The sequence below is a fragment of the Oncorhynchus keta genome, chromosome 28 (genome assembly GCF_023373465.1).
Source record: "Oncorhynchus keta strain PuntledgeMale-10-30-2019 chromosome 28, Oket_V2, whole genome shotgun sequence".
Taxonomy (NCBI): domain Eukaryota; kingdom Metazoa; phylum Chordata; class Actinopteri; order Salmoniformes; family Salmonidae; genus Oncorhynchus; species Oncorhynchus keta.
The window spans coordinates 52,224,638-52,368,816 of NC_068448.1; the positions used below are offsets into that span (position 1 = coordinate 52,224,638).

The window sequence follows — 144,179 nt, forward strand, 5'->3', positions numbered from 1 at the left end:
CTTTGTTTCAACAAGTCAAAATACGTTTCTAATTATATCCAGGTACCCTAAAATGAAATTAAACTACAATATTTCATATGGAAAGAAGTGTGTTCAATAGGAAAGCAAAATTAGCAGGTGCGCAGATTTCCAAACTGGTGTCTTTGTACTAAAACTCATACTTCTTCTTCATTATTCAAGTTAGAAGCCTGAAACCTTGAAAATACTGTTGACGTCTAGTGGAAGCCATCGGAATTGCAATCTGGGAGCTGGAATTGCATATGCCCCATTGTATGCTTTCCATTGTAAGAGCATGGGCTCTCAAAAACCAAATAAATTCTGGTTGTTTTTTTTCTTTGGATTTTCTCCTACCATATCTATTGTGTTATAGTCTCCTACATTATTTTAACATTAATACAAACTTCTTGAGTGTTTTCTTTCCAATGTCACCCATTATATGCATATCTTGACTTCATGGCCTGAGCAACAGGCAGTTTACTTTGGGCACGTCAGTCAGGCAGACATTGAGAAAAATAGACCCTAGCCTTGCTGTTGTGGCTGAATGGAAGCAAGTCCCAGCAGCAATGTTGCTACATCTAGTGGAAAGCAATCCCATAAGATCGGAGGATGTTAAATCAGCAAAGGGGCGGCCAACTCCATATTAATGCCCATGATTTTGTGATGAGTTGTTCGACGAGCAGGTGTCCACATGTACAGTGCCTTGCAACGGTATCAATTTTGGTCATGTACAGTGCCTTGCAAAAGTATCAAATCACAATCAAATCAAATTTTATTGGTCACATACACATGGTTAGCAGATGTTAATGCGAGTGTGGTGAAATGATTGTTCCTCCAGTTCCAACAGTGCAATAACATCTAACAAGTAATCTAACAATTTCACAACAACTACCTTATACACATAAGTGTAAAGGGATTAATAAAAATATGTACATATAAATATATGGATGAGCGATGGCCGTGCGGCATAGGCAAGATGGTATAGAGTACAGTATATACATATGAGATATGAGTAATGTAGGGTATGTAAACATTATATAAAGTGGCATTGTTTAAAGTGACTAGTGATACATTTATTACATCCAATTATTAATTATTAAAGTGGCTAGAGATTTGAGTCAGTGTGTTGGCAGCAGCCACTCAATGTTAGTGATGGCTGTTTAACAGTCTGATGGCCTTGAGATAGAAGCTGTTTTTCAGTCTCTCGGTCCCAGCTTTGATGCACCTGTACTGACCTCACCTTCTGGATGATAGGGGGTGAACAGGCAGTGGCTTGGGAGGCTGTTGTCCTTGATGATCTTTTTGGCCTTCCTGTGACATCGGGTGATGTAGGTGTCCTAGAGGGCAGGTAGTTTGCCCCTGGTGATGCGTTGTGCAGACCTCACTACCCTCTGGAGAGCCTTACGGTTGTGGGCGGAGCAGTTGCGTACCAGGCTGTGATACAGCCCTACAGGATGCTTTCGTAACAGTTTGTGAGTGTTTTCGGTGACAATCCAAATTTCTTTAGCCTCCTGAGGTTAAAGAGGTGCTGTTGTGCCTTCTTCACCATGCTGTCTGTGTGGGTGGACCATTTCAATTTGTCCGTGATGTGTACGCCGAGGAACTTAAAACTTTCCACCCCTCCACTACTGTCCCGTCAATGTGGATAGGGGGGCGATCCATCTGCTTTCTCCTGAACTATACAATCATCTCCTTTGTTTTGGTGACGTTGAGTGAAAGGTTATTTTCCTGACACTACACTCCGAGGGCCCTCATCTCCTCCCTGTAGGTTGTCTGGTCGTTGTTGATAATCAAGCCTACCACTGTAGTGTCATGTGCAAATTTGATGATTGAGTTGGAGGCGTGCATGGCCACGCAGTCGAGGGTGAACAGGGAGTACAGGAGAGGGCTGAGAACGCACTCTTGTGGGCCCCAGTGTCGAGGATCAATGGGGTGGAGATGTTGTTTTTTCTACCCTCACCACCTGGCGGCGGCCAGTCAGAAGGTCCAGGACCCAGTTGCACAGGGCGGGGTTGAGATCCAGGGTCTTAAGCTTAATGACGAGTTTGGAGGGTACTATGGTGTTAAATTCTGAGCTGTAGTCAATAAACAGCATTCCTACAAAGGTACTCCTCTTGTCCAGATCGGTTAGGGCAGTGTCCAGTGTGATTGCGTTGTCTGTGGACATATTGGGGGGGGGTAAAGCAAATTGGAGTGTATCTAGGGTATCAGGTAGGGTGGAGGTGATATGATCCTTGATAGTCATTTAGCTCAGTTACCTTAGCTTTCTTGGGAACAGGAACAACGGTGGCCCTCTTGAAGCATGTGGGCACAGCAGACTGGGATAGGGATTGATTGAATATGTCCGTAAACACCCCAGCCAACTATTCTACGCATGCTCTGAGGACTCAGCTAGGGACGCCGTCTGGGCCAGCAGCCTTGCAAGGGTTAACACATTTAAATGTTTTACTCACATAGTCCATGGGGAAGGAGAGCCCACAGGCTTTGTCCTAAAAGCGAGCAAAGATTTTGTTTAGTTTGTCTGGGAGCAAGACGTCAGTGTCCGCGACGGGGATGGTTTTCTTTTTGTAATCTGTGATTGACTGTAGACCCTGCCACATACGTCTCATGTTTGAGCCGTTGAATTGTGTACTTTGTCTCTATACTGACGCTTAGCTTGTTTGATTGCCTTATGGAGGGAATAGCTACACTGTTTGAATTCGGTCATGTTTCCGGTTGCCTTGCCATTTTTAAAAGCAATGGTTTGCCTTTCAGTTTTGGGCAAATGCTGCCATCAATACACGGTTAGGGAAGGTTTTAATAGTCTCCGTGGGTACAACATCACAGATGCACTTACTAATAAACTCGCTCGCCGAGTCAGCTTATACATAAATGTTGTTATCCAGTTAAGCATTAGGGGGCGCTATTAACATTTTTGGATGAAAAACTTTCCCGTTTTAAACAAGATATTTTGTCACGAAAATATGCTCGACTATGACAGCTTTGGATAGGAAACACTCTGACGTTTCCAAAACTGCAAAGATATTGTCTGTGAGTGCAACAGTACTGATGTTACAGGCGAAACCCAGATAAAAATCCAACCAGGAAGTGCCGCATTTTTTGAAACCGCCTAATGGCGTTGTAGTGGTAGCATTTTCCGGTCGATTTCTCAGCTAAGCATGATGAACAAACGGGAGCTATTTCGCCTACAAAAATAATATTTTGGGAAAAAATGAACATTTGCTATTACATTTCTAACTAGGAGTCTCCTGAGTGAAAGCATCCAAAGTTCTTCAAAGGTAAATGATTTAATTTGGTTGCTTTTCTATTTTCGTGAAAATGTTGCCTGCTGCCAGCAGAGCATAGCATAGCATTATGCCATGATAAACTTACACAAATGCTTGTCTAGCGTTGGCTGTAACGCATATTTTGAAAATCTGAGATGACAGTGTTGTTAACCTTTTAAGTCGACCCCCTACTTTTTCGAACATTCTGTTAACAATCGAGCAACATTTCAGCGCCCTGCTACTCATGCCAGGAATATAGTATATGCATATGATTAGTATGTGTGGATAGAAAACACTCAGACGTTTATAAAACTGGTTAAATCACGGCTGTGACTATAACAGAACGTGTGTTTCATCGCAAAGCGCAGGAAAATCTGATCACTGAAAATGGGAAAATATATCCATGCGCCACTTGAACCCATTGTTGAATGTGAACCACATGAAATGGGGCCGAGGTTGCAATACCTACAGCTTCCACACGATGTCAACAGTCTTGTCATTTGCCTAAGATTTGTTTCTTGGTCAAACGGACACGAGGCAGCACATTTCTTCCGGTCTCCGACCGGATATTTTGGTTGAGATTTACCCGGACATTATTTCCAGACGTGCAGCTATAGAATATACATCGCCTCGTGATCAATTTGATCGATTATTAACGTTTACTAATACCTAAAGTTGCATTACAAAAGTATTTCAAAGTGTTTTGTGAAAGTTTATCGTCGACTTTTTTAATTTAAAAAAATGACGTTGTGTTAAAAAACAATGTTTTTTCCCTTGATCACACAGTCTTCATAGATCGATATCTAGGCTATATATGGACCGATTTAAATGAAAAAATACCCAATAGTGATGTTTATGGGACATCTAGGAGTGCCAACAAAGAAGATTGTCAAAGGTAATGAATGTTTTATATTTTATTTGTGCGTTTTGTGTAGCGCCGACTATGCTAATTATTTTGTTTACGTCCCCTGCGGGTCTTTTGTGGTGTTACATGCTATCAGATAATAGCTTCTCATGCTTTCGCCGAAAAGCATTTTAAAAATCTGACTCGTTGGCTGGATTCACAACGAGTGTAGCTTTAATTCAGTACCCTGCATGTGTATTTTAATGAACGTTTGAGTTTTAACGAGTGCTATTAGAATTTAGTGTAGCGCATTTGCATTTCCAGATGTCTAGATGGGACCCCTGCGTGTCGGGTAGGAGTAAGAGGTTAACAAAAGGCTAAGCTTGTGTTTGAATATATTTCATTCATTTCATTTGCGATTTTCATGAATAGGAAACGTTTCTAGGGGTATTTATGTCCACTGCGTTATGCTAATTTGTTTGAGGCTATGATTACGATCCCGGATCCGGGATTGCTAGTTTCAAGAGGATAATTATCTGAGGCTATCCGGAACATATCCCAGTCCACGTGATCGAAGCAATCTTGAGGCGTGAAATCCGATTGGTCGGACCAGCATTGAACAGACCTGAGCACGGGCCTTTCCTGACATTAGTTTCTGTCTATAGGGAGCAACAAAATGGAGTCGTGGTCAGATTTGCCGAAAGGAGGGCGGAGGAGGGCTTTGTATGCATTGCGTAAGTTAGAGTAGCAATGATCCAGAATGCTGCCAGCTCGAGTCGCGCGTTCAATATGCTGATAACATTTAGGGAGCCTTGTTTTCAGATTAGAATCTGAAAAAGAAATCCCCAGCTTCAGTAAATGCAGCCTCAGGATATATGGTTTCCAGTATACATAGAGTCCATTCAGGGCTCTATGTATAGAGCTGTCAAGGTGTTTGCTTGGGGGGATGTACACGGCCTTGATTATAACCGAAGAGCATTCTCTTGGTAGATAATGCTGTCGGCATTTGATTGTAAGGAATTCTCGGTCAGGTGAACACAAGGCCTTGAGTTCCTGTATGTTGTTATGATTACACCACAAATCGTTAATCATAAGGCATACACCCTCAATCTTCTTCTTACCAGAGAGATGTTTGTTTCTGTTGGTGCGATGCTTGAAGACACCGGTGGCTGTACCAAATCTGATAACATATCCCTAGTGAGCCATGTTTCCGTGAAAAAGAGAATGTTACAAAATCTGATGTCTCTCTGGAAGGCAACCCTTGCTCGAATTCTGTCTACCTTGCTGTCAAGAGACTGGACATTGGCGAGTAGCATAATCGGGAGTGGTGAGCGATGTGCATGTCTACGGAGCCTGACCAGGAGGCCGCTCCGTCTGCCCCTTCTGCGATGCAATTGATTTGGGTCGGCTACTGGGATTAAATCCATTGTCCTGGGTGGTGATCCAAATAGGATCCGTTTCGGGAAAGTTGTATTCCTGGTCGTAATGTTGGTTAGTTGAAGTTGCTCTTATATCCAATAGTTCTTCCCGGCTGTATGTAATAAGACTTAATATTTCCTGGGGAAACAATGTAAGAAATAATACATAATAAAATGAAATACTGCATAGTTACCTAAGAACGCAAAACAAGACGAGCATCTCTATCGGCGCAATATTATTATCATCCCCTTGGCGTTTTTCCTATTTTGGCCTGATATGGTTCCTAATCAGAGACAGCTGTTTATCGTTATCTCTGATTGGGGATCATATTTAGGCAGCCCTGTTTCCCACTTTCTGGTGTCGGAACTTGTCTCTGTGTAGTTGCCTGTCAGCACTCGTTTGTATAGCTTCACATTTGTTCAGTGTTCAAATAGGAATGTACGCATACAACGCTGCGTCTTGGTCCGATCTTTATAACGAACGTGTCAATATGTTTCAACACAGATCCCAAAAATGCTCATACGCAATTGAGAAACTGTAAATACTGTATAAATCACAACCCGACATATATAAAAAAGAGTTATGAATTGTTGTGGTGTACTCACTTTTGAGGACGTAACTGAAGTACATGGTACAAACAAATATTATAAAAATATTCCTATTCAACAAATGTGAGGCGATAGGGCTTGAAATTACTGAAAACCTTTTGAAATATAGTAAAAGATTTCACATTTCATATAACTGTAAAATAATGTAATCCAACTTAGTGACAGTACAATATTGGTCACTATTTATTATAACCAACGACATAATTGTCTTCGAAATGTCCACTGAGAGGCACAGAGACACCATTCAAATGTGTGCAGACTCGTACCAACTTTAGCTTTAAGCACAAAGTGGTTTAGTGCGTGTGTCACCAAGAGAAATTGGTATTTTTTATTAAGTCTATGAAATTATTTCGTATTTTTTTCATGTTACGAGCTCTAAATTTGGTTGAGAAAATCACAGCGAGATGGATTTGCTAGACTGCCACCATCCATATGCGGTTTCCTAGGCTCACTGGCTCAGAGGAAGAGAATATCGATTATTTGTTTGGATAAGCCAGAAAATGTGACACATCACTCCCTATGCAAATACGAAGTCTGAAACCTGACACTTCAAGTCAGCTCTGCTGAGACAGTGGGAGAGGAGAGCATACAGATGGGGCTTTCTTGAACTATAAGGCACAGGACCGTACGACGTTCACTTTGTACATCAAAAAGACAGTCGGATCTGGTCCAGAACAGCTTAAATGCAAGCAAAACTAAATGCATGCTCTTCAACCGATCTCTTCCCTCTTCCCGCACTTCTAGTATCACTACTCTTGACGGTTCTGACTTAGAATATATGAACAACTACAAATGCCTAGGTGTCTGGTTAGACTGTAAACTCTCCTTCCCGACTCACATGAAGCATTCTCCAATCCAAAATTAAATCTAGAATCGGCTTCCTATTTCGTAACAAAGCATCCTTCACTCATGCTGCCAAACATACCCTCGTAAAACTGACTATCCTACTGATCCTTGACTTCGGCAATGTCATTTACAAAATAGCCTCCAACACTCTACTCAGCAAACTGGATGTAGTCTATCACAGTGCCATCCGTATACTACCCACCACTGCGACCAGTATGCTCTCGTTGGCTGGCCCTCGCTTCATATTCGTCGCCAAACCCACTGGCTCCAGATCACCTATAAGTCTTTGCTAGGTAAAGCCCCGCCTTATCTCAGCTCACTGGTCACCATAACAGCACCCACCGGTAGCACGTGCTCCAGCAGGTATATTTCACTGGTCACCCCCAAAGCCAACTCCTCATTTGGTCGCCTTTCCTTCCTGTTCTCTGCTGCCAATGATTGGAACTAATTGCAAAAATCACTGAAGCTGGAGACTTATATCTCCCTCACTAACTTTAAGCATCAGCAGTCAGAGCAGCTCCCTGATCATTGCACCTGTACATAGCCCATCTGTATATAGCCCACCCAACTACCCCATCCCCATGTTGTTGTTTTTTGTTCTTTCTCTACTTGCACATTAATCTTTGGCACATCTATCACTACAGTGTTTAATTGCTAAATTGTAATTATTTTGCCTCTATGGCCTATTTATTGCATTACCTCCCTAAACCTACTACATTTTCACACACTGTATATAGATTTTCCTATTGTGTTATTGACTGTACATTTGTTTATCCCATGTGTAACTCTGTGTTGTTTATGTCGCACTGCTTTGCTCTATCTTGGCCAGGTCGCAGTTGTACATGAGAACTTGTGAATTTGAAAACAAAATTTAAGAATTATATGCTGTAGCATTAAGATTTCCTTTCACTGGAAATAGGGGGTCTAGCCCAAACCATGAATAACAGCCCCAGACCATTTTTCCTACTCCACCAAACTTTAAAGTTGGCACTATGCATTGGGTTAGGTAGCATTCACTTGGCATCCACCAAACCCATATTTGACCATCGAACTTCCATATGGTGAAGCGTGATTCATCACTCCAGAGAACGTGTTTCAACTGCTCCAGAGTCCAATGGTGGTGTGCTTTACACCACTCCAGACGATACTTGGCATTGCGCATGGTGATATTAGGCTTGTGTGCAGCTGCTCGGCCATGGAAAGCCACTTCATAAAGCTCCCAACGAACAGTCATTGTGCTATTGTTAATTCCAGAGTACGTTTGGAACTTGGTAGCGAGTGTTGCAACCGAAGACATACTATTTTGTGTATGTCCATTACATGGAATCTGAATAAAAATCCATTTAAATTACAGGTTGTAATGCAACAAAATAGGGAAAACACCAAGGGAGGTGAATACTTTTGCAAGGATCTGTAGCCTATCACTTGTGCACCAGTGATCTCTGAAGAGGAAACAACAATATGTAGGCTACTCTAACAACATCACTCGCACTGGTCCTCTGAGATTATAATTCCAAATTACACGTTCAAATATTTAGGGTCTTATGACGGTATGCTTATTCAGCTACAGCTGACAGGTGTAGAAAATCGAGCACACAGCCATGCAATCTTCATAGACAAACATTGGCAGTAAAATGACCTTACTGAAGAACTCAGTGACTTTCAAGTAAGTTCTTCAAATTTCTGTGCTGCTAGAGCTGCCCCTGGTCAACTGTAAGTGCTGTTATTGTGAAGTGGAAGCGTCTAGGAGCAACAACGTCTCAGCTGTGAAATAGTAGGCCACACAAGCTTACAGAACGGAACCATTGACTGCTGAAGCGAATAGCGCGTAAAAATCAGATTTCATGTTGTGGAAATGAAAAAAAAACTTCTTACAAAAACTTTTTTTTAAATAACTGAAATGTGGTGGGTCCATATATAGTCACCCCCTTTGCTATGAATCCCCTAAATAAGGTCTGGTTCAACCAATTACCTTCAGAAGTCACATAATTAGTAAAAAATAAAGTCCACCAGTCTGCAATCTAAGTTTCACATGATTTATCACATGATCTCAGTATATAAAACACCTGTTCTGAAAGGCCCCAGAGTGTACAACACCAGTAAGCAAGGGGCACCACCAAGCAAGCAGTACGCCGAAGACCAGGGGGCTCTCCAAAAAGGTCAGAGACAAAGTTGTGAAGAAGTACAGATCAGGGTTGGGTTATAAAAAATATACAAAACTTCCCTCGCATCACCATTTAATCCATTATTAAAAAATGGAAATAATATCGCACAAACCTGCCAAGAGAGGGCCGCCCACAAAAACTCACGGACCAGGCAAGGAGGGCATTAATCAGAGAGGCAACAAAGAAACCAAAGATAACCCTGAAGGAGCAGCAAAGCTCCACAGTGGAGATTGGAGTATCTGTCATAGGATCACTTTAAGCCATACACTCCACAGAGCTGGGCTTTACGGAAGAGTGGCCAGGAAAAAGACATTGCTTAAACAAAAAAATAAGAAAACACATTTGATGTTTGCCAAAAGGAATGAGGGAGACTCCCCAAACATATGGAAGAAGGTACTCGGGTCAGATGAGACGAAAATCACAGCATCATGCTGTGGGGATGTTTTTCATTGGCAGGGACTGGAAAACTGGTCCGAATTGAAGGAATGATGGATGGTGCTAAATATAGGAAAATTCTTGAGGGAAAGCTTTTTCAGCCTTCCAGATATTTGAGACTGGGACGGAGGTTCACCTTCCAGCAGGACAATGACCCTAAGCATACTGCTAAAGCAACACTTGAGGTGTTTAAGGGGAAACATTTAAATGTCTTGGAATGGCCTAGTCAAAGCCCAGACCTCAATCCAATTGAGAATATGTGGTATGACATAAAGATTGCTGTATACCAGTGGAAGCCATTCAATTTGAAGGAGCTGGAGCAGTCTTGCCTTGAAAAATGGGCAAAATCCCAGTGGCTAGATGTGCAAAGCTTATAGAGACATGACCCAAGAGACTTGCATCTGTAATTGCTGCAAAGGGTGGCTCTACAAAGTATTGACTTTGGGGGGATGAATAGTTATGCATGCTCAAGTTTTCAGGTTTTTTTTTGTCTTATTTCACAATACAAAATATTTTGCATCTTCAAAGTGGTAGGCATGTTCTAGGTTGTAAAGCCACAAAATAGGAAAAATGCCAAGTGGGTGAATACATTCGCAAGCCAGTGTACATTTTGTAATTTCACTGTATGTTCTAAAAGGTTTGTATAAACTTAAAGTGTGTAGGCTAATACATATCACTGGAGTAGCCTATCAGCTTACTGTAAAAAACAAAACACTGTCAACTCATTGGATCCCCCTCACCTATTGAATTAATGCACTATACAGCACAAACCCCACATCACCCACCAATATACTCTAGCCTAGAACACCCACTTTACCACTGCTTTGATCTCCCCTCAGCTCAAAGAAATCAGACAATTAAACGAGGAGCACTGCGCATTTCGGAAGGAGTTTCATCCCAGTGGCCAGCACTATAGGGGTGGTGTGGGATAGGAGGGTAGGAAAGGTATGTGTTTCACTCTCCCTGTTTGGTTCCTGTTGTGTTTTCTATATGTTTTGTTTAGGCCTATGTGATCTGTGAGAAGTGTTAAGATTTCCTCTTGTCGGACAAACATGAATCTGCATCAGAATTCTTTTAACTTTTACAATGGCATGATTCAAAAGTATAATATTGAGATTATTTTCTCCTTCATGGCATAAGGAGTGATAGCTCATAAACTGAAGAGTATTTATAGGATAAGATTGATTGACTTCTTTCTCTCGTTGATATGTTTCACACTTTGCCAATCTAAACCAAAACACACATTTGAGTGACACAGACATGGGAACTTAATTACTATAATCTGGGATGTCATGGGTATATGCTCTTGTAAAGCAATAATATTAGGAAACAAGAATTTCAACCTACAGCTGTCAAATGGTTTGGTATAAATAGAAGAAGCAAGCACCAACAGCTTGATAAAAAGTGTAAAACAGGTGACTCAATTTTGTGAAACTAGGTGTATGTCGCGCGTCACCACTTCACAGGAGATACTTTTGAACATAAACATTTTTTATTTTTATTTAATTTTTAAAGCATAAAATATACTTGCAGTGAAGCAAGCTCAACAACTACATCACATTAGTTATCTAACAGCCTCCCACCCAGAGCGACACACAGAAGCAACCAGGGTCAATGCCCTGCTCAAGGCACGTCGACAGATCTTCCACCAGCCCTCCAAGATTCCCAATAAAGTTCTCCAAGAGCTGTCCCTCAACCATCCATGACCCCCTCCCACAGCCCCCGAGAAAAATAAATAAATACAATAATTCCAGTCCCCAAGACCCCCCCCTAAATCACCAATAACCAACAAAAGGAAAAAAAGACAAAGGAAAACAGAAAACAACAATGCAAAATGTAATTTTTATAATTTTAATAATTTTGCCACGACTTTGGAAGTATGCTTGGTGTCATTGTCTATTTGGAAGACCCATTTGCAACCAAGCTTCAACTTCCTGACTGATGTCTAGAGATGTTGCTTTAGTCATGTGATAATGAACTAGAATGTATCGGCCTGAACGTTACACTGTCTCCCCAAATGTCTTTTACCCTCATTGGAATGTATAGGCCACCTTCCACCAAAAGTGTGTTTTTTGATCAGTTTAATACCATGCTTAGGGAATGTGATTTTGGCAAAGAGGTCATCTTAATGGGAGATTTTAACATTAATTATGAAGACAAGTGTTGTAGGAAAACCCTCAAACGGATCACTAATACCTTTGACCTTAGACAGCTAGTTAAAGGGCCAACCAGGGTGACTTGTTGCTCTAAAACACAGATTGATTTCGTGTTCAGTAATAAACCAGAGAGAGTGACTAAATCATTCAATATGGTTACTGGGCTGTCTGATCATAATCTGACACTTATAGGCAGAAAGCTGTCTAAGAGCAGGTTTAACCTCTCTACTGTTAGAAAGCCGGATCAACTCAGAATACCTAAGAGTGAATTAAACTATTTTGAAAAAGCAATTAAGGGAATAAACTGGAATGATCTCTTGTCCTATACAGACGTGGAAGCTGATAGTCAGGTTTTTCTATCCACAATCCAGACTACAATAAATGGCTTCCTAAAGAAAATCAAATCCAAACCTGGCCAAAAGAGCACTCTTCCTTGGCTAAATGGAGAAATCTGGAAATTGATGAAAGAACGAGATTATGCTCTAAAAACAGCCCTAAAATCTAAATTAGAGCATGACAGACGTAGGTTTACCATGTTGAGAAATAAGGTGATAAAAGAAATCAGACAGGCCAAGGCAAACTTTTTTATTAACATAATTGGTGAAGCAAAGGGAAATTCTAAATTGATATGGGAGAATCTAAAAAAGTTAACAGGGAAAGACCATAGTAACACTGCAAAAAGACTAGAAATCATGGTGAATAACAATCTAACACAGGATGCAGTTGAAATAGCAACAGCCTTCAATTCCTACTTTATTGACTCTGTCAGGTTACTGACACAGAACCCCTCCACTGATTTCTTGGGCTCAGTGCTAGTGAATGACACTCAACCTGTCTTCATCATAAGGGAGGTTTCTGAGTCAAAGGTGAACAAGGTGATTAGCTCACTAAAGAACTCTAAAGCCAAAGATGTGTTTGGGATGGACTCTACCTTTCTTAAAAACTACAAAGAGTCACTCATTGGCCCCATTACTAAGGTCACCAACACATCTATTGGTCTCGGTGTGTTTCAAGGGTATGGAAGTCGGCCATAATAACGGCCATCTTTAAATCAGGCGACCCTGCTGACGTGAGTAACTACAGGCCCATTAGTATACTACCTGTGGTGTCAAAGGTTGTTGAAAAGTGTGTAGCAGAACAACTGATTGCCCACCTCAACAACAGCCCTTTCACATTACACTCCATGCAGTTTGGCTTCAGAGCGAAACACTCCACAGAAACGGCCAACTGCTTTCTTCTGGAAAATGTGAAGTCCAAGATGGACAAAGGGGGTGCTGTTGGGGCTGTGTTTCTGGACCTAAGGAAGGCTTTTGATACTGTTAACCATCAGATTCTCATCACAAAATTGTCCAAGTTCAACTTTTCCCCTGATGCCTTGAGATGGATGAAATCATACCTTGAAGGCAGAACTCAGTGTGTCAGAGTGAGCAATGAGCTGTCGCCCACTCGTAGCTATGATGTGGGCGTGCCCCAAGGGTCAATACTGGGGCCCCTCCTGTTCAGCCTGTACATTAATGATCTGCCTTCTGTCTGTACTGGGTCTGAAGTTCAAATGTATGCAGATGATACAGTGATATATGTGCATGCAAAGAGCAAACAACAAGCTGCACAAGAACTCACTACTGTAATGGTCCAGGTTACAAAGTGGCTCATTGACTCGTGTTTGCATCTCAATGTGAAAAAAACTGTTTGCATGTTCTTCACAAAGAGGGCAACAGATGCTACTGAGCCAGATGTCTATGTGTCAGGGGAGAAGCTCCAGGTGGTATCCGATTTTAAGTACCTTGGCATCCTACTTGATTCCAACCTCTCTTTTAAAAAGCATGTGAAAAAGGTAATTCAAATAACTAAATTCAATCTAGCTAATTTCCGATTTATACGAAATTGTTTGACTACAGAGGGAGCAAAACTGTACTTCAAATCTATGATACTCCCCACTTAACATACTGCTTGACTAGTTGGGCCCAAGCTTGCTGTACAACATTAAAACCTATTCAGTCTGTCTACAAACAGGCTCTCAAAGTGCTTGATAGGAAGCCCAATAGCCATCATCATTGTCACATCCTTAGAAAACATGAGCTCTTGAGTTGGGAAAATCTTGTGCAATACACCGACGCATGTCTTGTATTCAAGATCCTTAATGGCCTGGCTCCCCCTCCACTCAATATTTTTGTTAAACAGAAAACCCAGACATATGGCAGCAGATCCACAAGGTCTGCCATGAGAGGTGACTGTATAGTTCCCCTAAGGAAAAGCACCTTTAGTAAATCTGCATTCTCTGTGAGAGCTTCCCATGTCTGGAATACACTGCCATCAGACACACATAACTGCACCACATATCACACTTTCACAAAATGCTTGAAGACATAGCTAAAGGTCAATCAGATTTGTGAACATGGTCCCTAGCTGTGTGTTGCCGCTTTCCATGTTGTCTGTAGCTTGTGAGGTGTGGAAACACTTTTTTGCTTTTATGAATTTTGTCTTGCTGCTTTTTGTTCTATGTTGCTCTGTCTGTATGCTATGTCTTGCTTGTCCTATGTTGCTATGTTGCTATGTCTATGGTGCTATTGTCTATATTGTAATTGTTTTTAATAACCTGCCCAGGGACTGAGGTTGAAAATTAGCCGGCTGGCTAAAACCGTCACTTTTACTGAAACGTTGATTAATGTGCACTGTCCCTGTAAAAATAAAATAAAATAAACTAAACTAAACTAATATATCCACATAATTTTCCTACCACATGATGCCATCTATTTTGAGAAGTGCACCAGTCCCTCTTGCAGCAAAGCACCCACACAACATTTTGCTGCCACCCTCGTGCTTCACGGTTGGGATGGTGTTCTTCGGCTTGGAAGCATCCCGCTTTTTTCTCCAAACATAACGATGGTCCTTTTGGCCAAACAGTTCTATTTTCGTTTCATCAGAACAGATGCAAACCGTAGTCTGTCTTTTTCATGGCAGTTTTGGAGCAGTGGCTTCTTCCTTGCTGAGCAGCCTTTAAGGTTTTGTTTTAATGTGGATATAGATACTTTTGTACCTCTTTCCTCAAGCATCTTTACAAGGTCCTTTGTAATGGTTCTGGGATTGATTTGCATTTTTGCACCAAAATATGTTAATCTCTAGGATACAGAACGAGTCTCCTTCCTGAGCGGTATAATAGCTGCTTGGTCCCATGGTGTTTATACTTGCGTACTATTGTTTGGACAGATTAATTTGGTACCTTCATGCGTTTTGATATTGAACCAAACCAGGATGAATCAGGCTTGTGGAGGTCTACATCTTTTTACTGAGTTCTTGGCTGATTCCTTATCATTTTCCCATGATATCAAGCAAAGAGGAACTGAGTTTGAAGGTAGGCCTTGAAATACATCCACAGGTACACTTTCAATTGACTCAAATGATGTCAATTAGCCTATCAGAAGCTTCTAAAGCCATGACATGCTTTTCTGGAATTATCCAATCTGTTTAAAGGCACAGTCATCTTATTGTATGTAAACTTCTAACCCACTGGAATTGTGATACAGTGAATTATAAATGAAATAATCTGTCTGTAAACAATTGTTGGAAAATTACTTGCGTCATGCGCAAAGTAGATAACCTAACCGACTTGCCTAAGCTATAGTTTGTTAATAACAAGAAATGTGTGGAGTGGTTTAAAAAACAATTTTAATGACTACAACCTAAGTGTTTGTACATTTCTGACTACAACTGTAGTCAGAGGATTAAATAAATAAGTCATCAGATGAATGAAAATAAATTCACGACCTTGTCACGACATAATAACTAATGGACTCAAACGGATTAAGAAGGAAAAAAATTCCACAAATTCACTTTTAAGGCATACCTGTTAATTGAAATTCATTCCATTTGATTACCTCATGAAGCTGGTTAGAGAATGCCAAGCATGTACAAAGCTGTCATCAAGACAAAGGTGGCTACTTCGAAGAATCTAAAATATATTTAGATTGTTATAACACTTTTTGATTCCTTCACTGTTATTCAACAATGTATAAAAAAAGTTCAAATAAACAAAAACCATTGAATGAATAGGTGTTTCCAATTTTTTTACTGGTACTCTATATGGGGACGTGTGTGTAGTGTTTAATCAACTGTTGTTTTTTGTATCAGTTCATATACTGTACCATGTGCCACAGAATCGGAACATCAAAAATGTCTTCCTAATTATTTTGCAACGTGTATGGCGCAGCTGTCATTTCAGACAATTTATCCTTTAATACTCTAGATTTCAAACAAACAAGTTTTATACTTTCTCTCTCTTCCATCTGCATCCATTTTTGTGGTAATGCAGCAATCAGTTGGTTGTAAACTTTGGATTTAGCAAGCATTCACATATATTTTCGATAGCTGCGTATGTGACAAATGTGACATATTACACATCTCTTTATTCCAATTAATATTTTTTCAATCAATCAGCATATTTGAGTTTAACCATAATATTTGTTCTGGCTTTTCTGGAGGATAAAATTGAAATTGGAAGTTTGTTTAAAACTTCTCTAGGGTAAGGGGCAGCATTCGGAATTGTGGATGAAAAGCATGCCCAAATTAAACTGCTTGCTACTCGGGCCCAGAAGATATGATATGCATATAACTGGTAGATTTGGATAGAAAACACTCTAAAGTTTCCAAAACTGTTAAAATAGTGTATGAGTATAACATAATTAATGTCCAGGTGAAAACCTGAGAAATATCCATTCAGGAAGTTTTTTTTCTTTTTTTTCTATTCAATGCCACTACAGAATTCATTGACTTAGGACTCAAATTGCAGTTCCTATGCCTTCCACTAGATGTCAACAGTTTATAGAAATTGTTTCAGGCTTGTATTCTGAAAAAATGAGGGAGTAAGAGCAGTCTGAATGAGTGGACCCTGCCGTGTCAAAGAGCTTTTTCATGCACAATCCCGAAAGAGGGCCTTTCTTGTTTACCTTTTATATTGACAACGTTATTGTCCGGTTGAAATATTATCGATTTATTTAGGCTAAAAACAACCTGAGGATTGAATATAAACATTGTTTGACATGTTTCTATGAACTTTACGGATACAATTTTGATTTTTTTGTCTGCCTGTTTTGACTGCGTTTGAGCCTGTGGATTACTGGAGAAAACGTGCAAACAAAACTGAGGTTTTTGGATATAAAGAGACTTTATCGAACAAAGGGAACATTTATTGAGTAAATGAATGTCTTCTAAGTGCAACCATATGAAGATCATCAAATGTAAGGGATTAATTGTATCTCTATTTCTGACTTGTGTAACTCTTCTACTTGGCTGGTTACTGTTTGTAATGATTTGTCTGCTAGGCTATGTTCTCAAATAATTGTAAGGTATGCTTTCACCGTAAAGCATTTTTAAAAATCTGACACCGTGGTTGGATTCACAAGAAGTTCATCTTTAAACCTATGTAAAATATGTTTTGTTTTCTGAATTATTATAATGAGTATTTCTGTATTTGAATTTGGCGCTCTACAATCTCACTGGATGTTGGCCAGATGGGACGCTAGCATCCCACATACCCTAGAGAGGTTTAAGATAGGGCAATAATTGAAAATGAAACTTTGTTAAAAGTAATGGGACATTTTTATTTAACTTTATTTAACCTGCTGAGTACCTAATAGCATTTCTATGTTGAAGATTTAAGAAAAATGCAGTGCATTTTTCACAATTTTCAATCCATTTCACTTAGTTTTTGTAATAAATTTCACTTGATCATTCTTGAATAAGTTCCTCCAATTATTTTTGATTTAACTTATTAAAAGGTTAATTTACATTGGGATCCAAATGACTGTTCGTGACCATTAAAGCGTAGGAAGCATGAGTCTTTATTCACCAAAGTAACAACACAGTGTGGTCATAGACTTTGCAACTTAGTTGTAGTCACGATCTGGTTACCTATAACTACAAACATAGTTATATTTTTGGGGCTTTACATATTTATGTGCTGCTGCACTCAACAATTTCGGAAAGGTTCTGACCAGAGAATATACATAAGTCCACATGCAGCAGAAATAGGTGACTGAGCAACCAGAATGGCAGGGACTATTGTACAATCTGTATACTATTGCAAATCCATATGCTATACTGTATGTAGTTACACACACACATACACATTGAGAACGTCACACACAGACACAGAAACAGTCACACACACATACATATACACTGAAACACACAAACACATACAAATTAGAGAGGAGTATTTAAATGAATCTACTAACATAGATGTTATTAAGAGCAGTGGGAGGCCACAGAAGGAGTGTTGTATACAGAATGGTGTTGTCTGCGTAGAGGTGGAGAATCACCAGCAACAAGAGCGATATCGTTGATGTATATAGAGAAAAGAGTCGGCCCGAGAATTGAACCCTGTGGCACCTCCATAGAGACTGCCAGAGGTCCAGACAACAGGCCCTCCGATTTGACACACTGAACTCTATCTGAAAAGTAGTTGGTGAACCAGGCGAGGCAGTCATTTGAGAAACCAAGGCTGTTGAGTCTGCTGACAAGAATGTGTCGATTGACAGAGTCGAAAGCCTTGGCCAGGTTGATGAATATGGCTGCATAGTATTGTCTTTTATCGATGGCGTTTATGATATTGTTTAGGACCTTGAGCATGGCTGTGGTTTACCCATGGCCAGCTCTGAAACCAAATTGCATAGCGGAGAAGGTACGGTGGGATTCGAAATGGTCGGTGATCTGTTTGTTAACTTGGCTTTCGTAGACTTTAGAAAGGCAGGGTAGGATAGATATAGGTCTATAACAATTTGGGTCTAGAGTGTCACCCCCTTTGAAGAGGGGGATGACCGGGGCAGCTTTCCAATCTTTAGGCATCTCAGACGCTTCAAAAGAGCGGTTGAAAAGGCTAGTAATGACATTCTAGACGATTCTGTGCTTCCAAATTTGTGGCAACCGTTTGGGGAAGGCCCTTTCCTGTTTCAATATGACAATGCCCCAGTGCACAATGTGAGGTCCATACAGAAACTGTTTGTCAAGATCGGTGTGGAAGAACTTGACAGGCCTGCACAGAGCCCTGACCTCAACCCCACTGAACATCTTTGGGATGAATTGGAATGCCAACTGAGTGCCAGGACTAATCGCCCAACATCAGTGCCCAACCTCTTGTGGCTGTATGGAAGCAAGTCCAAACAGCAATGTCCCAACTTCTAGTGGAATGCCTTCCCAGAAGACTGGAGGCTGTTATCGCTGCAATGGGGTGACCAACTCCGTATTAATAACCATGATTCTGGAATTAGATATTCAACAAGTAGGTGTCCATATACTTTTTGTCATGTAGTGTACATCTGTGGGGCACAGATACCTTTCACAAAAAGTAGGGGGGTAGATCAGAACACCAGTCAGTATCTGGTGTGACACTGATTTGCCTCATGCGGTGCGACACATCTCCTTTGCTTAGAGTTGATCTGGCTGTTGATTGAGGCCTGTGGAATGTCAGCCAATCTTCTTCAATGACTGTGCAAAGTTGCTTGATATTGGTGTGAACTGGAATACAATGTCCTACACATCAATCCAGAGCATCCAGAGAAATGCTTGGTAAAAGGGATGCAAACAAATTTGTGCACAACATTTGAGAAATACTTTTTGTGTGCATATGGCAAATTTCTGGGATATTTTATTTTAGCTCATGAAACACGGGACCAACACTTTACATGTTGCGTTTATATTTTTGTTCGGTATAATAAAACATTGCTATAGCCTACACAATAACACATATTATTTTACCAGGCTCACAACATTTCCCTTTCTTTCTGTGCCACCAAATGTTTGCATACTACTGATAAAGTTACAGAATTAGCTACGACTGTATGCAACATTATGTAACAATGTTGTCCAGAGGTTATACGGACATGGACATAAGTCATGCAGCTGAGAGCTGAGTGAACCGAATCACACGAGAAACACTCTTTCATGCCATTTCAAGACAGCTATGACTGGAAGTGACGTTTTTGTAGCAGGTTAGGAAAACTTATGCAGCAGGTTAGGAGAATTAGGGTAGCAGGTTAGGATAATTAGTTTAAGGTCATGAAAAGGGTTAGGGATTGTAAATGCTTTCCTAACCTGCAAAATAGCTGTATTGAAGTGGCGTAAAAAGAGTGTGCCCCTGAATCACATAGTTGTCACAGGGTTGTTACAACTAAGGAGGACACTATGTCCTGGTGTTGTTGCCGTTTATTTCTCTCTTTACTGAGTAGACTATATCAAGGTGACATCTAGATGGCTACCAATACTAGTTATTTTTTGTGTAGGCTACTTTGGAGTATAATTCTGGGAGGAAAAATAATTGGCCAAGTTACTAGCTACCGCTGGCGACACTGTGATAGAGCCGCCCAGTGGAAGTGTCTTAGGTCGGCAGGCATCTCGATACAACACCGGTGCACCGGCCAGTTTAATGGCCCGTGAAGTGGTTTGTCTGTGGAATGCGGCCCGTCAATCCCATTTTTTTTATATGGATCATATCTTTTGAACTGCTAGAAACAAGACATTTTGTCTGTAGTAATGGTGAAATCAGAACGGTCATGAATCTGTGCTCAGTTTATTCTCTATGGCACTCAGAGGCTACAGACCAGATTTTTTTTCTAGGTTGCACAGCAAGATATTTACAAGCAATTTAGAGCAGCCTAGCCAAGAAAACATGCAGTAATTCAATGTTGGCTAGCAATAACGTTATTTACTGTATAAACAAGTCAAGGTACCTACACAGAAGCTGCTGAAAATATTCTTCCATTTCACTGCAGCTCCAGGAAGATATTTACTAAAATAGTCTGAGCGACATGTGTCTCATCCAACAGCATGAAGGTGGTGCCTGAAACGGATCATTTGAATCTATAGTAGGCATAAGATATTACTGTAAAGAAATACAGTGTATTAGAGTACATTTTACAGGAGACTTACCATTAAAGTTAACAACAATATTTTTCAGAATTTTACACATGATGCAGTGCAATCTACAGCATTAATGCTGAAAAACAGATTTACGGTATTTTACTGTGAATTCGACATTGTTTTACTATTGAATTGACAGAAAATTCTTACAGTGTAGCTACCTGGCTGTGTAAGCCGCGCTTCTCTGCGAACACACCTTTTGCGATGTTTATTACAAGGCGGTGTTATATGTTCCCCTATATAGTGCCCTACGAGCATACATAAAAAGTAGTGCACTATAAATAAGGTGCCAACAATGGTCTGTAGATATTTCACTGAAAGCTCAGTTCGTTGTGTGGTACTATATTTTCTCTACAGACCCTTTTTGTGTCCCAAATGGAACCCCTTTCCCTACATAGTGCACTTCTTTTGATCAGAACCCTATGGGTCCTGGTCAAATAGGGAATCGAGTGCCATTGGCCCTTACACACTACCTCCTGGCATATACTCCTGGCGAGGTCTGATGAAAGATCACAGCTTCAATAAGGATCAGGGAGCTCTGTGGAGGTGAATGGGAGTGCAAGCTGATAGGATGCTGATAGGAGCAGACACAGCGTCTGCTACTCAAATAGCACCCTATTCCCTTTATAGTGAACTACTTTTAATGTAGGCTCATAGGGCTCTGGTCAAAAGTATTGCATTATATAGGGGATAGTGTGCCATTTGAGTTGTAGAGGACAATTGGAATAGCATCCCTGAAATGCACTTACTTGAGATAGCTGTTGTTGCCCCTGGAATAAAAAACTTTGATTAAATGCAACAAATACTCCTCACTACGTAGTAGTAAGTGAAGACACTCTACCAATAGGTTTTAGAAGAATAGAGGGCAAGTGACATGGATTGGAAAAGAAAAACTGTTTGCCAGGCAGTGGAATACTTTTACTAAGCTAGCTACTGATGTACTTAGAGCTATACTGTAAGTACTGCACCAAGGTGAGTGATTTGTTGGCAGTATGTGTGAGAGAGTTTTGGTATATTGCATTTATTTATTTTTTTAAATGTTTTTGCATGTACATTGATTGATTAAGTAATGTTATGCTGCTCAAATATCAGTAACATGTATTTTTCTAAACTATTCCAATCTGTTACTTGGATTTATTGCACCCGCTAATGAAATTGTTGTTCCAGTTTAAATGTTTAATTTAAGGTAGTCCCATATCTTAGTCTTCCCAACCCTGGCAGTCATTTTGAGTGCATGTTGCAGGTGATTTATTTCCTCCAGATGTTGGATATCGCAACTCTGGCTGGATTCCAATAAGATGAGTTTCAGGGCACTGTATTAGGGTAAACCTGTGCACATAAAATAAGGCCTTATGGAATACGCGTTCTATTGTCTTAAATAATTCAATTTTAATTACAAGGTATTCAAGTAGAATCTCATTTGTTGAAGGGCACAGACTGAAAATGAATGAATTCATCAACCATGTCTCTGTCACCAGTAAATATAGTAATGGGTGGTACTGGTAACAACATATTTAAGGATGTAAATGACAAGACAATTAAAACAACTATACTGTTTATGTACAAAATAGCCTGTTTTTTACACTGGCTTGTTACACACACACAAATGGGCACACATCGATACGACATGCTCAGACACACTCACGTACACAGGCACACGTACGCACGCACAAACACACACAGACACACACACACTGACACACACACACACACATAGTTACCCTGCATATCTCTCATGACAGCAGAAACGACACAACTGTAAATTATGAAGGATGTAGACTTGGCTTCACATCAGAGAAAGGCTACCTCAGTGCCTGTGTTAATTAGTTTAGCCTGTTTGCATTTGGATTTATTTATTTATTAGGTACAATTTGTCTGCATCTCAAGTGGCACCCTATTCCCAACATAGTGCATAACTTTTGGCCCATAGAGGCGTTGAGTTAATCATCTATCCACACTGATAGTGGGAGATACAACTTGTGCTAGGATAAGGGCTAGTGGACTGACTGCAGATCCTGAGGGACATCCCATGCATTTCAAATTTTCTCCATCACATCATTTATCAACTCAAGATACATGTATGTGTATTGGCATGTATTGCCTTTTCTCTCTCACTCTCACTTTCTCTCCTCAGCATCAAACACCACTGTGATGGTATATTATCTCTCTCCATTTCCCTCTACTAAATTAAAATGCTGTATCACTTTCAAAAGGGAAATAATGAAAAGATATGATGCAGTGCTGCCTGCCTGGAAAGACTTCCTGCTCGCACGCACTAAGTTTCATTGCTGGATGGTTGGCCAAGTCACCAGGCGGCGATGGAGATTGACTAACATCCTCCCTCTGAGAGGGTGATTTACAACTCATGCCTGGTTTCTCCTTCATTCCACTGTCATTGAAAGGAGATTAGATCGGGACGATTGCTTTAGACATCAAAAATCACAGAGTCAATCCATAAGAGTAGTTTAGTACATCCTAGCTTAGACTAGTGATCCTCCTCTCCACAAAGCTGCCTTTCCCCCTTTCTCCCTGCGTTCACATGGAGATCTTTCTGTGCCATCCAGGAGTCCACCCCCCTTCAGCCTCCTAACCTCCCCATCCTCAATTCCACTGCTGCTATAGTCAACTGTTGGGAGTAAGGTCAGTCTCATTTCCTTGTCCCCTTGTTGCCATTGCTCCTTTTTCTTTTCTCTCTTTTTTCTTCTCCGCTTCAGTCTTCCCGACATCCACAGCAAGATGTGATGCGAGGGGAGAGAGAGGCAGAGAGAGAGAAAGAGGGAGGGAGATAGGCAGGGAGAGAGAGGTTGGAAAGACAGAGGGTGGGGGGGGAAGAGAAAAAAGAGAGGAAGGGGGTGGAGAAATAGAGGAAGGGAGAGTAGCAGGCTGGACAGAGACTTACGCTCACACTCGCTCTCGCAGCACTGTTGTCAGTCTTGGAATGTAAGTGCAGCCGAGAGGATTCAGAATAAGCGCCACCTCTAAGCACTGCTACGTGAGGAGTAGGGACACAGTAACGCGACACTTAGAAACACAGATGGACACTACTAAGCTGTGAATACAAAAGGTAAGGTTTCTGATTTTCTGTTCTCTGTTTTAAATGATATTTTATCTCACTTTTCTGGATGGTGGGGTGAAATAACCCACCTGCACTAGATAGGTGCTGGAGTGTTGCGAACAGGTTAATCAATGCATTACATGTTGTTAATGTGCAGAATTCTTTACTTTGGACACCTGCCATGCTACAAATAACATATAATCAAGGGGTTGATATCTGGAACCTCTGTGTTGAATATTTTATGAAGTTTTAGTCCGTCCAAATCTCTGTGGTCAACTTTCCTCTCCATCTCTGTAAAACCACTGCAGTCTTAGGAAACTCCAAAATAGAAAGTGCTAGAAGAAGGACAGTAGCTACATGTATGCAGACACTTTTCTTAAACAAAATCGGATGGACACAGTGCTCGCGTGACAGATTTACAGATGTTAAGGGCAGTAGCTACACACATTCAGATTCTTTTCCTAAACAAAATAGGACTAGCATTGTGTTTGCGCATGCAGGGGATTTACAGATGTGTACGCTAACGGCAGTTTTCTTCCTCCAGTGTATCACTCTGATTAGAAGTGTTTAATGAACGGCCTTTCACCAATAAGCTAAGTGATATTCAGACTTATGCCAGCTGCCAGAGGGATTTGTGTGTGTGTGTGTGTTTGTGTGGTAGAGATGGCAAAACGTTACCTGTAATTAAGTGTGAGCAGAATTGATAGTGAGGCACTGTACTACTGAGCCCATCTCAGCTCAAATGCATGGAAGGGTGAAGGGGTTGATCATGGGGTTTTGAGCACTGCACTTAATGAGTATGTTAGGATGTCTGTCATATGTACCCTGAAGCAAAGAACGCACTTCTGTCGGTCCGTCTCTGTCTACCTCTCTTTTTTCTCTCTCTCTCCCTCTTCCTCTCATTCTCTCTGCTGCTGTGTTTTGTGGGGCTTGGTGGAGACAGCTTTATAGTCACACAGGTGATTTATAACGGTGCATTTTGTACTCGGTCGTTTGTGTAATGCCATTATTGTTTAACACAAATTAACCACTAACATGTTCCCTAAATTATTGTCAGAAAGCCTTTCAGTTTTGGAATAAATAATAGCAAATCCCTGCCCTCCCACACACAAAAACTGCATGGCTCTCCTACAAACACTAAACCAAATCTTTTAACAGCCTCAAATGTAAACATAACGGATGATCCCTAAATTAACATGTTAGATATAGTTAGGAAAAAACCTCTGTAAAAAAAGATATATCATGTGGGATGTCATTGTTTGAAATTGCTGGGATCCTGTAGTGAATGTTGTGTAGTGGGGCTCATTCAAAACACATAATTTAAAATATTATAAAAAAACTAATGAATAGACTGGTAAAGAAACTTTGAATTAAATTATAATCTTCCCCTTATTGTGTCACATTTCGGATCAATATTACAGCTCTAACTATAACTATCTACAGTGATGATTTATTCAATGGGAATGATATTGTCTGTTTATGGCCTCACATATGTCAGAAGTCTACCCCCAGTCTACCTCCAGTTTTCAAGTTGCAAAGTGAAGAGAGCATTTCAAAATTGCGGCAGATTTCAGAGCATCTATAAGGGGCTGTCAAGCCTTGCCAAAGACTGGAGCCGGCAGCCGTGATGCTAGCGATGTTGGAAAGGTCTAGGGCTCCACCAAGTGGGCACTTTTACAGGTCTGCTGCTTTTTCACAGCTGCATCACCGCCCTACTGTTAGACGTGGCTCTGTGGTGGTCTGTGAGTGTGCAATCAGTAGGCAAGAGCCACTCAATCTGTAAATCACAAAACAGACATTAATAGTTATTATAAATATCCCTTGACCTCATTAGACCACAACTAACTAAACCTCAAGTGCACATTTTTTATAAATGTTTAGATTTTCAAGAAGTACCACGTTTGGTTTTTGTCAAATATGTATTCAAATCATCCACAGGGACATCATATAAACCAAATATAGAATATGCTGCATTTGACCCATTTTTTTTAATGACGTAATGTCATAAGCACAGCATTCTCAAATTATGGGTCATGGGTCCCTTAGTGCCCTTCAATGAGTTTGTTGATGGCAAAGAAAGATACAGTATGTATGATATTAAGTTTGATTATTGCAGAGGGAGATGTGATCATCAGTGTCCAGATTATTGTAAAGGTCTAGGGAGCAGTCGATTGTAAAATGGAATGGACCGAGCTGGACTACAAGTGGTTATATATTCCCTATTAAGGCTGCTGTTGCAGACAGGTTTTTGGATTTCAGGAGAAACGCACCCAGGATACTCATACAGTATAAAGGGTGAGTGCAATTCCACTGACCATGTCTGTTTGGAGTCTAAAAACGTCCGTGTGTGTGTGTGTGTGTGTGTGTGTGTGTGTGTGTGTGTGTGTGTGTGTGTGTGTGTGTGTGTGTGTGTGTGTGTGTGTGTGTGTGTGTGTCTGTGTGTGTGTGTGTATCTGTGTGTGTGTGAAATAGTGTTTACTCCACTACCTTTTGCCAGAATGGACAACCACAAATTAAATGCTCTACTCAAAGACTTAACTTGTTAGAGCATATTTAACGATTTTGTCCTTTCATGCCTCTCTCTGTCTGTTTGCATGCCAAGCCTTTCAAGCTTTCTACCACCTAATCTAATCATAAACAACTTTTTTATACACTGTAGGCATTTAATGGACTAATCAAGTCTAGATAATTCAGTGAGCGGAGTCTATAGCATCTGGACAAGAAATCCAGTCAGTACACTCTGCTCATCCTTTAATGGAGGGTTTGGAGGAATTCTAAAAAGACACACTGGCCTAATGCTTAATAGGCATGGTGCATCAAAGCTTAATATCCAGAATGCTATTAAAACTCAAGGACAGCCTTGAATGATAATTAGAAAATGCAATCACGGGAATCAGCCCAGATTAATTTCCAGCCAATGTTTCCCGATTTCTGGGATGCTGCGCCCGCCCGCCGCCTGTCATATTCATGACAAACCCTGGGCACATAGTGAAGTGATAACAGTACATCATCATCAGTTTATGGCTTACTGGCACCCCATGACATCCCCAATGTTCTTGGTTTCATTCTGTATCTGGGGGTATGGAGAGAGAACCACAGTCAAATGTTCTTGGTTCATACATGTTATCGATCTCATGCTTTGTGAAAAATATGAATTTGACCTCATGGATTGCCAATTTTCCTGAATTTAGGGATTTTGTATGGTCTGCTGTTTTACTGAGGTTAGACATCTGGAAAACTGGTAGATGGTGGTTTTGCTGACTCTAAATTACCATTAATGGTCTAGTCCCGCTTAATATTTTGAAGTCTTGACCTTGGATGACAGCTGAGACCGTACCAGTATTCCCAATCCTAACTGTCTCTCTCTGATATTGTCATAACCTTCTAACATTTGGATACATGACATAACCTGTCTGTATGAGAGTCATGGTTTGATTCAGTACAGGCATTAGCTCAATCTCTAATGACATGAATTAAAGAGCTCTTTAAGACTCTTTAATATTTCATTTTTGGATCTCATTAGCTTAATTATTTGATTTGCATTCATGGGATAATATTAATTTACATGTGGCGGTGCTTCAGTTCCATCAATGAGAAACATAATACTAATTTGTTCACAGACAAAAACAGGGTCCTTTGTTCATTCAAATATCATGCCTTCATTGATATTAGGGTTATTTTTGTTGAACAAAAGTGGGGGAATTATAAAATCGTTCTTTGTTTGTTCAAGGTCCCTCATTAGATACACAATGAAGGCCTTGCCACCAGCCTCTCACTAAATGGGCTCCACCTACCTGTATTCTCCTCTTGTTTCCAAACTGTCTTAAAAATACCCCACTATTTATATATATATACAGTGGGGCAAAAAAGTATTTAGTCAGCCACCAATTGTGCAAGTTCTCTCACTTAAAAAGATGAGAGGCCTGTAATTTTAATCATAGGTACACTTCAACTATGACAGACAAAATGAGAAAGAAAAATCAAGAAAATTACATTGTCGGATTTTTTATGAATTTATATGAAAATGATGGTGGAAAATACGTTTTTGGTCAATAACAAAAGTGTATCTCAATACCCTTTGTTTTCAATGACAGAGGTCAAATGTTTTCTGTATGTCTTCACAAGGTTTTCACACACTGTTGATGGTATTTTGGCACATTCCTCCATGCAGATCTCCTCTAGAGCAGTGATGTTTTGGGGCTGTTGCTGGGCAACACAGACTTTCAACTCCCTCCAAAGATTTTCTATGGGGTTGAGATCTGGAGACTGGCTAGGCCACTCCAGGACCTTGAAATGCTTCTTACGAAGCCACTCCTTCGTTGTGTGTGTTTGGGATCATTGTCATGCTGAAAGACCCAGCCACGTTTCATCTTCAATGCCCTTGCTGATGGAAGGAGGTTTTCACTCAAAATCTCACGATACATGGCCCTATTCATTCTTTCCTTTACACGGATCAGTCATCCTGGTCCCTTTGCAGAAAAACAGCCCCAAAGCATGATGTTTCCACCCCCATGCTTCACAGTAGGTATGGTTTTCTTTGGCTGCAACTCAGCGTTCCTTGTCCTCCAAACACGACGAGTTGAGTTTTTACCAAAATGTTATATTTTGGTTTCATCTGACCATATGACATTCTCCCAATCTTCTTCTGGATCATCCAAATGCTCTCTAGCAAACTTCAGACGGGCCTGGACATGTACTGGCTTAAGCAGGGGGACACGTCTGGCACTGCAGGATTTGAGTCCCTGGCGGCGTAGTGTGTTACTGATGGTAGGCTTTGTTACTTTGGTCCCAGCTCTCTGCAGGTCATTCACAAGGTCCCCCCGTGTGGTTCTGGGATTTTTGCTCACCATTCTTGTGATCATTTTGACCCCACGGGGTGAGATCTTGCGTGGAGCCCCAGATCGAGGGAGATTATCAGTGGTCTTGTATGTCTTCCATTTCCTAATAATTGCTCCCACAGTTGATTTCTTCAAACCAAGCTGTTTACCTATTGCAGATTCAGTCTTCCCATCCTGGTGCAGGTCTACAATTTTGTTTCTGGTGTCCTTTGACAGCTCTTTGGTCTTGGCCATAGTGGAGTTTGGAGTGTGACTGTTTGAGGTTGTGAACAGGTGTCTTTTATACTGATAACAAGTTCAAACAGGTGCCATTAATACAGGGAACGAGTGGAGGACAGAGGAGCCTCTTAAAGAAGACGTTACAGGTCCGTGAGAGCCAGAAATCTTGCTTGTTTGTAGGTGACCAAATACTTATTTTCCACCATAATTTGCAAATAAATTCATTAAAAATCCTACAATGTGATTTTCTGGATTTTTTTTCTCATTTTGTCTGTCATAGTTGAACCTATGATGAAAATTACAGGCCTCTCTCATCTTTTTAAGTGGGAGAACTTGCACAATTGGTGGCTGACTAAATACCTTTTTTGCCCCACTGTATACACACACACACACACACACACACACACACACACACACACACACACACACACACACACACACACACACACACACACACACACACACACACACACACACACACACACACACACACACACACAATGTATATATATATACAAAAAGTATCCCATGCTTGATGAGAATAATTGGCTTGCTGGCAGTGACTTCTAAAGGTACTGTATTATTGGCTTGATTGCATGTTCGATAGAGTACCTAGATGAAGTAAAGTCCCCATCAGGGCCTGACTTGATAGGTAATTTGGGAATTCATACATAATTTATGGTCTTTGGGAAGTTAATCCTAATAAATCTTGTCCTCCTTTTCTAAAAGAGCCCATTTAGTGGGAGGCTAGTGGAAAGGCCATAGTGCCAGTGCCATCCTGACAAGCATGCATTGTGTATATAACGAGGGACCGTGAACAAACAAGGACCAGATTTTATAATTCCACCACTTTTGTTCAACAATCTGAAAAAAGAATCCTAATGTCAACGAAGGCATTAGATTTGAACATACAAAGGACCCTGTTATTTTCTGTGAACAAATTAGTATTATAGTTTCCATTGATGGAACTGAAGCACCGCCACATGTAAATTAATATTATCCCACAAATGCAAATTAAATCATTAAGAGAATAGAACTGTTTGGCCAAAATGACCATCGTTATGTTTGGAGAAAAAAGCGGGATGCTTCCAAGCCGAAGAAAAACCATCCCAACCGTGAAGCACGAGGGTGGCAGCAAAATGGTGTGTGGGTGCTTTACTGCAGGAGGGACTGGTGCACTTTACAAAATTGACAGCATCCTGAGGTAGGACAATTAGGTGGATATATTGAAGCAACATCTCAAGAAATCAGTCAGGAAGTTAAGGCTTGGTTGCAAATGGGTCTTCCAAATGGACAATGACCCCAAACATACTTCCAAACTTGTGGCAAAACGGCGTAAGGACAACAAAGTCAACATATTGGAGTGGCCATCACAACCCCATAGAAAATGTGTGGGCAGAACTGAAAAACTGTGCGAGCAAGGAGGCCTACAAGCCTTACTCAGTTACACCAGCTCTGTCAGGAGTAATGGGCCAAAATTCACCCAATTTATTGTAGGCTACCCGAAACATTTGACCCAAGTTAAACTATTTAATGACAATGATACCAAATACGAATTGAATGTATGCAAACTTCTGACCCACTGGGAATGTAATGAAAGAAATAAAATATGAAATAAATATTTTATCTGCTATTATCTGACTTTTCACATTCTTAAAACAAAGTGGTGATGCTAACTGACCTAAGAGGATTACATGTCAGGAGTTTTGAAAAACTGAGTTTAAATGTATTTGGCTAAGGTGTATGTAAACTTCCGACTTCTACTGTATATATGTAGCTAAGTAGCTAGCAAGCTAGCTACCTTCCTTTAATTTAATTATAGCTGGCTGTATTTATTTACTTTATCGCTACCTTTTGTTTCTAGAAATTATACACGTGTTGTCATTTCACAACTGTTTAATCAAACTAGCTAGCCAGCTGATAGCTAGCTAGCAAAAAAACTATGAACTAAACCGCAAATCACGTCATCCAGCTAGCTAGCCAGCTAAATGGTTGTATGTAGGAATGAGTCAGTAACTTATGTTTGCATGAACTAAAACTACTGTCACATGTTTTTTTTACTGGAACTAGCAGGTTTGAGCTAGCTTATTAGAGCAAATTCGAGATAAAATGGCAGGCTGCCAGTTGAAACTAGAATTCCTTTACTAAGAGAATTAATGAACGCATTTGAAGAAATGTGTAATTTCATCTTGCAGAGCATATAATTCATAATGTTTTATCTATGGAAAAAAAACGTATCAATTAAAATAATGGCAACGCTAAACAGCTTAGAAGCCAATTTTCTCTTAATATTGGACACAGGCAGGCGATATTACCTTTGGGCGGATATTGAAACAAATTATGTCTACCTGAATTCAATATCATTGTTGTGTTATCTCTCTGATTCATCCTTGTTTTTCTTCTTCACAGGGATCAATAGGCTATCAAAGGGAAAAGGACTACAATGCATGATTTGGTGGCGTTGCATTCCAGTGTGCATCCTACCAGAAGCTCATTACCATAACACATTAGTCATACAGAACTCCTTCCCCACGTGATTGGATACCATGATAACCAATCACTTCCAGATTATATTTATGGTCTCCATTCTACGGCCAATCACTGCCCTGCCCATGGCACCTGGAAATACTGTGAATCTGTTGGGAACATCACCGGAGAAGGATGATGGAAAGATACTCCAGCGCGCCAAACGAGGATGGATGTGGAATCAATTCTTTCTTCTAGAGGAGTACACCGGGAATGACAACCAGTATGTTGGCAAGGTAAGGGTTTTATGTGCCGTTTTTATGGGACATTCTTTGTAGGCTGCCTAGAGATGATTGATTATGTCATAGTACACTCAGACAAAAGGACTGTTCCTGTTGTATTGACATACCTTTCAATAGTTAGGACAGAGAAATGACAGAGGAGTGCATCACCTGAGAACTCCCTTAATGTAAAGATCAGCTTGTTAAGCTCCATCTCCCAGCAACGCGCAACTAATTCCAGTCTCTCATTCACACAACAATTCAAAAACAACAGTGGGAATAGAAAAATCTAAATGAAGAATCAATCACTCAAATTAGCGATATAACATGACAGATAGAGGAGGAATAGATGTTCCCATTTGTGAGGGTTAACAACAGACAGCATTATCAAATTACATCATGAGGCTAGACAAAATCACTGACCCACTACCTCACATCGCCAACGGCCTGAGCCTCCTCTGTCATGTTGACACAGCTCGTTAACTGATAAGACAGCACAAAAACATAAATATTTCTCAGAGCTATAACCCCCTACTTTAGATCAGAGGAGCGACTTGTCAAGCCATCAATGTTAGTGCTAAAAAGAGAGCTAGTCACAGTGTTAGAGATGACGATACATTTATCATCCTGATGGAGGGGAACAAGGTGACTGTCGAAAGCCTATTTTCTCAGAGGAAGCTGGCTTTCATCACATGCCTCATCCTCAAGAGTAAACAAGTGTCACTGTACAGGGTGGAGTAAAAGGATATGACTACCAGCTTGGCAGATAGCATTGTCCTGACGCAATGGAGAGAACAACAAAAAGAAAAAGATGGAGGGAAAGGGGGTGTTGGAGAGAGAAATTATGAATCAATCAAGCCAGGCCAATGATATTTCACTTCACTGTGTTATACGTGATGAGGCAACAAAACAGTCCCGGCTATCCATTGAGGCTATCCACTGATGTTGTCAGTGACTGCTGCATTCTGGCTTTCTTCCTGACTCTTTGATGGTCTCTGGCTGGCATACTGGCAAGTTTCCTGGCACGACGGCAATCACATGCGCTGGCCATCGACTCACCCGGTGTCCAGTATCATTCACAATCAAACTGCCAGGATGACATGAGGCCGCAATAAATAAAGGGGGAGAAAAAAAACACCCACACACTGGCTTTACTGAAGAAGCTAGTGTTGATTGCTATCGCTAATTCCATCAGCTTCACTCTGGAATTGTTGTCTGTGAGAAGGAGCGGTGAAAAGCTTGAGCATATGGACAGGCACTTAAAGGCCCAGCACCAAGCTGGGCTTATTTATTTCACATCCAATCAAGTTTCACATGTGAAATGGCAAATGTTTTGCTGTGCCACAAAGTCTGTAGCTTTTTCAGAACTCAATATACAGATTCAATACCTAAACTACATCTCTGCACATAGCAAAAGAGTGTCATTTGCACTGCTATTTTAGTTATCAGTTAATCTGACTGTCATTGATTTAATTGACCTATTTAAGCAATTTGAGGGTTTTCTGTATAGTTGTCTAATGTTGGTGGGGCATACTATTATATTTTCGATGTTAATCCTGAATCACTATGATATTATAATAGTTTTTCTTGAGTGTATTTTTAACAAAGGACATGTTGAATAATAATTATTGTTTAAATAAATAAGAAACATTAAATAATGTATGTAAAGTGTGTCTAATATGAAAGCGGTGTGAGGTTCTGGGCAAATCCTAACAACTAATGGTTACTAAACCATTGTATCAGTGTTCATTTTGTCAACAATAACTATGACAAAAAAATATTGTCAACAACCTATTTTTCCTGACTAAAACTATGACGATAACATTTGTTTTGTCCAATCATTAGTATGCATGCATGCAGAAAAGTTGATGCAATCCTCTCAGTTGCAGAACTGATATCTTTCAGTCTTGTGATCTGATTCTGCCCAGCTCCAACACTGCTCTCAGGCTGTCACGTGCGTCATTCGTCAGTCTTTTGAACTGATGCGGAGCCAAGACCCTTCACGTGTAACTAACCTTAACCTGAAACAATAATGTTTACTCTCTCTTTCAAGTAGGCTATTTTTGATTTGAGCACACTGGAATCTCTATTTCCCCATGTGTTCTGTTATTCATTCATCTGTGTTGCCACTCTGGCGCCATGGTCTGCAAATGCTAGTTGTGGTTGTGTTTTTCCTATAGGAAAAACAAATGCTATTTGTTGAATATTTGTTGAATACATTAATACAGTACTTCTGGGATTTTTGGAAAGCTTAAATTCAATTCTCCCCTTTTCAAGGACACCCCTATAATTTAGCCCTCCTTAATGGCCATGATGGAGACAATCAGAGCTGTTAATTGTTTAACCTGCAGCCAAGGCTTTATTATAGCCTAAATGGTTAATTATGGTTGGTATTGGTTACAATCTGCCATAATATCAATGTTGCAAGATAAGGTATACAAGGCAATCTGCTTTAAAGTTCTACCTGTCTTCCTAGTAGCCTACTTGGTGTTGTGAACTGCTGACTGCTATTAACTTACAGATGATTGTTGACACATCAACCAGGATTAAGGGACAGGGCAATTTGTGACTTATTGTTTTCATAATCAGTGGCTTTATTGGAGGGGGAGTGGTTTCTCCTCTCCTAGGAAATCAGCAATTAGTACCGGGAGGTGTGCTCTTCACCTTTTCAAGGCATTTAGCAATTAGTATTTGTACTTCAGTCTCCTCTGTTCTGCAGAGTTATTTGAGGAAGGAAAGAGAGAAAGGCTCCACACCACTCTTACTTGAGTATCTTACCTAGTGATTTTCAGAATATCTAATTTTGCTCTTTTGCAACTGTCTGTTTTCTATCTCAGTTTTCTCCTCTACATGTAGACTTTTAGACTCCCCCCCTTGGCTGCAACCCTTCTAATTTAGTGTACCCTGCAAGCACAATCCATGTGGAATTCCTGGTCTCTGGCAGCATTTAGAACTGCCGATCTGCGGTCAAGAACGCTAAATTAATCTCAGCCTATGCTGCATTTCAGTCCCTTGACTTTCGGGCCCTGAAGGAGACATGGATCACCCCAGAGAACACTGCTGCTCCAGCTGCTCTCTCTTCATCTGACTATGTTTTCTGTCATTATCAGAGAGCATCTGGTCATTGCGGAGGTGGCACAGTGCTACTAATTTCTCCTAAGTAGAGATATTACATTATTTCCCTCTCTCACCTGTCCATCTCCTCATTTGATTTCCGTGCTGTCACTGTCACTTGTCTACTCAAACTAACATTGTTCTTATCTATCACCCACCAGGTGTCTGTACCACATACTCTCACAACTGGTGTACCCCAGGGCTCGATTCTAGGCCCTCTTCACTCTCTACACCAAGTCACTCGGCTCCGACATATCCTCACTAGGTCTCTCCTATCATAGAATGCGGATGACACTAAGCCACTTTTCTCCTTCCCCCTTCTGACACTCAGAAGGTGATACACATCTCTGCATGCCTGGCAGATTTCTCAGCTTGGATGTCGGCCCACCACCTCAAGCTCAACCACGACAAGACAGAGCTGCTCTTCCACCCGGTAAAGCCTGCCTACTCAAAGACCTATCCATTACGGTTGCAACTCTACAGGGTCTCCCTCCCAGAGTGCAAAGAACCTTGGCGTGACCCTGGAAAACACCATGTTGTTCTCTGAAAAAATCAAAGCAGTGACTCACTCCTGCAAGTTGATGTTCTACAACATCCGTATAGTTCGAACCAACCTCACACAGGTAGTGGAGCAAGTCCTAATCCAGGCACTAATCCCAGGTGGAGTACTGCAACTCACTGTTGGTTGGGCTCCCCACTTGTGCCATCAAACCCCTGCAATTTATCCAGAATGCTGCAGCCTGCCTGGTGTTCAACCTTCCCAAGTTGTCTCATGTCACCCTGCTCCTCCGCACACTCCACCAGCTTCCAGTCGAAGCTCACATCCACTACAAGACTATGGTACTTGCTTATGGAGCAGCAAGAGGAACAGCCCCTCCCTACCTTCAAGCTATGCTCAAACCCTACACCCCAACCCGAGCACTTCGTTCTGCCACCTCTGGTCTCTTAGCACTATGAGAGGGCATCTCCCACTCAGCCCAGGCCAAGCTCTTCTTCGTCCTGGCACTCCAATGGTGGAACCAGCTTCCCATAGCACCCACCCCCTAAAACAGCATTTTGTGAATGAACACTAGAACTTGACTTTTCTTCACCCCTGACTAGCTTTGACTTTGCTGATAGCTACTTTATTGAGGATTTACTATGACTGTGATGTGGTTGTCCTATTTTAAGATGAATGCACTAACTGTATGTCGCTCTGGATAAGAGCGTCTGGTAAATTACTAAAATGTAAAAGGTTAAAAGGCCTACTTGGACAAGGCTATCTGAATATGCACATGATGGAAGTTAGAGGTAGCCTATTATTTAATAGAAAAAAATGCACGGACTGTCATGTGACTATTGCTGTGACTCAAACTAGACGAAGGCTGAAATGACGAAAATGTGACTAAAACCAAAAGGTATTTTAAGCCTAAAACTAAATCTAAAATAGCCGCCAAAATTAACACTGCATAATATATGACATGCTTTTAGGGCTCATTATACATAGTGTATGTCATAAAGGATTATACTGATGACTACAGGGTGGAACTGTACATGGTGCTGAAATGGCTTCTCTTCAAGGTGAACTATATACCATGCATAGAATGGCCCAAATTCACGAAGTGTCTCAAAGTAGGACTGCTGATATAAGATCAGTTTTTCCTTTGAGGTGATAATCAATGAATATAATTACATGGACCTGATACTAAATCAGCATTATGAAAATGGGCCATGTGTGTTTTTGTCAAACTTCACGAGACACGCCTCTTGGCGTTGCTGATTCACTATCACCTGATCTTCAGCGAGCTATTTCAGACAGCCATTAGCATGAGGGAGGGTATTTAACAAGCCTTGTCCTCGTGGAGGGAGGCATACTTGTTCAGTATGGCTCTGAAGTGTGAACACTTGCAATGCAATGCAATCAGAAGGCTTGTGTCTGGAGTTTCTTTCTGTAGGGGTGCAGTGACTCACATAAAAAGCTGTTCCATCCCAGCTATTGATGTGGACAAAACCCCTTTAACCTCTTGGTAGTCTGTGATGCTTTGTAAACAAACGCTGCCGCTCTCCAGTTCCCCTGAGCACTCTACTGATCATAGGAAAAATTGAAGAAACTGAAAAAACACTACTGAATGTGTATAATCCTGGAGAACAAGGACAACTAACAATAAAGAGAGAGAGAATATAATTATTCTGTATCCGTTTGGGGCTCTATTTTCCTATCTCCCCTCTGCAGCACTAAACAATGCTCACTAGAGACCTGACAAGAATTGCCAATGACTTTGCTGCTTTACTGACTATTCCTCTGTGTTTGTGCAAGGGGACTTAAAGCTAGAATCGTTCATTGAAACAATAAGAAAGCCTTCTCTCAGCCCTTTTTTATGCAAAGAAGCTAAGGGATGGGGCTAGAGAAATGTCATAGGGCTATGGATGCAAAGACTGACCATCCAGTATATCAAATGTATAGTGATAACCATGTTTTGAGGCTATACGGTTTTGCTTACACTTACGTTGTTCACAAACATTGGTGTAAAACTAGCGTATATTTTGGGTTCTGATTGGGTACGACAGTTGAACTAAGCAAATGAGGCCTCTAAGTTATATTGCAGTAGTTGCTTTGGGGCAAGTCACTGAATGTCCTGAATGTCCTTCAACTCCAAGCCAGAGCTGAATATAGCTGTGCAGCATTTCTCCCCATCCAACATGACAGAGCTTGAGAGGATCTACAGAGAAGAATGGAAGAATATTTTCCAAGCTTCAAGCGTCATACCCAAAAAGATTAAAGGTTGTAATCGCTGCCAAAGGTGCTTCAACAAAGATCTGAGTAAAGGGTCTGAATACTTATGTAAAAAAGACATACACTACAGTTAAAAAAATGTCCTTGTTTTCAAAAGAAAAGCGAAAAATTGTGTCCATTTAAATAACTAACTGATCAGAAAGTTTTTAATTTAATCCTCGTAAGAATTCCCTGTCTTAGGTCAGTTAGGATCACCATTTTATGTTAAGAATGTGAAATGTTAATAATAGTAGAGAGAATTATTTATTTCACCTTTTTATTTCGTTAATCACATTCCCAGTGGGTCAGATGATTACATACCAATTGAGTGTATTTGGTAGAATTGCCTTTAAATCGTTTAACTTGGGTCAAATGTTTTGGGTAGCCTTCCACAAGTTTCCCACAATAAATTGGGGGACTTTTGGCCCATTCCTCCTGACAGAGCTAGTGTAACTGAGTCAGGTTTGTAGGCCTCCTTGCTCACACACGCTTTTAAAGTTCTGCCCATAAATTTTCTATAGGATTAAGGTCAGGGCTTTGTAATGGCCACTCCAATACCTTGACTTTGTTGTCCTTAACTGCACCTGTTTGAACTCGTTACCTGTATAAAAGACACCTATCCACACACTCAATCAAACAGACTCCAACGTCTCCACAATGGCCAAGACCAGAGAGCTGTGTAAAGACATCAGGGATAAAATTGTAGATTTGCACAAGGCAGGGATGGGCTACAGGACAATAGGCAAGCAGCTTGGTGAGAAGGCAACAACTGTTGGTGCAATCATTAGAAAATGGAAAAGTTCAAGATGACTGTCATTTACCCTCGGTCTGGGGCTCCAAGCAAGATCTCACCTCGTGGGGCATCAATGATCATGAGGAAGTTCAGGGATCAGCCCAGAACTACACGGCAGGACCTGTTCAATGACCTGAAGAGAGCTGGGACCACAGCCTAAGAAAACCATTAGTAACACACTACGCCGTCATGGATTAAAATCTTGCAGCGCCCGCAAGGGCTCCCTGCTCAAGCCAGCGCATGTCCAGGCCCGTCTGAAGTTTGCCAATGACCATCTGGATGATCCAGAGGAGGAATGGGAGAAGGTCATGTGGTCTGATGAGACAAAAATAGAGCTTTTTGGTCTAAACTCCACTCACCGTGTTTGGAGGAAGAAGAAGGATGAGTACAACCCCAAGAACACCATCCCAACCGTGAAGCATTGAGGTGGAAACATCATTCTTTAGAGTTGCTTTTTTGCAAAGGGGACAGGACGACTGCACCGTATTGAGGGGAGGATGGATGGGGCCATGTATCGCGAGTTCTTGGCCCTCAGTAAGAGCATTGAAGATGGGTCGTGGCTGGGTCTTCCAGCATGACAACGACCTGAAACACACAGCCAGGGCAACTAAGGAGTGGCTCCGTAGGAAGCATCTCAAGTTCCTGGAGTGGCCTAGCCAGTCTCCAGACCTGAACCCAAAATAACATCTTTGGAGGGAGTTGAAAGTCCGTATTGCCCAGCGACAGCCCCGAAACCTGAAAGATCTGGAGTAGGTCTGAATGGAGGAGTGGACCAAAATCCCTGCTGCAGTGTGTGCAAACCTGGTCAAGAACTACAGGAAACGTCTGATCTCTGTAATTGCAAACAAGGGTTTCTGTACCAAATATTAAGTTCTGCTTTTCGGATGTATCAAATACTTATGTCATGCAATAAAATGCAAATTACTTAAAAATCATACAGATGTGATTTTCTGGACTTTAGATTCTGTCTCTCACAGTTGAAGTGTACCTATGATAAAAATGACAGACCTCTACGTGCTTTTTAAGTAGGAAAACCTGCAAAATCGGCAGTGTATCAAATGTGTTCTCCCCACTGTAGCACTGCTGGGTGATATGAAAAGTAATAGTCAAATCAATCAAGAATATAATAACTTTTTGCAAAACAAACACCTTTAATATACAATCTGTGGAAACTGAGAATAGAACGGTTCAGAACTTTTGTGAAACATCACAGCACAGTTGAAAAATACATGGCAAATATAAATAAAAATGGATTGTATTATTAAAGAGAAAGATGATCATCCGTTCACCTACTCTACGTCTCACAAAGACAAAGTGATAGAACCAAAAATATCAAATTTGGACTCATTAGACCAAACGGCAGATTTCCACCGGTCTAATGTCCAATGCTCGTGTTTCTTGACCCAAGCAAGTGTCTTATTCTTAATGGTGTCCTTTAGAAGTGGTTTATTTTCAGTAATGACTGTGAAGGCCTGATTCACGCAGGCTGGTAAACTAATGAATTTACCCTCTTCAGCAGAGGTAACTCTGGGTCTTCCTTTCCTGTGGCGGTCCTCATTAAGAGCCAGTTTCATTATAGCGCTTGATGGTTTTTGTGACTGCACTTGAAGAAACATTCAAAGTTCTTGAAGTTTTCCGCATTGACTGACATTCATGTCTTAAAATATTGATGAACTGTCATTTCTCTTAGCTTATTTGAGCTGTTCTTGCCATAATATGGACTTTTACCAAATATCTTCTGTATACCAACCCTACCTTGTTACAACAAATGATTGGCTTATTCTAAAATTGATTTAATATTGTTTTTTCTCTGATCAATCTACAAACAATACCTCATATTGACCAAGCATAAACAGGTTTAGAAATGTTTGCATATATATATATATATATATATATATATACACTCACAGTTGAAGTCGGAAGTTTACATACACTTACGTCGGAGTCATTAACCTCATAGTCTACCAATACCGGATCCGGGTTCGTGACTACGGCTCAAGCTCATTAGCATAACGCACAATGCGAAAAAATATTCCTAAAAATATTTAACCTCCACACATTAACAAGTAAAATAAACAAGTTGTTTATCTACCCAGCAAGTCAGATTTCTAAAATGTTTTACGGCGAAAACATAGCTCATTTGCATAGCCAAGTAGGAAAAAATATGCAATCAACAAACGCAGGATTAAAAGAAAAATCATTTCACTAACCTTTTGAAATCTTCATCATCTAACATGTTACACAGTACATTCATTTTTTTCAATAATCTGCAATATATATCCATAAATCTCTGTTTACAATGATGCATCCTTCAAAAAATGCTACTAAAATGTCAGGAGAAATGCCGATAGCTCCGGCAGATAACGTCAGCTAACAAGGAATACACATCATAAACTTTGACTAAATATGCATGTTTTACATATGTATAGGAAGATACACTTCTAAATGTGTTACATTTATTTTTAACGTTACAGGTTGCGTTCACTAGGCTATACTAGGAGTCGGCGCTCCAAAATTAGCATTATCGCTCCTCTATCTTGGAGTCGACAGAAACCCAAATTTACCACATAAATATTCCGTTACCTTTGCTGTTATTCCATCAAAAGACCTGGAAGGGATTATACTTACCAAACCAGCGTTTAGTTTTCAAGTCTTTCGGTTCTCAAAATAGCCACACTTCGGTCGAAATGTAGGCAAAATTCAAGTGGATTCGCACCAAAACGTTGAAATTACATATTATATGTCGAGTAAACTTGTCAAACTATGTTCATAATTAAGCTTTAACATGTTATAAAGGTGCACAGAAATCGTGAGGACGAACAGAAACACACACGTCGTTTAATCGATCCTGAAGAAAATACATCACCCGGCCAGAGCGCGCGTAACAGTCACCTTTTTTTTCGCTTGGCCGAGAGGTTTCGGCTCGCTCAAACTCCAGTGAGCGCGCGATTCTCACAATGAGAAGCCCCATTGAAAGCAGGCTTCGCGCTGAACACGTACAGACTGTTCCCAGAGCGGTAGCTGTTTGGGAAGTGCGTGTGAGATGACGTCAAAGTTGGGCCAACTTTTTCCATGACAAGAGAGCATTTGGGAGAATGCAGGCCCTGAGTGTTCTGCTTTACATAGAGACAAAATGTAAATGGTTTTAGAAGCTTTAGAGTGTTTTCTATTCGATAATCTTTTTTATATGCATATATTAGCAATTTTGGGGAAAAATATTTTCAGTTTACTATGGGCACGCACTTTCTCCAACAGGGGCATTATAGAGCAAGAGTTCTAATTAAAACAAGTTTTTCAACCACTATGCACATTTCTTGTTAACAAACTGTAGTTTTGGCAAATTGTTTAGGACATTTACCCTGTACCTTGTTTACAGACAGATTATTTCACTTATAACTCAATGTATCACAATTCCAGTGGTTCAGAACTTTACATACAACAAGTTGACTGTGCCTATAAACAGCATGGAAAATTCCAGAAAATTATGTCATGGTTTTAGAAGCTTCTGATAGGCTAATTGACATAATTTGAGTGAATTGGAGGTGTACCTGTGGATGTATTTCAAGGGCTACCTTCAAACGCAGTGCCTCTTTGCTTGACATCATGGGAATATCAAAATCCAAATTTTCAAATAATCTGTCATATATAGGCATATTCTATCTTCTGGGCCTGGGAAATAGGCAGTTTAATTTGGGTGCATTTTTCATCCAAACATCAAAATACTGCCCCCTACACTCACGAGGTTAAAACCTGTTATGGCTGCTGTCCCTGTACAGGGACCAACATCATGGAAATTTCAGAGTGACAACTAAAAATACAATTTCGTAACATTAAACATTCTTGAAAATGCAAGTGTCTTACACCCTTCAAAAGATTAGAATCTTGGTAATAAAACTACGTTTTCCAATTTAAAATGGCTATTACAGAGAACAAATCCCATGCTTTTGTTTGAGAAGAGCAATCAAGAACAGAAACATTTTCCGCCATGACAGTTTTTAGACTTTCACATCTGAAGGTAAAATTATAACTTACATTCTGATATCTTGCTCTTATTTCTCTTCCTGAGTATCCCATTGATCAAATGAAGTGCCGTTTTCTTTGATAAAATCCATTTTTATAACCTAAATCTAAACATTTTGTAAACTATTTGTGCCGGGAATTCCATCTCTATCATTTCTTTACGGAGCATTCGGCGTGATTCGCCCATGTAAACAATTGTTTATATAGTCATGGTGGGTTTCCGTGCATTCCTCTGGATGTTCGCAACACAGTCAAACAACTTTTGTTTTTTGCAGGGAGAATTGACCGGAGTGAGCTGATTTGAAGACAACGATAAATAACTACCTGACCCATCAATAGTTTTAGCGAAGCTTCATTGATTGACTATATTTCTGCCCAATGACCACTGATCTTCTTGAAATCTAGCTGGGTAGATAGCCAATGAGCTGAGTTAAACGCCAGTATGTAAAGGTTTGGGGTTGGACCACAATTCCTTGGTTGTAATCGCACGCGCAGGGAACTCCATTTTATTGTTGTAGTATCATCTTTCACATGTACTAGAATAGCCACACAGTCAGATAGGATGCTGGAGATAATTTTGATGGATAACACAAGAGGGCAAGCCTTACTTGGGCAAATACAATACTGTATGTTAGTTATCTGTGTCTACCTCGAATCGCATTCAATGCATCCATATTGAATTATATGTATTCTATTTTGTTGCCAAACTCATTAAACAATATTGCATTTCTGAAGGACAAGTTCATAAAAACTACAGTGTCTGCATAGCCTATGTGGGGCATTAGGTCATAGATAGGAAATACCATAGCAATTCATACTTTTGTCACTTATTTTCCTCATGGATCCATGGATCGACTCTATACTACTAGATTAATCAATAATACTGCATGAATTACATGATTCGATTCCATACTGCTGCAAGAATTGACTGTATAATCAATTTCATAATACTGTATGAATAGATTCAAATTTTGCATGAATCGACTGTATAAATCTGCATAAATCACTGGACTCAATAATACTGCATGAATACATGCAGCACAGGGGTATATTGCCCACTCCATACTAGTGTGCCAGCCTGCCAGTTATCCAGACTGGCAGACAGACAGTGTACTGTAAACAGCGGATTACACTGTGGCTTGTGAGATTGCCCATAAACGGACCTCCAATAATTACCTTTTAGTGTTTACCGTCTGAGCGTGTTGTGTATTTTCTGACTTGTCTAATTCAATAAGTGCTAGCAGGTATATAGTAAATCCCCTAGTCCTGTGTTGTCTGACGACTGTCAAACTCCAATTAGTTGGCAGACCTGACAGCATGGCTCCATTGTATGGAGTTCTCTCTTCCCTTCCATTTGATGGTTTCCTCTTTGTTTTCTTTCTGTCAATTCTCTCTCTTATTGGGGTTAACAATTGAGTCTGAGAAGCATACCATATATCCCAAATATCCCTGGTCAGAAGTAGTCAAAATGTAGGGAACAGGGTGCCATTTGGGACACAAACAGACTGCAAGAGTCATCAGCGGAATGTGCAGTGGGAAAGTAAAGAACACTGGGTAAAAACAAAGTACTTTAGGAGATTCTGTACACAATTGAAGAGTCGCCACTGTACATTTTATGTTGAAATTATTATATTGGCTTATCATATTCTTCAATGTTCAGCAATGAACATCAGGAGTAAAACTATTCAGACTGTAGCTGTATTCATAATCAGCGTCCCAAAATGGAACCTTATTCCTACTTTTCACCAGTGCTGTGCACTAAATATGGAATAGGGTCCATTTGCATATTTCTCACTTTCTTCCCAAAGTTGCATTGTTGTTGATCCTGGTTTTCAGATTGCAGAAAATAATGAGTTTCTCCCTCAGTGTGTTGATATTAATATTCATGAATATTATGATGCTGTGTCCCTCACTGCTTGTCACTTAGGATGTGATGGCCCATGAGATATAGTGCTAAATATAAGCCTATGACACTGTAGTATCAGCAGTGGAGTAATGAGCTTCAAGCCAGTCACTCATCACAGTTACTTGAAGTAATGCTAATTTATTTCAAGATGATGAATAGTCTAGAAAGACGCACTAAGATGGTACATTGGACCAAACTTTGCAGAAACAAAAGTACAAGAATATATGTTGTATTGTGTTCTTGTGATGCAATGATTTCCCCTATTTGGGAGTGAGAGGCACCTTTTCATTATAACATTGGAGGAAATACCTTCCTAGTGTATGATTCATGTTTTTGCTGGTCCTATAAATGCTATCCGGTTAGCTAATATTTAGAAAAACAAAAGTTTGTTAGGCTAGATACAGTATATAGATGGTTATGCTAACCTGTTTGCAATCCCTTGAACTTTGCTAGCTAGCTTCCTGGCTAGCTATACAGGTTATTGGGTTACAGCAGATAGCTAGCTACTTTCATTAAGTTGTTGTTTTGCTATTATCATATTCTACCTAAGCATCATGGCATGTAAATATAACGCCATAGACACATTAGAAGCGTAGAAGCATGATGTGTTCAGAATTCCATGATCTGAACTCAAATCAAATCTTGCAGATGTTATCATAGGTGCAGCGAAATGCTTCTGCTTCTAGCTCCTATCAGCGAAGTAATACCGAACAACATAAAAAAAACACACAAATAAATTATAATAAAATAATGAAAATCTAAAAATATCTGAATGAGCAATGTCAGAGTCCAGAATATACACTGCTCAAAAATAAAGGGAACACAAAAATAACACATCCTAGATCTGAATGAATGAAATATTCTTATTAAATACTTTTTCTTTACATAGTTGAATGTGCTGACAACAAAATCACACAAAATTAGCAATGGAAATCAAATTTATCAACCCATGGATGTCTGGATTTGGAGTCACACTCAAAATTAAAGTGGAAAACCACACTACAGGCTGATCCAACTTTGATGTAATGTCATTAAAACAAGTCAAAATGAGGCTCAGTAGTATGTGTGGCCTCCACATGCCTGTATGACCCCCCTACAACGCCTGGGCATGCTCCTGATGAGGTGGCGGATGGTCTCCTGAGGGATCTCCTTCCAGACCTGGACTAAAGCATCCGCCAACTCCTGGACAGTCTGTGGTGCAATGGAGACATGATGTCCCAGATGTGCTCAATTGGATTCAGGTCTGGGGAACGGGCGGGCCAGTCCATAGCATCAATGCCTTCCTCTTGCTGGAACTGCTGACACACTCCAGCCACATGAGGTCTAGCATTGTCTTGCATTAGGAGGAAGCCAGGGCCAACCGCACCAGCATATGGTCTCACAAGTGGTCTGAGGATCTAATGGCAGTCAGGCTACCTCTGGCGAGCACATGGAGGATGGCTGTGCGGCCCCCCAAAGAAATGCCACCCCACACCATGACTGACCCACCGCCAAACCAGTCATGCTGGAGGATGTTGCAGGCAGCAGAACGTTCTCCACGGCGTCTCCAGACTCTGTCACGTCTGTCACATGTGCTCAGTGTGAACCTGCTTTCATCTGTGAAGAGCACAGGGCGCCAGTGGCGAATTTGCCAATCTTGGTGTTCTCTGGCAAATGCCAAACGTCCTGCACGGTGTTGGGCTGTAAGCACAACCCCCACCTGTGGACATCGGGCCCTCATACCACCCTCATGGAGTCTGTTTCTGACCGTTTGAGCAGACACATGCACATTTGTGGTCTGCTGGAGGTCATTTTGCAGGGCTCTGGCAGTGCTCCTCCTGCTCCTCCTTGCACAAAGGCGGAGGTAGTGGGCTGTGCTCCTCCTGCTCCTCCTTGCACAAACGCGGAGGTAGCGGCCCTGCTGCTGGGTTTTTGCCCTCCTACGGCCTCCTCCACGTCTCCTGATGCACTGGCCTGTCTCCTGGTAGCGCCTCCATGCTCTGGACACTACGCTGACAGACACAGCAAACCTTCTTGCCACTTCTCGCATTGATATGCCATCCTGGATAAGCTGCACTACCTGAGCCACTTGTGTGGGTTGAAGACTCCGTCTCATGCTACCACTAGAGTGAAAGCACCGGCAGCATTCAAAAGTGACCAAAACATTAGCCAGGAAGCATAGGAACTGAGAAGTGGTCTGTGGTCCCCACCTGCAGAACCACTCCTTTATTCGGGGTGTCCAGCTAATTGCCTATAATTTCCACCTGATGTCTATTCCATTTGCACAACAGCACGTGAAATGTATTATCAATCAGTGTTGCTTCCTAAGTGGACAGTTTGATTTCACAGAAGTGTGATTTACTTGGAGTTACATTGTGTTGTTTAAGTGTTCCCTTTATTTTTTGAGCAGTGTATATACAGTACCAGTCAAAATTTGGGACACACGTACTCATTCCAGGGTTTTTCTTTATTTTTACTATTTTCTACATTGTAGAATATAGTGAGACACTACACTATGAAATAACACATATGGAATCATGCAATAACCAAAAAAGTATTTAAAAAATGTAAATACAAGTAAATATTGTGGCAAGAACAGCTCAAATAAGCAAAAAGAATTGACAGTCCATCATTAATTTAAGACAAAGGTTCGTCAATGCGGAAAATCTTAAGAACTTTGAAAGTTTCTTCAAGTGCAGATGCAAAAACCATTAAGCACTATAAATAAACTGGCTCTCATGAGGACCACCACAGGAAAGGAAGACCCAGAATTGCCTCTGCTGCAGAGGATAAGTTCATTTGAGTTAACTGCACCTCAGATCGCATCCCAAATAAATGCTTCGCAGCGTTCAAGTAACAGACACATCTCAACATCAACTGTTCAGAGGAAACTGCGTGAATCAGGAAACTGCGGTAATCAGGCCTTCATGGTCAAATATCTGCAAAGCAAACATTACTAAAGGACTCCAATAAGAAGAGGATACTTGCTTCTGCCAAGAAACACGAGCAATGGACATTAGACCAGTGGATATCTATCCTTTGTTCTGATGAGTCCAAATTTGAGATTTTCTGTTCCAAATGCTGTGTCTTTGAGATGCAGAGTAGGTGAACGGATGATCTTTGCATGTGTGGTTGCCACCATGAAGCATGGAGGAGGAGGTGTGATGGTGCTTTGCTGGTGATACTGTCGCTGATTTATTAAAAATTCAAGGCACACTTAACCAGCATGTCTATGACAGCATTCTGCAGCGATATGCCATCCCACCTGGTTTGCGACTAGTGGGACTTTCATTTGTTTTTCAACAGGACAATGACCCAACAGACCTCCAGGCTCTGTGAGGGCTATTTTACCAAGAAGGAGAATGACGGAGTGCTGCATCAGATGACCTGGCCTCCACAATTGCATGATCTCAACCCAATTGAGATGGTTTGAGATGAGTTGGACCGCAGAGTGAAGGAAAAGCGGCATATGCGGGAATTCCCTCAAGACTGTTAGAAAAGCATTCCAGATGGAGCTGGTTGAGAGAATGCTTTGTTTTGTTGCTTTGTCTGGTTGAGAGAATGCTTTTCTGGTTACTACAAGATTCCATATGTGTTATTTCATAGTTTTGATGTCTTCACTATTATTCTACAATGTAGAAAATTGTACAAATAAAGAAAAACCCTTCAATGAGTAGGTGTGTCCAAACGTTTGACTGGTACTGTATTTATATATATATATATATATGATGGCGTGTATAGACAGTAAAGACAGTATACGAATGGAAAAGGTGTGTACATCAGTAGTGATATAGGATGAGCCTCGACTAGAATGCAGTATATACATATGCAATGGGTAAAACAGTATGTAAACATTATTAAAGTGACCAGTGCTCAATAACTATATACATAGGGCAGCAGTCGCTAGGGTGCAGTGTAGAGTACTGGGTGGTAGCCTACTAGTAACAGTGACTAAGTTCAGGGCAGGCTACTGGGCGGAGACCGGCTAGTGGTGACTTCTAGATAGTAGAAGGGTGAATTGGATTTTTAAATTTGATTTTAAGGAAACCACGGGAAAGTAATACTACAGTAGTAGGAATACTACAGTAGTATCCACAAAAGAAAACACTGTTGTAAATACCACAGTAAAGTGTGCAAAAACACATAACTTTTCTAACTATACTAAATACTACAGTAAACATTTGCATATACCCTGCCCCCTCCCCCATATCCCAATTTGTGTCACCCATAAGTGAGAATCATGCTTTTGATTTGATTTGATTTTTTGCCAAGTAGACCCTATATTGTGTACACTACACATTATAGAAAAGTGCAGGAATGTTGAACTACTTGAATAGAACCTATTGTGAGCTAGCTACAGATTATGGAAATTGTGGACTTTGAATATTCCTCTAGGAGAAAGCTTGCACATAATAAAGCAAAAACATTATAGTAAACACTACAGTATTGTCTGCAAAAACACTACAGTATACTACAGTATTCATTCTATAGTTAACTGTAAATACTATTATAATATAAATACTAAAATCTGCAAATACACTCGAGTGAATAGCATAGTATTTTTTTATGTGGGGGTATGTTGATGTGGGTGTTGTAACATCAAATACAGGACTCATGGGTTGTCCGCTTAAAATTACCCACAGAATATTATTATTTTGATCAGACAGGGCACACCTTCGATATATCGATATAAAGTAACTACTACCAATTGGGGAGAAAAAGGGGGTAAAATAATATATCGAAGGAAACACTGTACACCTAGCGACCTGGTCAGCATGCACTGCACTGCCACAGGAGACACTAGTGCATGATGAGACAAGGATATCCCTGATGGCCAAACCCTCCCTAACCTGGACAACACTTGTGCGCCAATTGTGCGCCGACCCATCGGCCTCCCGGTGTGGCCACTTGCAAGTTACAATTAAGATAAGAAGCATTGCAGGATAAGAAGCATTAAGTACACACTCACTTTGCTAAGAATCCATTGGAATGCAAGATTCAAGATGGATGTTCTGTGCCAAACAGAGCAGTCTCTGAGCAACCATTCATGTTTTTTATTTTTATTTTACCCCCTTTTTCTCCCCAATTGGTAGTAGTTACTTTCTTGTCTCATCACCGCAACGCCCGTACGGACTCGGGAGAGGCGAAGGTTGAGCCATGCATACTCCGAAACACAACCCAACCAAGCCGCACTGTTTCTTGACACAACGCACATCCAACCCGGAAACCAGCCACACCAATATGTCAGAGGAAACACCGTACACCTAGAGACCTGGTCAGCATGCACTGCACCGCCACAGGAGACACTAGTGCGTGATGAGACAAGGATATCCCTGATGGCCAAACCCTCCCTAACCCGGACGACACTTGTGCGCCGCCCCATGGGCCTCCCAGTTGCGGCCGACTGCGACAGAGCCTGTGCTCGAACCCAGAATCTCTGGTGGCACGGCTAGCACTGCCTTAGACCACTGCGCCACCCGTGAGGCCCATTTATGTTGCAATATATGGTCCATACAAGAACCAAATAAGATCCAAACAAGAACGATTGCCTTTCAGTCTCTGAGCTAACATGCTTGTGCTAGCATTCTTGTTTTTCCATTTCTCAAATTAAGTAAATAAATTGTGAGGGATGGTAATCGTCAGCCAAGAGTATATAAACTCTGAAATCAAATGTTTGTGAATTGAATGTATCCAAGGCCAACATAGTGAGCAATAATCAAACTCTCAAGATAGTTGCTAAATGGTGTATATTATTATTATTATTAGTATTATTATTATTATTATTATTATAGCTAGCTTGGCTGTATATGAATATCTGTCCAGAGAGACTAATCCAAGGCAGATGTAAAAAGATGTTGAATTTAGTGTTGAATCTGTTATTTACATAAACCTGCCAACTGTACTTGGCATTTTAGTTTTTTGTACATTTCAAATTTCCTGACTGACGCTGAATGCTCTCTCCATCTCAAAATAAATCTCTCACATGGTTTTTCCTTCTTTCTATCCACAGCTGCATTCCAATATGGACCGAGGGGAAGGTAACGTGAAGTACATTCTAACTGGAGACGGGGTGGGGAGCTTGTTTCTAATAGATGAGAACTCAGGTGACATTCACGCCACTAAGCGGTTGGACAGGGAGGAGAGGGCCATATACACACTACACGCTAAGGTGGTGGACAAGAGGACCAACAAGACACTGGAGGCTGATACTGAATTTAACATCAAGATCCACGACATCAACGACAATGAGCCAAAGTTCTCAAAAGACATCTATTTCGCCAGTGTCCCAGAGATGTCAGATGTAGGTGAGTAAAAACAACTGCATTGTCTGAGCTGGTCCTTTTGTGGTGCTGTATTTCCATGAAGAAATGTGACTGACAATTATTTTTTTAAACTTAGTTAACAAAGGCAGAGATAATGAACTGGAAATCAAATCATGTAATTGACACCATAAAATCTACATGTAATAGTGGAAGGTTGAATCATTAGTGAAGGTTTTGCCTCATTGCACTGAACTTAATTAAGATAATATAGATGAACAAGCAGGTAGGCATAAATACAAAAAAGCCTTAAAAAGGCAAAAGGGCAAACTGGAATACATTTCCAATTATGAGCCCACAAATTAATAGAATGTGTAATTGCAAGTTAAATAAAAACCTATTTGCCAATATGGCAAATAATCGTCACTATCGTGTTCACATAATGATGGAATCATTAACTGATTCCAGAGAGAGGATGTTGAGGTTAACAGTGGCTGGATTTGTGGCTGGAATGGTTGGAAACATTTGATGAAAGTATTGAGCAGTGGAGCTCATATACAGAACAGTTTGAATATTTTGTTCTTGCATATTACATTGATGAGGACAAAATTGTGCCTAAATTATTTAGTATTATGGGGCCAAAGAAATGTAATTTACTCCGCAGTCTGCTACAGGCAAGGTAACACAACGTGTGGAGATATTGTGGAAATTCTGGAAGGACCATTTTCACCAAATCACTAGTTATTGCTGAAGGGTTCCACAGAAGGACTCAGGAATAGGGAGAATCAGAGACACGTGTTTGCTGCTGCATTAAATAGTGAACTAAATTAAATCAGTGCACTGTGAGTTTGATGTTGTAAATGACAGCATTCGAGACAGACTAGTATGTGAGCTATTGACTGAAAGTAATCGGACCTTTGCAAAAGCTATTACAGTCAGTGTGTCCATGGGAATAGCTGCAAAAGAGGCTCAACAGTTGTATTCATCAGGAAATGTGCACCAAGTTGCAACTGAAAATCAGGAGAGGGAAATCAAGGCACATGCTTCCACTTTGTCAAAGCATGATATCAGGCGCCTACTTGCTGGCATAATGACATAGATTGATGAGTCTGTGGTAAAAAAGTGCCATGTCGAACGAGGTGGCAGAAACAAAAAGAGCTCAGAGAAAACGTGTAAAACTGAAAACAACAAAGAGATATTCCAACACGGGAAAAATAGACATGTTTAGGCTGTTGAGCAAGTGACCAATTAGAAAGAGGAAGTCACACTGAATATACTGACTGTTGCTGGGGGGTTGCACGGCTACTATGTCTCTCCCTTGCTAGAGGGGCAGCCGGTGCATATAGAGATTGACACGGGCAGCTGTATCTCTTGTGTCAGACACAGTTTGACAAAAAGACACTGGAACACCTTGCATTTCAGCCAGCACACTTCATATTAAAGACTTATATGGGTGAATCTGTCGCCATGAGAAGCATCACTGAGGTCACGGTTCAGATAAAGGGATAAACTGAAAAAATGCCAGTCTATATTGTGAAAAGAAACTGTCCATCACTACTGGGATGTTTGTGGTTAGAGAAAATCATGCTGGACTGGCCATCGGTGCACACAATGACACATGGAGACACAGGCCTATCTTAAAGAAACATGGAGAAGTATTTAATGGAGAGCTGGGTTTCATGAAATACTGTATATTAGAGTGAAACTCAGCATTAAGCCAGACAACAAACCAAAGTTTCTGAAAACACGACCAGTACCTTATGCTATCAGACCAAAAGTCGAGGCTGACTTGGACGCTCTAGTCCAGGGTTCCCCAACTGGCGGAAAGCAGGCAGGGTTTTGTTTGGCCCCCCCATATTTTCTGAGGAAAAAAAATAGATATACACCGCATATTGTTTAAAAATATTGTTAGCCATAAAAAGCTGTAAAAACACCAGGAAATCACCCCCATGTGATTTTAATGATGATATTCTGTTACCCAGTATTCCCACACATAAGAGAGACATGTTTGTATACAAATTTGGCAAGTTTTGAAATCATTATGTTTTAGTCAAATATTTTATCTGTTTGAGCTTCTTGCGGTCAATTTGACGTCGACAAATGTCTTATAATGTTCTAGCCCCCTGACCATCCACTCAATAAATGTTTTTCTTCCTACAGCTGAATCTAGTTGACATTCCCTGCTCTAGTCAAAAACAAAGTCCTGGAGCCGGTCAGTGTGAGTGAACGGGCGACACCCATCGCACCAGTCCTTAACAAGGATGGTGGAATCAGGATATGTGGAGACTTTTGAAAGTCACAGTTAACCCTGTGTTGTCCGCTGAACAGTATCTGCTACCATTCATCAATTTAGCCGACAGTCAAAAGCTAAATAAACCACTACCAAGCCTAGTTGCGGATGCATGTGGAAGAAATGTCAAAAGAGCTGCTGACAGTTCTGACGCAAAATGGGCTCTTCAGGTATTGTCGTCTACCGTTCGGAATCACAATAGCACTAGCGCTGTTCCAAAAGGAGATGGAACAGACCCTGAGTGGATTGCCAGAAGACCAATGCTACCTGGATGGCATCCTTGTTACTGGAAAGGAACAAAAAGGATCATCTCCAGAACTTGGATGCAACACTACAGAGATTGAAGGACTATGGACTGTGAGTTTGTAAGGAGAAATGTGCATTCTTCCAATCCATGGTTAAATACCTTGGACACGTCATTGACACTACAGGCTTTCACAAGGCTTTGTCCAAGGTCAAGGCTATCTTGGACGCCCCAGCTCCTCAGAACGTGGGCCAACTACATTCTTCCTGGGTTTACTGAACAGCTATGGACACTTTCTCCCAAGCATAGCAGCAAAGCTGAAGCTGCTGTATCCGTTGCTTTGTCAGGACAAAACATGGAAATGGACAAAACAATGCGAGGAAGTGTTGATGAAAACCAAGAAAACACTCCGTAAATCTGCACTGACAAAACTTTGACCCGTCATTGCCCATCCAAATAGCATGGGATGCTGGTCCCTATGGTGTGGGAGAAGTCGTGTCCCATACCTTCCGGTGAAAAGAAGCCGATCATTTTCGCATCGATGACATTGAACAAAAGCAAAAATGAATTATGCGGTGATAGAATGAGAAACTCTAGGCATAGTTTTTGGAGTGCGTAAGTTTCACCACTATCCCACCCATGCACCAACAACCAACAAAATTAACAAAAGATTTTAAAAAAAAAGAAATACGAAGGAAAACAGAAAACAGCAATGCAACAAAAAAAGACATCAAGGACAACAAAAATTCTAACAGCAAGGCCGACTGAATATGTTTGAGTCCATGTATGGTACTATTTACATGTGTGTTTGTGTCCATGTATGTGCACGTGTGTGCATTTTGAATGAGAGTGTGTGTATATGCATGTGTACAAACAGCTGTGTGGCATCAGCCTCAGGAAAACAGGCATTAGCTGTAACCCTGCCCCGCAGTGTCATTCAAACATACTTTTTATTTTGACTTAATTTTTTTTACTTTTATCTTTGACCGTCATTCTATCCCCCGCCCAGCAACTCCACTCTCACTTGTCTACAACTCCACATCCCAACCCTCAGCCTCCATCAGACCATCCCACCTATCTCTGCCGGCCACCCTCTTCTGATTTATATGGAACACATATCTTTCAACTATGGTCTGATGTTTAACATACCATTTCAATCTATCTAATCAAATAGAATCCATAGATTGCAAGTTGAAGATAAATACTTTAACTAAGAGTGTTGGTTACTGACCCAGTCTCTCCAGAGTTTTATTATTATTTCTAAAGGTACTGCATCCTCCTGCAGCTGTAAGTTCAAATCACCTTGTCCAGGTTGTCCACGCGTCTTTTGTTGTGGTTGTAGTCCAGGATGATGGCTGGCTTCCTGTCCTCATGATCACTGATCTCAGCCGTTTTGTGCAGTGTGCTCAAGAGGACGACATTATTGTTCCTCTTTGGGAGGTAATAAACTAGAGTGGTGATGGGGGTTGAAGGCAAACTTTGATGGGAAGGCCTCTCTCCTCCTTGTTGCGAGGATTGCAGGGGGCTTAGGCTTGTTCTTTCTAACTGTGCCAACCATGTTGATCTTCCTCTTCAGGAGCTGCTGGCTGAGTTCATGAGAGGTGAAGACATTGTCACACGTGACATTGTACCCCCTCAGTCAATCTGTCACATTAAGCACAACCCGCATCCCCTGGTTCTTCCATGTGTAGACTTGCATCTTCCAAGCGTAGCTGGATTGTACGTCACAGGCCACCCATATCTTGATGTCATACTTTGCTGGCTTGCTGGACATATACTGCTGAAAGGACTTTTGACAAAAGAGATTACTATCAGTAATTCATATTAGTGTCCCAGAAAACAATCACATAAATCAATTATATTACAGCAATACATAATATAATTAACAGTGAAAATCACTTACATTACAGATATGAAAATACTAATGTACCTCTGAATGGAACCAGTTGCTCATCTACTGTTACTTCAGGCCCAGGGTTGTAGAGGTATGGCAGACGTTCCACCCACTTCTCCCAGACCACTTTTATGGCCGCTAGATTCTCTCACACGTCTTGCAGGTCTTGACAAAGTGTGAAAGACTTTCAGTGGCATCGTTGCACGGAAAATCAGCCTTCTAATCTCTGCATCCCAGAGACTGCATGTAGCCTTGCTTCAAGACCTATACATACTCGCTAAGATTAGCAGCCCTATGTAAGCACGATGGTCAATCTCATCCATCCTTTTCCAGTTGTCTCCATATTTACGGAAACCCTAAAAAATATTATTATTTTACTAGGCAAGTCAGTTAAGAACAAATTCCTATTTTCAATGACAGCCTATGAACAGTGGGTTAACTGCCTGTTCAGGGGCAGAACGACAGATTTGTACCTTGTCAGCTCAGGGATTTGAACTTGCAACCTTTCGGTTACTAGTCCAATGCTCTAACCACTAGGCTACACTGCCACCCTGTAACCTCCAGGATTATTTTTTCGATGGCTGGTTTGATGAACATGTAGAATGTTGAGGCAATGTCTGTCACATTCTGACCTTTATTTCCTTTGTTTTGTCTTTATTTAGTATGGTCAGGGTGTGAGTTGGGGTGGGCAGTCTATGTGTGTTTTTCTATGTTGGGGTTTTGACTTCAGCCTAGTATGGTTCTAAATAAGAGGCAGGTGTCGTTAGTTGTCTCTGATTGAGAATCATACTTAGGTAGCCTGGGTTTCACTTGAGTTTCACTTGAGTTGTGGGTGTTTGTTGCCACATGGTACTGTTTTGGTTTCAGTTCATGTTCACATTTATTGTTTTTTATTTCATAGTGTTCAGTTTATATCTTATAATTAACGTTATGGACACTTACCAGGCTGAGCATTGGTCCTGAGATCCTTCTCGCTGCTACTCCTCAGAAGAGGAGGAATGCCATTACAATGTCCTGGGCATGGGTTCCTGCATGTCTTGTGGGCCCTGGGGTCACCCTTATGACATCGTGTGATGCCATCCTGCCCTGGTTGTCATATGGGGACAAGGAGCATGATGATTTGCTGTTCTTTGGCAAAAATGTCTGTCATTCAGCTTGGGGGATTTCTTCTTCATCTGAAGATGATGCATCATGCTCTGGGTTGTAATTCTTCCCCATCTTCTTCTTCTTCCTCTTCTAAATCATTGTTCTCTTGTTCCTCGTGGAGATCTGAAAAAAATCAGATCTATGACCTGTTGGGCACTGAAACGTGCACATATGACTTCAGCAAAGAGAGAACTGGGGGACTGTAATCTGAACCACCTGTATAGCCTCTGACTGCATTCCCCATTAGTAAACAATGCTTCAATACATTTTTATTTAGTCAAATGTTGTTTATTTTGACTGAACTTGAGTCATGTGTGGGGAGAGGGGAGATGCTGCACAAGCACGAGAGTTTTTGACTTGTCTGTTTTTAATCAGTAGCACGCAATCTCAACGTGTGTGTGTGAGTTTATAACTGACAGGTAGATACACTTACTTCAAACCCTAGCTAACAACACTGAACAAAATGTAAAAGTAATGTGCAACAATTTCAAATTACAGTTCATATAAGAAAATGTGTCAATTGAAGTAAATTAATTAGGCCTTAATCTATGGATTTCACATGACTGTGTAGGGGCACAGCCACTTGAGTTGGGTTCCCCATTATGGATATGTGCATGATCTCTATCTTCTCCTCCACAGGCACGTCAGTTATACAAGTCACCGCGACAGATGCTGACGATCAAACATACGGGAACAGTGCCAAGCTTGTGTACAGTATTCTACAGGGTCAACCCTATTTCTCAGTGGATTCAGACAATGGTAAAATATTCCCAACAAGCAAAATGGGCATGCAAACACTTGAAATGAGGTATCTTGTGTGCATATTATCTCTCTGCAAAAAAAAGACTCAGCACTACTCAGTATGGGGTGTTTTTTTGTGAATGAGAAGTGAGTTGAAGGTGAATCAAAGGTTTCCTCTCTTGAATCAAGCAATGATAATTTATTTGTGGGTTAATGTCGGCCGTGAACTGTTGGTGTGGTGTAAATAGAGCTGAAGTCCGAAGTTTACATACACCTTAGCCAAAAACATTTAAACTTAAAGTTTTTCAAAATTCCTGACATTTAATCCGAGTAAAAATTCCATGCCTTAGGTCAGTTAGGATCACCACTTTTATTTTAAGAATGTGAAATGTCAGAATAATAGTTGATAGAATGTTTTCTTTCAACTTTAGTTTCTTTCATCACATTCCCAGTGGGTCAGAAGTTTACATACATTAAATTAGTATTTGGTAGCAATTGTTTAACTTGGGTCAAATGTTTCAGGTAGCCTCCCACAAGCTTCCCACAATAAATTGGGTGAATTTTGTCCTATTCCTCCTGACAGAGCTCGTGTAATTGAGTCAGGTTTGTAGGCCTCCTTGCTCGCACACAGTTCGCACAGTTCTGCCCACAAATTTTCTATAAGATTAAGGTCAGGGCTTTGTGATGGCAACTCCAATACCTTGACTTTGTTGTCCTTAAGCCATTTTTCCACAACTTTGGAAGTATGCTTGGGGTCATTGTCCATTTGGAAGACCCATTTATGACCAAGCCTTAACTGATGTCTTGAGATGTTGCTTCAATATATCCACATCATTTTCCTACCTCATGATGCCATCTATTTTGTGAAGTGCACCAGTGCTTCCTGCTGCAAAGCACCCCCACAATATGATGCTGCCACCCTGTGCTTCATGGTTGGGATGGTATTCTTCGGCTTCAAAGCCTCCTTCTTTTTCTCCAACCATAATGATGGTCATTATGGCCAAACAGTTCTATTTTTGTTTCATCAGACCAGAGGACATTTCACCGCATGTACAGTTGCAAACCATAGTCTGGCTTTTTATGGACGTTTTGGAGCAGTGGCTTCTTCCTTGCTGAGCAGCCTTTCAGGTTATGCCGACATAGGACTCGTTTTACTGTGGATACAGATACTTTTGTACCTTTTTCCTCCAGCATCGTCACAAGGTCCTTTGCTGTTGTTCTGGGATTGATTTGCACATTTCGCACCAAAGTACATTCATCTCTAGGAGACATAATCCGTCTCCTTCCTGAGTGGTATGACGGCTGCGTGGTCCCTGGTGTTTACACTTGCATATTATTGTTTGTACAGATGAATGTGGTACCTTCAGGGGTTTGGAAATTGCTCCCGAGGATGAACTAGACTTGTGGAGGTCTACAATTGTTTTTCTGAGGTCTTGGCTGATTCATTTTGATTTTCCCATGTTGTCAAGCAAAGAGGCACTGAGTTTGAAGGTAGGCTTTGAAATACATCCACAGGTACACCTCCAATTGACTCAAATGATGTCAATTAGCCCATCAGAATCTTCTAAAGCCATGACATCGTTTTCTGGAATTTTCCAAGCTGTTTAAAGGCACAGTCAACTTAGTGTATGTACACTTCTGACCTACTGGAATTGTGATACAGTGAAATATTCTGTCTGTAAACAATTGTGTATGTGTCATGCACAAAGTAGATGTCCTAACCGACTTGCCAAACTATAGTTTGTTAACAAGAAATTTGTGGAGTGGTTGAAAAATATGTTTTAATGACTCCAACCTAATTGTATGTAAACTTCCGACTTCAGCTGTATACATTGGTGTTCAGCTTTTGATGCCTTCATTTAATAACTCAACAAGATTTGTAATATGTTGTGTTCATACTTATTACTGGCAATACAGATTATTGTTTATTCAAAATTAAGTAGATCTTGTCCTTGTAAATTATTTTTAAGTCATGTTAAACTTGACCAATCATACACCAGTCGTACTTATTTATACTGATAGTAGTCTATTTTCTTACTCAGGTACTATCAGGACAGCCCTACCCAACATGGACAGGGAGACGAAGGAGAACTACCAGGTTGTGATCCAGGCTAAAGACATGGCTGGCCAGATGGGGGGACTATCAGGGACCACCACCGTCAGCATCACTCTCTCTGATGAGAACGACAGCCCACCCCGCTTTGCCAACCGTAAGACTCAATTCCGCTCTCCTTGTTGACCTGTTTTTCATTTAGGCGCACACAATGCTGTACTGTACAGTACATGTACATGTATGTGCTTTATAACTGTGCAAAAGGTTATTCTAGCTTGTAGGCCTATCAACAATAACTTATGATCTCTGTCTAGTCAATGTCGGATAAGGTTTTAAGACATAACCAATAAGCTATTTCCTACCACTGTACTGAACCTTTAATGTCCTTTCAAAAAGCAGATGTTGTTCTATGTACTGTATGTAGCCTATGGTTCGGACTGGCATCATAGTCCCAAAGAGAACCATCTGTACGAAATAATCCTTTCTGAAGGATTCCCACAACTAATGATTGTGGATTTCAGGAAACAGCAGAGGGAACACCCCCCTATGCACATTGATGGGACAATAGTGGAGAGGGTAGTAAGTTTTAAGTTCCTCGGCGTACACATCACAGACAAACTGAATTGGTCCACCCACACAGACAGCATCGTGAAGAAGGCGCAGCAGCGCCTCTTCAACCTCAGGAGGCTGAAGAAATTCGGCTTGTCACCAAAAGCACTCACAAACTTTTACAGATGCACAATCGAGAGCATCCTGTCGGGCTGTATCACCGCCTGGTACGGCAACTTGTCCGCCCACAACCGCAAGGCTCTCCAGAGGGTAGTGAGGTCTGCACAACGCATTACCGGGGGCAAACTACCTGCCCTCCAGGACACCTACACCACCCGATGTCACAGGAAGGCCATAAAGATCATCAAGGACAACAACCACCCGAGCCACTGCCTGTTCACCCCGCTATCCTCCAGAAGGCGAGGTCAGTACAGGTGCATCAAAGCTGGAACCGAGAGACTGAAAAACAGCTTCTATCTCAATGCCATCAGACTGTTAAACAGCCACCACTAACATTGAGTGGCTGCTGCCAACACACTGACTCGACTCCAGCCACTTTAATAATGGGAATTGATGGGAAATGATGTAAAATATATCACTAGCCACTTTAAACAAATGCTACCTAATATAATGTTTACATACCCTACATTATTCATCTCATATGTATATACTGTACGCTATATCATCTACTGCATCTTTATGTAATACATGTATCACTAGCCACTTTAACTATGCCACTTTGTTTACATACTCATCTCATATGTGTATATACTGCACTCAATACCATCTACTGTATCTTGCCTATGCCGCTCTGTACCATCACTCACTCATATATCTTTATGTACATATTCTTATCCCCTTACACTTGTGTCTATAAGGTAGTAGTTTTGGAATTGTTAGCTTGATTACTTGTTGGTTATTACTGCATTGTCGGAACTTGAAGCACAAGCATTTCGCTACACTCGCATTAACATCTGCTAACCATGTGTATGTGACAAATACATTTTGATTTGATTTGATAATGACAACATTGCCAGACATTCCCACACAAGGAAAATTGCACAAACAATGGCAGTGCTTATTCTGTTCTTTTTTTAAATCATAGTTTTTCCTCATCTCCCCAGATACATTTCGTCTGAGCACTCTGGAGTCAGCTGAAGTAGGAGCTGCCATAGGTCGGATCAAGGCTAACGATGCGGATGTGGGGCGGAATGCTGAGATGCAGTATAGCATCGTCGACCGAGACGGACAGGACATATTCACCATCATCACTGACCAAAATACACAGGAGGGCATTATCAGAGTGAAAAAGGTAGCCCCTAAACTCCTGAGTGCAACGTTCTCATGTTTTAATCGCCTATGACCCCACTGCTTCAAATCACAAGATACCACTTTGTGTGCAGACAGAGTGATCCTCTCTCTGAACTAAAACCGTCTTCTATTATTATCATCATCTTCACGAAAGTACTTAATTATTTTCACTGTCAAGAGACCCTTATTCCTCCTTGGGATTTGAATAAAGAGTCTGAGACTTTTGAAATCCAGGTTTAGCTTTTCCTTTCTTAGCCAGGGCCATGCTTTTCAGAGCCTCAGCGAATTATGTAAATTGAAGAACCTAAGTGGTGCGTACGTACTGAATACACAGGCTCAGATGAAAAATGATAGCAGTTCTGATACCATTTCTGTCAAGCCGTCTATGCATTCAGCTTGACGCAAACTTTCGATAAATCTAACATATGCACCACACCGAACGCACTGCAACTGCCTCGACAACTCAATGCTGCAAGGGAAACACAGCGTTTCATTGGAAATTAATGTAATTCTGGTGTACCAAAATGCAATGGCGCTGTCGGTGTGTTCAAAGCATTAGACCACTGCGCGACTCGGGAGACCATCATACAGTTTGCGCCATTCAAATAGACTTACACCTAAATGGCACCCAATCAAATCCAAAAATGTGCTGACATGTTAACAAACAACATATCCTAAAAACAGGATACTTTGAAGTAAAATGGTCAATATTTAATGGATAATCAGGGTACTCACAACTGCTCTCCAGGAGTTTCACCCCGTGGGATAAATTGTCATGATCATTGTTTGTTTCCGTCAATTGTTGATGTTCTGACACAGCGATAAAAAAATTAATTCTACATTTCCCGCTATGTAAACACATTGCAAATAGGCTCAGGATAACTCCTGATGTACAGTAGCTGGGTAGATGATATTCAGAGCAGCCAAATTGATTGGTAACAGTAATCAACATCAACATCTTTTGGATGTATTTTTTTGGTCCTGTCCAAACTAGCAGTCTTTTTTTGGTCCGGTCTGGACCAGCCTTGATTTGACCCAAACATAAACATCTACAGTATGTTTAGTTCAGATTTGGTCCAAACAGATAAATTACTTCTTTTCAACTTTCATTCAGAGCTGAAAATGTACATATTTTCAACATCCGGAAAATACATATTTTCAACTTCGATTCAGAACTGAAAATAAACCTGATTTCAATGTCTGAAGACGTCTTTTCGACTTTCATTCAAATCTTCAAATTCTGGAAAATGCATATTTTAGAAATCTTTTTAACGTAATTTTGCTTACTGAGACTTTTCTTGTTTTGCAAGATACAGCAATAATTTTGTCTCGCCTTGGGTGGCAGATAAGTCACCTTGTCCTAAGGTTTTTACACGGTTATCAAAACGTCCCACCATGGTTAGCCTACACGAAACAAAGCCTTTATTTGAAGTGTTTCTAAAATCCCCTATGGGAAAAATGAATGGTCGAAAAGCGATTGGAACCATTTCCTTGTTTGACCGCAAAGTTTTATGGGTATTATGACTCGTACTGTGGTACTCTATTGGACCATTAAAACAGGAGTTGCAAAGGTCCAGTGCACTTCTTTTGTGACTAACTTTTAATTTTATTTTTTTGTATTATTATTTATTTTAGGGGGTGCAACAGCATCCTCAGCACCCCTACTTCCTATTGCTATGGAATGAAAGCCAGGGTTAGAAACATTATGAGGAGACTACTTAAACTTAAACAACCATTTCAGTAATGGATGCAAAAAAAATCTAACTGATTGGATAATTCTAGCAAGAGAAATGTAATTTATCTTCATATCTGCAATGTGATTGGTCAATAATCTAACACATCTAGGGTGTGTTGTATAGTTTTCAGTTTTTACACATTAATTGCAGTAATTGACACAAAGTATTTTGAAACATGTAAACAAATCCTGGTGGTCCTTCTGTGGCTCAGTTGGTAGAGCATGGCGCTTGTAATGCCAGAGTAGTGGGTTCGATTCCCGGGACCACCCATACGTAGAATGTATGCACACATGACTGTAAGTCGCTTTGGATAAAAGCGTCAGCTAAATGGCATATATTATTATATTATATATTAAATCATGTGGCGTCAACTTAACACAACATGTCATCCCTAACTAGACACAAGGATGTGTTAAAAAAAGACCACATTTTCTAAGACTGTAGGCATTGAGAATGAACAATATAAACCTGAATAGTGTATAAAGATACAGTGCCTTGCAAAATATAAATCCCCCTTGGTGTTTTTCCTAATTGTGGCATTACAACCTGTGATTGAAATTGATTTTTATTTGGATTTCAAGCAACATACACAAAATAGTCCAAATTGGTGAAGTGAAATGTAAAAAAATTACTTCTTTCAAAAAATGAAACAAAACTGGCGTGTGCATGTGTATTAACCCCCTTTGCTATGAATCCCCCAAATAAGATATTGTGCAACATATTACCTTCAGAAGACACACATAATTAGTTTTAAAAAAGTCCAACTGTGTACAATATAAGTGTCACATGATCTGTCACAGGATCTCAGTATATAAGGCCCCAGAGTCTGCAACACCACTAAGCAAGGGCTACCACCAAGCAAGCGGAACCATGAAGACCAAGGAGCTCTCCAAACAGTTGTGAAGAAATACAGATCAGGGTTGGGTTATAAAAAAATATCAGAAACTCTGAACATCCCACAGAGCACCATTACATCCATTATTATTATTTTTTAAGAATATGGCTCCACAACAACCCTGGCAAGAGAGAGCCGCCCACCAAAACTGACGGACCAAGCAAGGAGGGCATTAATCAGAGATGCAACAAAGAGACCAAAGATAACCCTGAAGGAGATGCAAAGCTCCACAGCAGACCACTTTAAGCCATACACTCCACAGAGCTGGGCTTTACGGGAAGAGTGGCCAGGAAAAGCCATTGTTTAAGAAAAAAAACAAGGAAACATGTTTGGTGTTCTCCAAAAGGCATGTGGGAGACTCCCCAAACATATGGAAGAAGGTACTCTGGTCAGATAAGACACAAATTTTGGTTTTTGGCCATCAAGGAAAACGCTATGTCTGGCGCAAACCCAACACCTTTCGTCACCCCGAGAACACTATCCCCACAGTGAAGCATGGTGGTGGCAGCATCATGCTTTGGGGATGTTTTTCATCGGCAGGAACTGGGAAACTGGTCATAATTGAAGGAATGATGGATGGAACTAAATACAGGGAATTCTTGAGGGAAACCTGTTTCAGTCTTCCAAAGATTTGAGACTGGGATGGCAGTTCACCTTCCATCAGGACAATGACCATAAGCATACTGCTAAAGCAACACTCAAGTGGTTTAAATGTTTATGGCTGGGGGCAGTATTGAGTAGCTTGGATGAATAAGGTGCCCAGAGGTGCCCAGAGTATACTGGTCCCAGAGGTGCCCTGCTACCTGGTTCCAGAAGCTAATATATACATATCATTAGTATATTTGGATAGAAAACACTCTGAAGTTTGTAAAACAGTTTGAATGTTTTCTGTGAGTATAACAGAACCCATATAGCAGGCAAAAACCTGAGAAAAAATCTAATCAGGAAGTGGGAAATCTGAGGTTGGTCGTTTTTCTACTCATTCCCTATTGAAGATACAGTGGGATATTGGTCATGTTGCACTTCCTAAGGCTTCCACCAGATGTCAACACTCTTTAGAACCTTGGTTGATGCTTCTACTGTGAAGGAGGGGGGAATGAGAGGGGAATGAGTCAGAGGTCTGCCAGAGAGCCACGAGCTGGTGACGCTCGTTCACTTGAGAGCGAGCTCTGTTCCATTGCATTTCTACAGACAAGGGAATTCTCCGGTTGGAACATTATTGAAGATTTATGTTAAAAACATCCTAAAGATTGATTCCATACTTCGTTTGACATGTTTCTACGGACTGTAACGGAACTTTGACTTTTCGTCTGTTCCTAGTGAACGCGCTTCATGAATTTTGATATGTGAACTGAACGCGCTAACAAAAGGAGCAATTTGGACATAAATTATGGACATTATCGAACAAAACAAACATTTATTGTGGAACTGGGATTACTGGGAGTGCATTCTGATGAAGATCATCAAAGGTAAGTGAATATTTATGTCGGTCTTCTGTTGACTCAAACTTGGTGGATATCTGCTTGGGTTGTTTTGGTCTCTGAGCACCGTACTGAATTTTTGCATGGTTTGCTCTTTACGTAAAGTTTTTTTTAAATATGACACAGCGGTAACATGAAGGAGAAGTGTATCTACAGTTCCATGTATAACACTTGTATTTTCATTAACATTTATGATGAGTAATTTCTGTAAATTGATGTGGCTTTCTGCAAAATTGTCGGATGTTTTTGGAACTACTGAACATAATGCGCCAACTTATACTGATCTTTTTTTAATATAAATATGATCTTTATCGAAAAAAACATAGTCCTATGATGAAGATCATTGAATGTTAGTGATTAATTCTATCTCTTTCTGATTTTTGTGACTCCACTGTGGCTGGAAAAATGGCTGTTTTTCTGTGACTTGGCTCTGACCTAACATAATCGTTTGTGGTGCTTTCACTGTAAAGTCTATTTGAAATCGGACACTGTGGTGGGATTAATAAGAAGTGTATCTTTAAAATGGTGTGAAATACTTGTATGTTTGAGGAATTTTAATTATGAGATTTCTGTTGTTTGAATTTGGCACCCTGCACTTTCACTGGCTGTTGTCATATCGATCCCGTTAGCGGGATCTCAGCCATAAGAAGTTTTAAGGGGAACATTTAAATGTCTTGGAATGGCCTAGTCAAAGCCCAGACCTCATTCAAATTAAGAATCTGTGGTATGACTTAAAAGATTGCTGTACACCAGCGGACCTATCCAACTTGAAGGAGCTGGATCAGTTTTGCCTTGAAGAATGGGCAAAAATCCCAGTGCCTAGACGTGCCAAGCTTATAGAGACCTACCCCAAGAGACTTGCAGCTGTAATTGCTGCAAAATGTGGCTCTACAAAGCATTGACTTTGAGGGTGAATAGTTATGCACGTACAAGTTTTCAATTTTTTTGTCTTATTTCTTGTTTTTTTTTCACAATAAAAGATAGTTTTCATCTTCAAAGTGGAAGGGGTGTTGTGTACATCAAATGATACAAATCCCCCCGAAAATCTAAATGGGAAAAATGCCAAGGGGGGTGAATACTTTTGAAAGCCACTGTAGGTGGGGGAACTCCACTATATTTTACTCATTCACTCATTTTTACTTCAACCAAGAATCCACCAAGTTTATCAATTAAAGTATAAACCTACAGTTATGAAAGGACTTACAGTTAGGATAGTATATTCATTCTATTGAATAATTTATTGTTTCATCTGTTTCATTTTCTTCATAGCAACTGGATTATGAGAGAAAAAAGACATTCTCATTTAAAGTGGAGGTGACCAACACCTATCTGGATCCCAGGTTCATGTACAGTCCCAACCCTCCATTCAAAGATGACGCCATGGTGCGGGTGACAATAGAGGATGTGGACGAGCCGCCAGTGTTCAGCAGGAACCCTTACATCATCGAGGTGCATGAGGATACAGCCGCTGGTAGCTTTGTTGGTGTGGTGTCAGCCAAGGACCTCGATGCTGACAACAACCCAGTCAAGTAAGTGATTGTGTGATGAGGGTCACGCTGCTTGCTTAACAGTATAAAGCTAACAATTCAATGGCACATGTGGAGGAATGTCATGCAGAGGAGCGATGCTACTAATCCAACTCGGTTACACATATTATACTGAACTAATCTGTATCAGCATCTATTTTATATATGCTGTTCATTCAGAGGATTAAGTTTACATACACCTTAGCCAAATACATTTAAACTCAGTTTTTCAAAATGAACACTTGTAAAAAATACCCTGTTTTAGGTCAGTTAGGATCACCACTTAATTTTAAGAATGTGAAATGTCAGAATAATAGTAGAGTGATTAATTTCAGCTTTTATTTCTTTCATCACATTCCCAGTGGGTCAGAAGTTTACATAAACTCAATTAGTATTTGATAGAATTGCATGTAAATTGTTTAACTTAGCTCAAACATTATGGGTAGCCTTCCACAAGCTTCCCACAATACGTTGGGTGAACTGAGTCAGGTTTGTAGGCCTCCTTGCTTGCACACGCTTTTACAGTTCTACCTACACATTTTCTAAATGATTGAGGTCAGGGCTTTGTGATGGCCACTCCAATACCTTGACTTTGTTGTCCTTAAGCCATTTTCCCACAACTTTGGAAGTATGCTTGTGATCATTGTCCATTTGGAAGACCCATTTGTGACCAAGCTTTAACTGATGTCTTGAGATGTTGCTTCAATATATCCACATAATTTTCCTACCTCATGAGGCCATCTATTTTGTGAAGTGCACCAGTGCCTCCTGCAGCAAAGCACACACACAACATGATGCTGCCACCCACGTGCTTCACAGTCGGGATGGTGTTCTTTGGCTTGCAAGCCTCCCCCTTTTTCCTCCAAACATAACCATTTTTACAATGGCCAAACAGTTATATTTTTGTTTCATCTGACCAGAGGACATTTCTCCAAAAAGTATGATCTTTGTCCCCATCTGCAGTTGCAAACCATAGTCTGGCTTTTTTATGGCGGTTTTGGAGCAGTGGCTTATTCCTTGCTGAGTGGCCTTTCAGGTTATGTCAGTATTGGACTCTCGTTTTACTGTGGATAGAGATACTTTTGTACCTTTTTCCTCCAGCATCCTTTGCCGTCCTTTGCCGTTGTTCTGGGATTGATTTGCACTTTTCTCACCAAAGTAATTCATCTCTAGGAGACAGAATGCGTCTCCTTCCTGAGTGGTATGACGGCTGCGTGGTCCCATGGTGTTTATACTTGCATATTATTGTTTGTACAGATGAAAGTGGTACCTTCAGGCATTTGGAAATTGCTCCCAAGTATGAACCAGACTTGTTGAGGTCTACAATTGTTTTTCTGAGGTCTTGGCTGATTCATTTTGATTTTCCCATGATGTCAAGCAAAGAGGCACTGAGTTTGAAGGTAGACTTTGAAATACATTGACAGGTACACCTCCAATTGACTCAAAGTATGCTAACTAGCCTATCAGAATCTTCTAAAGCCATGACATAATTTTCTTGAATTTTCCAAGCTGTTTAAAGGCACAGTCAACTTCTGACACACTGGAATTGTGATACAGTGAATTATAAGTGAAATAATCTGTCTGTAAACAATTGTTGGAAAAAATGACATGGGTCATGCAAAGTAGATGTCCTAACTGACTTGTCCAAACTACAGTTTGTTAAAAAGAAATGTTTGGAGTTTTTGGAAAAAAAATGTAATGACTACAACCTAAGTGTATGTAAACTTCCGACTTCAACTGTATTTGATAATCCTATTCATTGACTACAGCTCAGCATTTAACACCATAGTGCCCACGAAGCTTATCACTAAGCTAAGGATCCTGGGACTAAACACCTCCCTCTGCAACTGGATCCTGGACTTCCTGACGGTCCACCCCAGGTGGTAAGGATAGGCAACAACACATCTGCCACGCTGATCATCAACACTGCGGCCCTTCACGGGTTCATGCTTATTCCCCTCCTGTTCTTCCTGTTCACCCACACTGCAGTGTGGTGCCAAGACAACAACCTCTCCCTTAATGTGAACAAGACAAAGGAGCTGATCATGGACTACAGGAAAAGGAGGGCTGAACAGGTCCCCATTAACATCGACAGGGTTGCAGTGGAGCGGGTCGAGAATTTCAAGTTCCTTGGTGTCCACATCACCATCAAACTATCATGGTCCAAACCCACCAAGACATTTGTGAAGAGAGCACGACAACACCTTTTCCCCCTCAGGAGACTGAAAAGATTTGGCATGTGTCCCCAGATCCTCAAAAAGTTCTACAACTGCACCATTGAGAGCATCCTGGCCCATTGCATCACCACCTGGTATGGTAACTGCTCGGCACCTGACCGCTACAGAGGGTATTGCGAACGGCCCAGTACATCATTGAGGGCAAGCTTCCTGCCATCCAGGACATACATACTAGCCGGTGTCATAGGAAGGCCCAAAAAATTGTCAAAGACTCCAATTTCACAAGTCATAGACTGTTCTCTCCGCTACCGCACGACAAGTGGTACCGGAGTACCAAATGTAGGTCCAAAAGGCTCCTTAACAGCTTCTACCCCCAAACCATAAGACTGCTGAACAAATAATCAAATGGTCAACCGGACTATTTACATTGACATCATCTATGCATAGTCACTTAACCCCTACCTACATGTAGAAATTACATTGACTAACCTGTAACCTCACACATTGACTCTGTACCGGTACCTCCTCTATATAACCTCGTTATTTTTACTTTTTATTTAGCTTTATACTTTAGTTTATTTAGTAAATATTTCCCTAACTCTATTTCTTGAACTGCATTGTTGGTTAAGGGTTTGTAAATAAGCATTTCACAGTAAGGTCTAAACCTATTGTATTTGGCGTATGTGACAAATAAAATTTGATTTCATCATTTTTTGCATTCACTCTCTTGCACTGACTATGCACTCACTGGATTCTACCCAAACATTTACATATACTAAAATTCTGAGGATATACCCGCCCTATATCAGCTTTCTGGTCACCATAGCACCACCCACTCGTAGCACACGCTCCAGCAGGTATATCTCACTGGTCACCCCCAAAGCCAATTCCTCCTTTGGACGCCTTTCCTTCCAGTTCTCTACTGCCACTGACTGGAACGAACTGCAAAAATCACTGAAGCTGGAGATTCCTACCTCCTCACTAGCTTTAAGAACCAGCTTTCAGAGCAGCTCACAGATCACTGCACCTGTTCAGAGCCCATCTATATACAGCCTATCTATCTACCTCATCCCCATACTGTATTTATTTATTTTGCTCCTTTTGCACCACCATATCTCTACTTGCACATCCATCTTTTTCACATCTACCATTCCAGTGTTTAATTGCCATATTGTAATTACTTCGCCACCATGGCCTATTTATTGCCTTAACTCCCTTATTTGACCTAATTTGTACTCACTGTATATAGACTTTTTTTTCTCCTGTATTATTGACTGTATCTTTTGTTCATTCCATGTGTAACTCTGTGTTGTTGTATGTGTCGAACTGCTATGCTTTATCTTGGCCAGGTCGCAGTTGCAAATGAGAACTTGTTCTCACCTAGCTTACCCGGGTAAATAAAGGTGATTTTTTTTTTAAACACACACACACACACACACACACACACACACACACACACACACACACACACACACACACACACACACACACACACACACACACACACACACACACACACACACACACACATCAGAAGGATTCCCCACAGACACACACACACACCCACACACTTCACATACACTGCTGCTACTCTATGTATTATCTATCATAATTGCCTAGTTATTTCCCCCCCACCTACATGAACATATTAACTAATATCCCTGCACAACGATTCTGTACCGGTACTCCTTGTATATAGCCTTGTTATTGTTATCTATTGTGTTACTATTTTTATTTTTGACTCTTTGTACTTTTTTACTTTGCATTGTTGGAAAAAGGGCTCTTCAGTAGATTTGATGTTCTGCTGCTGAATAAAGCCGTTTGAGGTCATTTGATTGTTTTATGACCTAATGGATGGATATGGTGTAAGAATAAACACAGCAAGAGAAACAAATGATTATTGGTGTGGTATCAAGTCTATAACAACAATTCAAAGTTTCTTCTAATACGTTTTTTTGGGGGGCGGAAATATGGTTCGCTTGGCTAAATCTAATCCATCCGTGTATCCGAGTGTCAGTGTGGAGTGGGGAGAGAGGAAGGGAGGTTGGAAGAAAAGCAAATTATTCATGGGTCCCTCCTGGTGATTTCCCAGCGGAAGTTTGTGGCACTGTGAAGAGAATACAGACACTGTTTATATCCACATAATTATGTAAACTAGCCCAGTGCGGTAGCGGCACAAAGTCAAACTGAAAGAGCCTCATTTGCTCTATCAATTCACACTGCTCTGTTCTGCCATTCCACACATATCGTGCCTGTCTGTTTGTGTATTTTTCTGTCTGTGTATCTGTCTGTCTGTCTCCCTCATGGAGACAACCCGGTCTCTGCTTGTGCAGCATGGGAGGATTGTGTTGCAAATTATGAAATGTCAGTGGAATATGTAAGTTGACAGTGATAAATGAGACAGCAGTATATAAGGATTCATAATTTCTTGACAAAAGAAACAGAAGGAGAGGAATGATATGTACTGTGGGGACCAAAAATGTGTGATTTGTAATGTATTTTCTCATAGTCGGGTGTTGTTATTCTCTAATGTAATGGATCACAAGAAACAGGGACAGCCTTGTGCAAATAGCGTACTGTATGGGGAAATAAATAATGTCCAGATTCTTTAATTTGATTAATGTGTAAATTATGCATATATTAAAAAAATATTGATATTTTTACACAATCAAAATTATGTATTTGTATTTCTCTGCAGATACTCCATTGACCGCCATACCGATCTGGAGAGACTATTCAACATTGATTCTGTAAATGGCACCATTACAACACTGAAAGCCCTCGACAGGGAGATGTCCAAATGGCATAACATCTCTGTTGTTGCAACTGAAATAAGTAAGATTATAATCCCTTTTCTTTACCTTATTTTGCAAAAAATGTCTATGCATGTGTCAAGAAGCCGAGGTCTAAATGTAATGTGGCCGAACTACGCCAACTAGGTGTCGTTATAAGCCCAAGGAACTCAGATAAATTAGGATAAGACAACAAGACATCCGCAGCCCAGTAGCGATTGCGTGCTCTAAAACACAGAGAAAACTGGCCAGCGCCTCGTCCCACAGATATGTGCACCCTGGCACGAGTGTGCAAAGTTGGCAAAAGTTTTAAACGTATAAAATCAAGAAAAAAAAAGTTAAAAAACAAGGGTAGCTGTGTAATATTCAAGTAAAAACGGTGCAATGTGCAAATAACACTAAATCAACACACTATAGCTAACCAACCGAGCCCAGCAGCCAATCCTTGCAAGGACCCATAGCCGGCACTATAATCGGTTCATCTTCCACTACATAGAATTGACAAAGTCTACTTACAATTTTCCTGGGTAGCTGGCTCCAACCGATCGGACCAGGAAGTGTGTAGTTTGGCTTCATACACAAGTGCTGCTACACTTCAGGCTTCAGGATGGCTGGCTTGGTCAATCTGGCGTCGGCTCAGAGTGATATCCAAGGCTTTCCACTCCAGTCGTTCCACATCCGCATATATACGGTCACAACCAGGATGGACAACCCCTGTCCCAACCCAATAGGTCCACATCAAAGAGCCACTTATCAGACCCAATTGTCCGATGGGATTCTCATTAGGAAGTTCAGTGTTCACGGCGGGAGCGAGTAATTTGGAAGAAAACTAAAATAAACATGCAAATACAATGTCATGGATTCATCAATGTTTCAGGGTGGGCTAATCAGTCTGCAATAATGTGAGTCTTTCCAATTCCACAGTAAATCAAAGTTTATTGTTCACAGCAGCATGACATCCCCCAATTGCATGCCAATTGCATGCTCCCTCAAAACTGTGGCATTGTGTGACAAAACTGCACATTTTAGAGTGGCCTTTTATTGTCCCCAGCAAAAGGTACACCTGTGTAATGATCATACTGTTTAACCAGCTTCTTGATGAGCCACACCTGTCAGGTTGATGGATTATCTTGGCAAAGGAGAAATGTCCACTAACAGGGATGTAAACAAATATATGCACAACATTTGAGAGAAACATGATTTGCTACTATGTAAATGTTACCTCAACAGGGGTATAGAAACCTGTTTGCCATACAGGCAATCTAAATAGGCAAATACCTTAGTGGCTCTGTTGCACTCCTCTGAGATCACGCTGACAGATTAGCTTTGCCCATTTAAAGCCCCTACTTGGATAAACTTCTTTTTTTTTTCCTTTAACGCCTAAAAGCCCCTTAATATTCTCTTTTCATTAACCATACTTGAAATCACCATTGGGACCTTTACACTTAGGCACACAGCGTGCCCTGTGGTAAAATGGCATCATCATATTTGTTTTCCTAAAACCTGTCCTTTGAGTAACTGAACACTGCTTCTAAAAACCCAATCCTGACAACTATTGCCAAATGTCAGGCAGCTGAGGGCCACCTGGCCAGCCCCTTGTCCCATAGATTTGTGCGCTCCGGCAAGAATGTGCAAAATTATCAAGAGTTTTAACTTTATAAAATAAAAACAACAAAGGGAACCTATGCAATATTGAAGTAAAAATTGTGAAATGTGCAAATAACGCTAAATTACCACATAACTTAGCTAATATTAGCACTATAGCCAACCAACCAAGCCCTGCAGCAAGTCCAATGTGGAACTGTAGCCGACACTATAATTGGTGTATCTTCCACTACATAAAATAGACTAAGTCTACTTAAAATCTTCCTGGGTAGCGGGCACCAGCCCACTGACCTGGGATGTATCAGTGCTGCTACACTTCCTGGCTTCGTCAACCTGGCATCGGTTTGGTTTATATACACAGTGTTCTGCTGCAGTCTTTCTACATCTGCATATATGTGGTCACAACCAGGATGGACAACTCCTGTTCCAGCCTCATAGGTCCACACAGACAATGCCCACAGTTTCAGTTGGCTCAAAGGGCTGCTCATCAGAACCAGTTGTCCAATGGGAGCCTCGTTAGGAGTATTAGGAGAAAACTAAAATAAACATGCAACTACAACTTAATATCTGAATGAATGTTTCAGGCAATTGTGTAGCATAATCAGTCTGCAACAATGTGAGTCTTTCCAATGCTACTGCAAAAAAAAAAAAAAATACTCTTCAATCTACACACAATACGCCATAATGACAAAACAAAAACAGGTTTTAATTTTTGTGGGCAAATTTATTTACAATAAAACACAGAAGTATTGAGACCCTTTGCTATGAGACTCGAAATTGAGCTCTGGTCCATTCGTTTTCCATTGGTCATCTGTGAGATGTTTCTACAACTTGATTGAGCAATTGGGGGAGAAGGGCACTGATCAGTGAGGTGAACAAGTATCCGATGGTCATTCTGACAGAGCTCCAGAGTTCCTCTGTGGAGATGGGGGAACCTTCCAAAAGGGCAATCATCTCTGCAGCACTCCACCAAATCAGGCCTTTGTGGAAGAGTGGCCAGACTGAAGCCACTCCTCAGTAAAAGGCACAATGGTCTACTTGGAGTTTGTCAAAAGGCAACAAAAGGACTCTCAGACCATGAGAAACAAAATGTTCTGTTCTGATGAAACACAGATTCAACTCTTTGGCCTAAATGCCAAGCATCACGTCTGGAGGGGACCACGCACCACTCATCATCTGGACATTACCATCCCTACGGTGAAGCATGGTGGTGGCAGCATCATGCTGTGGGGATGTTCTTCCATGGCAGGGACTGGGAGACTAGTCAGGATCGAGGGAAAGATGACCAGAGAAAAGTACTGAGAGATCCTTGATCAAAACATGCTCCAGGACCTCAGACTGGGGCGAAGGTTCACCTTCCAAGAGGACAACGACCCTAAGCACACAGCCAAGAAAACGCAGGAGTAGCTTCAGGACAGGTCTCTGAACGTCCTTGAGTGTCCCAGCCAGAGCCCGGACTTGAACCCGATCAAACATTTCTGGAAGCACATGAAAATAGCTGTGCAGCGACACTCCCCATCCAACCGGACAGAGCTTGAGAGGATCTGCAGAGAAGAATGGGAGAAACTCCCAAAGTACAGGTGTGCAAAGCTTGTAGCATCACACCCAAGAAGACTCAAAGCTGTAATCACTGCCAAAATTCAACATAGTACTGAGTGAAGGCTCTATATACCTATGTCAATGTGTTTTTTATATATATATACATTTGCTAACATTTCTAAAAAAAAATGTTTGCTTTGTTATTATGGGGTATTATGTGTAGATTGATGAGTGGACAAAACAAGTTTATCCTTTTTGAGAATAAGGATGAAACGTAACAACATGTGAAGAAAGTGAAGGTGTCGGAATACTTTCCTTTACGTTCTTTTTTTGTTAACTGTGCTAATGTTAACTTCAGGGATATTTCAATTTTACTGTACGAGCTCCGGACTACTGCTGTTTTTCTGTTCTACCTGATAATGAATTGCACCCACCTGGTGTCACTGGTCTAAATCAGTCCCTGATTAGAGGGGAATCATTTTTTAAAAAGCATTGTAACTGGCTTTGAGGTCCAGATATGAATTTGAGGGGGTCTACTCTATGGGCCAACTAACACATTTTCAAACTTCTTGTTTAGGTAACCCCCGCCAAACCACTCGAGTCCCAGTGTTCATACGGGTCCTGGACGTAAACGACAATGCACCTGAATTTGCCATGTATTACGAGACATTTGTCTGTGAAAATGTCAAATCTGGACAGGTACAGTAGATGTATGACATCATAATACTACAAATGGTGAAGAAAAGCCTGACGAAACATGTGTTTTCCCATTCCTTTTTGTTTCACTATCCACAGCTGATTCAGACAATAAGTGCGGTTGACACGGATGAGCCCCTTGTTGGACATAAGTTTGTCTTCAGTATGAGCTTCTCCAATCCAAATTTCACCATCATTGACAATGAAGGTAGCTAATGTTAGCCTTGTGCTTTTTATCTGGACATTATCTGGTCTTAGTTGTGTGAGTTGTATTGACAATTTTACTTTGTTGTAACCTACGGAGCTGCAATGTCACAATCATTACTGGGAACATTTGTTCTAAACATTAGAAACAACCTTACATTTCTCATATCCCCTTTTCCTTCCCTCTGCGATTCACCCCTTAGATAACACAGCCAGGATCATCACTCGAAGGGGAGGATTTAGCCAGCGTGAGATGAATACATACCTACTGCCCGTGGTGATCTCAGACAATGACTACCCTATCCAGAGCAGCACCAGCACTTTGACTGTGAACGTGTGTGCCTGCGACAGCCGGGGGAACGTGCAATCCTGCAACACAGAGGCTCTGCTGTCTGCCGGGCTGAGCACTGGAGCTCTGGTGGCTATCCTGCTCTGTGTCATCATCCTCTTGAGTAAGTATCACTATCAATCATACTGGTAAAGTCAACCGTTGCGTAACAAACTACACCCTATTCCCTGTTGTTACGAACCAGCTTGTAGCCAGTAACAAAGAGAGAGACAACGCAGAAATAAAGAAATAACAAACGTATTCATTAAACAAAGTAAACTATATCCAAATAACAATGGTGTGTGTGTAGTCAGTAGTCAATAGTGTAAGTGAGTGGATGTGTTCAAAGATTGTGATAATGAGGGGTATTGAGGGGTGTTCACACACGCAAGAAACGCCACCCAAAAATGCCACAACAAAAAACACCAGTGTGTTTGAGGAGACTCTCCCACACAATCTACGGGGAGAAAGGTGTATTTATCCCCGGGACACACCCGGGACCAGGTAGTGTCCCATTTTGCTGACAACCCTCCCGGCTCCACCCACCGACATCCTATTAGGGAAAACAAGAGCAAAGAGAAAGCATTCGGCAGACAGAGTGGGAGGGTCGTCACACTGTGTTGAGCCCGTAAGGCTTTGGTCATATGTAGTGCACAATATAGGAATATGGTGCCATTTGGGAGACGCCCAACTCAAACTGAGTCAGAACTTAAGTACTATTCTTAATTCTGAACATACAGTACTGTACAGTAGCACACAGCAATCCAAGTCACTTATTACAAAGCTGAAGCAATTATTCTAGGCTGTGTTGGACTCTACCACTAAACATGTAATGAACTGGTCTGTAGCCACAAATATCCTGGAATATAATGTGATAACACCCTACGGAGTGAGAAAGGACTTCATTTGCACCCGTTAGGCACTGGCTAGCTCCTTCTTTTTCTCTGCTGTGAGTCCTTCGACAGCACTTAAATCCTCTGTGCTACTTCTGTGCTATTCTTTTGTGTTATTCCTTTCATCATCAAACTTCTTCAACTAAAGAAAGTTTAAAGTAGGGCCACTCACTGAGACATTACTTTGCCGGCTGCATGTGTAAATAGTGTGTTTCCTCATGAAAATGGCGCAGCAGGATGAAAGCTTTTATTATTGGTTATATCCACTTGACAAAAAGGTATTTGTGTTTTTCCCTGCTAAAGTAGGTCACATCCTATTTCCTGGCATCCTAAAGCACCACTTCAGCCTCCTTTGTGAGCTAATGCAGTACGTAAAAGCACAAAGTGCAAAACAGAAAGTGTGCATGTCTTTTTCCCCAGCAAAAAGCAAAAGATATGTAGTGCTTATGTTCAAGGGGATATCAATAAGTAATGGGCAAAAAGATGACTTTGAACCTGGTATTGCACTTGGCCAAGCATAACCCCAGTGCCATCTAAACAGCATAATCCATGAGCCTATTAATGATGTTGAAATATTCAATTATCCAATTAAAGGTCATGAGTGACTTAATAGCAACATAAATACCAATCCACTGAGTTTTGTTTGTGTACTCTGCTTTGCGTTATGGCTAAGAACAGCCCAGTGTTATTCATGGTAATGCACAGGTTCTCATGTTTTATTGCATAAATGAGTGTGTGTGCTATTCCTCCTCCTCACTCAATAATGCAGAGACCCAGCTCATCTGTTGATGTGTTCACCTGTTCATCTGTGCTCTCTTCCTTTCTCTTCCTGTTCCATGATCTCCACCCAACTTGAATCTTGCTCACATCCTTGCCTAGCCACTGATCCCTCGCTAGCAAATTAACTATTGACATTTCTTCCACTGCATGCTGTGCTTGTTCCTTCTCACAGTCCCCCTTCACTTGTCTGTCTGACACTGGAGAGAGCTCTACTGTAGCTCTGGCTTCTGGCTCACTCAGATTGGAAGTGCTGAAGGTTGAACCCCATGTTTGCCTCTTGAGTGAAATATCATGACATCTGCTCATTATCCGATGGTTTTCTCACTTGAACCCCTCTGACAGGCTGTCTAATTCACCTCCACTACGCCTCTGACAGGCAGGCAGGCAGTAGGCGCTGAGCTGGAACAGTTTGCGCTCCTCCTCCACACTGCACCACACCCCTCCATGCCACCCAACACTGGGGTATCAGTCAGAAAGGCCTGGTAACTGGGCCTCTAAAGAGCCACTCCTTCAGAGACCTTTGTAATTAACACCTGGGTGGGAGGCAGGTAGAGTACTACAGCACCTGCTGAGGGGTGGGAAAGAGGAGGAGGAGGGGAATGAGGAGGAGGCCCCATTGTAAGGGAATTGTTTTTCCTCTCGATTTACTCCTTTTTCATGAAAATAATGAGCAACAACATAAATCCAATGTTCTCATAGTGCCACTGGATGCAAATTCCTCCTTCAGCTGGTAAGTTTGGATTTAAAGTCCTGCTCAGGAATAAAAATAGAATAAGATGCATTTAATTATGTGAGTAAGGGTAGTCTGTCTTGAGAATGAGAAAAACAAAGGGCTAATTCAAGTGCTACAGATTTTCTACAGTGAATTTGATGTTAAGGGGAAAAGCGAAAGAAAAGCTTGTTCTGCTCAATCTTTAATAAAAGGAGGTGAGTGCCCAAGGTAGTGCAGCGTATTTATCACGGATAGCAAATGTCTTTCTCTCCGGTGTGTATTCCTGAGTTTACTTAATGAATGACGGAGCACACTCTTCTTCTCTCCCATCTCATACTCAAGTTTTAATCTCTCTGTCTGTCTGTCTGTGTGTGTAGTGATCGTGGTGCTGTTCGCTGCCCTGAGGAGGCAGCAGAGGAAGAAGGAGCCTCTGATCATCTCCAAAGAGGATGTGAGAGACAATGTTGTCAGCTACAACGATGAGGGGGGCGGAGAGGAGGACACCCAAGCCTTTGATATTGGCACACTGCGCAATCCAGAGGTGATGGACGCTAAGAAGCTGCGCAGGGACATCATCCCAGAGATGCTGTTTCCCTTCGGGAGGACATCACCTATAAAGGATAATGCCGACGTCAGAGACTTCATTCACGGGAGGCTCCATGAGAACGACTCGGACCCCACCGCGCCCCCGTATGACTCCCTTGCCACCTACGCCTACGAGGGGAGCGGCTCGCTAGCCGAGTCCCTCAGCTCCCTGGAGTCTGGAGCTACGGAGGGGGACCAGGAGTACGATTACCTAAGCAACTGGGGACCGGCGTTCAAAAAACTAGCGGATATGTATATAGGGAAGGACACGGAGAGAGAAACCTAGATTACAGTTAGGGCTGTACTACCGGAGCCCATCATCAATGACATGTATTGATAATCTCTCTCACACACTATCCTGCAACCGATCCATTGATTCATATGGCTGGTCAAGTAGAATTCATGAATTAAACATTAAACTCACTACTGGTGGTGATATTCCTCACGGTTTTACTGTTTTTGGTTATAATCAGTAAAGATGCCTTTGAATTTTAAGAAATGTTGTGAACAATGGTATGGACAATGTGTTTTGTAACTGAGGAGTGAGATAGTCTTGTATACTATCAATGTTTATTGGAGAAAAAAAATGCATTTCCTGCAAAGTAAATTTGAAATAGATACATGTATGAAATGCTTTTCCATGATGGACATACTATATCCTATTCGCCATCTTTGTTTGGCAAGCAATGTTCATGTTAATGGTTGGTTAGGTTTATTCTGTGGATCCATTTCATCATATACTGTAGGTGTATGATGTAATAAGGACGTGTACGTTGTAGGGTAACTGTCACACACTGAATTCATGTTGTTTGAATGCCAAGTCATATTGTTTTATATTTATATTTTTATACTTCTTTTCTTAATAAAAAAATTAAGAAGCTTCACATTTTCATACATTTTTCATAGAGTTTCAAGGTTTATTAGTAGTATTTTATGAATCACACAGTTAACGCCTTGGCCTCTATAAAATACAAGTTGATACATCATATCAGTGGAATTTGATAATATAGAAGTTCCACAATATTCAGCACACCAAACACATTGTAAATATAACGTTTTCACATCTGAAGTATGGGAAACTAGGCATGAGCTACAACCACCACCTCAATTTATTGTTAGCCACTATGGTGCAATGTAAATCAGATGGCAGTAGTATATTAGCAATATGAGTATTGCTAGGGAGGTTCCACTTTACATATACAGTATGATCAATAACTCTCGACTTTCTCTTTGTGGACAAAAAAAAACATGATTTAATTTCTTTGCCCAATTATGGATATTGTATCTGCATGCATATTTTGAGACGAGTGGAATGAAAACTAATACAGCCAGTGCTTTTGACCCAAAATGGCACAATATTCCCTACCTAGTGCACTACTTTTGACCAGAGCCCTATGGGCCTAGGTCAAATGTAGGGTACTAATGTATATAGAGAATAGGGTGCCAATTGGGATGAATCCAATGTATAGCTCTCAGAGTTACAAACATAAATCACTCCAGTAACAAACTCAATCATCCCCTTACACCAGCCACAATCTGAAACTTTGAAGGATATCTGTGGGGTGGTCATGGATAGTTTCACAATAGAATAATTTGTGATCCTATTGAAGTGCCATTGCTTATGGGGTGGCAGGTAGCCTAGTGGTTAGAGCGTTGGGTCAAGACAAGGTAAAGATCTGTTGTTCTGCTGCTGAACAAGGCAGTTAACCCACTGTTGCTAGGCTGTCATTGTAAATAAGAATTTGTTCTTAACAGACTTGCCCAGTTACATAAAGGTAAAATAAAAACAACATGGGTAGATAACATTCTCATGCTAATACTATTCCTCCAGCAAGATGGTATATTGATTTATGATACACATATCATACACATGTTGACTGCTATGGACCTTGTGGGAGTCTATAGTAATAGTATTCATTCAAATGTACATATAAACTCAGCAAAAAAATAAATGTCCTCTTACTGTCAACTGCATTTATTTTCAGCAAACTTAACATGTGTAAATATTTGTATGAACATAAGATTCAACAACTGAGAGATAAACTGAACAAGTTCCATAGCCATGTTACTAACAGACATGGAATAATGTGACCCTGAAGAAAGGGGGGGTCAAAATGCCGCCAGCTGCATTAAGTACTGTAGTGCATCTCCTCCTCATGGACTGCACCAGATTTGCCAGTTCTTGCTGTGATATGTTACCCCACTCTTCCACCAAGGCACCTGCCTTACAAACCCTCAGTCCAGCCTCTCTCAGCCTATTGCGGACAGTCTGAGCACTGATAGAGGGATTGATGTAACTCGGGCAGTTGTTGTTGCCATCCTATACCTGTCCCGCAGGTGTGATGTACAGATTTACAGGGTCCTGAAAAAGGGACATTACTTTTTTTGCTGAGTATATAATGTGTTTCATTTACTTGTAAAAACAGTGAGTAAAAATCAAGTAACAATCTACCTTTGCCTTTTAAATTGAACTGATGACTGCTATATCCAGGAATGTATTATCTCTGTAGCACAATCTGAGGTGTAGGCTCAGGATAAAGAGGGGGACTCCATGACTCTACTGAGAGACCGGACCATACTAGGGTATGTTTGGGCAGAGAGACAAGCCAAGGTGACTTCAAAGACTTAACACGGTGTAACGCTCGAAGAGTGATGGGTGTGGAGTCAGGCGCAGAGAGCAGAAGATTCGGGGGAAAACTATTTAATGTCCAACAGGAAAATGTACAATGGGTGACACAGAACACAGGCGTAAATACACATACCCAAGTACAAACTGGTACCTCAACAGCCCAACAATAATCAATAACACCTCTTAACATAAACAGTAACAAGCCCGCACAAACTGAACTTAAGTAACCCCAACCCAAAAACCACAACAAGGAACAGGTGAAACCAATTAGACAAAACCAAACGAAAAGGGACAAAAGGCATCGGTGGCAGCTAGAAGACCGGCGACAACGACTGCCGAGCGCCACCCGAACGGGAAGGGGAGCCACCTTCGGTGATATTCGTGGCACACGGTTACTGGCCATTACCTTAAGATCTGTACTAAGTCCCAAATGGAACCCTATTCTCTATCCAGTATAGTTTACCACATCAGGTCAAAAGTATTGCACTACAAAAGGGAATAGGGTTAAATTTGGGACACAACCCTGGTAATATGGGGCACAATGAATTGTCCATGGCTTGATTTTCAAATAGCGATGGAAATCCACTCTGAAAATATGTCATTTTTTTTAACACATCTGTGTCTAATTAGGGATGACACATGTTGTGTTACTTTTAAGACAATCACCATGTTGGCACAACATGATTTTAATAAATGTTTCAACACATTTCGTGTCAATTCCTGGAATTAATGTGTTAAAAGCTGAAAACCATACAGTATCAACCAGTCAAATTGCAGATCCAAAGTCATCATGCATCTACTTTCTTAGAACATATGTCGTGTTTTTATCTGTGTGTCTAGTCAGGGACGCTATGTTGTGTTGCATTTATGTACATTTTTCAACACAATCATTACGTTAAAAGTAACACATGTCATCCATAACTAGACAAACAGATGTGTTAAAAAATGTGTTGATTTTTACTCAATGTGTTGCATTCCACTTCAATCCACTTTAACTTTCTGCAAATGACTGAGGAAGACATGTAGAAATAAGTTGCCATTTAATTAACGAATACAGTGCTGCTCCACATACAAAATCTTACATGAAACAAATTCTGTACATGCGAGATATCATTAACAAAATACTTCAAATGTGTTAGTGCAAGATATGCTGTCCAGGGAAACCAACTCAGACAATTTTTGTACCTGAGATAAGGACTCAATCATCAAGTTTGCAGACGACACTACAGTGGTAGGCTTGATTACCAACAACGACGAGATGGCCTACAGGGAGGAGGAGAGGGTCCTCGGAGTGTGGTATCAGGAAAATAACCTCACACTCAACGTCAACATCAACAAAACAAAGGATATGATCGTGGACTTCAGGAAACAGCAGCGGGAGCACCCCCCAAATTACTCATCTCATATGTATATACTGTACTCTATACCATCTACTGCATCTTGCCTATGCCGTTCGGCCATCGCTCATCCATATATTTATTTGTACATATTCTTATTAATTCCTTTACACTTGTGTGTAAAAGGGAGTTGTTGTGAAATTGTTAGATTACTTGTTAGATATTACTGCATGGTCGGAACTAGAAGCACAAGCATTTTGCTACACTCACACCAGCTAACCATGTCTATGTGACCAAAAACATTTGATTTGATGAGGACTAAATGGTTACCATATCCAACAACAGTCCAGAGGCAATAAGATAATCTTTACCGTAGAACAGTTAAAATAGTATATCTCTTCCACTCACGGGTAAGCAATAATAACTAGCTTAAAGCCACACTCCCACTAAGCCAACCTCCAATATAATTTCCCAGTGTGCCTTTCCAGTGAATTGTAATTACCACCCATGACTGTATTTGTACTTGTTAGATGGTTGTTGAATTCACTCATTTCTAATTCAGTGGCTATCACGAAGTGAGTTCCTAAGTAAATGCTGTCATTAAAACTAAATGTCATGAACTGTTTTTCTGACTCCCAAGTAAAATAGCCTTTTTTGTAACTATAATATCACCTATAATAAAAAATAAAAAGGTATGCATCTGTTTGGCATGTCTCTTGTGATACAATTCACAGCAGCACTGACGGATGTGTTGACATTACTGTTTTAGAGTTTTGAACATCGCAGCCCCTTCTTTTGTTCCGTGCTGACTGAAGACCTAGCTAGCCAGTAACTAGATAACACCAGGCACAGATGAAAGGGGTAAAACATTACACAAATAATTACACAAGTCAGTATTTATTATGATTTTAGTGGCAAAGCAGATTAAAAAAAGACAAAGATGAGATGAAATCCCAGCGTGTTGATGTTCTCCGTTTCCACAGCCAGAATGATTTTGCAGTGCATGGTGATCGAACAGGTTTCCGGTTATTTTCATAACAGGTGTAGGGAGGGTGAAGTCTGTGAATTCAAAAAAATGGTAATTATACAGATGTTTAACAAAACATGCACACAACAGATTTAATATCTTGGTTTTTGTGATAAATGTGGAGCGTTGGACTAGTAACCGAAAGTTTCCACGATCGAATCCCCGAGCTGACAAGCTGAAAATCTGCCGTTCTGCCAACCAGCAAGGCTGTTAACCCACTGTTCCTAGGCCATCATTGAAAATAAGAATTTGTTCCTAACTGACTTTCCTAGTTAAGTAAAGGTAAAAATGTACATCATTCAAGGGACAAAAATTTAATTGATGATATCTTTTCATTTTTCAGTTGTGCCTGCACCTGCTGACCTTTGAAATCCAAATCCAAATGTTTCAGTTGGGCAGTTAGGCTCCTGCAAGAACCCCACCTCCTATGAGGTTCTTGGAAGAACCCTTTGGGGGCAATTTTCAGTGCCAAGAACCCTAAGGTTCATCGAAGATCTTTGAGGATCTTCAAAGAACCCTTGTTGAACCCCTATTTTTTTGTATACTGTACATACACAGTGAGTAGACAATAGTATATAAACAGAATATGAAGTAACCAATGTTCAATGACTCAGTATTTCTCAAACTTTTTCACTCTGGCCTCACTTACATCACATTGTGCATTTTACTATTACAACTTTCAAGAGTAGGTTAAAATCCCAACTGAGGTCTTTAAAAAAGGGGGAAGCGGGAACCCCACACCCCTACTGCTACCCAACTGTTTGGAAACCACAGCTCAATATATATGGGGAATTAGTCTCAAGGTGCAGGTAGGTGCAGGTAGCTAGTGATGGCTGTTCAACAGTCTGATGGCCTGGTGATAGAAGCTGTTTCTCAAGCTTGTGTTCCTGGCTCTGATGCGCCTGTACTGTCTCCGTCCACTAGATGGTAGCAGAGTGGAAAGAAGGCAGTGTACCCCCGGTGATGCATTGGCCTCACCGCACCACACTCTGGAGAGCCATGCGGTTGAAGGCAGTACAGTTGCCATACCAGGCAGCGTAAATAATAGACCACAAGCACGTTGAAATAACTACATCCAAAACTTTCTTTATTTGGGATGTTATTATACCCCCTGTGAAGTTGACGAGAACAAGTGATTGTCAGTTTCCATGTCACATTGTATAATACATCAGGTTCAAGAATGGCAGAGGGAAATAATGTTTTCAGAGATGGGTAAGGACCCCCTAGGCCATATTTATCAATAATTCAGGTAAAGTATTGGCATGTGGACGGGATGTGACAGGCTGTGTCAGGTAAGGCGGACCACCTGAGGCATGGAGGGGTTACTTAAAACCATTCCCACTCCCGATAGGACCCCTCCGTCAGTGGTTACTTACAAAATTACATCCCATTCCCTATTTAGTGCACTACTTTTGACCAGGGGCCATAGGACTCTTGTCGAAAGTAGTGCACTATTTAGAAAATAGGATGTCATTTGGGATGCAACCTTTGTTCCCCCTGTTAAGAGGTTGAACTCACACTTGAGTGGAGTTAAGAGGTGCGTCCAGCGATGCGTCCTGGAGGAGGAAATTAACTATGAATCAAGCGAGTCATCATGGAAGCCAATGGTCCTGTTAAACGCAAGACTCATCTGTTCTTAAGAATAAATACATTCTTAAAGACACTGCCGTGCTAGTCATTGGGAATGTTGAGTTATGGGCTTTTCTGAGGTTGGTTGGTTTTTAGAAGGACCAGTCAAGGTAAGAGAAGCGTTTGGTTTACAAGGAAGGGGGCATTTTTGCAAGCAAGGTGCACAAGCATTAGCTATCAGTTTGTTGGATACTCTAATCTCTCCTTATTGCATTTTGCATTGACCATGGTTTTCAATATTCTGAGAATAGAACATTTTATTTTCTATTTGCAGCTCTGAGGTAGTCCTTTATACTTTCCACTGTCACATTTTAGGGATATGGCGCACTAGTAAAACATAGGCAACATATATTGCCTCTTGCCTAACGCTACCCCTCTAAACTTCACAGTGCCTTCTCTGTGCTTTTCATACCCCATGACTCAGCTAAGCCAATTTTCTAACACCCAAGGATGCACAGTCAGGATGAAGATACTCAGTGTCCTGATGAAAAATAGCCCCAGCAATTCTACGGTCACCTTCGGATTTTACGGTGCGAGAGAGCTGAAGACTGAATCTGTGCCAGGACAGGACACACCACACCAGGGAGAAGATACTGAGCATCATCAGCTGGAACTCTGCTATACCTATCTATGGAGGACCATAGGTTTTTTACTATACTGTGTAATATATATATTATAAATCGTTTTTTTCTTAATATACATTTTTAATATAAGAAGGTTAAACTCTACTAGTGCTTTGTTTGTAATCATAAAACCCAGGGAGAGGAATGCAGGGTCATTCCATCTCAAAAATGAACAATAAAGAGGATTGACAGAAACCTCAGGTAGCTCTGCTAAACTTTTCTGTTTATTTAGAAACATTCTACAAGTGTCTATTCTACAAGTGTCTGTAACTCTATTAATGGGATGTGAGACTATTCTTCCACAAGAAATTCCATAATTGAGTGTTTTGTTGATGGTGGTGGAAAATGCTGTCTCAGGTGCCACTCCAGTATCTCCCATAAGTGTTAAATCGGGTTGAGAAAAAGATACTCACACGCCACAACTGTTTAAACCTCCTATGCTGCTTTGCAACCTCTTTCAAAGTCACTGAGATCTCTTCCACTAGCCATGGTAGTTTGATTACAGTGCCTTTGGAAAGTATTCAGACCCCTTGACCTTTTCCACATTTTGTTATGTTACAGCCTTATTCTAAAATTCCTCGGCATTCTACACACAATACCTCCGAATGACAAAGCGAAAACAGGTTTGTAGAATATTTTGCAAATGTATTACAAATAAAAAAACAAATACCTTACATAAGTATTCAGACCCTTCACTATGAGGCTAGAATTTGAGCTCAGGTGTTTCAGGTGTTTCCATTGATCATCCTTGAGCTGTTTCTACAACTTGATTGGAGTCCACCGATCGGAAATTATTTGAAAATAAACACACCTGTCTATACAAAGTCCCACAGTTGACAGTGCATGTCAGAGCAAAACAAAAACAAGCCATGAGGTCGAAGGAATTGTCCGTAGAGCTCCGAGACAGGATGGTGCCGCCTCTCCTTCCAGTTCTCTGCTGCCAATGACTGGAACGAACTACAACAACTGAAACTGGAAAAACTCTCCCTCACTAGCTTTAAGCACCAGCTGTCAGAGCAGCTCACAGATTACTGCACCTGTACATAGCCCATCTATAATTTAGCCCAAACAACTACCTCTTCCCCTACTGTATTTATTTATTTAGCTCCTTTGTACCCCATTATTTCTCTCTACTTTGCACATTCTTCCACTGCAAATCTACCATTCCAGCGTTTTACTTGCTATATTGTATTTAATTTGCCACCATGGCCTTGCCTTTACCTCCCTTATCTCACCTCATTTGCTCACATTGTATATATTCTATTGAATATTGACTGTATGTTTGTTTTACTCCATGTGTAACTCTGTGTTGTTGTATGTGTCGAACTGCTTTGCTTTATCTTGGCCAGGTCGCAATTGTAAATGAGAACTTGTTCTCAACTTACCTACCTGGTTAAATAAAGGTGAAATAAATGTTAAACTCCTCAATAAAAGGCACGTGATAACCTGCTTGAAGTTTGCCAAAAGGCACCTAAAGATGCTCAGACCATGAGAAACAAGATTCTCTGGTCTGATGAAACCAAGATTGAACTCTTTGGTCTGAATGCGAAGTGTCACGTCTTGAGGAGACTTGGTACCATCCCTACGGTGAAGGATGGTTGTGACATGCTGTGGGGATGTTTTTCAGCGGCAGGGACTGGGAGACTAGTCAGGATCGAGGCAAAGATGAACAGAGCAAAGTACAGAGAGATCCTTGATGAAAACCTACTCCAGAGTGCTCAGCACCTCAGACTGGGGTGAAGGTTTACCTTCCAACTGGACAATGAAGCTAAGCACACACCCAATAAAATGCAGGAGTGGCTTTGGGACAAGTCTCTGAATGTCCTTGAGTGGCCTAGCCAGAGCCCGGACTTGAACCCGATCGAACATCCCTGGAGAGACCTGAAAATAGCTGTGCAGCAATGCTCCCACTCTAATCTGACAGAGCTTGAGAGGATCTGCAGGATCTGCAGCAGTCTAAGGCACTGCATCTCAGGCTACATCAAATCCAGCCGTGATTGGGAGTCCCATAGGGCGGTGCACAGTTTCCCGGGTTTGGCTGTGGTAGGCTGTCATTGTAAATAAGAATGTATTATTAACTGACTTGCCTAGTTAAATAAAGGTAAACAATTAAGTATGGGAGAATCTCCCCAAAAGAGGTGAGCCAAACTTGTGGCACAATATCCAAGAAGACTTGATTCTGTAAGGTGCTTCAACTGAGTAAAGGGTCTGAATACTTACATAAATGTGATTTCATTTTATATACATACATACATACATACCACACATTTACAAACATTTTTTTGACTGTTTTTGCAGTGTCATTATTGGGTATTGTGTTTAGATTGACGAGGAGAAAAAAACTATTAAATAAATGTTAGAATAAGGCTGTAACGTAACAAAATGTGGAAAATCTTTATACTTTCCAAAGACCCTGTAATTATTTAATTTCCTTCATTTTGGCAGTTAACCGTATTTGATTTAACTGATTTATGTTTTGGACATTTTTACAAATTGTGACTCTTTTCAGAAAACTAGGCATATGTCGCAAATCACAACTTCACAGGAGATGCGTTTTTTGGCAAAAATGCCTTCTGGAACATTTTAACTTTCATGTGTCATCTGTAGATATTAATACAGTTGTTAAAGTATGTGCCTTGTTGGTTTAGCCACAGAAAGAGGCAGGAACCTTCCCGTTAGCCATGATTGGCTGAGAAAATCATTGGGCTGAATATGCCGAGAGATGAGTTTCAGATTGGTCTGCCATGTACCATCTCCTGTCTATAAAATGAGCTGCTCGCTATGTGTAGATAATCCTTTCTACTGCAGTTTTTTCTAAACATATAACATTAGCCAAATGTGTTGCTAATGCTCTCAATAACATTGCTGCCTTGAATTTATCAGGCGCTATCGACAAAGGACAGTGGGAAAAAGTTGTGATGGACTACTTTCTGGAGGATGATCGTACGATGCTGACTCTCTGACTCTGAAAATGAATCAGACGATGAGGAAATCCCTGATTTAGGTAAAATCATTTTAATTGAAGTAGTGTCTTCTGATGACAGTGATGAAAAAGAAACAGCGATCAAGAGTTTTGTTGTCACGGAAGAAGTTGGCCAGGTTTTGAAATCAATGAAATGTCTGGTAGAAGCAGAGTATAATAAGGAGATGAATAAAGTTCTGACGTTTGATTGCAAATGTATAAAACACATGTCTCCGGATTACATCTTCAAAATAAGGGCAACCATGTCATCTGTGAAAGAGAGGGATAAAGATCTGATGATTCTTATGGCATTGTACAGGGTCAGTACTATATGGATTGGGATTATGGTTCATTGTTTAGCTAGCTAGCTCGATACACATCTAAACAAAAGACTCCACTTCCCTAGATCAGGTATTCCCAAACTGGGGTACGCGCAATGCCATCGGCGGTAAGCCAAATAAAAATGTGATTCACATGGTTTTTTAAATATACATTATTATTCTCTTTTTTTTCTCCACATTTTCAAACAGTACATGTATATTTTCCAACAGAGCTATACATTTGGGTGATGTTTTTTTCTCGCCTGAGTAGCCTCGTTTCACTGCAATAAATAAAATTAAACCATCTAGTGTTCAGCGAAATAACAATGTCAAATACAGGTAGCCTAGTCAAATAATTAACATCCAATCACGCTAACCATTAGTCTCTCACGGGAAAACTTCTATTTGAAAAATAATTCACATTCGTTTTTTGAGCGAGAATAAAGACAACTTTCGAGTAATAAGATGTATAAAAGCAACAGATACCATTAATAAGAAGTGTCTTATATTGTGAGCTACTGAGTATGGCGTCGACAGAGACGGTCACCTCACTTCGAGCTCTTAGGAAACTATGCAGTATTTTGTTTTTTCAAAGTATTATTTCTTACATTGTTACCAGAGGAAATCTTAAGTCTTCTTACATACAGCAAGGAAGAACTATTGGATATAAAAGTAACGTCAACTTACCAACATTAAAACCAGGAATATGACTTTTCCCAGTAGGCGATCCAAAACAATGACACAGCCGAAGGGGCAGATGAAGCGACCACATGGCCAGGCTCCATAGACGGGCAAATCACACACTGCTCTCAAGAATACTACTAGCCAATGTCCAGTCTATTAACAACAAGGTAGACGAAATTCGAGCAAGGGTTGCCTTCCAGAGAGACATCAGAGATAGCCATGTTTCCGTGAAACAGAGAATATTACAATCTCGGGATATGTTGTTGGAATTGGATCAGCCACCGGGCTTCTCCATGCATCGATCCGACAGAGATAAACACCTCTCTGGGAAAAGGAAGGGCGGGGGTGTATAATTTCTGATTAACGACTCATGGTGTAGTCATAACAACATAGAGGAACTCAAGTCCTTCTGCTCACCCACTCTAGAATTCCTTACAATCAAGTCCCTGCTATTTTACCTACCAAGAGGAATGGCTGGGCTCCCTGCCTGTGCCATTAAACCCCTACAAGTCATCCAGAACGCCGCAGCCCGTCTGGTGTTCAACCTTCCCAAGTTCTCTCACGTCACCCCGCTCCTCCGCTCTCTCCACTGGCTTCCAGTTGAAGCTCGCATCCGCTACAAGACCATGGTGCTTGCCTACGGAGCTGTGAGGGGAACGGCACCTCAGTACCTCCAGGCTCTGATCAGGCCCTACACCCAAACAAGGGCACTGCGTTCATCCACCTCTGGCCTGCTCGCCTCCCTACCACTGAGGAAGTACAGTTCCCGCTCAGCCCAGTCAAAACTGTTCGCTGCTCTGGCCCCCAATGGTGGAACAAACTCCCTCACGACGCCAGGACAGCGGAGTCAATCACCACCTTCCGGAGACACCTGAAACCCCACCTCTTTAAGGAATACCTAGGATAGGATAAGTAATCCTTCTCACCCCCCCCCCTAAAAGATTTAGATGCACTATTGTAAAGTGGCTGTTCCACTGGATGTCATAAGGTGAATGCACCCATTTGTAAGTCGCTCTGGATAAGAGCGTCTGCTAAATGACTTAAATGTAAATGTAAATGTAAGAGAATTCTCGTCAGTTATAGTCACAGCTGTGTACATTCCCCCTCAAGCAGACACCATGACGGCCATCAAGGAACTTCACTGGAATATATGCAAACTGGAAACCATACATCCTGAGGCTGCATTTATTGTAACTGGGGATTTTAACAAAGCAAATTTGAGAACAAGTCTACCTAAATTCTTCCATCATATTGCGAAACACCCTTGACCACTGCTACTCTAACTTCTGTGATGCATACAAAGCCCTCCCCCGCCCTCCCTTTGGCAAATCCAACCACAACGCCATCTTGCTCCTTCCGTTGTACAGGCAAAAACTCACACAGGATGTACCAGTCACGAGAACCATTCCATGCTGGTCCGACCAATCGGAAGACAAGCTTCAATATTGTTTTGATCACGCAGACTGGAATATGTTCCAGTCAGCCTCAGAGAAGAACAGCAACCTATGCACTGACTCGGTGAGTGTGTTTATAACTACTTACGGATAGGGGTCAGTATTTTCACGTCCGGATGAAAAGCGTGCCCAAAGTAAACTGCCTATTACTCAGGCCCAGAATCTAGGATTTGGATAGAAAACACTCTAAAGTTTCTAAAACTGTTAAAATAATGTCTGTGAGTATAACAGAACTGATTTGGCAGGCGAAACCCTGAGGACAAATCATCAAGGGAAAAAAACAATTGAGGTCACTGTTTTCCATTGGGTTTCTATGGGAAGCCCTATTTAACAGGAATCTGCTGCAGTTCCTATGGCTTCCACTAGATGTCAACAGTCTTTAGAAATTGTTCGACGTCTTTTGAGAAATTAAGAAGTAGGGCTGTTCTTTGTAGGTGTCACTCTGAAGGGCTTTAGTCTTTTGGTGCGCGTGAACTGGAACGTGCTTCACGTTGTTTTTATCCGGTATTAGAAACAGTTTATTACGTCTTAAATTTTATAGATTATTTACGTTTTAGGATACCTTAGGTTGGATTAGGAACATTGTTTGAAATGTTTCGACCAAGTTTACAGGTAACTTATTAGATACTCTGTAGTCATGTTGGGCAAGTTGGAACCGGTGTATTTCTGAATCAACGCGCCAAATAAATGGACAATTTGGGGATATAAAGAAGGACATTATTGAACAAAACTACCATTTGTGATGTTTCTGGGACATTTTGGAGTGCCAGAAGAAGATCTTCAAAGGCATTTATTATATCGTTTTTTCTGACTTTTGTGTCTGCCCGGATGCTAATTATTTTCATGTGTTTGTATGCAGGGCGTTGTCCTCCGATAATCTCATGGTCTGCTTTCGCCATAAAGCCTTTTTGAAATCTGACACTGCGGCTGGATTAAGTTAAGTTTTATTTTGATGTGTTATACTTATATTTTCGTGAATCTTGAATATTGATATTTCTGTAGTTTGAATTTGGCGCTCTGCAATTTCAATGGATGTTGTCAATTCGATCCTGCTAAAGGGATTGGCGCGCAAAGGGATAAAATAAAATCAAGTAATCAGAAAACCAAGACAGCTAGTCCGGGAAAGATTTATCAGGAAATATTCACAAGCATGTGTTTGCAGGAAAAATAAGCTGACGTTTTATTCACTAACAGGATAAAGAAGTGCATTGGAGATGTTGTAACCACTGTGACTATTAAAACCTACCCTAGCCAGAAACCGTGGATGGAGGCAGCACAGGGACAAGTTGGAGTCGTAATTCAACGACTCAAACGTGAGACGTATGTGGTAGAGTCTACAGGAAATCACGTACTACAAAATGAAATCCAGCCATGTCACGGACACCAATACCCCGCTTCCAGACAAACTAAACCTTCTTTGCCCACTTTGAGGATAATACAGTGCCACCGTCGCTATTCCGTGGCTGACGTGAGTAAAACATTTAAAGGTGTTAACCTTCGCAACACTGGGTGTTGACATTAGGTGCTGCAGGTGTCCTGGAGGTAGTTTATCCCCGGTGATGCATTGGGCAGACCACACCACCCTCTGGAGAGCCCTGCTGTTTCGGCCGGTGCAGTTGCCGTACCAGGTGGTGATACAGCCAGACAGGGTGCTCTCAATTGTGCATCTGTAAAAGTTTGTGAGGGTTTAAGGTGCCAAGCCAAATTTATTCAGCCTTCTGAGGTTGAAGAGGCACTGTTGCGCCTTCTTCACCACACTGTCTGTGTGAGTGGACCATTTTAGATCAGTGTTGTGTATGCCACGGAACTTGCAGCTTTCCACCTGCTCTACTGCGATCCCATCGATGTGGAAAGGGGTGTGCTCTTCTGCTGTTTCCTCAAGTGCATGATCAGCTCATTTGTTTTGTTGACATTGAGTTAGAGGTTCTTTCCTGGCACCACACTCCCAGGGCCCTCACCGCTCTGTCGGCGGTCACGTCCTTGTTGGTAATCAGGCCTACTACTGTTGTGTTGTCTGCAAACTTGATGATTGAGTTGGAGGAGTGACTTGCCACACAGTCATGCGTGAACAGGGAGTACAGGAGGGGGCTGAGCATGCACAGTTGTGGGGCCACTGTGTTGAGGATCAGCATAGTGTAGTTGTTGGCTCCTACCTTCACCACCTGGGGGTGCCCCGTCAGGAAATCCAGGACCCAGTTGCACAGGGCGGGGTTCAGACTCTGGTCCACAAACTTAATGATGAGCTTGGAGGATACTATGGTGTTGAATGCTGAGCTATAGTCAATGAACAGCATTCTTACGTAGGTATTCTTCTTGTCGGAGTGTGCCGAGCAATGGCGATTGCATCGTCTGTTGCTCTATTGGGGTGTTAAGCAAATTGAAGTGGGTCTAGGGTGTTAGGTAAGGTGGAGGTGATATGATATGATCCTTTCAAGGATCATGATCCTCTAGCCTCTCAATGACAGAAGTGAGTGCTACCGGGCGATAGTCATTTAATTCTCTCACGCCGCCAAACTTACCCTAGTAAAACTGCGTTTGACAGTGATGAGGGGTGGTCGTTTGACTACGTAGCGGATACAGGCAATGAGGCAGTGATTGCTGAGATCCTGGTTGAAGACAGAGGAGATGTATTTGGATGGCCAGTTGGTCAGGATAATGTCTATGAGGGTGCCCTTGTTTACAGATTTAGGGTTGTACCTGGTGGGTTCCTTGATGATTTGTGTGAGATTGAGGGCATCTAGCTTAGATTGTAGGACTGCCGGGGTGTTAAGCATATTCCAGTTTAGGTCAACTAACAGAACAACTCTGAAGCTAGATGGGGGCGATCAATTCACAAATGGTGTCCAGGGCACAGCTGGGAGCTGAGGGGGGTCGGTAGCAGGCGGCAACAGTGAGATACTTATTTCTGGAGAGATTCATGTTTAAAATTAGTAGTTCGAACTGTTTGGGTATGGACCTGGAAAGTATGACATTACTTTGCAGGCTCTCTCTGCAGTAGACTGCAACTCCTCCCCCTTTGGCAGTTGTATCTTTTTCGATCACAGAAGTCAACAAATGAGGGTGCCTGGGGACATGCTTCCTGGGGTTACCTATACATCACCCGCGGAACAGAGGAGGAGTAGTATGAGGGTGCGGCTAAAGGCTATCAAAACTGGTCGCCTAGAGCGTTGGGGACAAAGAATAAAAGGAGCGGATTTCTGGGCATGGTAGAATATATTCAGGGCATAATGCGCAGACAGGGGTATGGTGGGGTGCGGGTACAGCGGAGGTAAGCCAAGGCACTGGGTGATGATAAGAGAGGTTGTATCTCTGGACATGCTGGTTGTAATGGGTAAGGTCACCGCATGTGTGGGAGGTGGGACAAAGGAGGTATCAGAGGTATGAAGAGTGGAACTAAGGGCTCCATTGTAAACTAAAACAATGATAACTAACCTGAACAACAGTATACAAGGCATATTCACATTTGAGAGAGACATACAGAGAGGCATAAAGTAATCGCAGGTGTTGATTGGGAGAGCTAGCTAAAACAACAGGTGTGACAACAACAGCTAATCAGCTAACACAACCACAGCAGGTAAAATGGCGTTGACTAGGCAGTGAGCGTTGGATTAACTACACACAGAGCCTGAGTTCGCGGCTGAGGCCGACAGATAAAAAATAAATAAACAGAATGGAGTTCCGTGATTATTGGACAGTCCAACAGGCATCAGCTATGTAGCCAAGTGATCATAGTGTACAGGGGGCAGCAGTAGATGGAACAGGGAACCCGCCACTACGCTAGCAGGTGACAAGGCGTTTAAAGTTAGTAGCCTTCCGACGGAGGCCGGTTGAAGGCACAGCGGATGGAGTATTCGTCGGCAGACCAGTCGTGGTGGTGCGGTGGGGCGCCGTGTCGACAGAGAATCCAAGCCAGATGGCGAAAGAGGTATTGTAGAATTTTGTTTGCTGGCCGGGAGATGCTCCTGGCTCACGGCTAACTGGTGATAGATTCGTGGCAGTGGCGTTAGCCACTATAGCCAATCGGTAGCAGCGGTGATCCGGTGCCAAGGTCCAGAGTTTACAGCAAGGATCCGGTGGAGTATCGGGCTCTAGTCGTGTATGAGTGGGGTTCGTGTGAACAGCTGAGTAGGCCGGGAGGTGGGCCTCAGGGATAGCTTCGGTACTGGGTGCCACGGTGAGCTAGCTATCTGCAAGCTGTGAGCTAGCTAGCTCCAAGCTAGCTGTGAAGATCAGAAGTAGTCGTCCAGGGATTACGGCAGGAATCCGGCGTTGTTGTGGAGAGACAGTCCGATACTGGTAGAGTATTATCCAGGCTAAGAACAGGGCTGGTATCTGTGTAGAAGGTAAAAGCCGCTAGCAGTGTCTAACCATGACTGAATAGCTAATTAGCTGGTTAGCTTCTGGAGGTCTGATACTGGTAGAGTATTATCCAGGCTAAGAACATGGCTGGTATCTGTGTAGAAGGTAAAAGCCGCTCGCAGTGTCTAACAATGACTGAATAGCTAATTAGCTGGTTATCTTCTGGAGGTTCTTGAATGTGTTCTAAAATGTAAAATAATAGCGATACCGTATCACATTGGGTGAGGCAGGTTACCGGAAGGTATAAACAAATTAAAAATCGAAAAGAGATGGAAAATAAAATTGAAATATAGATACAAAAAATACAAAAGTACACAAGACATGAACAAAACACGTCTTCACTGCTATGCCATATTGGGAATAATCCTCATTCAGTGTAATTGAAAGTGGTAATTTCCCACAAATTAACCCTATTACATTATGAATCCCCTGTATTTGACACTGAGCTAATTCTCTATCTGAAGTAACTGTATGAATCATATAGCCTTTGGAGTACTATTGCATTTGATGGGCCCTAGTTAGCGTAGTCCACTAATATAGGGAATAAGGTGCCAATTGGGAACTATCTTTGGTTGTCATGTACAAACATTACTAACATTGAAATCACCTGATTTTATTCAGGTATGTGCAAGTGGAAAGGACATGACGTGAATGCGAAAAATAAATAATAGACACTACTCTCCAATACAGAGGGACTATATCCATCGTGGGCACACTGAGTGGTTTGTTATAATTACAGGCATAAGAAACTTCTGAATAGGCGTCTTAGTTACCAAACAAATTGGTGCCCATCTGGGCAATTTTCTTAGGGGGAAGATTGTAATTGCTGTTTTTGTAGTGTGTGCTGCTCTCCATGCCGGAGTGATATGTATTCATCGCATTTCAGATGATTACGGAGACAATTACATGCCTATCATGCCATTCCCAGCTAAAGCTGGTTGCACATTATTTTGACAGGGAGGATGTCATGCTGAAAGTGTATAAAAAAAAGAGGGGGGACAAGAAAATAAAGGGAATATAATATGAATGGGGGAGAGATGCAAATGCATGAATAATGAAATTGCTGTTTAAATAGCCAAACCATTGCTTGGCACAAATTACCATGCAACCTTCATATCTAGTCCCACAGCTGCAAATATCACTAGCTGGTCCAATAGCAAGAGGAAGCATTGCTCAGTATCTGGCACCATCTTCTGGGAAGGACATGCCATTGCTTATTAGGGATAGCCCCCTTTTTTTCAATTTTAAACTAAATGACCTACCCAAATCTAACTGCCTGTAGCTCAGGCCCTTGAAGCAAATATATGCATATTCTTGGTACCATATGAAATGAAACACTGAAGTTTGTGGAAATGTGAATTGAATGTAGGAGAATATGACACAATAGATCTGGTAGAAGAAAATACAAAGAATGATTTTTTATTTTTTTCTACCACCATCTTTGAAATGCAAGAGAAAGGTATATGTTCTAACCATCACTCTAGTTGTATTTCCAATAGTGTCCACAAGATGGCAGCAGTGTATATGCAAAGTTTCAGATAACTTGCACTATGAGTGAACTACAATAAACTACATAAACTATTCTACATAAACTACATAAATATTCCCTTACCTTTGATGATCTTTCATCAGAATGCAGTGCCAGGAATCCTAGTTCCGCAATAAATCGTTGTTTTGTTCCATAATGTCCATTACTAGTGTCCAATTAGCTACTTTTGCTAGCACGTTTAGTTCGCATATACAAACTCTGGCGCCAGTCCAGGCGAACTCGGATGAAAACTTCAAAATGTTTTATTCCAGGTCGAATAAAGTGGTCAAAATAAGTAGAGAATCAATCTTCAGGATGTTGTTATGACCAGGAACTGGCATTCTGCCAGACCACTGACTCAAATAGCTGCCATCCTGGCCCACATCACACAAGAGGGTTCAGTCCATGTTCTACTGACTGTTGACATCTAGTGGAAGGCATAGGAAGTGCGAACAGATCCATATCTTAACGGGATCTGAATAGGCGATGAGTTGAAAATCATCCTGCCCCAGAATTTCCACTTTGCCTGCCATATGAGTTCTGTTATACTCACAGACATAATTCAAACAGTTTTAGAAACTTCAGAGTGTTTTCTATCCAACAGTAATAATAATGTGCATATATTAGCATCTGGGACAGAGTAGGAGGCAGTTCACTAAGGGCACGCAATTCATCCAAAGTAAAAATGCTGTCCACTATCCCTAAAAAGTTGATCTGTTTAGGGTTTCATACACTCCCAGGATGATCAGAAGCGAGTCTGGGTCAATTGATGTGTCCAGAACTTGAGCGAGGATCCTAAACATTCCACCCCAATAACCATACAGGTTAGATCATAGGGAAAAGCAGTGTACCCTGCGCAGCATGACATTTATCACACACTTTTATTTTATTTTTTATTTCACAAGTTCTCATTTGCAACTGAGACCTGGCCAAGATGAAGCATAGCAATTTGACACATACAACAACACAGAGTTACAAATGGAATAAACAAAACATAGTCAATAATACAGTAGAAAACAAAAAGTCTATATACAGTGAGTACACATGAGGTAAGATAAGGGACTTAAGGCAATAAATAGGCCACAGTGGCGAAGTAATTACAATATTGCAATTAAACACTGGAATGTTAGATGTGCAGAAGATGAATGTGCAAGTAGAGATACTGGGTGCAAAGGTGCAACGGAGCAAGATAAATAAATAAATACAGCATTGGGATGAGGTAGATGGGCTGTTTACAGATGGGCTATGTACAAGTGCAGTAATCTGTGAGCTGCTCTGGCAGCTAGTGCTTAAAGCTAGGGAGGGAGATATAAGTCTACAGCTTCAGTGATTCTTGCAGTTCGTTCCCATCATTGGCAGCAGAAAACTGGAAGGAAAGGCGACCAAAGAAGGAATTGGCTTTGGGGGTGACCAGTGAGATATACCTGCTGGAGCGCATGCTTCGAGTGGGTGCTGCTTTGGTGACTAGTGAGCTGAGATAAGGCAAGGCTTTACCTAGCAGAGACTTGTAGATAACCTGTAGCCAGTGGGTTTGGCGACGAATATGAAGTGAGGGCCAACCAACGAGAGCATACAGGTCGCAATGGTGGGTAGTATATGCATCGTTCAAAAATGCTACCCAAATGTCCTGAGAAATGACGATAGCCCCGGCAGATAACGTCAGCTAACAAGGAATACACATCATAAACTTTGACTAAATATGCATGTTTTACATATGTATAGCAAGATACACTTCTTCTAAATGCAATTGCATTGTTACATTTAATTTTAACGTTACATTTTGCGTTCACTAGACTATAATATGGAGTCGGCGCTCCCACAGTAGCATAATGACTCCTCTATCTTGGAGTCGACAGAAACCCAAAATTAATACATTAAATATTCCCTTACCTTTGTTATTCTTCCATCAAACGACCTGTAAGGGATTATACTCACCAAATTAGCGTTCAGTTTTCAAGTCTGCGTCTTTCGGTTCTCAAAATAGCCTGATTTTGGTAAAAATGTAGTCAAAATTGAAGTGGTTGCGCACCAAAACTTCGAAAGTATATATAATATGTCGAGTAAACTTGTCAAACTAACTTCATAATCAAGCTTTAACATGTTATAAAGGTGTACAGCAATTTTGAGAACAAACAGAAACACAAGCACCGTTCAATCGATCTTGGAAAAGAGAGAGGACTTGACCATTGCGCACAGGTTTTTTTGAGTGACTGAGAGCTTACCACGTGCTCAAACTCTCGCGAGCGGGCGATTCTCACAATGAGAAGCCCCATTGAAAGCTGAGATCACGCTGAACACATGGAGACTGTTCCTGGTGCTGTAACTGTTTGGGGAGGGTGTTTGCGATGAGGTCAAAGGTGACCCAACTTTTCAGATGAGAAGAGATAGTTTGGGAAAATGCAGATTTTGAGAGTTCTGCTTTACATAGAGACATAATTTAAACGGTTTTAAAAGCTTTAGAGTGTTTTCTATTCGATAATATTTTTTATTTGCATATATTAGCAACTTTTGACAAAAATGTATCATGTTTTATATGGGTACCCAAATCCTCCAGAAGGGGCAGTAAACCGTGGTATCCTGAACAGGATATATTATCGAATATATATTTTAAAAACTACATAGGAATGATTATAAAAAACGTTTGACATGTTTCTGTGGACATTATGGAGACTGTTTGGAATTTCAGTCTGTGTTGTCATGACCGCTCTTTCCTGTGGATTTCTGAACATAATGCGACAAACAAACAGAGGTATTTTGGGTATAAAAATAATCTTTATGGAACAAAAGGAACATTTGTTGTGTAACTGGGAGTCTTGTGAGTGAAAACATCCGAAGCTCATCAAAAGTAAACGGTTAATTTGATTGCTTTTCTGATTTTCCTGACCAAGCTTTCTGATGCTAAGTGTACATAATGCTATGCTAGGCTATCGATAAATTTACACACACGCTTGGATTGCTTTCGCTGTAAAGCATAATTTCAAAATCTGAGACGACAGGTGGATTAACAAAAGGATACACTGTGTTTTGCAATATTGCACATGTGATTTCATGAATATTAATATTTTTTAGTAATATTATTTGAATGCTATGCTATTCAGCGGTTGCTGACGAAAATGATCCCGCGACAGGGATGGGTAGCGTCAAGAAGTTAATGGCATTGATTATTCCGAGCAATGAAATTGGCCATTTATAGGAGTGGAATTAAAAATATATATTTTAAAAACATCCGTGTGTGTAGTTAGGGATAACACTTGTTAGTCTCAACATAATCACTGTGTTGAAAAATTGACAAATCATGTGTTTATATGTGTTTATATGTTTGATTGTCTTAAACACAACATGCGTCCTCCATAACTAGACACACATACAGTATGTGTTAAAAATAAGTTGTTTTTAACACATCCGTTTCAAAAGTGTAGATGCATGATGACTTCGGACACACTATGTGATTGGTCAATAATCTAACACACTTTGGATGGATTAAAGCTTTTAATACATTAATTGCAGGAATTGACATGTGTTGGATAAAGTACACAAATGTGCCAACACAGTGATTGTGTTAAAAGCAACACGTGTCACCCCTAACTAAACACACAGATGTGTTTGAGCATTTCTAATTATGCTAATCATTTACAAAATTGTTGATTTGGAGCTGTCAACTTTTGGTACATGACCAATGGAAAAAAATTAAGGTCATTAAGACCTGCCCAATAATGTCATATACTCATTATTTAGGCTGTGGACTTGGTTTCTGGAAATATGTTAATAGAACATGCAGTGAGGCTGTTCAATATTTACTCAAGCATATTGATTGTCTGAGGAGTTTTGTGAAGGGGTCCTAGAGAAGAACGGTACTTTTTAAATTGGGAAGTCAGCATAAATCCTGCAGAGTGGACCTTCGAGGCTCTGAATGACTGCATTTAAAGACATCAATGTCAGCAAAGATGGCAAGGAACACTCATTCAAATAAAAAAACTCTTTGGTAGAAAATAGCAGCATAGTACTGTATCAACTTTAGAGGGAAGCAAAGTTAATCTTAATGATAAAATGACCTGTTCAAGCAGGTTTGCAGTTCGTTTACCATACCCAAACAGCTAAAAACTTTAGGTTGGACTCCGTGGGCGAAAATGTGACTTGCATCACTGATCCAATTTGTATTAATGGTATCATTAATATTATGAATAAATTAATGAATTTGATTTCATTAATCGAGTGTCAACAGTTCACCCATCCAAAAGCTAACTTGAACTGCTTACTTTGACATACATGCACATTAATACTACTATATCCTGGAATTACATTCCTGAATCAGACTTGACCTTTCCTTCAACCCATAAAAGAGAGCCCTTTTCCAAACAACAGACCAGAGAACACTTATGTCAGAGTACGAGTGCTCACAGCCTAAGGGAAAATGGCAACATCTATCCTGCCTCATCAAAACTCATACCGCCAGTGGTACACAAAAGACTCAAGTGTGTGGTGTGTGTGCATAGGTGCAAACCGAGTGTTAAGATCACAAATTCAAATGGGGATGAATAAAATCACCCCCCCCCACACATTAAATTCTGAGGTGCCTTTTTATGATGCCAGTGTCATATATTAGACTACACAATGACAAAGGGTTGCCACCCTCTACAGCTAATGCCTGCAACTACACCTTCTGCCATTACCAGCATATTGTGTTCCAGAGGTTGACTCTGGTTTCATCTCTGACAGTAGTTAAGCTTCATTCTCATTAGCGTATCCAAATAGGGCCATTATGTGTTCAATTAACCAGGCCAGACAGAGCACAAACCACACAATATCACTGTGCACAGAGCTGGCAGAGCTGAGAGCCATCAATTATATAGACACTGAAAACAGTGGACAATAAGCTGTCATATGCCCCTCGGTATGCACCTTTCAAGTCCGTCCCCGCAATTGACTTGAGCCAGTGATTCCCTCCACCCCCCACCATTTTGAATCGAGCCAATAACCCTAACCACCCCCACCCCAACTCAAATCAAAGAGGCTATCAACCCGTGCACAAAAGAACTTGCCACCCTTCTGTGTAAGCTATTTTATTGTGCGGTTGTCCATAACCTATCATGAAGCCCACCTCCTACAGACCAAACTGTTTGAGCCAAAATGAAGGAACAGATTGACTGGGGCACACAAAGAACTGCAGTGTTCTTCAGGCAACTAGCCAGTGAGAGCGAGAGGCAAATGAGAGTAAGGGAAAGAAGGGGTATGCATGGGGATAAAAAGGATTTGGTGGGAGAGCCAAACCGAGAGGAATAAAAGACTGGAGGAGAGGGGGGAGAGAGTGGGGGAGAGAGAGAGAAGGGGAGAATAGAGAGAAAGAGAATAAGAGAACGAGAAAGAGAAATCGAGAGAGAGACGATGGAGGGAGAGCGCTTAAATAATGAGAGACAGAGGGAGAGAGACAGAAGGGGGAGAGAGAAAGAGAGTTTGGTGTCTGCTGTGGGGAAGCCAAATGTCTGTGGGCCAGCAGCCAAGAGGAGAGGCCAGTCATGTGGACAGAAAGCCAAGACAATGTTGCCTTCCTGCCAGGCTTTACTGCCAGATAAAGAGCTCTGCTGGTCTCCAATAGTTCTGAGGCCTCCATGTGTGTGTCCAAAATTATATTCAGTAAGGTAATCTGATTAATTTGAAGCTTCCCTTCCCTTTTATTTTTTTTAATTTTTTTTATTGTACCTTTATTTAACTAGGCAAGTCAGTTAAGAACAAATGCTTATTTTCAATGACGGCCTAGGAACAGTGGGTTAGCATTTCCTATAAGCCTATTTTTTCATGTTTTTGATGTCAACACTTTGATATCTCGAAAATGTACGTCTGTTTAAGTCTATCAAAAGTGTACGTGTTTGAGCATGTGTCTATGGAACTGCGTTAGGCCGATGGAACATTTTTTGTTAAACAGCACAAATTAGATTGAGCAATAAAAGCCCAACTCCATGTCTTCTTAAATAAAATAAATGTTTTACCATTTGAGGTACAACACCACGGAGTTTAGAAGGCAGGAACTCCCTCAAACATTTCCATAGGCTGGAATCTGCACTATGCAGCTGTTGCAAGAGCGCATTTTTCATTGGCTGTCCATTGTTCGCAAAAACAATGGTTTTTAGGGAGTTTAAACTTTTTCAATTCTACCATTATTGGGTTAAAATACATGTTTATTCAAGTTGAATAATCTTTGGATGTTTACAGCATTTGCACCATTGGAAGACATATCTTACACAGAACTCAATCAGGCTTAGCGCGTGCGCCATCAGGCATACATTTATTTTGTTTCCCCATACCAAACGTGATCATGACACGTAGGTTAAAATATCAAAACAAACTCTGAACCAATTGCAATAATTTGGGGACAGGTCGAAAGCATCAATTAACAGTTATGGCAATATAGCTTGCACTTGCAAGCTAATTTGTCCTATTTAGCTAGCTTGCTGTTGCTAGCTAATTTGTCCTGGGTCATTTCGTAATTTCACCCCATTCCATACAAATGTGCGCAACCGCGACATTCAAACGAGGCTGCAAAGAAAACTAATCGGACTGTTGTGACTGTGTTGAGTTCAAAATCTGGGGTGTGAACTACGTTCCTATTCAAACATTGATCGACATGGTAATGGCTCTATAGTATGGGAGAAAAGTTTAAAAAACTGACCCTCCGTTACATCGTGACGTGTCATGCTGTAACATACAGCACGCATAAAGCAACTATTTCTGTCTTACAATCTCTCTCCACAGTGTGTAGCACTTCTCTCATTGTTTAAAACAAGAAATGGACAATGACGGGGGTAAGGTGGACATCTAGTCATTTTTTGCGTCATCACTGCAAGCGATCATGACTCTCAAAAGCCGCTGTTTACTTCTGAAGATCACAAAAAAACAGATTCAAATTCAACAAACCTTCAAATAGGTATATAATGACACATTATATAAACTCTTTATAGTATTTTAGAGGTGATAAGGTGATAAGTTGGACAGATCGAGTGAAAAAAAAGCCAGTTCCCCACACTACGTCCATCTTTCTCACTATCACGTGTTAGTTTCGCTTCCCCATCTGCCATTTATTTTAAATACCCGACGGAGCTCATTGCCTTCTTGAATCATGCAGAAACGGGCAGCGTGGAGGTCTAGGCATGGATTTTGTTGGAAAGGGGAGAAATGATGCTTTACAAATGGTATTTGTTTAAATACCCTGTTTAAATACACTGAGCCCAGGTGACTCCAATCACTATCGACCCTCCTCTGCCTGCAGGAGGAACCACCCCTGCACTGCAGAGGAGGGGCCTTGACAGTACCCACTATTAAAACATTCCCCAAACAGAAACCGTGGATTAATGGCAGCATTCGCACAAAACTTAAAGTGGCAACCACGGCTTTTAATCAGGAAAATGTGAATGGAAACATGACCAAATACAAAAAGTGTAGCTATTCACTCCGCAAGGCAATCAAACAAGGTAAGCGTCAGTATAGAGACAAAGTAGAGTTGCAATTCAATGGCTCAGACACAAGAGGTATGTGGCAGGGTCTACAGTCAATCACGGACTACAAAAGGAAAACGAGCCGAGTCGCGGACAGGATGTCTTGCTTCCAGACAAACCAAACAACTTCTTTGCTCGCTTTCAGGGCAATACAGTGCCACTGACACGGCCCGCTACCAAAACCTGCGGGCCCGCTACCAAAACCTGCAGACTCTCCTTCACTGCAGCCAACGTGAGTAAAATACTTAAACGTGTTAACCCTCGCAAGGCTGCTGGCCCAGACGGTATACCAGCAGCATACTCAGAGCATGCGCAGACCAGCTGGCTGGTGTGTTTATGGACATATTCAATTAATCCTTATCCCAGTCTGCTGTTCCCACATGCTTGAAGAGGGCCACCATAGTTCCTGTTCCCAAGAAAGCAAAGGTAACTGAGCTAAATGACTATCGCCCCATAGCACTCACTTCCTTCATCATGAAGTGCTTTGAGAGACTAGTCAAGGATCATATCACCACCACCCTACCTGACACCCTAGACCCACTCCAATTTGCTTACCGCCCCAATAGGTCCACAGACGACGCAATCACAATCACACAGCACACTGCCTTAACCCATCTGGACAAGAAGAATACCTATGTACGAATGCTGTTCAACGACTACAGCTCAGCATTTAACACCATAGTAGCCTCCAAACTCGTCAACAAGCTCGAGACCCTGGGTCTTGACCCCGCCCTCTGCAACTGGGTCTTAGACTTCATGACAGACCACCTCCAGGTGGTGAGGGTAGGTAACAACATCTCCACCCCGCTGATCATCACCACTGGGGCCCACAAGGGTGCGTTCTCCACCCTCTCTTGTACTCCCTGTTCACCCATGATTGCGTGGCCATGCACACCGCCAACTCAATCATCAAGTTTGCAGACGACACAACAGTGGTAGGCTTGATTACCAACAACGACGAGACGGCCTACAGGGAGGAGGTGAGGGCCCTCGGAGTGTGGTGTCAGGACAATATCCTCACACTCAAAGTAAACAAAACAATGGAGATGATTGTGGACTACAGGAAACAGCAGAGGGAGCAGCCCCCTATCCACATTGACGGGACAGTAGTAGAGAAGGTGGAAAGTTTTAAGTTCATCGGCATACACATCATGGACAAACTGAATTGGTCCACCCACACAGACAGCGTAGCGAAGAAGGCGCAGAAGTGCCTCTTATACCTCAGGAGGCTGAAGAAATTCGGCATGTCACCGAAAAGACAGAAACTTTTACAGATGCACAATCGAGAGCATCCTGTATCACCGCCTGGTACGGACACTGCTCCACCCACAACCGTAAGGCTATCCAGAGGGTAGTGAGGTCTGCACAACGCATCACTGGGGGCAAACTACCTGCCCTCCATGACACCTACACCACCCGATGTCACAGGAAGGCCAAAAAGATCATCAAGGACAACAGGCTCCCAAGCCACTGCCTGTTCACCCCCCCTATCATCCAGAAGGCGAGGTCAGTACAGGTGCATGAAAGCACGGACCGAGAGACTGAAAAACAGCTTCTATCTCAAGGCCATCAGACTGTTAAACAGCCATCACTAACATTGAGTGGCTGCTGCCAACATACTGACTCATCTCTAGCCACTTCAATAATGAAAATATTGATGTAATAAATGTATCACTAGCCACTTTAAACAATGGCCACTTTATATAATCATACAAATCATGGATATTAAACATTTAGGTACATACAAGTGTCTTATATCGGTTAAAAGCTTAAAACTCTAAAAATGCTTCCTCGTTTGGGAAGAAACAGGCCTGAAACCTTGAACAGAGACTGTAGACGTCTAGTGGAAGCCATAGGTAGTGCAATATAGGAGCTGGATTTGGATATGACCCTATACGTTCCATTGTAAAAGCATGGGCTCTCAAATTTTGTAAATTCTGGGTGGTTTTTCCTTTGGATTATCTCCTACCATGTCAATTGTGTTATAGTCTGATACATTATTTTAACATTTTTACAATTATATGCATATCCTGGCTTCTGGGCCTGAGTAACAGGCAGTTTACTCAGTCATGCAGAAATTCGGAAAAAGGACCCTAGCCCCAATTACAGTGCTGTGACTTAGTATTTGCCCTGTTCTTGATATCTTTTTTTTTTTCACATTTGTCACATTTAAATCTTTCAGATCATCAAACAAATGTTAATATTACACAAAGATAACCCAAGTAAACACAATATGCAGTTTTTAAGTGATCATTTTATTTAACCTCTTGGTCCTACCTGGCACGCAGGCGTCCCATCTAGACATCTGGAAATGCAAATGCGCTACGCTAAATGCTAATAGTACTAGTTAAAACTCAAACGTTCATTAAAATATACATGCAGGGTATTGAATTAAAGCTACACTCGTTGTGAATCCAGGCAACAAGTCAGATTTTTTAAATGCTTTTCGGTGAAAGCATGAGAAGCTATTATCTGATAGCATGTAACACCCCAAAAGACCCGCAAGGGGACGTAAACAAAATAATTAGCATAGTCGTCGCGACACAAACCGCACAAATAAAATATAAAACATTCATTACCTTTGACCATCTTCTTTCATAACGTAACGTCATTTTTTAAAATTAAAAAAGTCGACGATAAACTTTCACAAAACACTTCGAAATACTTTTGTAATGCAACTTTAGGTATTAGTACACGTTAATAAGCGATAAAATTCATCAGGAGGCAATGTAAATTCTATAGGTGTCCGTCTGGAAAAAATGTCTGGATATTTCTCAACCAAAACATCAGGTTGAATCAAAGCCGAATCAAATGACAAGACTCTAGACATCGTGTGGAAGCTGTAGGCACTGCAACCTCTGCCTCATTTAATTTGGTTCTTCTTGAACAATTCCTGGAAGTGGCGCATGGATATTTATTTCCATTTTCAGTGATCAGATTTTCCTGCACTTTTCGATGAAACGCACGTTCTGTTATAGTCACAGCAGTGATTTAACCAGTTTTATAAAAGTCTGAGTGTTTTCTATCCACACATACTAATCATATGCATATTCTATATTCCTGGCATGAGCAGCAGGGCGCTGAAATGTTGCACGATTTTTAACAGAATGTTCGAAAAAGTAGGGGGTAGGAGTAAGAGGTTAAGGGAAAAAAAGCTTTCCGAACCTTCGCGGCCCTATGTGAAAAAGTAATTTCCCTCTAAACCTAATAACTGGGTGTGCCACCCTCAGCAGCAACAACTGCAATCAAGCGTTTGTGATAACTTGCAATGAGTCTTTCACATTGCTGTGGAGAAGTTTTTGCCCACTCTTCTTTGCAGAAATGTTTTAATTCAGCCACATTGGAGGGTTTTTGAGTATGAACCGCCCTTTTAAGGTCACACCACAGCATCTCAATCGGATTCAAGTCCGGACTTTGACTAGGCCACTCCAAAACCTTAATTTAGTTTTTTGTAAGCCATTCAGAGGTGGACTTGCTGGTGTGTTTTGGATCATTGTCCTGCTGCAGAACATAAGTGCGCTTCAGCTTGAGGTCGGCGCGATGCGTGGAGAAACCCGTTGGCTGCACCGCCCCGGATAGCGTCTTCCCAGTGAGCCATGTTTCCGTGAAGCAGAGGACGTTACAGTCTCTGATGTCCCTCTGGAATGCTACCCTTGCTCGGATTTGATCAACCTTGTTGTCAAGAGACTGGAAATTGGCAAGAAGAATGCTAGGGAGTGGTGCGCGATGTGCCCGTGTCCGGAGTCTGACCAGAAGACCGCTACGTTTCCCTCTTTTACGAAGTCGTTTTTTTGGGGGGTCGCTGCATGGAATCAATTCCGTTGACCTGTTTGTAAGGCAGAACACAGGATCCGCGTCGCGGAAAACATATTCTTGGTTGTACTGATGGTGAGTTGACGCTGATCTTATATTCAGTAGTTCTTCTCGACTGTATGTAATGAAACCTAAGATGACCTGGGGTACTAATGTAAGAAATAACACGTAAAAAACTAAAAACTGCATAGTTTCCTAGGAACGCGAAGCGAGGCGGCCATCTCTGTCGGCACCGGAAGTCACAAAATGATGGCCGGACATTGTCCTTCAGGATTTTTTTGGTAGAGAGCAAAATTCATGGTTCCATCAATCACAGCAAGTCATTCCAGGTCCTGAAGCAACAAAGCAGCCCCAGACCATCACACTACCACCACCATATTTGACTGTTGGTATGATGTTCTTTTTCTGAAATGCTCTGTTACTTTTACACCAGATGTAACGGGATGCACACCTTCCAAAAAGTTCAACTTTTGTCTCATAAGTCCAAAGAATATTTTCCCAAAAGTCTGGGGATCATCAAGATGTTTTTTTGCCAAAAGTGAGATGAGCCTTTGCTATTTTTATCAGCAGTGGTTTTCGCCATGGATGCCATTTTTGCCCCGTCTCTTTTTTATGGTTAAATCATGAACACTGACCTTAACTGAGGCAAGTGAGGCCTGCAGTTCTTTAGATGTTGTTGTGGGTTCTTTTGTGACCTCTTGGACGAGTCTTCGCTGTGCTCTTGGGGTAATTTTAGTAGGCTGGCCACTCCTGGAAAGGTAATACCCTTTCCAGACTGATAGATTTCAATTACTTTGTTTCTCATCTGTTCCTGAATTTCTTTGGATCATGGCATGATGTCTTGCTTTTTGAGATCTTTTGGCCTACTTCACTTTGTCAGACAGGTTCTATTTAAGTGATTTCTTGATTCAACAGGTCTGGCAGTAATCAGTCCTGTGTGTGACTAGTGAAATTTAACTCAGCTTTCCAAACAATGTGATTAACCACAGCAAATTCATAATTTAACAAGGGGGGGGGGACAATTACTTTGTGAGATAGGGCCATAAAGGTTCGAATAGGTTTTTTCCCTTAATAAATAAAATGATCACTTAGAAACTGAATGTTGTGTTTACTTGGGTTATCTTTGTGTAATACAAACATTTGTTTGATTATCTGAAACATTTAAGTGTGATAAATGTTAAAATAAATAAGAAATCAGGAAGGGGCAAATACCTTTTCACAGCACTGTATATCCTGCATATCCTGGCTTCTGGGCCTGAGTAACAGGCAGTTTACCTGGGGCACATCAGTCAGACAGGAAGTCCTGAAAAAGGGCTGTTTCTTTTTTTGCTGAGTTTTTTTATTTAGAAAATGTGAGTAATAAATATATGATGAATATGCTAACAGTGTGGTTACAGATAGGCTACTCCTATTCTTGCTGAAAGGAGTTGTACACAAGAGTTGTACACATGTTAGATAATTATCACTTTCATATTGGCAGAAAGTGTGCATTGGCAGTTTAGGATGCACATGTTGGTCTTCACCTCTGAATCCCTATTTTGAATAGGAGAAGAGAATATGGACATTTTACACTGCTGCCCCATGTAACCATACCATAATTGCATGCAGATTCCCCCCAAGTCCAAGTCCAACTATCCTGTCACTAAAACCAATAGGGTAAGAGAGGGGAGGAAATGAGAAAATGAAACCAAGGTAGGATAGAAAGAAATTAAATGGATCTAGGAAAGTATCAAAGGAAGCTAAGAAACAATGAAAAGACAGGGAGTTGGGATAGAATGAGAATACACGGCATCAAGAAGAGTCTTTGAGGAAATTCCTACTTAGGCTAATGCAACTCCGACTGAGACTGACTCAACTGCTGACTCAACTCCTTGTGGGAATATGGAGAGGTGGAGATTAAAGAATAGAGATAGTTTGGCCGGCCTGACTGCATCAATATCCTGTCTGTTGAGGTGGTAGAAAGAAGAGCGAGACAGGGGGTGGGGGATTAGAGAATACCGTATAGAGATAGACATACATGTCTGTCTGTCTGTAAGTCTCATCTTTTCCCATTGATTTGAGTGTATTGACTTAAGCATCAATTGGTTGACATCTTTTTTTTTATTGACTGAAAATGTATTGACAAAAGGGGTCAACCCTCTGTTCTGGGCCAACCTGATCCTAAGGGCTAGGTCTAGGATTTTCAACCGTGATTGTTTATGTTATTTATTCTGCTTTCATAATATTACAATATTAAAAGCAACCGTTAGTGAGAAGCAAACAAGGGAAATGATGCTGATAAACTCCTTTGTCTTTGCTTGCATCCCAGCAGTTCACCATGATAAACACTGGATGGCAGTCAATGACAGGTCAAAAAGGAAAAATACATAAGATTTGTCCATTGACAACTGTAATGTAACTTAATGAACAAGGCATACCCTTCTTTACTCACTGTTTCTTTTTTTCTCCTAGTTTACCATTTCATATCCTCTATGTGTTTTCCATTGGTACATTTATACTGAAGTTTATACATACAGTATTTTCCTAATATAAGGCATTGGCTTACCGGTTTCACACCAAGAGGAATATTTGTATTTTATTGATTTACGATCCCCATTAGCTCTTCCTAGCGTCCAGCAAAAAACAGATATACAATTTTATAAACATTACAATACATTGACAACAGATTTCACAACACATTAAGTGTGTGCCCTCAGGCCTCTACTCTACTACCACATATCTACAACACAAAATCGAGGACCAGATAAAGACATATTTCATGGGAGGTATGCTACTAACCCCACATGACGTTACAGAACACTTTACCAGAGTCAAATCATACTGAACAAACATTTTACACCATAGTACAAAGGATACTACACAACTGAAAAACAGCTTCTATCTCAAGGCCATCAGACTGTTAAACAGCCACCACTAACATTGAGTGGCTGCTGCCAACACACTGACTCAACTCCAGCCACTTTAATAATGGGAATTGATGGGAAATTATGTAAAATATATCACTAGCCACTTTAAACAATGCTACCTAATATAATGTTCCCTACATTATTCATCTCATATGTATACGTATATACTGTACTCTATATCATCTACTGCATCCTTATGTAATACATGTATCACTAGCCACTTTAACTATGCCACTTTGTTTACATACTCATCTCATATGTATATACTGCACTCAATACCATCTACTGTATCTTGCCTATGCCGCTCTGAACCATCACTCATTCATATATCTGTATGTACATATTCTTTATCCCCTTACACTTGTGTCTATAAGGTAGTAGTTTTGGAATTGTTAGCTAGATTACTTGTTGGTTATTACTGCATTGTCGGAACTAGAAGCACAAGCATTTCGCTACACTCGCACTAACATCTGCTTACCATGTGTATGTGACAAATCAAATTTGATTTGATTTGAACATAGGCCACAGAATAGTATATTTATTTTCCAAAACCTTTACCATGCCTGAAACTGCTTGCATGTATTCACATAAGTGATTATAGATCAAATTGATAAAAACTTTATGCTTAACCTACACTCTTAAAAGTAAAGGTGCAAGTTGGAAGATAATAAGGCTCCTGAGAGCGATACCATAGGGGAACCATTTAAGGTCTATGAAGAACCATGAATGGGATGGTTCTTTGAAGCACATCACAAAAATCCAAAACCAGAGCTGTTTCGGCCTTCCGGACCGGAATGTAATATCCCTGCTGCTGAGTTAAGCCTTTTTGCATATTTCCCCTGGTGCATTTCAAATGAATTTTAGAGTTACCAGGACCACCCATAACTGCTTTTGTTAGTGACAGAGACATGGTTCTGTTCTGTGGCCTTCACCATGTGACATCTTATGTACATGCTACATACCCGTAGCACGTTCTCCAGCAGGTATATCTCACTGGTCATCCCCAAAGCCAACCCCTCATTTGGACGCCTTTCCTTCCAGTTCTCTGCTGCCAATGACTGGAACGAATTGCAAAAATCGCAGAAGTTGGAGACTTATATCTCACTAACTTTAAGCATCAGCTATCTGAGCAGCTTACCGATCGTTTCAGCTGTACACAGCCCAGCTGTAAATAGCCCATCCAACTACCTACCTCATCCCCATATTGTTTTTATTAACTTTTTTGCTCTTTTGCACACCAGTATTTCTACTTGCACATCATCTGCACATCTATCACTCCAGTGTTTAATTTGCTAAATTGTAATTAGTTTGTAACTATGGCCTATTTATTGCCCTACCTCCTTACACCATTTGCACACACTGTATATAGATTTTTCTATTGTGTTATTGACTGTACTTTTGTCTATCCCACGTGTAACTCTGTTGTTTTTATCTTGGCCAGGTCGCAGTTGTAAATGAGAACTTGTTCTAAAATGGCCCACAAGGTGAAAAAAAATAAAAAATCATACGTTGTCATTACAATACAATGCTTTAACACAATACATATTTCTAAAGGCCTTCTTTTGAGGGCCTAGTTTTAGCCTAAATTAGTGGCCGGAAACTCATAATTTGTGGGACACATCAGGCCTGCAATTCACATTATGCTGGCTTGCAAACTGGTGTGCAATTCCTATTGGAATCCAGCCAGAGTGGGGATATCCAACATTTGGAAGTTCCATCACAACCACACTTCATTCCAGATGACTACCAAGGTTGGGAAGACTAATATATGAGAATACCTTTAAACATCTAAAAAGCATTTCAGTAATGGGTGCATGTAACAGATTGGAATTAGTTTTAAAAAATGTATGTTATTTAAATCAATGCAAAAACATAGACATTGTAAGAAATTATTCTAAAAATCATCCTGCAATAGAGCATGCTGGGAAATATGTTAATGATGGGTATGGTTTTAGTTCAACTCTGGTTATTAAGACCCAACACTGCTTTTTATTAAACCACTGAGTAATAATTTAACTATTTACAGTGTTATATAACTCTTAAATCAACACTAGAAATATTACACTGAAAAATGTGCACTTGTTAACACTGACAAATTTGCTGTGTGCTACGAAAGGGACAAATCTGTAGGCTTTTATACATTTCAAGAACCTTTCAGAATTCTGATGAACCGTAGATGCCACATCAATAAACCCACACTTAACTCAAAAGTCATATGTCAGGCAAGAGTTCTTCAAGGAGCATGCTAGTAGATACCCATACACTTCCAGTTAATGTGCTAACTCTAGTTAGCAGTGGCTCAGGAAACTACCTCTAACTTCCTTAATACCAGACACAGAAAAATATAAATGGTATTCATCTGACTCTGGGGAAGTAGATAAAGGGCCTCATTGCCAAAATCCTGAAGTATCCCTTTAAGACCTGAGGAAGAACCATTTAAGAACCTTTATTTTTTAGTGTAGTTTTTTCAGTGTGCCCCACATTTACAAACCTCCTTCCACTAAACTACTAGTTATGATCATGATGTCTCAGTGTACGATTAATATTTTATCAATGCTGAACATTTGGAAAACCTTTCCTTTTTATGCATAAGTCCAACTACAAATAAAGGAGACTCTGATATCATCTGACATGGTTTCTCCAATCTAAATCCCTGCTCTATGTATTAACCTGACTCCTGCTTTGCCTCTGTGGAGGACAGAGCTGATATCATCAACAACCTTTCTCTGGCTGTTGACGGGTGCCATTGAGTCTGGGCCTTTCCAATACAACTCATATGTTTTATATTTATAACCTCCTATACGCTTTACTGTGAGAGCCCATGATGCATTATTTATGCCAGCCAAGACGATATATTGAATTTTAAAACATACTGACACATTGGATAAGATATTGTCGACCCCAGCTTAAGAGAACAGCATGAAATTGTAGAATTTATTTAACCTTCATGGAAAGATTAATCCTTAATTCAGTTTGTGCTAGAGATTAAAACATTGATTTAACACAATATTAGAGATGAATACATGTTTGATTGGAACAGACAATCTAACACATTCCATCACTTTCCTTTGATTTGAATGTATGACACAAACCTGTATTTCCTCGCTGTCAGGTGTAACATTCGACACTAATGGGCCATGAATATGTCATAACAAACACTTACTACGTGGCACCCTATTCCCTATATAGTCCACTACCTGTAGGGTACCATTTGGAATGCAGACACACTGTACAAGTGGGGCCTTGGTATCGGCTATATTTAGCCTGTGCTTCAGATTGCAGAAAAGGTTTGAGGAAAGTAGAATGTCCTTAATATGTCACCCCAAAAGAACCTGGCTGAGTCAGACTCTGTCAATATTACATCAGGATCAGCACTTTTGAAGAAGTGGTACAGTAGAGACTACATGGCTTCTCTACCTAAATCACAGAAGACTGTGGAGGCACAGATCTGTGCTGTCTTGTAAGAGTTTGCTGTAGTGACGGTTGTATTGCAGCTCTGGTTTGAGATGGACAGGACGAGACACTGTATCTCTGTTCTAAGATGGACGGACAGGAAAATACATTTATGGCAGAATATCTATATCGTTTACATACTGTGAATATGAGTAAAGATAATGTCAATATGATATGATATTACAGTATATGTCAATATGATGTCCGATATGAGATGATATGTCAATAATGCATTAACATCAACTTTGACCTTGGCACATGCCAAATATCTTATTAATACAATAAATATGTTTTAAGTGAAATATTAGCATTTGTCTGAAGCCCAAAAAAAATGGAAATTCAAAAGCTAATTTGACCTATGCACTAACCATGCTTTTCAGCATAAGCAGCTTGACTGCAAGAGTACTGTGTGTTTATTGATCTACTGTACTTCAACAACATATGTACTCACATTGGATTGGTTGATTAGGGTTCAAACCTTCTCTCAAACAGGCTAATACATACTCTTATAGTATGTTTACCCAAATAATGTACTTGCTAATGTACAATATAATCCCATTCCACTCATTTAAACATTATGGGGAGGTTTTAGCTGACACAGATTAAGTTCAGACCTGTTTCTAGTCCAGGACTATGTGTAGTCTGTGTCTGCAAAAGCGCTCCTTAACTCTACATTTGACCAAGCCTGATATATAAGCCTACTGAGACAAGGTAGTCAACAGCTTTTGAAGCTATACATGGTTTATGTTCCTGTTATAAACAATGGAGTAATGCAACCTTCAATTTTGGGTTATGATATGGTATTCACTCGCCTATGCAAAACCTCCCCCAGTCGTGTTCTTCTTCTATGGTATTAGAGGAACACGTGCACAAAAGGAACACCAATGTGAGAATTCTGTACATTGACTACAGCTCAGCATTCAACACCATAGTGCCCATCACCTCATCACTAAGCAAAGGACACTGGGACTAAACACCTCCCTCTGCAACTGAACCTTGGACTTCCAGACGGGCTGCCCCTAGGTCATAAGGGTAGGCAACAACACATCTATCACGCTGATCCTCAACACGAGCTGCCCCTCAGGGGTGCGTGCTTAGTTTCCCTCCTGCACTCCCTGTTCACCCATAACTGAATGGCCATGAAGGACTCCAACACCATCATGCTGACTACACAACAGTGATAGGCCTGATCGCTGACAACGATGAGACAGTGAATAGGGAGGAGGTCAGAGGCCTGGCAGTGTGGTGCCAGGACAACAACCTCTTCCTCAATGTGACCAAGACAACGGAGCTGATCATGGACTACAGAAAAAGGAGGGCCGAACAAGCCCTTCAGGAGACTGAAAAGATTTGGCATGGGTCCCCAGATAATCAAAATGTTCTACAGCTGCACCATCGAGAGCATCCTGACCGGTAGCATCACCACCTGGTAATAATGAATTTATTTGCAAATTATGGTGGAAAATAAGTATTTGGTCACCTACAAACAAGCAAGATTTCTGGCTCTGACAGACCTATAACTTCTTCTTTAAGAGGCTCCTCTGTCCTCCACTCATTACCTGTATTAATGGCACCTGTTTGAACTTGTTATCAGTATAAAAGACACCTGTCCACAACCACAAACAGTCACACTCCAAACTCCACTATGGCCAAGACCAAAGATCTGTCAAAGGACACTAGAAACAAAATTGTAGACCTGCACCAGACTGGGAAAACTAAATCTGCAATAGGTAAGCAGCTTGGTTTGAAGAAATCAACTGTCAGAGCAATTATTAGGAAATGGAAGACATACAAGACCACTGATAATCTCCCTCGATCTGGGGCTCCAAGCATTATCTCACCCCGTGTGGTCAAAATGATCACAAGAACGGTGAGCAAAAATCCCAGAACCACACGGGGGGACCTAGTGAATGACCTGCAGAGAGCTGAGACCAAAGTAACAAAGCCTATCATCAGAAACACACTACACCTCCGGGGACCCAAATCCTGCAGTGCCAGACGTGTCCCCCTCCTTAAGCCAGTACATGTCCAGGCCCGTCTGAAGTTTGCTAGAGAGCATGGTCAGATGAAACCAAAATATCAAATCAAATGTATTTTTATAGCCCTTCGTACATCAGCTGATATCTCAAAATGCTGTACAGAAACACAGCCTAAAACCCCAAACAGCAACCAATGCAGGTGTAGAAGCACGGTGGCTAGGAAAAACTCCCTGGAAAGGACAAATCCTAGGAAGAAACCTAGAGAGGAACCAGGCTATGTGGGGTGGCCAGTACTCTTCTGGCTGTGCCGGGTGGAGATTATAACAGAACATGGCCAAGATGTTCAAATGTTCATAAATGACCAGCATGGTCGAATAATAATAAGGCAGAACAGTTGAAACTGGAGCAGCAGCACGGCCAGGTGGACTGGGGACAGCAAGGAGTCATCATGTCAGGTAGTCCTGGGGCATGGTCCTAGGGCTCAGGTCCTCCGAGAGAGAGAAAGAAAGAGAGAATTAGAGAGAGCACATGTGGGGTGGCCAGTCCTCTTCTGGCTGTGCCGGGTGGAGATTATAACAGAACATGGCCAAGATGTTCAAATGTTCATAACTGACCAGCATGGTCGAATAATAACAAGGCAGAACAGTTGAAACTGTAGTCAAACTTGGAACTTTTTGGTAAAAACTCAACTCGTCCTGTTTGGAGGAGTTGCAGCCGAAGAACACCATACCTACTGTGAAGCATGGGGTGGAAACATCATGCTTTGTGGCTGTTTTTCTGCAAAGGGACCAGGACGACTGATCCATGTAAAGGAAAGAATGAATGGGGCCATGTATCGTGAGATTTTGAGTGAAAACCTCCTTCCATCAGCAAGGGCATTGAAGATGAAACGTGGCTGGGTCTTTCAGCATGACAATGATCCCAAACACACCGCCCGGGCAATAAAGGAGTGGCTTCGTAAGAAGCATTTCAAGGTCCTGGAGTGGCCTCGCCACTCTCCAGATCTCAACCCCATAGAAAATCTTTGGAGGGAGTTGAAAGTCTGTGTTGCCCAGCAACAGCCCCAAAACATCACTGCTCTAGAGGAGATCTGCATGGAGGAATGGGCCAACATACCAGCAACAGTGTGTGAAAACCTTGTGATGACTTACAGAAAACGTTTTGAGATAAACTTTTGTTCTTGACCCAATACTTATTTTCCACCATATTTTGCAAATAAATTCATTCAAAATCCTACAATGTGATTTTCTGGATTTTTTTCTCATTTTGTCTGTCATAGTTGAAGTGTACCTATGATGAAAATTACAGGCCTCTCTCATCTTTTTAAGTGGGAGAACTTGCACAATTGGTGGCTGACTAAATACTTTTTTGTCCCACTGTAGTAGGCGGTGTCAGAGGCAGGCCCAAAATATTGTCCCAATAGCGTGATGCTGCCACCACCATGATTCACTGTAGGGAGTGTGCCAGGTTTCCACCAGTCCTGGCACTTGGCATTCAGGCCAATGGGCTCAATCTTGGTTTCATCAGACCAGAGAATCTTGTTTTTCATGGTCTGAGAGTCCTTCCGGAAGGTTCTCCCATCTCCACAGACGACCTCTGGAGCTCTGTCAGCGTAACCATTGGGTTTATAGATACCTCTCTGACCAAGGCCCTTCTCCCCTGATTGCTCATTTTGTCAGGCAGCCAGCTCTAGGAAGAGTCTTGGTGGTTCCAAACTTCTTCCATTTAAGAATGATGGAGGCGAATGTGTTCTTCGGGACCTTCAATAGAGCAGAATATTTTTGATACCCTTCCCCAGATCTGTGCCTCAACACAATCCTGTCTCGGAGCACTACTCCTTTGAACTCATGGCTTGGTTGTTGCTCAGACATACACTGTCAACTGTGGGACTTATATAGACAAGTGTGTGCCTTTCCAAATCATGTACAATCGTTTGAATTTACCACAGGTTGTCTCCAATTAAGTTGAAGAAACATCTCAAGTATGATCAATGGAAGCAGGATGCACCTAAGCTCAATTTCGAAATCTCATAGCAATGGGTTTTTAAGATATGTGCAAAATTAGGATGCCCTGGGTGACTTGGTGGACGTTCCTGTTCTCGATCCTACCAGTTAGCCATGGAGATATGTCACTCACCGTGGCAACAGGGGACTCCTTAAAGATGTTAAGCCTGGGCCCGGAAACAGACCAGAAACAGCTTCGCCGCCCTGGATCCAGAGGTTCCGGTGCCTTCTTCCCTGGGGGAATCCGATTCAAGATCAGAACCGAAGGTACAGTACCAGTCAAAGTTTGGACACCCTTACTCATTCAAGGGTTTTTCTTCATATTACTATTTGCTACGTTGTAGAATAGTTTTGAAGACAAACTATGAAATAGCACATATGGAATCATGTAATAAGCAAAAAAGTGACTACAGGAATGTCCACCAGAGCAGTTGCCAGCGAATATCATCTTAATTTCTCTGCCATAAGAGTTCGGCAGTACATCCAACTGGTCTCACAACCGCATACAACCGCATACCTAACCATGACAGCCCACGAACTTCATGTCCAGCATCTTCATCTGCTGTATCGTCAAAGGGGGGTGCTGAGGAGTTTTTCTGTCATAATAAAGCCTTTTGGAGAGGAAAATCTCATTCTAATTGGCTGGGCCTGGCTCTCCAGTGGAGCTAATGTTTGCTAGCTAACTTAGAGTACGCTTTAACTTGCAATATAAATTACTTTCTGACAAAATTAGAAACGTATTGTCAAGGGATGACGCTGGAGAGGCAAAGCAGGTACGGGAAGTCAAACATTTATAGGGAAAGGACATAGAACGAGACAGGAACAGCGTCAGCACACGGGTAACAAAGACACATTACAATCGATGCAGCAGCGGGGAAAGAGTGCTGGAGAACTGAGAAATATAGGGGAGGTAATAAACATGTGATTGAGTTCAGGTGAGTCCAAAATCGCTGATGGAGTGATGAGGGAATGCAGGTGTGCGTAATTGATGATGGCAGGAGTATGTGATGCAGGGCAACCTGGCGCCCTCGAGTGCCAGGGGGGAAGAGCGGGAGGAGGCGTGACACTTATATCTGAAAATGTAGCTAGACTCTTACCTGTAAACACAGATGAATGCTTCACAGTAGACTGGAACCATTTAACTAACTTGTTTGTAGCTACATTTTGTTTGGCCACTGTTGTGTCATGTCATTCCGGTTAACACTGACCATGCGTGTGCAGATTGTAGCCCATTCCTTTTTCCAACTGATCTTTCGATAGAGCCTGCAAAATACAGGGTGTCAATGTTGTTGAGAAAAGTAACAAACATCTTATAGTTCTCGATGGCTAACGCTATATCTTTCAAAAACAGGACTGTCAACACATACTGAACAGCTCACGTTATAGACAGAAGCAAGCTACATGGCAGAAGCAAGCTCTCCGGAATTTCCAGCCCATCCATTCATGGCTAGCGGGAAGGTTCCTGCCTTTTTCCATGGCTAAACCAGCTTGGCTCGTAATTTAAGAAATGTATTTGTATTTATGGATGGAATACAAGTTTGTTATTAAGGCACATGAATGTTAAAATGTTCCAGAAAGCAGTCAGAGAAAAAATAAATGTTTACGTTCAAATGCATAGCTACATCCAATCGTAGCTATGCTAACCTACTACAAAATTAAAATTGCCTTGAAGAACACCCCATTCTCTATTAATTAACAATTTCCTCATGAAATAGTGGAGAGACGACATGCCCTGTACCTCACTTTCAAAAGGTTCCGAGCATAGAAGCACTATGTTTGTCTAGTGGTCGATAAATTAAATGTAAATAATCAAATGTTCAATGACTCGAAGATTACAACGTGGCTGTGAGTGCAGCTACCTCCTGATGAAGTATTCCCCGATACATATTTGCACCGCATTACACAGTAGAAATATGGATTCATTGGTTTTTACAAAGACCATTTTTTTGCATTAACCTGTTAAGTCGACCCTCTACTTTTTCGAACATTCTGTTAAAAATCGTGCAACATTTCAGCGCCCTGCTACTCAGGCCAGGAATATAGTATATGCATATGATTAGTATGTGTGGATAGAAAACACTCAGATGTTTATAAAACTGGTTAAATCACGGCTGTGACTATAACAGAACGTGCGTTTCATCGAAAAGTGCAGGAAAATCTGATCACTGAAAATGGAAATAAATATCCTTGCGCTACTTCCAGGAATTGTTCAAAGTGAACCGAATTAAATGAGGCCGAGGTTGCAGTGCCTACAGCTTCCACACGTTGTCTAGAGTCTTGTCATTTGATTCAGCTTTGATTCTTGGTCTAACCGAATCAAGGGAACCGATTCCCTCAAGGTCTCCGACCGGATGTTTTGGTCGAGCTCTCTCCAGACATTTTTTCGAGACGGACACCTATAGAATTGACATCGCCTCCTGATTAATTTTATCGCTTATTAACGTGTACTAATACCTAAAGTTGCATTACAAAAGTATTTCGAAGTGTTTTGTGAAAGTTTATCGTCGACTTTTTGAATTTAAAAAAATGACGTTACGTTATGAAACGCTATTTTTTTCCGTTTATCACACAGTCTTCATAGATCGATATCTAGGCTATATATGGACCGATTTAATCGAAAAAAAATACCCAATAGTGATTATGGGACATCTAGGAGTGCCAACAAAGAAGATGGTCAAAGGTAATGATTGTTTTATATTTTATTTGTGCGGTTTGTGTAGCGACGACTATGCTAATTATATTGTTTACGTCCCCTGCGGGTCTTTTGGGGTGTTACATGCTATCAGATAATAGCTTCTCACGCTTTCGCCGAAAAGCATTTAAACAATCTGACTTGTTGCCTGGATTCACAACGAGTGTAGCTTTAATTCAATACCCTGCATGTGTATTTTAATGAACGTTTGAGTTAACTAATACAATTAGCATTTAGCATAGCGCATTTGCATTTCCAGAGCTCTAGATGGGACGCCTGTGTGCCAGGTAGGAGCAAGAGGTTAACAACTTTTTTATGTTTTTATTCATGCATTATTGAACCGCGGACTATATGGACTTCAAATAAGGTTGGAGTTATGGTCATGCAGAATGGGAATGATGAACTTATCCATTTTCTATTTAGTCAATATGGAACTTTGGACTACAGTGCCTGCAAAAGTATTCATCCCCCCTTGACATGTTTACTATTTTGTTGCGTTACAACCTGTAATTTAAATGGCTTTTTATTTGGATTTCATGTCATGGACATACACAAAATAGTCCAAATTGGTGAAGTGAAATTAAAAGTGCAATTGAATGGAAAAAGTGAGAAGAAAAATGGAAAAGTGGTGTGTGCATTTGTATTCACTCCCTTTGCTACGAAGCCATTAAAATACCCCGATGTAACCAATTACCTTCAGAAGTCACAATTAGTTCAAAAGTCCACAACCTTAAGCCGTACACTCCACATAGCTGGGCTTTAAAGAAGTGGCCAGAAAAAGCCATTGCTTAAAGAAGAAAATAAGCAAACATATTTGGTGTTCATCAAAAGGCATGTGGTAGACTCCCCAAACATATGGAAGAAGGTACTCTCGTCAGATGAGACTCAAATTTAGCTTTTTGGCCATCAAGGAAAACGCTATGTTTGGTGCAAATCCAACACATCCCATCACTCCGAGAACACCATCGCCATAATGAAGCACATCATGCTGTGGGGATGTTTTTCATCGGCAGGGACTGGGAAACCAGTCAGAATTGATGGAGTGATGGATGGTGTTCAATACAGGGAAATTTTTGAGGGAAACCTGTTTCAGTCTTCCAGAGATTTGAGACTGGGACAGAGGTTCACCTTCCAGCAGGACAATGACCCTAGGCATACTGCTAAAGCAACGTGCAAACGTGCAAAGTGGTTTAAGGGAAACATCTAAATGTCTTGGAATGGCCTAGTCAAAGCCCAGACCTCAATCCAATTGAGAATCTGTGGTACGACTTAAATATTGCTGTACACCAGTGGAACCCATCCAACTTGAAGGAGCTGGAGCAGTTTTGCTTTGAAGAATGGACAAAAATCCCAGTGGCTTAATGTGCCAAGCTTATAGTGACATTCCCCAAGAGACTTGCAGTAATTGTTGCAAAAGGTGTCTCTACAAAGTATTGATTTGGGGAAGTGAATAGTTATGCACACTCAAGTTTTCAGTTATTTTGTCTTATTTCTTGTTTGTTTCACAAAAAAAAATATTTAGCATCTTCAAAGTGGTAGGCATGCTGTGTAAATCAAATGATGAAAACCCACAAAAAAATCAATTTTAATTCCAGGTTGTAAGGCAACAAAATAGGAAAAATGCCAAGTGGGGTGAAGACTTTCGAAAGCCACTTTATATGAATGTAATATCAGGTTGATTTAGGGGAAGGCGAGGATTGGTAAGGCTGACCTTTTGTTTCTTTATTATTTTTTTATGGATTCAATTTGAAGATTGTACATTAGAAATACCGTGGTCATTTTTTTACCTCTAGTGACACCCCATCCCGTGAACGGGACCGTTTTCATCATCTTACACTAATTAGCATAACGCAACGGACATAAATCTTCTAGAAAATATTCCTATTCATGAAAATCACAAGTGAAATATATTGGAACACAGCTTAGCTTTTTGTTAATCACCCTGTCATCTCAGATTTTCAAAATATGCTTTACAGCCGACGCTATACAAGCATTTGTGTAAGTTTATAATAGCCTAGCATAGCATTATGCCTTGCTAGCAGCAAGCAACCTTGTCACGGAAATCAGAAAAGCAATTAAATTAAATCGTTTACCTTTGATGAACTTCGTATGTTTTCACTCACGAGACTCCCAGGTAGATAGCCAAAGTTCTTTTGTAGGCGAAACAGCTCCATTTGTTCTCCACGTTTGGCTGAGAAATCGCCCGGAAATTGCGGTCACCACAACGCCAAAATCTTTTCTAAATTAGCTCCATAATATCAATTTATTTTTCTCTAGGACCGATTGGAGTAATGGCTACCTATGCACTTTTACGCGAGAATCTCTCTCGGAGCCACCATGTGACCACTTAAGCAATGTGCCCCCATACGGCTATTGTTCAACAGAAATGCGTAAAACTACGTCACAATGCTGTAGACACCTTGGGAAATACATAGAAAGCGTAAGCTCGTTGATGGTACATTCACAGCCAAGTAAAGAGTTGTTAAAATGAAAACAAAGATTCACTACAAGTTCATGAATCTTCCATCATGCCAACTAGAGGTTGGGAAGGGGGAGAGTAGTTGATTAATTGACAGACATGGGACAAACCACCATTTATTTTAAATAAAAGTCTTGCAGAGATAAAATGTTGTTTAAAGGCAACACTTATCTAATTTATATCACTAAAGATGCTATATCCTAACACAACTTGCTTAAGCAGGGAAGGAGATTAATTTCCACGCTTCAGTGCATTAACTATTGTCCAAAATGTTGATGGATCACCAGCAGAGTCTGAGATTGAACTTAGAAAGTAGCATGATTTAGCTTTCTTAATCGAGGAGGAGCATATACTGTTTTTCTTAATTGCATGTACAGAGTCAGTTTTCCTTGCCTTGGCACTGGCTTGATTTCTCGTCATAACACAGCAAATTGGCCAGTGTTATATACTGTTGATTTTTTTCTGTGTAACATTTCTAGTGTTGATTCAGATGTTAAATTAACACTCATTGATGCATAAGAACCCCAGTGTTGGTGTTAATAACCAGAGATAAATCAAAACTCTGCCCATCATTATCATATTTCCCAGCATTCTCTATTGTAGGTAGAGTTTTTAAATTGTTTGTTTCAATAGCTATGTTTTTTCATGTACATTGATTGTCTAATTGATCTTATGCTACCCAAATATAAATAACATACATTTTTCTAAACTTATCCAATCTGTTACTTGGATTTTTTGCACCCATTTCTGAAATGGTTGCTCCAATTTAGATTATTTAGGAAGTATCATATTTTAATCTTCCCAACTCAGCAGTCATAAAAAATCAAAATGTTAGATATTCCTACTCTGGCTGGATTCCAATAGGAATTACAAATCACGTTGAAAGCTAGCATGAGGTTAAACTAGGCCCTCAAATTAAGGCCTCATGAAATATGTGTTGTATTGTGTTAAAGGTCCTGAACAGTCATTTTGAGAAGTCCTTTTTCTCTCATGGCTAACTACCAAGAAGTTTGTGAAGAGATGCTGAGTGGGCGGGGAACGTATATTCATGAGCCAGTAACTAGCTAACACCAGACACAAATGGAAGGGGAAATAGGGTCAACTTTAAATACATATTTGCTGAAACACTACAGTCAAATTTTGGCACCAGTAGAGTAGCTATCTAGCTATATAAACCTGACCCTCTGCAAACGTATCCAAGTGTTTGACTTTATAATCAAACTCTTTAAATGTAGAAGCAACAGTCATTTTATCACATTTCATGAGATACATGATTTTGAATGTTCATGACTTTTAAATAATTCTATTTTAATGATAACACATTTTCTTATGATCTCACTTGGTGAAGGCCAAAAGACTGGAATTGAACGAATGCAGCAAACATGTCTCGGTCACTAACAAATACAGTCATGGGTGTTAACTTGTTCAAGTCACTTGAAATGCAAATAAAGCTTTACACACAAGCATTTAGTGAATTTAACACTGAAAAGTGTGGACCTGTATAGACACTGGACCAGTGTTAAATTAAACACTCTCAGTTTTGATTTAACACTTGATAATTTGCTGTGGAAATTACATCTCAAAGTTCAACAGAGAACCAAGGATTTGTTTATTTTTTTTACTCTAAGGTGTATAAATGGTGCGTGTTTGTCTGCCAGAGAGATACAACTAGATGTTCTAGAGCTAATTTAGGGTCAGGCATGCAGCTGATAGAGGAGAAGTTAGAGTAATACATATCAAGGGGACAAAAAACAATATTCATAATTATACAGGCATCAATGTTAATCTGTATCTCTAATACATGCAATATGACAGTAATCACAGAGATCATTAGCAAAAACACTACAGGACTTGTACTTGTGGGGGCTATTTGTCAGAATTAGGTCAATCAGTGACAAGTTTGCTGGATTCGTTTTACATTCATCTGTGTGGGTTTTGCAATCAGTTGAGTCAGGTTAAAGTCAAGACAAATATTCTTAAAATGGTCTGTTGCCAAGGTAAACCAATCTAGATTAAAATGACTAATTCAGATAACAGAACAAGATTTAAATACTCAGAAATAGTACCAACAGCGCCCGCTAGTGATGCCACATCTATAACCAAAGTAGTAGCACTGGACCAGCACTTGTCTTCTAAGTCAAAGACGCCACGACAATAAAGGCTGTTCAACATCAACATTCTGAAAAAAAGTGCCTTTGTTTTTTGTAGTTATGCCATACATGTGGCTCTTTATCAAATAATGTACAGTATATATGATTACGTCAATAGCAAGCTGTGTGTGACCCACACTGGGCATGTAAGTCTAAAATAAATAGCATCTGTTGCTATTACTACCACCTTACAGCTGTGCTGCTTTCCAATAATCCACAGAGAAAATGAACCCACACAGATAATGCCTCCACAACGACCATAACAATTTCATCAACACACTATGCTCTGTTTTTAACCCATTAGATTATAGATATGTGGTTTATGTGGTTGTGTGGGTGCGTGTAGTGTGTGCGCATGTCCAAATTCTCCAAATCCCCAAGACACCCGACAGCATGCTGCATAACCCCATCTTGGACCAGTCACCCAGGCCATCGGGGTTGCCAGACTGTAATTCAACAATCTCAGGCTCCCGTTTTGATTCTGCCATTGCCATGTGGCTCCAATAGACTTTTTATTTGAATTTGTCTCCCATGCTGTATGTAGGGATTATCAAATGTATTGGAATGATAGTAAAACCTCTAGCACAATCCAGCTGGTCCCTGATGAAGCCACCTGTGTGCTTAGCCTGAGAGATAGAGGCGTGCTTCTGGCCAGAATAGTTCTGAATATAGGCCTACTGAGTTGTGATACACAAATAAAAAAAACTTCCAATTCGTAATCTTTATCAAATGCAGGGGTGCAACTTTCAAACCCCCCCCCCTGACCCACACACATTCTGAAATTGCATTTTGTTCCCCCCCAGTTTTATCATTGGAATGTAATATAAAAAGAGGCAAAGGTGTACTTTACAACCATATGTACGCCTCCGAGCGTTTGGGTAGGTTTGTGTTTGGGAGTATTTGTCCAACTGGATGAAAACAATTATAATAATTTTGCCCCCCTTCTTAAACCAACGTTGTGCCCCTGATCAAATTAACTAAGATATTTTACTGTCAATACCTTATATTACTTTCAAACTAAATTACTATAATACTGTGTAATGGCAAATTCCACTTTCTTATTATTGTTTCCTCCGTCTTGAAATAGTGACTGAAGACTATTAATAATAATACTGTGTTGTATTGCCGGATGGCTACCACTCCTGTCTGCAGCCTCATTGAGCAGTCAGCTCATATTTAGAAGCAACACACTTCCTTGGCCCGACGTAACAACCGTTCAGACAGTTGGTGGGTTCCCCAAGCTCGCTGTATATTGGACAATCAAGAGTGGTATTTGATGGCATTAAGGCTGGAGATGAAAGGAAGGACACTTCTCAATTACCAGGGGGATAATGGGGCTGCTGCCTCTACCTTTGTGTCCAATTAAATGGGAGTCTGTTAATGATCATTGCCATTAATTAGGTTTCTCTCCTATCCATGGGAAAGCAGTTACTCTTCATAGACAGTACAGTCTACTCATGTAATTCATCAGCCTCCTTAATTTCTCACACGGCCATCTCTTTCTCTCCCCTGCTCAGCACCTAGCATGCAGTCCATTTCACAAGCCTTGGTCACCAGAGTGAGGGAACAACATCGGCAGAGAAAATGGTGCGGTGTGTCTTGATAAATTGATTGAACTACAGGCGGTGGCCTAATATTTATAAAATGCAGTGGAAATAGCTAACACTTTGAGGGTAGTTTAAATAGGGAATCTAGCTGAATCTATCCCAGCTTGCATAACTATGATGTGTTCATGCACTATAGAGTTAGCTTTTTGCAGTTTATTTGGCATAAGTGAACATGACTCAAATGTAATAATCTCTGAGTGATTTCGCTGATTTAATGTGACTACACCATTGCTTCAAATATGAGGTGGATAGTCATAGCACATTTCCACATCAAGTCCTGTGAGAGTGTGCATTCGGAGGTGTCTGCCTACATGACGGAAAGACATGGCAATTATAATAATGAAAGGCTGCTGGGAGAATTCAGCACCTCCATTTTAAACCCATTGATGTGTACGGTAGTCCCAAGTGAGCAGCCAAATACAACTCATTCCTTTATTATTATCAGGCACCAAAAGGGGGGGGAGGGGACTTAAGGTTTTCCTTCAAAAGCCTTTTCTCATTTGGATTTGCTAAACTCCTGCGATTTCTCTACTCTGTCCTCTCTCACCTCCTTTTGAAAAAAGGTCAAATGTAATCGAGGACAGGCAGCCATAAGAGGCAATGTGGATGGAAATGTGCTTGTATGAAATGTGACACTTCTCCACTCACGTGTCGTCAAGCATATTACGTTTACATGGTTGGATCCCCCCAAAAATGTGTAAAGTGCGGCAAGTAGCCTAGCAGTTAAGAGTTTGGGACAGAAACCAAAATATTGATGGTTTGAATTCCCGAGGTGGAAAATATGTTGATGTGCCCTTGTGCAAGGTACTTAACCCTAATTGTTCCTGTAAATCGCTCTGGAAGAGAGCATTTTCTAAATTACATTTTGTTTTAAATAAAAAAAAAAGTTTAAGTAGTTGTGCAAGTCATTTTATAGCTAAGCAGCATATTGTTTTGAAACATGCGCATGCTTTTCTCCTCCAACAAAACATGTGCATATTCAAAGGGGGTGTGGCAGATTTCAAAACACTTCCACGATAGACTACACCCCTTACGAAAAAAACACTGCACACGTGATATTTCACATGGTCACACAAGTACAGTGCTTTTGATATAGTGACTTCAAATGACATATTTGACAAACATGATTACATTGTATATGTTTATTTATACAGTAATTATTATTCAACCTATCCTCCCCTGGGATTCTAACTCATCAACTGCATTCTGATCTTCGTGCTACGCCACTGCGTCTGTATCAATGACTGATTTCACCTGTATTCCTACACTTTGGATTTAAGTTAAGTCTCAGCTTTGTTAAAAATACACTCAAGAAAAACTATTATGTTTATCATAGTGTTTCAGCAGTAACATTAAAACAAAATAATATGCCCAACCAAAATTAGAAAACTATACAGAAAATACTTTTTCATTGCATTACTACCTATTGGTTGGTGTATTTTTCAAACAATTGCAGACCACCACTGGCCAATCAAACCATTCTAAGTTAAAGTAACCTCAAACTAGCCCAACCTCCAAACAAATATTAGCACAACACCTCATCTTCCCAAAGGTGTGTGGGGGGATTGGAGCAATGAAGCATTCCTGAGTGAGACAAAGTAAACCTTGAATACTGTGTTGAGATCGAGACAGTGACATGTGGTGAGGTCTGTGACTGAGTAAGCACTGGCTATTATCAATACTAGATTTAGTCACAAATAAACATTGAAGCCCACCATCCAACTTATTCAGTAGCTCCGACAACCAGAGTGACATAGGCTATTAACCTAAATGTAATTTTTTAAAATCAAACGTGAATACCAATGTAGCCAAGATAAACAAGCCTCCGATGATGGCATATTTTACATCATCCGACAAAATGACACACAGCTCAGTCTTAGATCGATGTAGTATCCACAGTTACAACCAATAGGTGGCATTTAAAGACCACTATATGGACACATTTCATCTGAAAAGTTTGCAATGCAATCTCCGTAGCCTTTGAAAATGAATTTACAATTCTTCCAATGCACACGTGCAAACTTACATACACACACAATAATAATAATATTATTATACACACAAGGTTCTAACTAAATGTCCATACCAACAATCGAAATTACTGAAACATTTTGTTCAAAATGTCAATAACGTGTCTTATCAAAAGTAAATTATAGCTTGATAAATCAAATGCTGTCTATTCTCATGTTCATTCAACAGTAGCCTAACCCTCAAATGTCCAGTGGTGGAAAAAGTACCCAATTGTTATACTTCTGTAAAAGTAAAGAACACTTAATAGAAAATGACTCAAGTAAAAGTAAAAGTCACCCAGTAAAATACTACTTGAGTAAATGTCTAAAAGTCTTTGGTTTTAAATATACTTAAGTATCAAAAGTACCAATTTGTAAGTCGCTCTGGATAAGAGCGTCTGCTAAATGACTTAAATGTAAATGTAAATGTAAAAGTATAAACAATGCAGATTTTGAAGGTGATATAGCTAGTCCCATAAAGACATGGACTGACTTTAATATAGCACTACAGTACGTCATACAATCTTCTCAAAGATTTTGATGCAAATAACAGTGGAGGCTCCTCAAGAAATGCTGGAGGCCATGACAGAGGCCAAATGTGAGTTGGCAAGGGGGTGTGGTTTGATGTGGTTGTTTCTTGTGTGTGTCTTTGTTACCACCACCAAGACACACCCATCTGTAAGAAACTTGCCTGCAGCTGTTGCCCCCCACTCAATCACAACAAAGAAAACCTCTGCCGGTTCAGTTCAATAAATACAGGCAGATGTATGTACAGGATAGGTTGTAGCAACCAATTGATTGGTATAGGGAAACATTTTGTATTGTGTAAAAGCCTAAACCTATTCATCTTACATTGAGTTGGGTGAATGGAATATGAATGACAATCATCCAATATGCTGTAAAATAAATGAGGCCATGCTCATAAAAAAAGTGTACTCCCTCATCTTAAACGTCACCGACCTCCACTGGCATACAACCATTGCTAATACACCACACTGACTATCTCCTCAGATGCAGCGTCAACCTGTTATTGTACTGAAATAGAGAGGCATCTGTCGTTGGACAGCCCAGACAGAGCATCGGAGACGGACATTAAAAAGCATAGACGGCATTGCCAGACATAGGTTAGTTTATAAGTGTTAACCAGTTCATACATTTGAAATAACATACTGAGTTTTGAAAAGTTGAGACTTGTTTTTTTTTTCTTTGAGATTCCAGTGTTCAGGATCTTTTGCTTATTGGACAGAATAACTTGGTCTGTCCTGTAAATTCACAGGCTTTGTTCACTCGCCTAAAATAGCTCTCTGCTCAAGAGAGGCAGTGATTTGAGGGGCAACTGAAGACATTATGTCTGATGTGGAGGCGGACCCAATGACCTCCCCAAGCTGGTGCTCCACTGAGTTTGAGGACCTGATTGCGGTGAAGAAGGGCAGAGCGTACTTATGGGGAGAAAATGCGCTGTCAGAACAAAAACTGGAGCAACCATCCATGTCCACCTCAGCCCTACACAGAACATCTGCGCAATATACCACAGACAATCACCTACACTTCAGAGATTTATTTCACTGATTCTCTTCCCATCTTAACTTTTTAGTGACAGGGAGCAGTATTTGGAAATTCGGATGAATGACGTGCCCAAAGAAAACTGCCTGTTACTCAGGTCCAGAAGCTAGGATATGCAATTAATTGGATTTGGATGGAAAACACTCTAAAGTTTCCAAAACTGTTAAAATAATGTCTGTAATCCATCCAGGAAGTGGGCTTTTTTTGATGTGGGTGGTTTTCAATTGAATGCCTAAAGAGTATCTAATGGGTTAGGACCCAGATTGCAGTTCCCATGGCTTCCACTGGATGTCAACAGTCTTTAGACATCGTTTCAGGCTTGTTTTCTGAAAAATCAAGATGAATGAGACCTTTCTGTCAGGGGACTTGGGAAGCATGCAGTGCTAGTGTGCGCACGTGTGCACCCTTCATTCTTTTTCCTTTCTATTGAATACGCTATTGTCCAGATGAAATATTATCAATTATTTAGACAATTGACAACCCAAGGATTAATTCTAAACATCGTTTGACATGTTTTGAAGAACTTTACCGATACTAGTAGGATGTATTCGCCTGCATGTTTTGACCGCCTTTGAGTCAGTGGATTACGGAACAAATCACGCCAACAAAACAGAGTTTTTGGGATATAAAGAGAGACTTTATCGAACAAAACAAACATTTATTGTGGAGCTGGGACTCTTGTGACTGTAACCAGATGAAGATCTTCAAAAGTAAGTGATTCATTTTATCGCTATTTCTGACTTTCGTGACTCCTCTACTTGGTTGGAAAATGTTTGTATGCTTTTGTAAGTGGGGCGCTGTCCTCAGATAATCGCATAGTACACTTTCGTCGTAAAGCCTTTTTGAAATCTGACAAAGCGGCTGGATTAACAAGAAATTCATCTTTAAGCCGATGTATAACACTTGTATTTTTATGAATGTTTATTATGACTATTCCTGTGTTTTGAATTTGGAGCTCTGCAATTTCCCCCGGATGTTGTCGAGGTGGGTCGCTAGCGGCATGCTAGTGTCGGAGACTTGTTGCACTGACTCCCACTCACTCAGCCACCCAGTGGTGGATTTAGGTATAGGCGACATGGGCAGCTGCCCAGGGGGGTGGCCGGAGGGTGCCCAGGAGGGTGGCCGGAGGGCGTCCCAAAAAATTGGCATGGTGACATTTGCGCGATTGGTTTTCTATCGCTCATTTGCACGTCAAGTCAGTAATATCATGTCACCGTGTGAGACTATGGGTGTAGCCCATTGCTTTTTGTTATTGCGGCACGCCCTCGCAATGTGTCCTATCATCCCACATTCAAACACCTTTCATGTTCGAAATTACAGTCAAATGCGTGTGTTTGTGTCACGTTCTGACCTTTATTTCCTTTGTTTTGTCATTATTTAGTATGGTCAGGGCGTGAGTTGGGGTGGGCAGTCTATGTTTGTTTTTCTATGATTTGGGTATTTCTATGTTTCGGCCTCGTATGGTTCTCAATCAGAGGCAGGTGTCATTAGTTGTCTCTGATTGAGAATCATAGTTAGGTAGCCTGGGTTTCACTGTGTGTTTGTGGGTGATTGTTCCTGTCTCTGTGTTAGTTTGCACCAGAATAGGCTGTTTAGGTTTTCACGTTAAGTTTCTTGTTTTGTAGTGTTCGTGTTTATCTTTTTATTAAACATGAATCAAAATAACCACGCTGCGCTTTGGTCCGCCTCTCCTTCAACTCAAGAAAACCATTACAGTTTGGCTTTGCAATAATAACAGTCTATTGGCTGCTGCCCCCAGCTTTCCCTTCTTTGAAACTCAGTGCACTCAGAGCTGCTCTCCTTTACTATATGACACGCAGTTGCGCCTCTTCACTGCAAAGCCAGTGCATTGCTATTCGCGGACTCCATGGCCTGTGCCAGATTGAGAGCATTATCAAATGTGAAATTCAGCTCTGATAATAAGTGTATTAGTATCCTGTCGTCCGGTTGTGGTTGTAGCTTGTATGGCTCCCTGGGCAATGCCCTGTAACTGTAATATTTATTTAGACATTTGGAACACAAATAAATAATCATAACATTTAAAATATATAAATATAAAAATATATACAAAAACAAGACTCAAAAATGAGTTACAAAGACAAATAGAAACAAATTGTAGTGTATAAATACAAATGAAAAAGAGAATCAAGTTATTACACTATTACCCTATTGCCATCAAAAAACACAAATAAACTAAATTGCACAAATCCTATATCACACAACTACACAAATTGAATAACACACACAGAGAACCTGATTATTACACTTTTGCACTTCAAACAAGAAACACAAACTAAATTGCACAACTAATTGCATTAATAATTGCATTAGTACTTTACAAAGTTAGAGGTGCGCAACTTTGGCTTCCGTGGGGAGACCTGAGGTCAATCTACCCCCGCCCCCTCCCCATCTCGTACTTCTGAGTGGGAAACCTTCCCAGGCAGTTGCCTGCCCAGCTCAAACTAGAATCAGGGTGCCCACTACGACAAGGTTAATTGACCTATAGTCCCACACGGTGGGGGGACGGGAGCCTGGAATTTAAATAAATAAATAAATGCAATATAAATATAGGACAAAACACACATCACATCAAGAGAGACAACACAACACTACATAAAGAGAGACTTAAGACAACAACATAGCAAGGCAGCAACACAATATAACAACAACATGGTAGCAGCACAAAACATGGTACAAACATTATTGGGCACATTCAACAGCACAAAGGTCAAGAAGGTAGAGACAACAATATATCACACAAAGAAGCCACAACTGTCAGTAAGAGTGTCCATGATTGAGTCTCTGAATGAAGAGTTTGAGATAAAACTGTCAATTTTGAGTGTTTGTTGCAGCTGGTTCCAGTTGGGGAGTGGAGTGTGGGGGGTGGGGGGCATGTGACAATAAAGAGAGTCTGAAACTAGGGTATTTTGTGTAGTGGTGGGAAAGGGATGAGGGGGTCGTCAAATGAAACACTGACAGAAACCCACACAAACCAAAGCCTAACTGAGACATAGTATCAAGCTACATGTGACAGACTGCCAGCGTGCACAGAATGTACTGGCTTCCAAAAGACTGCTGAAAGTCAGACAATCAATCCCAACGTGTGCCAGACCAGGCAGCACTTACCAGCAGCAGTGGCAGTCCCATGTATCATATGAACTCAATGTCTGCTTCCCAAATGTCAACCTATTCGCTGTATAGTGTACTACTTTTGATCAGAACCCTGTGGTACTGGTCATAAGAAGTGCACTTTATCAGGGAATAGGAACCAACTAGTGCTAGGTCATTATTTTATCCTCAGATGTTGTTGTTTCTAGTATATACTGTATATTAATATTTGGTATGCACTCCAGCTTATCTCCCAGTACCTTTCTATTCACAATGTTACTGGATGGACAGGGATTAATTAAAGTAAAGGAACACCCCCCTGAAATGTACAAAAATGAATGGGAAGTCATTGGCACGGTACAAACCATATACAGTGTCCAATACCACTTCATTCGACATTGTTTCATTCAAAGTTGATTGCAAATGCCATATGGCAAATGCCAATTGTAACACTGCAAAAATCGAGTGCGCTCCACTGTGATTTTTCATATTGCAAATGTAACAAGGCAAGACCCAAACGTACAATTTTGAAAAACTGATTTTTTTTCCTAAAACTTATTGTTTTTCGAAATTCTTTCAATTTTTGTGTCAATTACATATGTATGAGAACTGTATCAACAAACTTTAGTCATATTTTATTATCATCATTTTTTTTATTTGTGCATAAGGCATATGTTTATTCCATTTGCAATATGATTTCATAGGAAGTCAAAAGTCACTTTTTTGGGGGGTGGAGGTGGTCAAAAAATGCCATAAGAAATGTCCAAATGCAATATGAAAGATTTGAAAGTGCCAAATCAGGATGTTATGTCCATTTGCCATGTATGATCAATGGTAGTCAGTTTACAAACACAAAAGTCAGTGAACCATGTCCAAAAGTAATTTATACTGCCAACATGATATATAGCACTATGTTAAGCAATGAATCAAACTAGATGGTACATTTGTCATATATGATGAGGGAGAAGTGGGACTGTTGTTTAAAGAATTTTTGAAAAACATCCAAAATGACAAGCGGTACCCCCTATTGGATGGGCACGAGTGGGGGGTGCTCCCTACCCAACCGTGGACCCCTTCCTACCCCGTAATGGCATTAAAAACCATTTGAAAATTGTGCTCCTGGTAACCCGTTCCAATCATCAGGTGCACGGCTGTGCATTTGCAGTATCTTTCAATGTGCATTTACAATCACAAATTTGTCATGCTCAAAAATACGGGATGAATGATCTACGGATAATAGTACAGGCAAGAGACCTGTGTTATATTGGAAATAAGATAAGTTCGTCGAGTGACTGTGGTACATTAGTTATTTGTCGGCGTACCATAACAGTTGAATGTTATTGCACGTGCATTTGCAATATGTTTCAATGGGCATTTACCATCACAAATTTGGCATGCTCAAAAATACTGCAGAAATGCTAAATTGACTGGCCTGATGAACTCGGGATGGTCGGGCAGTGATAGTGGTTCCCCTCCATCGCTTGTTGTGTTGATTTCATCATGTCCATTTGGTGATGTTTCTTCACTGTTGAATCATATTGCAAATGCACTGTGCATTTCTAAATGACTTTTCTAAATGTCATCATTTTCGTAATGGTCAAAATTAATTGAAGTCATTGCAAATGTACGAGGCTGTTTCTCGGTCCGAGAACCTTCTAGAGCCACATAACTCACCACACACTATCGACCTGAGCTCTAGAACAGGTTTCTAACGTTTAAGAACTATAGGTCTGACGGTTCTTTAATTGTTCGAACATAGGTAACTATTGCCTGTCTGTCTCTACGCACCACACTATGTCCGTCCAAGCTGTGTGTGAGTTTTTCTTGGAAATGTTATGGGAGAAATGACTGATTTACAGTTCATGAGGGTTGCCTAATCGCACATATGAAGTTTTGGAAAGGTGTGACATTTTTAATCCTTCGAAACAGACACTGTGACCCCAATAAAAGGCACTTTCAGTTGGCACAGGAAGCTATAAGTAAATACATATCTTGCTTGGGGATTCTTACAGAATCCAGAAGGTTGAATGCAGTCATTTTCACATTTGCAGGTTATGTACATCAAAATAACTTGTGAATTTAACCACTTCCGGTTACTCCAGGAAGCTTAGAATTGACACAGGTAGACCTCATAGTACCCTGATGGATTGTCATTGAAGACAGTTTCATAAGGAATTACTAACCCACATAAATTCAACCTAGAGCCTAAGGGAGCAGGCAATGTATTCCTATGGGGAGAGATGTCATTGTAATCTGTGCGATCAAAAAACCCTGTTTAACTGATAAGGGTTAATGCCACATGGTCAAGGTTAGGCATACAGAGATCGGGAGGACCTTAGGAACATTCCTGTGGTTGAATTGTCATTCTAAACCTAACGATTCCACCGCTATCCCCCAAAGCCCCCTGGTAATTTAGTGCCAGGCTTCATTTTGAGCCTGCTTTTTTCACAGTTGCTGCCCTCAGAGCGAGCTACGGTCAAGCAAGGGCGTCTCGTTGAACTATCTGGAGACTATGGTCTGGAGACTATGGTGATGCCATTTTTAGTGTTGATTTCAGAATGCCATTTTGGTGATGGTCCCTCTCCGTTTAAACTTATTGCAAATGTACAAAAGTCAACTAGCAAGTCAGTGTCCATCAGTCAATTGGATGTCATTCTGACACCAAAATGATACCATCTGACACCAAACCCACTTTTTCCAACTCGTTTAGAAGCCAACTATCACATATTTCAGAACAGGCCCATAATTCACAGCGCCTTCAGTTTGAAACATAATAAAAATGTAAAACACAGTTACGTTCTAGCTGCGGGTCCAGTTCTGACATTATGTGTAGGCCGGTGTGAGGCGACCCCGAATCCTTCTAAATGTCGTTATTTTCGTAATGTTCCAAATTAATTGAAGTCATTGCAAATGTATGAGGCTGTTTCTCAGTCCGGGAACATTCTAGAGCCACGTAACTCACCACACACTCACAGTTTCAGAACTCTAGGTCTGACGGTTATTTTTTAGTTCGAACAAAGGTAACTATTGCAGGCACTGTCTGTCTCTACGCACCACACTGTGTCTCTCTGTCATAGTTGTGTGTTTGTGATTTTCTCTTGGAAATTTCATGGGAGACATGACTGATTTACAGTTCATGGGGGTTGCCTAGGCAACCCTCATGAACTGTAAATCAGACATGTCTCCCATAAAGTTTCCAAGAAAAACTAAATCACACACACACAGCTTGGAAGGAGGGACACATTGGGGTGCGTAGAGACAGACAGTGCCTGCAATATTGAACTTTGTTCGAACTATTAAAGAACCGTTAGACCGAGAGTTCTAAAACTTTAGAAACCTGTTCTAGAGCTCAGGTCGATAGTGCGTGTTGAGTTATGTGGCTCTAGAAGATTCTCAGACCGAGAAACTGCTTTGTACATTTGCAATAACTTCAATTCATTTTTTACATCACGAAAATGCCGACATTTAAAAAAAGACTAGATGCCGACATTTAAAAAAGACTAGATGCATTGCGACCGCCTCGGCCCATATAGACGGACCCCAACGTTTCTGTCCGATAGCTCATTCAAGGACCGTAGCAAAAAAGTGGTTTTCAGCACCAATTAAGGTCTTGCTCGGGCACCAAATGACCTATCGAGCCGAAACTTGGGATTCGGGGTCGCCTCAGCTAGGCCTACACATAATGTCAGAACTGCACCAGCAGCTGGAATGTAACTACGTGTTTTGCGTTTATATTATGGTTTGAACAGAAGGCGCTGTGAACTTTGAGCCAGCTCTGAAGTATGTGATAGTTGGCTTCTAAACGAGTTGGAAAAAGTGGGTGTGGTGTCAGAATATCTAATTGACTGATGGACGGTGACTTTCTGGTGACTTTTGTCCATTTGCAATATGTTTAAACAGTCAGGTACCATCACCAAAGTGACATTCTGGAATGTCACTTTGGAGAGAGTTCACCGGGCCATTCAATTTCGCATTCCTGCAGGATTTTTGATCTCTCTCTCTCTCTCTCTCTCTCTCTCTCTCTCTCACTCATGCGTCAGGACAACCTGGCATGATGACTCCTTGCTGTACCCTGTTCCAACTGTTCTGCCTGCGGAACCCTAAACTGTTCATATTTCTTCTTGAGGTGCTGTCCTGTTGAATACTCTACAACTACTGTGATTATTATTTGACCCTGCTGGTCATCTATGAACGTTTGAAAATCTCGGCCATGTTCTGTTAACCTCTTAGAACTCTTGCTCTATACTGCCCCTGTTGGAGAAAGTGCGTGCCCATAGTAAACTGAAAATATTTTTCCCCAAAATTGCTAATATATGCATAGAAAAAATATTATTGAATAGAAAACACTTCAAATGCTTCTAAAGCCGTTTAAATTTTGTCTCTATGTAAAGCAGAACTCTCAGGGCATGCATTCTCCCAAATGCTCTCTTGTCATGGAAAAAGTTGGCCCAACTTTAACGTCATCTCACACGCACTTCCCAAACAGCTACCGCTCTGGGAACAGTCTGTACGTGTTCACCACGAAGCCTGCTTTCAATGGGGCTTCTCATTGTGAGAATCGCGTGCTCACAGGAGTTTGAGCGAGCCGAAACCTCTCGGCCAAGCAAAAAAAAAGGTGACTGTTACGCGCGCTCTGGCCGGGTGATGAATACCATTTTGGCATTTTGTATATAATTATTTGATTCAAAATGTATACCTTCACCAATTTGGCCACATTCGGGCTACTTGTGTGGGACTCCTGGGTGACTAAATGTCATGTAGCACACTCCTTTTGGAAGTTATCATTCTGAAACTTTGCACATGTACATACAACTTTCCCTTTTATGTTTTTCACTGAAATTGTCCCCATCATCCTATCTGAATGTTTATTTAACTTGTTCATTTTAAAGATGATGATACAACAATAAAAATAAAAAACATATGTTTTTTTTTTCATTGTATTATCTAAACCAGATCTATTGTGTTATATTCTCCTACATTCAATTCACATTTACACAAACTTTTTTTCTTGTCCTTGAGGAAACACCTCTGATAATTAACCTCTTGCTCCTACCTGGCACGCAGGCGTCCCATCTAGAGCTCTAGAAATGCAAATGCGCTACGCTAAATGCTAATAGTATTAGTTAAAACTCAAACGTTCATTAAAATACACATGCAGGGTATTGAATTAAAGCTACACTCGTTGTGAATCCAGGCAACAAGTCAGATTTTTAAAATGCTTTTCGGCGAAAGCATGAGAAGCTATTATCTGATAGCATGTAACACCCCAAAAGACCCGCAGGGGACGTAAACAAAATAATTAGCATATTCGGTGCTACACAAACCGCACAATAAAATATAAAACATTCATTACCTTTGACCATCTTCTTTGTTGGCACTCCTAGATGTCCCATATTCACTATTGTGTCTTTTTTTCGATTAAATCGGTCCATATATAGCCTAGATATCGTTCTATGCAGACTGTGTGATAAACAGAAAAAAATAGCATTTCATAACGTAACGTCATTTTTTAAAATTCAAAAAGTCGACGATAAACTTTCACAAAACACTTCGAAATACTTTTGTAATGCAACTTTAGGTATTAGTACACGCTAATAAGCGATAAAATTCATCAGGAGGCGATGTCAATTCTATAGTTGTCCGTCTCGAAAAAATGTCTGGAGAGAGCTCGACCAAAACATCCGGTCGGAGACCGGAGGGAATCCGTTCCCTTGATTCGGTTTGACCAAGAATCAAAGCCGAATCAAATGACAAGACTCTAGACATCGTGTGGAAGCGGTAGGCACTGCAACCTCGGCCTCATTTAATTCGGTTCACTTTGAACAATTCCTGGAAGTAGCGCAAGGATATTTATTTCCATTTTCAGTGATCAGATTTTCCTGCACTTTTCGATGAAACGCACGTTCTGTTATAGTCACAACCAGTTTTATAAACGTCTGAGTGTTTTCTGTCCACACATACTAATCATATGCATATACTATATTCCTGGCCTGAGTAGCAGGGCGCTGAAATGTTGCGCGATTTTTAACAGAATGTTCGAAAAAGTAGAGGGTCGACTTAACAGGTTAATACAGAAAATGAATCTTAGTGGTGAACTATTCAACAATTCTTTCAAATCTTCAATTTAAGCCTACTAGATACTGTGTGCCCTCAGGCCTGGAGGGAAGATAAAGTCATTCCGCCAGGGCACACAGTGTGTTGTGAAAACTGTGAATGTATTGTAATGTTTTTAAAATTGTATAAACTGCCTTAGTTTTGCTGGACCCTAGGAAGAGTAGCTGCTGCTTTGGCAGCTAATGGGGATCCATAATAAATACAAATACAAACAGCTATATGTTTCCAAATATTGACTTACTGTCTAATTGGAACATAAAAGGACATCCAAAGCTATGTATACAAACATGTATTATTCAAACAGGAAATCGAGAGAAAGATGGTGGATAGTGCTGATGTGCTAGTTGTAATTAAGGAACACAGTGGTAGCGTCAGAGCGTACTTTGAGCTTGACCTTACACTGGTGATGTATGGTACAAGTCTAGCACATGACATTTGAGCAGGGAGTCATCATTGTTACTGGGTAACTGCAAGGTACAGTATGAAGTAATTAATAATATAAGTTTCTCTAGTTTCTTTATTAACACAATTGCTTGTCTTCAGGGTAGGGGGTAAGGAAGGGACTTAGGTACTGATGTGCATCCTAAATAGCACCCTATTCCTTATTTACCGTACTACATTTGACCAGGGCCGATAGGGCTCTGGTCAAAAGTAGTGCACAATATAGGGAATAGGGTGCCATTTGGCACGTCACTACTAAGGTATTACGATGTGCATCAGTATTGATCTTTACATGAAAAGTTTTCCTTCTGTTCTACAGTCAAGAAATACAAAGCACTAAATTATTTCCCATGAAGCAGGATCATACAGTAGACTGTCTGGAAATGTATAGGCTAATGTATTTAGTTTGAATAGGAACAGTTTTTGTTTGTTAAATGTCAATGTTTCTGAGTGTGGCATTGCAAACAAAGACATTTAACATTGGGAGCAGCATTCAATCATATCTATTTATTTTGATGACATTTTTGGTGCCATTTTTGGTCCATACGTCTGTGGTGGCACGTGATCTATCCATTTTAGAAAAAAATGTCCTCCCTCCATTTAATGCATTGATTTATCACTGTGGAGTTTCAGTTACTGGCTCACTTTCAAAGAGTGATACATTTCTGCAGGTCAACCCATCACATCCATATAATCACTCATGTCATAGGATTCCGGTCCAGACGGAGAAAGGGAGAGGAGTATTCCTGGAAGTATGGGGAGGCGGGAGGCATCCTAGACGTGTTGTAGGTTAAGTTACAGAGCAGGGGATAATCTCATCAGGCATGGAGGTGTTTCAGACAGCCACAATGACACACATCTCCTAACAAGCCATATAGAACTCGTTCAGAGCCCCAACCCAGCAGCTGGAGGAACAGAAGGCCTTGATATGAAGAGAAAGTGGATTCTGCTCGCTTGGCTGACCTCAGAACCAGAGCCAAATGACTTACAATCAAAGCTACATGTCATTTCTGCTTAACATTCAGGATAGGAGTTATAAGCCACAATGGGGCTGAATGTCAATGGGAGACATGTTATGCGGTTGAGTTTGAAAGCATCTTGCGAAAATGCTTGGAATATCAGAGAGGAATATGAGGGGTAATGAAAGGTGGCACATGCAGGGGCTTGTCACACCGAAGGACATTGAGACAGTTAACTGTAAACTTTGACTAGCCTTGTCAAGATACACCAAAATGTTATTTTATTAAATAATTTGTCAATGACCCTGCATATGTTTAAGTACGGCATGTAGTCTTTTAACAGTCAGCCTGTTTGGGCTAGGGGGCAGCATTTTCACTTTTGGATGAAAAGCCTGACCAGAGTAAACTGCCTCCTACTCTGTCCCAGATAGGAGTATATGCATATTATTATTACTGGTGAATAGAAAACACTGACGTTTCTAAAACTTTTGGGATTATGTCTGTGAGTATAACAGAACTCATATGGCAGACTAAAACCTGAGAAGAAATCCAAACAGGAAGTGAGAACTCGATTTTCAAAACAGTGCCATTTGAAGTCCATCTTAGTTATGGATGTGCATGCACTTCCTAGGGCTTCCACAAGATGTCACCGTCTTTAGATTCTGGTTGTATGATTCTACTATAAAGGAGGGGCTCATGGGAGCTCTTTTACTGAGTGGTCTGGCAGAAAGCCTCGGTCTCATTGCGCACGGTCACGAGAGAGTATCCTCCGTTCCAATGCTTTTCTTCAGACAATGAAATTCTCCGGTTAGAACCTTATTGATGAATAATGTTTAAAACATCCTAAATATGGATTGCATTCATCATTTGACTTGTTTCTACGAACTGTAACGGAACTTTTTGAGTTTTTGTCTGGAGGAATTGCTCGTGTTTTTTGAAGATTGAATGCTGGGCTGAACAAGCTAACAACAAGTGGTTAAATTATTTTTATTTTTAATTTTTTTATTTTACCTTTATTTTACTAGGCAAGTCAGTTAAGAACAAATTCTTATTTTGAATGACGGCCTAGGAATAGTGGGTTAACTGCCTGTTCAGGGGCAGAACGACAGATTTTGTACCTTGTCAGCTCGGTGATTTGAACTTGCAACCTTTTGGTTACTGGTCCAATGCTCCAACCACTAGGCTACCCTGCCGCCCCATGATGGGCTTTATGGAACTTTATGAAACAAATCATGGCATTTATTGTCGAACTGGGATTCCTGGGACTGCCTTCTGATGAAGTTTTCAAAGGTAAGTGAATATTTATAGTGTTTTTTGTAGCTTCTGTTGACGCCAAAATGGCGGCTATTTCTTTGGCTAATTTAGGTTCTGAGCGCCGTTCTCAGATTATAACTTTTTTTTTTTAAATTTGACACAGCGGTTGCATAGAGGATACGTTTATCTTTAATTCTGTGAATAACACTTGCATCTTTTATCAATGTTTATTGTGAGTATTTCTGCAAAATCACTGGATGTTTTGGAATCAAAACATTACTGCACGTAGCGCGCCAATGTAAACTGATATATTTATATATATTATATATGCACATTATGGAACAAAACACACAATACATGTATAACACTATGTCCTATGAGTGTCATCTGATGGACATAATCAAAGGTCAGTGAATCATTTTATTTATATTTCTGCTTTTGTGACTATCTTTGGCTGTGAAAAATGGCTGTGTGTGTTTTTGAATTTGGTGGTGATCTAACATAAATATATGTTGTGTTCTGCTGTAAAACATGTTTTATTTTTTTTAATCGGACACGATGGGTAGATTAAACAAGATGTTTATCTTTCATTTGCTGTATTGGACTTGTTAATGTGTGAAAGTTAACTATTTCAAAAAAATATTTTTAGAATTTCCTGCGCCACCTTTTCAGCTGAATGGGAGGGGGTGTTCCTTTTGGGGGACTCCTAGCCATAAGTTTTTAACCCAATGCACAAAATCCAGCAACGGAGGGAACGGATGTCATGTAATGAGAGGATTATTACACAGTAACTGAGAACTGAATTCATACTACCATTGGAGGACAGTGACATTATTGCTAAACTAAAACAGACTTGCTTTTGCATTTATTTGTGATTCAGAGACAGTGAGTTGATTTTGGGGAATTCTGAGTTTAGTGCTAAATGACTGTTACTTGCTACTGTAACAAGAGTCAGGGATGGACAACAATTCCAAAATACAGAAACAATTTACCATGAAAGTAACATTTACCGAAATAAAATACAACATACTTGTATTTTGTAATGTATTTACACCACTGGTCAAAATATTTAGAACACCTACTCATTCAAGGGTTTTTCTT

At 40.8% G+C, this 144,179-nt stretch overlaps 1 protein-coding gene across 1 annotated transcript; it reads left to right on the plus strand.

The window, feature by feature from the left end:
* The first annotated feature begins 23,564 nt into the window (after positions 1-23,564).
* On the plus strand, positions 23,565-79,393 carry LOC118361555 (cadherin-10-like). Its single transcript, XM_035741577.2, has 12 exons — positions 23,565-23,713; positions 31,171-31,523; positions 50,083-50,377; positions 56,546-56,665; positions 58,690-58,857; positions 60,374-60,561; positions 65,942-66,201; positions 71,074-71,210; positions 74,889-75,010; positions 75,107-75,215; positions 75,415-75,663; positions 78,302-79,393. Exons 2-12 carry the CDS (start codon positions 31,308-31,310, stop codon positions 78,793-78,795), a joined length of 2,358 nt encoding a protein of 785 aa, XP_035597470.1. The 5' UTR covers positions 23,565-23,713; positions 31,171-31,307; the 3' UTR covers positions 78,796-79,393.
* Positions 79,394-144,179: the final 64,786 nt, after the last annotated feature.

Excerpts from the sequence above, each read along its gene's own strand:
- LOC118361555 (XM_035741577.2), top strand. The coding sequence starts at position 31,308 with ATGATAACCAATCACTTCCAGATTATATTTATGGTCTCCATTCTACGG. Across the intron at positions 50,378-56,545 it reads CCCAGAGATGTCAGATGTAG|GCACGTCAGTTATACAAGTC; the intron begins GTGAGTAAAAAC and ends TCTCCTCCACAG. Across the intron at positions 75,011-75,106 it reads AAAATGTCAAATCTGGACAG|CTGATTCAGACAATAAGTGC; the intron begins GTACAGTAGATG and ends CACTATCCACAG.